Raw genomic sequence first — 144179 nt, 5'->3', positions numbered from 1 at the left:
ATTTTGGGGGAATCCTGCAACATATTTAAGTTTTTACTCTGCTAAGTATACGTTGGAATATGCTCTGGATCAATATTGAGTAGAATTCCATGACAAACCACTGGACTAGTTAAACAATTTCAGATGGTCTCTTTACCATCAGAGTTTGGACCAGAGGTTGGAATAGATAGCTTTCTGACTGATGGTGTAATTTTGAATCTGCAGGAAATGTAACAGCAGGGACCATTCAGTTTATAACTTCAGGGTTAATCCTGTCGGCGCTAGTCAACCACCCAAGTGGTGCAAGGAGTGAGGTGGTTGCGGCAGTGATGGGTTGTCTGGCTGGGAGGCCATCAACAGTGAGATGAGCGTCTGGCAGGAGGGCAAGGGACAAGCTGGTGTTTGGAGAGATGTGTCATGTCTCACAGGCAATGCGGCTGCCATTCAGCATCACTGTTGCCAGGGCAACGTTTATAAACAATGACTTTTTTTAAAAAAAAAGGGGGTGAGAGAATCAATTCAAGGTGTTTCTGTGTGCATGCATGTGTGCAAAAAAAACCCCCCAAAAAACTTTTTCCACAGTTTATATGAATGGATGGAAGCAGGGGACTTCCCCCTTGACTTCCTACACTTTGGTAGACATTGATCTGGTTGTGTAGCGTGACCCTTTTCTGAACTATATAAGCCTGCAGGACACAACAGACGACGCCTGATTGACTATACAGGAAAAACAAGTAGAACTTTCATTTCATATTGCCTTTTACCTTGTCATAGATATGTCTCCAAGAGGCACTTTGGGGACTGGGTAGAGAAGGATGAACTGGCCAATTTTGGTTTTTCCTTAACTTATCATTTTCCCAGCATAATAATAATAATAATAATAATAATAATAATAATATTTTATTTATATCACACCCTCCCCAGCCGAAGCCAGGCTCAGAGCGGCTAACAACAGTAAAAGTAACACAGTTTACATAAAATCACAATCTATTAATTGAAATACATTCTAAAATCAATTCATTATCAATTCGGAATCAAATTAATGGCAACCATTGGGCTAGAGTTCTATGAGGATTACCAAAGGAGGGGGTCAGACTGTGCCTTGGCCAAAGGCCTGGTGGAACAGCTCTGTCTTGCAGGCCCTGTGGAAAGATGTCAGGTCCTGCAGGGCCCGAGTCTCTTGTGGCAGAGCGTTCCACCAGATCGGGGCCATGGCTGAAAAAGCCCTGGCTCTGGTTGAGGCCAGCCTAACCTCCCTGTGGCCCGGGACCTCCAAGATGTTTTTGTTTGAAGACTGCAAGATCCTCCGTGGGACATACCAGAAGGTACGAGGATCCTAGGCCATATAGGGCTTTAAAGGTTGGGATACTGCCAGGGAGACAAAGTCCATCAAGGCCCCACGTCGCCTCCGGACGTCCATCGATCTCCCGTAGAGAGATCAGCAATTAGCGACACGAGCTCCAGAAATAGCTTGCCACATTCCAGGGCTTATGCCCGCTCTTATCAGCAGATAATGCACAGCAAAAGATGCACGCAGGAGAGCATATTTACAAGTTTATTCTGCGTTAGTCAGAACAGAGAAAAACATGACCGCCTGCTTCAGCGTTCAGGCACCGAGAGAGAGAGAAACAAAATCAACAGAAAACATAAACATCCTGTGAACAGAGTCTGCATATTTCCTGTTCACAGGATGTTTATGTTTTCTGTTGCTTTCGTTTCTCTCTTCTCTAGGTGTCAGAGACACTGAAGCAGGCAGTCATGTTTGTTCTGACCAACGCTGAATAAACTTGTAAATATGCTCTCCTGCGTGCATCTTTCGCTGTGTGCATTATCTGCTGATAAGAGCGTGTATCAGCTCTGGAATGTGGCAAGCTATTTGGGAGCTCGTGTCGCTAATTGCTGATACTGCGTGTCTACAGGAGATCGATGGATGTCTGGAGATGACGTGGAGTCATGGTGGACTTTGTCTCCCTGGCAGTATCCCAACAACAGGTTATGGGCCCAGCACGCTTCCACTGTGAACCTGATCCTGTACTCCACCGGGAGCCAGTGCAGCTGGTATAGCACCGGGTGAATGTGATCCCATGGCGAGGACCCTGTAAAGAGTCTCACCACGGCATTCTGCACCCGCTGGAGTTTCTGAGTCCGTCTCAAGGGCAGCCCAACATAGAGTGAGTTACAATAATCAAGTCTGGAGGTAATTTCAGTTAGCTACATTTCCACACCAGTTTGCTCTCTCTCTCTCTCTCTCTCTCTCTCTCTCTCTCTCTCTCTCTCTCTCACACACACACACACACACACACACACACACACGGAATATTCACAGTTTGGTGTGCAATTTTGCCTAATATGCACATTTATTGCAAGCAAACTTCCCCAAACACAGCACCATTTTCTTACTTTCTCTTCTTCTTTTACACCTGCAGTGTTCATGCTTACAGAAAACCAAGGGCCAGCTGACTCCTTAGCGATTTGCAAAGTTTACATGGTTACGCACACCTTGCAATAATCACTGCACGGAATTAGGAAATGTGCGGGCCACCCCCCCACACCCTCCATACTCACACAACAAAGGAGCTAAGGCAGTGAAATTTAACTCAATGTTTTGTTGGCGGATCCTTTCCTTATTGTGCGTTTGGCTCAGCTCTTTCTTTCCCTGGGATAACGGATACCTGGGAGACTGACTTTGCACCATTCTGAATGCCAAGGGGGTGGAAAGTGTCACGAAGGAGGGCGGGGGTGAGATCCAGTGGCCTGCTCATTTTTTCCTTGCCACAATCCTGCAGCCCCACCAAGATGCTCCCTTTTGTTCCACTTGGGTGATGTTAGGGAGAGGGGAAAAACACACACACAATATCCCTGAACTTAGCTCTGGGAACGAGAGGCTCCTTTTTCTAACCCATCGCCTTTGATGCTGCTGCGTGTTCAAGTAAGGATCTGCCTCCATTGTGGTTTGACTGACACAGCCTTTTCTATAAATTTGAGCAATTAAGCAGCCTAGTAGCAGCTGGCAAGGAGCTCTGGCAAGAGCTGACACTGACAGAGGAGGAGGCCGTCTCCCGTCCTTTGGCAAGCGACCGCCTTGCAGAACCGCAGCTGGAGAAGCGAGGGGCATTCCTCAAGCTAGGTAAGAGAGTCTGTTGTCTTTCGGCAAGGTGCAGGTCACTGTTTGCAGCTGGTCTAGAGGCAACCAGGAGGTAACAGCAAACGAAGGCTATCGACGGCCACAGAAAGGTTCATTGAAATGGGTCTATTTCTTTTAAAGAGATTTGAGAAAAATGGTTCGGTTTCGTATTTGGAAAATGGTCCCAGCTGGGCACCAGGAAAAAAATTGAAACAGGAATGGGGAACCTGGATCTATAACTCCCATCACCAGGATGACCAATAATCAAGGATGAAGGGAATTATTGTTCAGCAATATCTGGAGGGCCACAGGTTCCCCATCACAGGTAGATACATAGATGGATAGGTAGATATTTATATCAGCGATGGAGAAGCTGGAAGCTGGAAGATGATAGATAGATAGATAGATGATGATAGATAGATAGATAGATAGATAGATAGATAGATGATAGATGATAGATGATAGATGATAGATGATAGATGATAGATGATAGATAGATAGATATAGATAACATGTGGCCTTCCAGAAGTTTTGTTGGACTACAACTTCCATCATCTCTGTTCATTAGCCATCCTTGCAGGGGATGCTGGGATTTGTAGTCCAATAAAACTTCTGGAAGGCCACATGTTCTCTATCTATCATCTATCATCTATCTATCTATCTATCTATCATCTATCTATCTATCTATCTATCATCTATCTATCTATCTCTCTATCTATCTATCTATCTATCTATCATCTATCTATCTATCTATCATCTATCTATCATCTATCTATCTATCTATCTATCTATCTATCTATCTATCTATCTATCTATCTATCTATCTAATCTCCCAGCTTCGCTAGTACACCAAACAGGAGCAAAACCAACCCATAACCTACAGACAGATTTCCCTTTCCCAAAGCAACAGTGTCCTTCTAGGACTTCCATATTGTCTGGATTCATATAAAAGTAAAAGAATATGGAAAGTGAGCATCTTTAATAATAAAACTATAACTAGGACTGCCATATGTCCAGAATTTACTGGACATTTCCAGAATTTCAAAGGGGAATTTCCGAGAGGTGGTTCTTTTTCTGGATCTTAGGGATCCTTGGGGTTTGTTTAAAAAATAAAAAAAAGCTCAGCAACTTCCAGGGTGTTTTTATTTTTTGAAATATGGCAACCCTGAAGGCTACTGCTGGCTTAGAGTTTTGGACTTGGAATGGGGAGACCTGAGCTCAAGGCCTTACCAAGGCCTTTGATGTTGTTGTTGTTTAGTCGTTTAGTCTTGTCCGGCTCTTCGTGACCCCATGGACCAGAGCACGCCAGGCACTCCTGTCTTCCACTGCCTCCCGCAGTTTGGTCAAACTCATGTTCGTAGCTTCTCCATTTCCTTCAGAATGGAGAGGTTGGATCTTCTTGCAGTCCATGCAAGTCAAGAGTCTCCTCCAGCACCATAATTCAAAAACATCAATTCTTCGAAGATCAGCCTTCTTTATGGTCCAGCTCTCACTTCCATACATCACTACCCATAAACTCACCGCCCCTCCCTCCTTCCATTCCTGGGTTGTTACAAGGATAAAATGAGCATTATTAACAACATAGTAATAGCTGCTAATAAGCCTGTATTTTACTGTCCTAGAAGAGAAATCTCCTGCTCCAAGACTAGGTTTTATATTTTGTCAAGACTTCTGTATTAGGCAAGTCTTCCCCCTGCCCTGTTATGGAAAACTAAATCTTGTGTTTCCCTGCAGGTATTTCTGTGCTTTGTCCTAAAATACTGAAACAGGCTTTCTCTCTTCCTTGAGAATCTTGGGAAGTGTAGTTCTTTGACATAAGGGTTATGGATCTCTGATACAGAATTCTCATCTCACCAGACTACAGTTCCCAGCATTCATTTGGGTGTTGGAGAAGCACTGAGGATAAAATTGGTGTAAAACTAGTATGAATTTCTTCTAAGGATACAGCCTAACAGAACAACTCTACACATGCAAGTCCCACTTTCAGGTAGAAACTGGCTAGAGGGTGTTCAGCTTCAGACATGCAGCCAGAGAGATGTTGAATTTCCCCACACTGGAAACGTTTTTTGAAATGCAAAACTGAAAGGGCTATAAAAATGGGAGGGGCACCAAATGTTTAATAATTCCTGTCTGGGGATTGAAACAATCATTTCCAGCAGAACAAAGGCTTTTCAAGTAGTGAAAATTCTCAACTTTTGTTTTATTTATTTTACATAGTTGATGACCTGACCCTTCAGCATCATTTTAGGCTGGTGCCTCACCTGTCTCCTTCTACCTTCCACCTATTTGCCAACTATTTTTTATTGATTTTCCATTTTTATTTTGCCAATTAATTTTTATTGATTTTCCAAATTCCACCTTCCTCCTTCTTGAACGAGGCACATGAATGATCCCATGTAGTGGAGATGGATGGGATGATATAACATGATGTTATTCTCAGATATCAGTGAATAAAAGCATAGCCAATTATAGCCAGTCTTGGCTGCACGATTCGTGTATTGTTTATTTACATTAGCTATTTCTCCTCCAGCCTTCAAATAACCCCCAGGGCAGTTTGATATTGTCATCTATTGATACCACTGAGGGCAAATGAGGGTGATGGAAGACCATATCAATGTGTAAGTGAACTTTCTTGCTGGCTGCCAAAAAATAAATAAATCACCCAGATGAGGAGCTGTTTTTCAGCACTGGCAAAACTGTTCACAAAAAAGCAAGCCATCAGAAAGAGGTCATTGTAATGAGACAAAGGTCCAAGATATCAGCAGTAACGTGTGGTTGAAGTAACTTGGTCTAAGGACCTGAAGGTGGGATCTTGATTATGCAGAAGAAGGATGGGGTGGGTCTTCCAGATGTTGTTGGCCTACAATACCTATCATCCTCAACTGCTGGCTGGCCATACTGGCTGTGGATTATGGGAATTGGAGTCCAAAGTCATTGGCAAGGCCCAGTTCTGATGCAGAACATGCCCCTAGCGAGCTTCTTTAACAAGTCCCTGTCTTTGCTGTTTCCCTCACAGAATGAAGCTCCCATCCGTGGTCCAAGGCTCACTGCTTCTCTTCGTCCTGGCCAGCTGGGCAGGTGCCCCCAAGCCCCGCAGCATCAACCTTCAAACGTTCACTGGTTGTGCCGTGCGTGAGTTCACTTTCCTGGCCAAGAAGCCTGGCTGCAAGGCGATGCGAATTACGACAGACTCCTGCTGGGGCCGTTGTCAGACTTGGGAGGTGAGTGGCAGGGGCTCCCAAGGGGTTCGGAGAAGGGCTCTTTCCCAGCCCTACCTAGAGATGCTGAGGATCAAAGCTGGCATCTTCTGTGTGCAGATGCTGTACCACTGAACCACAGACCTTCCTCCTGCACTAGAGTTAGGGGATGAAAGGGGAGGCACCACAAACACCACAAGGAGCCTTGTTGTTCCCCACTTAAAAGCTCCTCAAAATAACAATGGCCTTCCATGATACACTCTCTCTTTTGAGGGTTCTTTATCTTTAATCTGGACTTGGTCTGGACATTCCTTCAAACAGGGGACTATCCTCTGTAATAAAGGACACACGGACACAATACTTGTAATTTGGTCTGGGCAAATCGGTCCATTTCAGTATTCCTCAGTTTCTTATTTTTCTTCTCCATATTTCCACATCATTACTGGTTGCTTTGCTTTTGCTTTATTATGTATTTTGTGTTTCCATTTTGCATTTTTATGTTGCGAACTGCCCTGTGATCTTCGGATGGATGGCAGTATACAAATTTAATAAAACAAATATTTTAAAGGTACTCATTAAAATCCACTAGCATTTTAGTGCCAATTTCTTTTCACATACACATTTTGATATGCATTTTTGCCTAACGTACACATTTTTTTGAGTTAATTTTCATGAATTTATGCAATTTTTCACGCACACTTTACCACAGTGTGTGCAATTTTGCACATATCACTTGGCTGTAGAACTGAACTGAAAAATTTGGAGGGGCGAGAATTTTGAGAGAGGGCTGTGATTTGGTTCACATATTATTCTGGAAAGTGCCGATTTGGTTGGCTTACCATTAAATGTGAACTGAACAGAATTTGTCTGCCATCCTTACTTTGTAACTTTCCAGAGGTTTTTAACGGCTTGTTCTGACACACAAATAGCTGACATCACCGAATATTGCATATTTGCAGTGGGGCTGCATCTCTAATGAGAGCCACTTGTTTAAAAATTCCACACGGCAGGTTTCCACCTCTTTCTTCTTAAGAACGCCTTAGTAGTTGCATGGCAAAATATATTCTCAAGCAATTACTTAATGCTCTCATTATATAATTTCGAAAGCTCCTTACAGCTTAAGCACTTAAGGGGGAACTGTTCTTTATTGCTCCACCGACAGCAAATTCCTCGGGGATTAAAATAGAGCCCCTGACTCACAGGGGATGCCTCTTATTCCATATCCCAGTAATATGTTTGCTTCTAATTTTGGTTGCCTCAGAGTTGTGGTAATTGTGCTGTTAGGTGTTTGTGAGTGGGTGTGACAAAACAGGGCAAGCAAGTCCATGCACATTAAGCAGAACAAGGTTGTGACTAATTTTAGACTCCTTTTCATTTCACACACCAGGAGCTCTGAGCCTGATTCCCCACGTGTGTGTGTTTGTGTATAAAATCTTGTGATGGAGAAATAAATGCTTTCATTCTCACTTTTCTCACTGAGGAAATTCAAAGGACTGGCTATGATCTGGAAAGCCCACAAGTCCCAAGTCCCTGGAAGATCACCTCCTTCTCTACAGATCTTCCTGGGTGTTAAGACTGACAGAGGAGGCCCTCTTACATGTTCCACCGGCCTCAGAAGCTGAGGGTGGCTGTAGCCCAGGAGATGACATCTCCTGTGGCAGCCACTAAGTTGTGAAACTCCCTCTCAACATATAATAATATATAATAATAATTTATTATTTATACCCCACCCATCTGGCTGGGCTTCCCCAGCCACTCTGGGCGGCTTCCAACAAAATATTAAAATACAGTATTGCATCAAACATTAAACACTTCCCTAAACAGCGCTGCCTTCAGATGTCTTCTAAAAGTCTGGTAGTTGTTGTTCTATTTGACATCTGGTGGGAGGGTGTTCCACAGGGCAGATGCCACTACCAAGAAGGCCCTCTGTCTGGTTCCCTGTAACCTCCCTTCTCACAGCGAGGGAACCGCCAGAAGGCCCTCGGTGCTGGACCTCAGTGTCCGGGCAGAACGATGGGGGTGGAGACGCTCCTTCAGCTATACTGGACCGAGGCTGTTTAGGGCTTTAAAGGGCAGCACCAACACTTTGAATTGTGCTCGGAAACGTACTGGGAGCCAATGTAGGTCTTTCAAGACCGGTGTTATGTGATCTCGGTGGACGCTCCCAGTCACCAGTCTAGCATATCTGACACCTTCACTATATGCAGGTTTTGGTGAATGCTGAGGACAAACTTATTTCATAGACTCATAGAACTGTAGAGTTGGAAGGGACCTTGAGGATCCAATCTCTGACAATGCAGATGAATCTTAGCTAAAGCATCCATGACAGATGGCCATCCAGTCTCTGCTTTGAAACCTCCAAGGAAGGAGAGGCCACAACCTCCTGAGGCAGACCGTTCCACTGTCCAACAGCTCTGACTCTGTCAGAAAGTTCTTCCTGATGTTTAGTTGGAATCTCCTTTCCTGTAAGTTGACGCCGCTGATTTGGGTCCTACCATCCAGAGCAGCAGAAAACAATCTTGCTCCATCTTCCATGACAGCCCTTCAGAAACTATGACTATTATGTAATTTTTTTCTACCCTGCTTCTTTCCCTGACAGTGATTCAAGGCGGCATACAGATAGTATAGGAACAACTAAAAAAAATCAGAGCAAAAACAATTTAGAACAATTCAACGTTTATAGAATCAAAACACAGGAGTCCATTTCACTGCTGCACGGCTCAGTTCTTCCTGATGCTCAGGCCAGACACTGAGGTCCAGCGCCGAGGGCCTTCTGGCAGTTCCCTCACTGCGAGAAACGAGGGTACAGGGAACCAGGCAGAGGGCCTTCTCGGTGGTGGCGCCCGCCCTGTGGAACGCCCTCTTGTTGGATGTCAAGGAAATAAACAACCACCTGACTTTTAGAAGACAACTGAAAGGAACCCTGTTTAGGGAAGTTTTTAATGTTTGATGTTTTAGCGTGTTTTTATTATTCTGTTGGGAGCAGCCCAGAGTGGCTGGGGAAACCCAGCCATATGTGCAGGGTATAAATAAATAAATAAATAAATAAATAAATAAATAAATAAAAAAATAAAAAAAACAACTCCTGGTAGAGGACAAGGATCTAGAGATTACGCTAAGGGTGGCCAAATTCTGTGCGACTGCCATAAAACTTAGGGAACAAGCTGTACTACCAAAATGATCAAGGTTTTAAATGATAATTTTAGGTTATATTTTAGTGATCAAGATTTAATATATTTTTGAAACTGCCGCTATATCTGAATTGTCTCTGTTATACCCAATTGCAATTCAATGTATTCCTGTTGCGTTTTATGATTTCCCTGATATTGTAAGTGACCCGGAACTGGTCTGTGACCGTAATAATAAAATTCTAACAACAAAAACAATTATTATTATTATTATTATTATTCGGAATCTCCTTTTGTGTAACCTGAAGACATTAGTTTGGGTCCTACCCTCTGGAGCAGGAGAAAACAAGCTTGCTCCAAAGACAGTCGCGTATGTCCATACAGCCATGCTTAGGCTAACATCTCCTCTCTCCCTCTCTCTTCTTTCTCTCCCTCTCTCTCTCTTTGCCTCCCTTGTGGCCAGAAACCTGTGCTGAAACCCCCTTACATCGAAGCTCACCACCGCGTCTGCACTTACAACGAGACCAAGCTGGAGACGGTGAAGCTGCCAAACTGTGCGGCCAATGTCAGCCCATTCTACACGTACCTCAAGGCCATTCGGTGTGACTGCGGCATGTGCCTCACCGAAACCACGGAATGCGAGACCGCCTGAGCCCTTGGCACAACGGCTGAAGCGCAACCTTCCGAGGGCTCAATCCTGCTGCTGGCGAAAACCGGCAGTAGGGCAATGGTGGCGCTGCGAATCAGGGTGGAATGTAGTTGCTTGGCTCTGAAATTTCTCTTCCCTCCCCCCATTGGCCCTTATTTAGAGATTTCATATAGCCACGTAGTTGAGGCTTTAGAAACCATCACCAGCACAAGGAAGATTGGCAGCTGCCTTATACTGAATCGGCCATTGAGCTCAGTATTGTCTACTTATTGCAGTTTTTCTCAAACTCGGGTCTCTGGCTCTTGGTGGACTACAACTCCCATCCTCCCTAGCTACCAGGACCAGCAGTCAGGGATGATGGGAGCTGTAGTCTTACAACAGCTAGAGACCCAAGTTTGAGGGGAAAAGCTGGTTTGACTTGGTTTCAGGCAGAGGGTATTTTCCAGCCTGGGAAGCTGCAGGATTCGAACCCGGGCCTTATGCACACAAAAGATATGCTCTGCCCCTAAGCCACAGTCCTTCCCCCAAAAAGGCAGCTCCATGGTATAGGAACTAACTCTACAGACCTTCTCATACGCTATTCTCCAAGTAAGCACCAGCATGCATTGTTGTGCGTTCAGCTTTGCCCAAGTAGAACGGGTTTTCCTCTGGGTTCGGAGTTTTCCTAAACCCAGAACTGCCTTACCGTTCCTTTAAAAAAACCACCCTGCATTATTTATTAAACACTGCTGTTTTCCCTGTTTAAATTGTGGGGTGGAATCTTCTCTGCAAATGGGAGGAAATAATAGGTCCCTGACTGCAGTTAGTTACAAACAAAACCCTTTTGATTTCTATCTCTTGCTCGGTGACTGTTTCAATGACTGTACCTGGTCTCATATGATCTGCAAATCCATCTGTGTTCTTAATAATGATAATAATAATAATAATAAAATGAAATCACGGTAAGATAGCCGTTGTGTGCAGTGACTCATTGTCCTTCTTTGCAGTGGAATTTTACCGTGGTGCTAAACTGATTAAATTGCACCTTGAAGATCCAAAAGAAAAACAAGAAAGCAAACAAATCATGATAGGCCATTTCCCTGTCTATCAGCTGGGTGCCATCACCGGGTGTTTGAGGCAGGGGTTCAATCGTTCTGGGTGCTGCTTCACCAGTGCATTTCCTGTGAGGGGTGTGCCACTCTCGTGAGTCACCTTTGACAGGTGGGGGGGGCTGCCAATCTAGCAGTTGCCTGATGTCATCATGATGCCGGCTGGTTGAGGAGTGTTGGTCCCACCCACCCTGCAAAAGCTGACCAGAAGGTGGGGGAGATAAAGATCTGGCCCACTGGACCAAAAGGGTTCTCCACCACTGTTGTACACAAATGGCATATCCCATCTTGTTGTTGTTTAGTCGTTTAGTCGTGTCCGACCCCATGGACCAGAGCACGCCAGGCACTCCTGTCTTCCACTGCCTCCCACAGTTTGATCAAACTCATGCTGGTGGCTTCGAGAACACTGTCCAAGCATCTCGTCCTCTGTCGTCCCCTTCTCCTTGTGCCCTCCATCTTTCCCAACATCAGGGACTTTTCCAGGGAGTCTTCTCTCCTCATGAGGTGGCCAAAGTAGTGGAGCCTCATCTGTCCTTCCAGTGAGCACTCAGGGCTGATTTCCTTGAGAATGGATAGGTTGGATCTTCTTGCAGTCTGTGGGACTCTCAAGAGTCTCCTCCAGCACCAGAATTCAAAAGCATCAATTCTTCGGTGATCAGCCTTCTTTATGGTCCAGCTCTCACTTCCATACATCACTACTGGGAAAACCATAGCTTTTACTATACGGACCTTTGTTGGCAAGGTGATGTCTCTGCTTTTTAAGATGCTGTCTACGTTTGTCATTGCTTTTCTCCCAAGAAGCAGGCGTCTTTTAATTTCGTGACTGCTGTCACCATCTGCAGTGATCATGGAGCCCAAGAAAGTAAAATCTCTCACTGCCTCCATTTCTTCCCCTTCTATTTGCCAGGAGGTGATGGGACCAGTGCACTCTCCTCTTTCACCCTCATTAAAAGCTTCTTTAATTCCTCCATACCCCATCTTACCTCCTCCTAAATGGGAGGTTGGATGGACACCTGCCACAGATGCTTTAGCTGAGTTTCCTGCAATGCAGGGGGTTGGCGATTCTATGATTTCCTCCCAGAACACCTGAATGATCCACAATCCTCCCTCCTTCTCCTGCCCCCAAACCATTTATTTGTGAAGCTTTTGGCATCGCTCCTTAATTTCAGTGCTCTGCTGCAGCTTAGTGTTTAGAGAAGCGAAAGCTAGTGTGACTAAAACAATTGCATCTAATTTCCCTGTTAATCCTATCTCCGTTTCCTTCTTCCTGCGGTTGCCGACATGTCAAATTTTAGATTGTAAGAGGCTCGGGGCAGACACCTGCCTCCTTCTACACTGTGAAACACTGTGCATGCTGAGAGTGCTATAGAAATAAAATTCTTATAATCAATCAATCAATCAATCAATCAATCAACCTGTTGTGGCTCAACCTGTTGTGGCAAAAATAAGAATACCTTAAGGTCTTACAAATTTATTCCAGCGTAAGATTTTTGTGGGCTCCAATCTGCTTTATTTGATGTGTGAAGTGTTCTCCTAAGCAGAAGGCATAACAGACCAGGGGTCGCCAATTTAGGGGGGGTTCAATAGAATCATGGACTGGTTGGACCCAGAGGAATGGTGGAAGGAACCAGCTGGGGAATCTCCAAATGAAGAAGGCTCAGAGCCAAGGGACTGGTGGTGGGACAATGATGAATAGTCAGAGGGAGAAGACCGGGAAGAAGAGGTGTCGGAAGCTGAAGGGGCAACAGGGTTTAGTGAGCGGAGAGAACCTGTGGCAGAGAGCAGTCCAGAATCAGAGGCAGAAGCAGAAGCAGGAGAGGAGGGAGGCCAGGAAGCAGAGATGAGTCAGGCTGGGGAAGGGTCATAGGTGTCTCCCCCTCCTGCTGCTACAAGCTCTACCTCCAGCCTCTCAGAACCAAGAGAGGCGTGAAAGGGTGGAGGAGAGATCAGCTGCATGCAGGCGTCGTCTCCTATTGCTTGGGGAAAACCCTGGAGAGGAGGGTACTTAGATGATTGGGGAGAGGTGGGGACTTTCAATCTCAGCTGTGCTCCTTAGGCCTGACGCTCAGCGAAGAGGAGGTTGTGTTTTAGCTAATACAGAGTTAACTCCAACTTTGAAATGTGTGATTTACTGACCGGCACTCTTTGTGACAAATAGGCATTTGGAGCAACTGCAAAAATTGTAATGGGCAACACCCTTGTAACCAGTCATGCACAGCAACTTCTAGGATATTGGCTGCAACAGAATGCTTCCTCAAGTCTAATTTTAGCCAGGGGGAGCCCTTTGGGCACAAGGGAAGATCTTTTTGGGCAGCCATTCACCCATGGGTGCCATGTTGGCAATCCCTAGACATGGCTGGGGAGGACTGCAAACACCGAGGTCAGAAGGAAACAGACCACAGTAGTGCAGACAATGATGGTTGTTAACAGTTGGGGTAACACAGAAATTGTGGCACGAGGTATCAGATAGGATAGGAAAGTTGGAGCATAGTCTTATCTAGATCGGATGCCCTGTCCTTCCTATAGATGAGTTGCCCTTGCTCTGAACTGTTGCTCAAATGCTCAGAATGAAGACAATCGAAATCCCTTTTCCTATCCACTGCTTAAAAATGTACTGCTCCTGATGTACGTACTTTTAAGAGGCCCATAATGCACCTTCTTTCCTTCTGCTTGCCAGGAGAACATTATATAACTAATTAGGACTCTCATCCTCAATAAGCTTTTAAGTTGGAAGGTTTTTATTTCTCTCCGTTCATTAGATTTGTTAGCGAGTTGCTGAAAATCGACACTTGGGCTATTAATAGCGGCTTTACTGAGGAGTGCCCTGTCTCTTGAGTTGTCCTCATGCTGAAAGCTGCCCAGAATTTAATACTTAAGCAGAACTTTTAAAAACAAGCAGAACTGTGTTTGCCACTAGTGACCGAGGCTTTTCACATTGGTGTGTGTCAGACCTGTGCATTTAACAACAGAGGGGGTGGGCAGATAATTGGATTAAGGTCACATTCATTCATTTGAATGTGAACATCAAAAATTGCCAGAGCACTGAGGTTTCCATAAACTGGCATTCAGATACAGACTGCCTCTGACTGTCGAGGCGAAAAGGTAAAAAGTAAAGGACCCATGGATGGTTAACACAGCTGTTGTGGCTAGCAGGCAGGGATAGACTTCTCCTCCATGAATTTGTCCAATCCTCTTTTCCAGACATTCAAACAGGTGGGCCACCACTGAATCCTGGGGAAGTGAGTTCCACAGTGTAACTATTCACTGCTTGAAGAAGTAATAATAATAATAATAATTTATTATTTGTACCCCACCCATCTGGCTGGCTTTCCCCAGCCACTCTGGGCAGCTCCCAACAGAATATTAAAAACAATACAGCGTCAGACATTAAAAACTTCCCTAAACAGGGCCGCCTTCAGTTGTCTTTTAAAAGTAAAATAGTTGTTTATTGCCTTGAAATCTGATGGAGGGCTTTCCACAGGGAGGGGGCCACTACCGAGAAGGCCCTCTGCCTGGTTCCCTGTAACTTGGCTTCTCACAGGGAGGGAACTGCCAGAAGGCCCTCGGCGCTGGACCTCATTGTCTGAGCAGAACAATGGAGGTGGAGACGCTCCTTCAGGTATACTGGGCCTTTGAGGCCGTTTAGGGCTTTAAAGGTCAGCACCAACACTTTGAATTGTGATCGGAAATGTACTGGGAGCCAATGAAGATCTTTCAGGACTGGTGTTATATGGTCTTGGCGGCCACTCTCAGTCACCAGTCTAGTTGCCGCATTCTGGATTAACTGCAGTTTCCGGGTCACCTTCAAAGGTAGCCCCACGTAGAGCGCATTGCAGTCGTCCAAGCGGGAGATAAGTAGAGCCTGAAGAAGTACTCAATAAAAGGCAGCTTCCCATGTTCCTATGCGGAGTTTCCCTAAAGCAGAGCTTTCCAAACTGTGTGTCGCAACACGTTAGCGCAGCTGCAGTGTGCAGATGTCTTCCTCGCAGGACAGTTGTCGAAATTGCTCTGTGCTAGGATTTTTCTAGAAGTGTAGGTAGGTTCCCACGAGGCAAGACACAGCAATAACAGCAAGAACCTTTATTGAACTACATAACTGGGAAAAAGGGGGAAAGCAACGGCTTATATATATTCCTGAAAGCCTGGGCCACTCCCACTCCCAACATGATTGGCTGTCTAAACTTCCAAGCTGCGAATCACGACTCAGAGTTCAAGGGGCCAATGGCAGACGCCCAAATCCTGAAATGTTCTGTGATTGGACATCATGTATTGACCCAGGAGCTCAGAATCCTTCATCCAGACTCAAGCTCAGGCGAACACAGACCACTGAATACATAGCGTTGCTCCTGTGAACATTTGAGCTGAGCTTCTTTCTTATAGCTCATCTTTACTTCAGATAGTTGGCCCCCAAGCCAGATTAAAAAATTGAAACGAGGTTTGAAGTGCACCTGGAAATGGCAAGCCTGGAGCCATCTTGCTTCCTGGGATATGGGCATCCCCTTTAGTTGTGCCACCCCAAGAAGCAGCCTAGTTTGCCTGTATGGTGAGACCGGCTCTGGATCAGACATTCTGAAGAGGACAGTGAATCTATAGATTAAAAATTGACTCGCCAAATATGAATTGAGACAGGCTGAAACCACAGTGTGGTGACCATGTCTGGGAAATGTGTGCGTCTGTTTGATAAAGGCATCTTCTTGATGGACTCAGGAGATGACTCAATTCTTTTGTTCACAGTTGTATTGTCTCAGCAGATTAGCAGGGAGTCTGCTTTGATTTGCATCTCTTCAAAGGGCGGCTCTCCGATGTGTGTTGAAGCAAGACAACTCTGCTTTGCTTTAAAGGAAGACTAGCTCTGGGGACTAGAAGCTGCCAGGATGCCTTCAAGAGGCTGGCATGAAGCATCTTATCAAACGCAACCCAGCTGCTCTGCTTCTCGATTAAAATCCAGCCACAGGTAGAGGTAGAAAGTCAATCCAAGTAACTCTCTGTACTGACAATGAGGTTTGCTGCCAGGACCTAAGCACATCAGATGAGCTCTGTTGGATCAGGCCAGTGGCATGCTGTGGAATATAAGACTCATGGAACTGTAGAGTTGGAAGGGATCCTGAGGGTGATCTAGTCCAACGCCTTGCAAAGCACATAATAATGATAATGATGATAATGATAATGGTAATGATAATGATAATGATAATGATATTTTCCCCAGCCACTCTGGGCAGCTCCCAACAGAATACAGTGGTACCTCGGGTTACATACGCTTCAGGTTACAGACGCTTCAGGTTACAGACTCCGTTGACCCAGAAATAGTACCTCGGGTTAAGAACTTTGCTTCAGGATGAGAACAGAAATCGTGCTCCAGCGGCACAGCGGCAGTGGGAGGCCCCATTAGCGAAAGTGGTGCTTCAGGTTAAGAACAGCTTCAGGTTAAGAACGGACCTCCAGAACGAATTAAGTACCCAAGGTACCACTATAATCCTAAGCATTTTTACTCAGAACGAAGTCACACTTCAATAGGATTTACTCAATAGGATTTACTCTCTGGTGTGTTCCCAATAATTCTCACAGTTTCTAATGATGATGATGATCAAATGCAGGAGAAGCTTCCTGATGCAGACTAGGATATCCATAATTTTTGTCTGAGACATGTGGGAGAAGAAGAAGAAGAGGAGGAGGAGTTTGGATTGATATCCCGCTTCATCACTACCCTAAGGAGTCTCAAAGCAGCTAACATTCTCCTTTCCCTTCCTCCCCCACAACAAACACTCTGTGAGGTGAGTGGGGCTGAGAGACTTCAGAGAAGTATGACTGGCCCAAGGTCACCCAGCAGCTGCATGTGGAGGAGCGGGGAAGCGAACCCGGTTCACCAGATTACGAGTCCACCGCTCTTAACCACTACACCACACTGGTATGTGAGGATTAATTTGCAAGATACTTTGTGGACTACACCCCTTCCAATTTAGACTCCATGGACTCATATGCCTCAGCTGGACTACTGAAATGGGCTTTATGCAGGGCTGCCCTTGAAAACGTCTCTCAGACCTCCAGCTGTGAAACGCTAAGCAATCAGGACAAAAGCATTTGTTCAGCTTAATTAAGAAAAAAAGAGAACCTCTTGCATTTTAACAAGCTGGATGAGGGACATTCCCTGCCATCTTGAAGAGACAGCTTGGTTTAATTACTCGGAACTGTGGTTCTTTACGCAGGGTGCCGTTGCTGAAGACGTTTATGGTTGCTGAGTAAGCAACCATTGCAGCGCATTGAAATCACTCTGATTGCAAAAGATCAGCTTAATGTCAACAAATACTTCAGCAGTTTATTGCAGAAGCCTCTGCCACGTTGCAGAACTCATTATGCTGCCTAATTCAATCAGTGCTTTATAACTCATTTTTTTCTCATCAATAAGGTGTGACAGGTTGCTTTTTCTGGGATTTGGCATTTCTCGGTTATACATCGGAGCACGTTCGAAACGTTCAGCAGGACTTGACGGCGACTTCAAATTGTGCAGAGTGGTCCGTAGGTACACAGAGCAGCTCTGTTGTTGTGCGAGGCCTTCTGCAGGACCTGGATAGGAGATGCAATGGGATCTATAGAATCACAGAACTGTAGAGTTGGAAGGGACCCCAGGGTCATCTACTCCAACCCCCTGCAATGCAGGAATCTCAACTAAAGCATCCATGACAAATGGCCACCCCAACCTGGGTTTGTGCCCAGCTCAGCCCATTCTTCAGGAGGAAGAGGCACAGGGTGTGTAGTTTGTTGGATCTCACCTCATGCTTGGCCCTACAATTCACCTGCTGGGCTTTAACCCTCGCCCTTCCCCCCAATTATTTTTATTAATTTCCCATCATTTTTAACGAACTGTGACCAAATTAATACAAATTTTATACAAATTTGAAAGCCGAATCCCCCCCCCCCGGGGTTCCCTCTCTTTCCCTCTCTCCTTTGTGCAATAACATTTCCGACTTTGATTTCAGAATTTCATCCCTTCTCCCCCCACACCATCTATTCAATCACCAGTTTCTGCTAAGACTCTTATACATTTCTTATAACCTGCTCTCAAATTACTCAAGTGGATAAAGTCTCCTTTTATCTATCTATAGTAATCATCGATCAGTTTTAAAGCATTTCTCTCTGATACCTATTGAATAACCCTTTACCTGAGGGAAAAAAGACAGATCTTTCTCCCTTGCCTTTTAACCCTTGCCTTGCCTATGTATCACTTAGCTTTATGCGTTAAAATATTTGGTGGGAACAAAGCCTCGGGTTCGAGTTCATCATCTGGCAGTGAGGACAAGAAGAGGCAGAGGCATTCCCTCCTGTGTGTGTCAGAGGGAGAAGAATGCCTCTCCCACCAATATAAACACAAAGTAGCATACCCTCCAACAGTCCCGAAAATACTGGGATCATCATGAAAACCCTCAAGCCATCGCGGCTTCTCACTTTTCCACGGAGAATCCCAAATTCCCGAGGCGCCTTCTCTTCAGTGCAGCGTTTCAACATGTTACCTGGCGTTCAGATCCATGAGTCCTCTAATGCTTTTCTTAGATCTATGCCTCCTGCTCCTTCCCCTTCTGCTCAATATGGCGTCACTCCTGTTTTTACAAAAACAAGACCTGGGTCGCTTGACTGGCACTAAGAAAGCTTTTCACTGTTCCTCAGTTGACTGGTCTTTTATAAAGAAAGCAGTGAAGGGGGGAAGCGAGGGGTCCACAAGGGGGCTGGCATGGCTGCGAGGGGTGCAGAGGGGTTGCCCTATGCGGCCTAGGACACACGTACCTACGGGACCGCCTCTCCTGGTCTGCCCCACGGAGGACCTTAAGGTCCACAAATGACAACATTTTGGAGGTCCCAAGTCGCAAGGTGGTTAGACTGGTCTCAGCTAGGGCCAGGGCCTTTTCAGTACTGGCCCCGACTTGCTGGAATGCTCTGTCACAAGAGACTAGGGCCCTGCGGGACTTGACATCATTCTGCAGGGCCTGCAAGACAGAGCTGTTCTGCCTGACCTTTGGTTTGGACTCAGTCTGACCCTTATGTTTCCCTCCCCTTTGATCCATGGGCTACTTTTAAAATGAGGCTGCATTTTATATTGCATTTTAACCTGTATCCCCCCCCCCCATTATGTTTTTACTGTAATTTTACTGGTGCTAGCCGCCCTGAGCCTGGCTCTGGCTGGGGAGGGCAGGGTATAAATAAAATTTATTATTATTATTATTATTATTATTATTATTATTATTATTATTATTATTACAGGTGCAGAAGAGCAGCCATTACAGGGGATACTTGGCTCTGGCTTGTGTCAGTCAGCCACTGAGTTTGCACCTATTTTCATGCCAGGAACATAGAAGAGCATGAAGCACCCGTTCTAAGAAGAGTTAAGGCCGCAACTCCTCTGTGCAAGTAAGCCTCACTAAACGCAGTGGGATTCACTTTTCTAAAAAAGTGCTTTCTGTTTAATATGGGTAGGCTTTATTGATCAAAAGTTTTAAAATTGATTAGCCTAACCAATTAATTGCCTCTTTTTTTTTTTTTTTTTTGCTGCCCTAGTAACATTAGATGCATAAGCACAATTCCCAGCGAGAGAGGAGCAAAGACAATTCAGAAGAGCCTTCTGGCTAAGTGGCAGTTTATGCCAAGTCTATTTTAGCTGAAACGGCAGGTCAGTGCTAAGCGTGCATCTGCCAAGAAGATCCTGCAGCTCTCCTGAGCGAAGAGAATGACCAAACTCGAGAATGTCTGTCGTGAAATAGTGAGTGCACAGGATAGAACATAGACACAATGGGTGCTGCAGCGCGACCAAGGCAGTTTCGGTCCCATGATGAGGCCTGAATCCCGACTGGAAGGGATCCAAATGGTCTGCATCCTCCAGGCGTGCCTGGAGTTGTTCCACAACCACCCACTCAATCACCTAGCCCAAGAATGGAAGATTTGAGACTGGGCGATAGTTGGCCATATCGGCCGGGTCCAAAGATGTTTTTTTAAAGAAGCGGTTTAATGACTGCCTCTTTCAGTGAGTCTAGGAAGGCTTCCTCACAGAGGGAAGCATTCACCACCCCATGGAGCCCATTGCCCAGCCCTTCTCAACTCGCTTTTATGAGCTAGGGTGGGCAAGGATCAAGGAGACAGGTGGTTGGTTTCACTCATCGAAGCAGCCTGTCCACATCCTCAGAAGTAACAGATTGGAACTGATCCCATGCAACTTGACTAGACAGGAATCCAGCACTCTCCCGCCCCGGCCCTGCTCCCATGGTGGAGTCAACCTCTTTCCGAATCTCAGTTTCTACACATGCTGACGCACCCCTCTCTGCCCTCCATCACAGCGAGGTCAAAGTTCAAAGATACAGTCCAGCCAGGCAAAAACTGTGGGGAGGGGATGTGATGTCCCAGTCAAAATATAAAATTCCGTGTTTGCTAGGTGAGCAAAGTTTTAGACATATGCAGATCCCTGTAAATTCCTAGACGGCACTCTGTGAAGTTGCATCCTCTAATTGCCCAGGCAGGAATGGTAACAATAGGAAGATAATCTTTATCACTTTATTACACCTCTCTTGTCATGCAGCCATGGGGATTAGGATGTGGAGCATGTCCACTCCAGAGTAGCATCTTTGATCTAAACAATGCGTTTTGCACTCCAGAAAGATGCTTTGCTCGACTTATCCCACTGCTATTTTCTGCGTGAATCAAGCCTGCAACTATATTCTTACATTGCAGACTTCTGCGTTGTTGGTTCAGAAATAAAGAAAGGGGAAGATTCAGTCTGCCAGAGGTACTCTGGATAATTAGAGAAAGCTAATTGTGCCAAGTTTCTGTGTTAATGCTGCAAAGGATGGTATAGCTTATGTACTGAGTTGAATAGGATCCAAAATGCAGCCGTCTGATTGGTCCTAGAATAGAATCCAAAATGCAGCAGTCTGATTGGTCCTAGAACAATAGGATTCAGAATGCAGCAGTCTGATTGGTCCTATAACAATGCAGCAGTATGATTGGTCCACAGGAGCCACCCAATCCAGCTCCAGGTGGAAGTGAATCCGCAACCTGATTGGCCTACAGGAGAATCCCGGAATTAGCCAATCACGTGGGGCCCATTGTGTAAATAATGTATATAAAGCAGACGTTTTGGGGGAACTTCCATTCCTCCTCACCACTATGAGCTGAATAAAGAGCATGAAATCCACTCTCGGCTCCAAGTATATTTCAGTATATTTTTAACTCTGCTAAACTAGACACTAACCTTACTCAAGTGAGCAAGAGGAGGACAATTAATAAATAACGTATCCTCTCCTACCTTCCAAATCCATCCCAACAAAAAATTGGGTGGCTCAAGTGAGGGGTGGAACCTGGGTAGGGGCATAGCCCAGTGACAGCCCTGAGGGTTAGGCAGAGACGCCTGGTGGGCTGCTTTTAGACCCTGGACCTGAGGTTCCTCACCCCACCCCATGTTCACCTCCAGAAATCTTCAGGCCATGTCATATCAGACAGAAATGCTGGATCAAACTTCTTCCTGAAACCTTGCAGGAGCTGCACTAAGCTAAGAAACTGTCAGAGACAGAGACATCAAGGCCAAAGGGGTCAATTACTAAGGATATAATAGATCTGGAACCGTATGGTTCCTAGGAGGGCAGGCCAAGGATCACCTGAGACTTTGGATGTCCCTCTCTGATGCTTTGGCAACCTGTTAGGCTGGGGAAGAACTGGCCAGTGTCCAGCTACCATCTCAATCTGTGGTTCTCAAACATCCAGGGTATCTTGTCTACCTTGACTTGTCTGCTGAGGAACCGCTACACATCAGCTACAGAACTCATGTGTCTACAAGGCATGCCTATTTAACATCCATTTCAGCTCTCGTTATCACTGACTGTAATGTTTGCAGTTCATTGCCATCCAACTCCCACCTTACGAATTTTCTTCTTTATAGACCTGCCAATTGAGATTTCTCTTTGTGCATCTGGCAAAGTTTGCTCAAGCCCACAAGGTTATGCCATAATGAATCTGATAGGAGTGTATTCTACACAGCACTAAGCAAGATTGTTCCATCAGCGAAAGGATTTCTCCTGGCGCAATGATGTCCACATCTCCTCCCTCCAGCATGCCCTTTAAATATGCTGTGGGTGACACTTCTGGACTAGGGCGCTCAGCGATGGGTTGCAGTCTGTGCTCCTGTTATCAAGAGAGAGACGAAGTTGCAGGGCGAGAGATTAAAGGGAGAGCAACTGAAGGCCAAGTGGAGAGCATGGGTGGCAAAATTCCAGGCTGCACAAAAAGGGGCTTCCCCTCCTTGTTTTGGACACAAAACTTAAGAACAGAACAAAGAGTGAAGGGGTGAACCTCAGCGCTCTGGGAAAAAATACTCTTGCTTGCAAGCGCCTTGAAACCTGAGCGACCAGCGCTGGTCTACTCCGCAAATATAAATGTTATGTACTGAAGTTCTCACCCTGGGCCAGCAGGGGGATACTGTAGATAGTTATGCAAATAAGGGATTGAAAGTGACGTTCAGTGATTGGATAGTTACAGAAAATGGTTACTGTTGCGTTGTAGTGGAGCTCTATATAAGCAGGCTGGCTGAACCCTTCAGTTCAGTTCTGTTCTGGCCTGTGAATAAACAAGAGCCGTTTAAAGAATCGCTGTGTCATCTGATATGTTCACCCACAACTTAACAATAAAGAATTAAAAACACTGACTGCATCCCTGGAACAAGTAAAAAAACCCAAGGATGTATGTAAAGGGGAAAGCAGCTACCACGAAAAATCATCAAAAAACGTGAGGGACTGTGAAGGGGCTGTACCTCAAGGCAATTGTTAAACTGTAAACTATACTGTGAAAATAAGTCTGAAAGAAATCCAAATTGTACTCCAAGTGAAAATAAATTTAATCTACTTTAACCAGAATATAAAAAAGAACAGCAAGCGTAAAAGAGGGGGAAGGGAGAGAAAGCTGTCTCAGTTTTGGGGATGGTGGGGGGGCATGTGAGGAGGGGGAAAATCCCCTTGTGACAAGACTAATCCTTGAAGTACTGCAAAACATGTGGTTAAAGTCTTCAAGGTGCAACGAGACTCTGTTGTTTTTACACGACACAACTTTGGCATGCAACGGTGATTGGTCACTGTGAATGAGCGGGTGCTTAGTGTACACAAGTCCTCCTCTCTCCTTTTTTAAAGAAACAAAAGCATTTTTATTGAAGGCACCATTAACCCCCACATGATTGCTGGGAGTAAAGCAACTTCCAGGAAGACACTTGAGCCAGTGTGGGGGGAGACAGACAAAAAGGCAACTCTTCTTTCCTTGCTGACACCTTCTTGAGTAACTTACCTGCAGATTGTTTTTCTCAAAGGCTTTACTTCCTTCCTGCTTCATGTTAGCATTGGACCTGCTTCATGTTAGCACTGAACTCCATCATGGCCACGTATAATAGCTTGGTACTCATAACGGCTTTGGGACGCGGGTGGCGCTGTGGGTTAAACCACAGAGCCTAGGACTTGCCGATCAGAAGGTCGGCGGTTCGAATCCCCGCGATGGGGTGAGCTCCCATTGCTCGGTCCCTGCTCCTGCCCACCTAGCAGTTCGAAAGCAACTCAAAGTGCAAGTATATAAATAGGTATCACTCCGGCAGGAAGGTAAATGGCGTTTCCATGCGCTGCTCTGGTTTGCCAGAAATGGCTTAGTCATGCTGGCCACATGACCCTGAAGCTGTACGCCAGCTCCCTTGGCCAATAAAGCAAGATGAGCGCCGCAACCCCAGAGTCGGCCACGACTGGACCTAACGGTCAGGGGTCCCTTTACTGCTACCAGGAGTAAGAAATCTTATCTTTCCTTAGTTCTTTCAGCCAGCAGTTTTAGCAGACTATTTATTTCGGCTCCCCAGCTTGCCATATATACCAAACTCCAACAACGATGACCCATGCAAAATTTTTCCACAGGTAAGCTATCTGCGCTCATTTAGCAAAATAAGGCGAGGGGAAAAAATCGCCACAACCTTCCGAAGGCTGCTCTTTCCAATTGCATTTAAATGATTTGTGGAACACATTAAATAAGGCACCTATGGTAGCCTTAAGGCACTGGGTTGTCCTAGGCAGTTCTCGGTTGCTTTGTAGCTGCGTGGAAACTAGAATGAAAAACATTTGAGACTTTTAGTTTAGAGAAAGGGCAAGTACTGTAAGGGGTGGCACGATAGAAATGTTTAAATTACGCAAGGCCTGGAGAGACTGCAGCCATTTCCAAGTGTCCTTATTTTCCAGGGACAGCCCCGGATTTACAGAAGCCCATCCCGGTTTCTTATCCTGGGATGCCCCGCTTTTCCTTAGGGCGTCCCTATTTTCATCAGAGAAATGTTGGAGGGTATGAGAATGGGTAGAGAAAAGCGTTTCTCCCTTTCTCATAACCAGAAGTTGTGCAAATCCAAGGACGCTGAAAGTTGGAAGAGTCAGGGCAGATTTTTAAAAGCCCATTGAGTCCAGCGTCCTGTTCTCAACATGGCCAACCAGATACCCATGGAAAACATGCGCAAGCAGGGCCCAAGAGCACCCTCTCCATGGTTTCTGGCAACTAGTATTCAGAACTGTGGAGGCAGAAGACAGCCATTGTGCTAGAAGAAGAGTATGGATTTGATATCCCGCTTTATCACTCCCCTAAGGAGTCTCAAAGCGGCAAACATTCTCCTTTCCCTTCTTCCCCCACAACAAACACTCTGTGAGGTGAGTGGGGCTGAGAGACTTCAGAGAAGTGTGACTGGCCCAAGGTCACCCAGCAGCTGCATGTGGAGGAGCAGGGAAGCGAACCCGGTTCCCCAGATTACAAGACTACCGCTCTTAACCACTACACCACACTGGCTCCCATTGATATTTATCTAATCCCCTTTTAAAACCAACAAAGTCGGTAGCCATCACGACACACAGCCGGCATGAATTCCATAGCTTAACTATTTGATTGTTATCATGTGTTATTACGTCTCCATCCCACCTTTCTTCCAAGCCCTAACCTATAAAGCCCTAAATGGCCTCGGTCCAGTATACCTGAAGGAGCGTCTCCACCCCCATCATTCTGCCCAGACACTGAGGTCCAGCGCCGAGGGCCTTCTGGCGGTTCCCTCATTGCGAGAAGCCAAGTTACAGAGAACCAGGCAGAGGGCCTTCTCGGTAGTGGCACACGCCCTGTGGAACGCCCTCCCATCAGATGTCAAAGAGAGAAAAAACTACCAGACTTTTAGAAGACATCTGAAGGCAGCTCTGTTTAGGGAAGCGTTTAATGTTTAATAGGTTATTGTATTTTGGTGTTCTGTTGGAAGCCGCCCAGAGTGGCTGGGGAAACCCAGCCAGATGGGCGGGGTATAAATAATAAATTATTATTATTATTATTATTATTATTATTATTATTATTATTATTATTATTATTTATTAGGAGCTCAACGTGGCAAACCTGCTTGGTCTCCCCACATCTTATACTCACAACAGCCCTGTGAGGTCGGTTAGGTTGAAAGACAGTGACCAGCCCAAGGCCACCCTGTGAGCTTCACGGCTGAGGGGGCATTTGAACCCTGGCCTCCCAGGTCCTAGTCCAACACTCTAACCACTGCACCACACTGCCTGCAGGCGCTGTGTGATGAAGGACTTTCTTTTACCTGTCCTGAATCTTCCAAGAGCCATCTTCATTGTGATAGGAGAAAGGGGGAGAAAAACACTTTCTGGACCCACTTTATGATTTTATACATTTCTATTGTGTTGCTTCTCACTCACCTTTTCTCTAAACCAAAAAACAAACGAACAGCAAATGCTATAACCTTTCCTCATAGGGGAGCTGGTCATCCCATTTATCATTTCCATTACCATTTTCTGAACCTTCCTCAACTTTACGATATCCTTTCGGAGGTTGTTCAATGAGCAGTTTAGAATTTCCCAGAATTTCCTGCATTGCAGGGGGTTGGAATAGATGACCCCTGGGGTCCCTTCCAACCCGGCAGCTCTGGGATCCTACATCTTAAAACAACAGCGAGAACAACTGGGTGAAGAGGAAACTAGATCTGCATTCAGAATATACATGTAGCTCCTTCCAGACCCCGGCTATAGCCATTTACAAGCAAGAAAATTCGGTTGTGTGGTACTCAATTTAGTAAAAAATAAAATAAAATCCCAGATGTCCAAGGGTAAAATGACAATACATTTTGATGGCTCTCTAGTTGGATAATGCTCAATACAGTGGTGCCTCGCAAGACGAAATTAATTCGTTCCGCGAGTTTTTCCGTCTAGCGAATTTTTCATCTTGCAAAGCACGGTGTCGGGAAAGTTTTGGAAAAGCTTCAAAAATCACCAAAGTCTTCAAAAACCTCAAAAAAGGCTACCACGCTGCGTTCTATGAGTTGCTCCTCGAAGTCAAGTCGCAACTGTATTAACGGTGTTAAGAAAAAGGAAAAAAACTTGCAAGACGTTTTCGTCTTGCGAAGCAAGCCCATAGGGAAATTTATCTTGCGAAGCAGCTCAAAAACCGCAAAACCCTTTCGTCTAGCGAGTTTTTCGTCTTGCGAGGCATTCGTATTGCGGGGCACCACTGTATATAAAAAGGGAGACAAAATACAGTAAATGTCAGTTTGATACCACATCATTTCCCTCCTCCCCAAGAAATGAGGCTCTTTTCTAAACGGGGAATATTCATAAAAAAGCAGATTAAAACAGGATCTCTAATGTTGCATCAATATCTTAACCACGGTCAACTCTGAAACAGTTATTTGCCTGCCTGATTTAGCTTTTGAGGCTCGGTCATGATTGAATATTCATACTGGAGCAAATCAATTCATTCGTTGTTGCTGAAGGCTACAAATTACTGAATCTAGAGATTCTCTCAGTTCTGCTGCAGGATCCTTGGAGATCTTTTCACGTTTTTTTCCGGATCCTGACACCGCAGGAAGAGTTCTCTCAGCTGCTTTACTTTATCAGCTAGCTTTGCCTGAGGAAAAGTGACTACGATATGGACCATCTGCTTGTATCTACAGCTCTGTAGCGGTTAGAAAAAAGCAGGTAAGATATGACAAGGCGCAAACTTAGGAGGAATCACAGATGGGGAAGATCTCCCTTTGAAGATGCCTCCTTCCCGGTCATGTCCTTCGATCTTTTGTGCAGGTGTGGAATTATGGGATGGGAAGACTCTGGCCAAACACCAGCCCATCCCCATTCCGATATTCTGGTCATCGTCATACAACTCGACAGCAGCTGCCGCACTCAGAGCATGGTTTCTTCTTCTTCTTGGGATTGAATATGGTGAGTATCGCTTCGTCAAAGACGGCCTTCAGGCCTTTCTGAGTCAAGGCTGAGCACTCCAGGTAGCACTGGGCGCCGATCTAGAACGAATAAAAAATAGAGAGACAAACAGGCCTGAGCGACGGTGGCAAGAAAATAACGTCTGGGTCATAAAAAAAACCCCAGAATCATTTTTACTCGGTATTATAGGTGAGGACATTAATAGACAAGATGTTAAATTATTTTTATATGCAACAACAGCGGCAAGAGTATTGTTAGCCCAGAAATAGAAGCAAGAAGAAATTCCGACGAAAGAAGAACGGCAGACGAAATTAATGGACTACGCAGAATTGGATAAAATGACAGGAAGGATTCGAAACCTGCGGGACCAGAGATTTACAGAAGATTGGAAGAAATATATGAGCTATTTGAAGAGCAAGTGTAATCAACAAATTGCGCTAGTAGGACTGCAAGAAGTTTTGCAAGGAGAAATATATGAAATATTGCAAAGCAGAGAAAGAGTAGAGATATTAGTTATGAAATTTAAATGCAATAGTGAAAGTAAGAAATGTGAATTAAGTGAACAGATTGGAAAATTTTCAGATGTGATTGATGGAAGTCAAAAAATTGTATAAGATATAAAAGTATGTTTAATTATTGTTGAAAATGATATGTTAAAAAATTAATAAAAAATTATATAAAAAAGAAAAAAGAAAATAAACTCTGGGTCAGGTGTAAGCAACCTAAGGCCCGTGGGCCGGATGTGGCCCAATTGCCTTGTCAATCCGGCCCATGGACGGTCTGGGAATCAGCGTGTTTTTACATGAGTAGAATGCGTGCTTTTATTTAAAATGCATCTCTGGGTTATTTGTGGGGCATAGGGGCATAGGTTCACCCCCCCAAAAAAAATAGTCCGGCCCACCACATGGTCTGAGGGATGGTGGACCGACCCATGGCTGTAAAAGGTTGCTGACCCTGCTCTGGGTATTGAAAGGTAGAGTGCCCCCAGGCAAGGAGGTTCCATTTGACTATCTTGGCCGAAACAAGAGTCCTCTGTCTTCCTCCAAGAATTTGTCTAAAGCTATCTAAGATGTTTTACTGTTGTTTTATGATTTGCTGGAAGCCTCCCAGAGTGGCTGGGGCATATAAGAGCATATAATTCCATCTATCTATCTAATCTATCTATCTATCATCTATCTATCTATCTATCATCTATCTATCTATCTATCTATCTATCTATCTATCTATCTATCTATCTATCTATCATCTATCTATCTATCTATATCTATCTATCTATCATCTATCTATCTATCTATCTATCTATCTATCTATCTATCTATCTATCTCTATCTATCTATCTATCTATCTATCTATCTATCTATCTATCTATCCTTTAGCTTGCATCCTAGCCCAACATCCTGTATCCCATGGCTGCCAAACTAGGTGCCTCTAGGAGTAGCCTCCAAGCAGAGCATGAAGACAAATATCTATATTCTGCCATTGCTCCCCAGCAATGGGTATTCACAGGTAGGCTATCCATGGACATGGAGGTTCTATTTGACCTAAAGCCATCAAACATCATTTTCCCTTTTCCGTGGACTTCTCATAAGGATAGAGTGGAAGTAAAATCTGCATGTATAGGCACTTATGAAGAACTTGTATTGAAACGATAGTCTTTTCTAGGTTTTTAGATGGCTCTGTTTTATCTGTGTGAGCTGCCTTGAGTCCTGCACTGGGGGAAAAAACTGTATTTTTTCGCTCCATAAGACACACTTTTTTCCTCCTAAAAAGTAAGGGGAAATGTCTGTGCATTTTATGAAGCGAATGCTGTGTGGAGGAGGGACGTGTAAGCGGCTCCTGTCCGCTTTGCTGCTTTAAAGTGAGCCGCAGAGGACAGACGGACGGGAGCCATGGCTCCCCTTCATTCAGAATATTTCCCCCCCATGTTTTCCTCCTCTAAAAACTAGGTGTGTCTTATGGTCAGGTGCGTCTCATGGAGTGAAAAATACGGAAAATACATACATACTGTATATACAACAACAACAACGAGCCTGGCTTAGTTTACAAGGAAGGTGCAGGGCCCAAATCAGGTGTAGATCTAGTTTGCCTGATCAAATCCTGGCTCAATCAGTCAAGATATGCATGATTTTCATGCCCTTGCATGCGGCGTCTTGGCTCTTGGGTTTAATGGGAGCAACAGTACCTCTTTAGCCAGTTTGATGCCGTGTTCGTAAGACAGGGGCTTCTCCTTCATGTAGAGCAGTCGAGTCAAGGTTTTTGGATCATCTCGTAGGTCAATCTAGGAGTTTAAAGCAGATGTAGAGTTTAAGGCTTGTTCAAAAAAGAAAAGAAAAAAGGGCTATCTAAGGTCTCTAACTGTTGGAGATGCAACAGAGATAATGCTTCTCTTAAAAAGTGTTTTTTCATTGTCCTATATTGAAAGATGTTTTGGCAGAAGGTAACTGAAACTATCAACAGAACTGCACGGAGCAACCTTACATTTACAGAGCAAAATATCCTCTTGAATTATATACCCAGCACATGGAACCTTACAAAAGGACAATAGGAGTGGACTCTCTGTGCCCTTACCATGGCAAAAAGACTGATACTGATTGTCAGGGGTTCAGGAGCAGAGGCGAGGGCAAGGGAGGAAACAGAGAGCGAGGGGGAGGAGTCCGAAGGAAAGATGAGTGATGACGACGACCCGAGATCTCCGAGTCTTTCCAGTGAATCGGAAGATTCACAGAAAGGAGCGCCAGTGGCCAGAGCAAGGGGGGAGCCTAGGGGGACACCCCAGGAAGAAGGGACCAGAGGGGACTCAGAGAGCAGCAGTTGGAAATCGGGGCCAACTTCCCCACCAGAATGCAGTAGGGAGGAAGGGTCCCAGGTATCGGGATCAGGCGACTCGCCACAGGTGGGAGGGCTTGAGTCAGGATTGGCCACACCTCCGTCGGGGAGTGAGGAAACGGTCAAGAGGAAGGTGAGAAGTTGGGCGCGCGCGCCAAGTTCAAATGCGCAGGAAGGCGGCACAGTAAGCAGCCCGGAAAGGGAGCCAGGTCCTAAAGCCCGCCGCAAAGAGGGAGAAGGGTCCGGGGGGTCGGCGTCGGAAGAGTCCAGGAAGGAAGAGACCACGGGGGGCAGAGGGACCCAGAGAAGGAAGGAAAGGCGGAAGTGGTGGAGTAAGGCTAGAGTATTAAGTTGGTGTACAAGAGGCGGGGACTCAGACGGAGCTTCGCCGGTCTAGCTTCTAAGACGTAGGGCTGCACGCTGCAGCTTGAAAATGGAAACTGTAACTCAATAAAGACTTTTATAAAGTGAACGCTGGCTAGCGTGATCCTCTGTGAGCTAGGATCTGGAAGCAGCTCTGACACTGATGAATTGGAATAATAAAAATGTGGCTCCCTTCTATGAGTGCATTGAAGACTTATGCAGTGGTACCTCAGGTTACATACACTTCAGGTTACAGACTTTGCTAACCCAGAAATAGTACCTCGGGTTAAGAACTTTGCTTCAGGATGAGAACAGAAATCGCGTGGCGGCAGCGGGAGGCCCCATTAGCTAAAGTGGCGCTTCAGGTTAAGAACAGTTTCAGGTTAAGAACAGACCTCCGGAACGAATTAAGTTCTTAACCCGAGGTACCACTGTACATACAAGCTCGCAACATATGAACAACTTGCATATAAATGCAGACTTGCTATGGACAAATTCAATGATATTTGGAATCCATTCTTACAAATAGGTTCAGATCTGGTGAAGAACAATTAACAACCTTGTAAAATATACAGCTTTGGGCTCCCCCCTTCCCCCCTTTGTTTCCCCTTCTGCCCGGGTTCTGCTTCTTTTTTTCATTTTCTCCTTTCTGTTTGCGTCTCTTGGCACACATATAGTTATGTATTTTTGAACTTTCAATAAAGATGTTGTCGTCCCCCCGCCAAAAAAAAGGCTTGTTCACAGCTATGGCATCCCTCACTGAGCAGGAACCTTCTGCCTAGGTCCTATCTGTCTGTCCATCATCACATTATTTGAGCGTTGTAATGGTCACAAAGTGAGACTATCATGTGGCAGCTGCAATTGTAGAATCAGAGAGCTGAATAATAGTAATAGTAATAGTAGTAGTAGTAATAATAATAATAATAATAATTTGGATTTGATATCCTGCTTTATCACTACCCGAAGGAGTCTCAAAGTGGCTAACATTCTCCTTTCCCTTCCTCCCCCACAACAAACACTCTGTGAGGTGAGTGAGGCTGAGAGACTTCAGAGAAGTATGACTAGCCCATAGCTGTCAACCGTCCCTTATTTGGCGGGAAACTCCCTTATCCCAGCGCCGTGTCCCGCTGCTGTCCTTTACTGATGATGTCCCTTAAATTTCCCAGGTTTCAAAGGAAACAGCTCCTCTCTCTCCCTCCCTGCTGGCCAGGGAGGATGGAGGCTCCAACTGTGTTGCTTGGCTGCATTGCGCACCCAATGAGGAGTCTAAGAACGACTGGGGGGGTGGAGCTTGCATGCCTTGTGCAGATGAAATCGGCAGCACTGCCTGGGACTCGCCTTTGCTCAGCGCTTCCCAGCGGAGAGGTGACGGTGGTTTCCCTTGCTGCATCCCCTTTGCCGGGTTGATGCACTGTGGGAACCACCGCTTGAGGCTTCGTGTGGCTGCTGGCTGGGCTTTCTGCCTTTGGCTTGGAGGAGCTCAGAAGTTGAACATACCTGTGTCCGAAAAATCACTTACTTTGGCTGCTGATCCCTTATTTTTGAGGCTGCTGGTCCCTTATTTTCAAATTTGTAAGTTGATAGCTATGGACTAGCCCAAGGTCACCCAGCAGCTGCATGTTGAGGAGCAGGGAAGTGAATCCGGTTCACCAGATTATGAGGCCACCGCTCTTAACCACTACACCATACTGGCTCTAGTCCAGCCCCCTGCAATGCAGGAATATTTTGCCCAACATGGGATTCGAACCGACGACCCTCATGCTCTACCGACTGAGCTTTTCCAGTTGGCTGAGTTAGCATGAACACACCCGAGACCAGTGTTTTGCAGACTCCCCAGCCATCCTTTACCTGTGTTCCTATCAGAACATAAGGCACATGGGGCATGCAGACTTTCAGTTCCGGCACCCATTCCTCCTGGACGTTGTGGTACGAGGCAGGGTTCACCACGGAGAAACAGATCAAAAACACGTCCGTGTTGGGATAAGAGAGAGGCCTGAGCTGGTTGTAGTCCTCCTGCCAGACAGCAAAAGAATTGAAATGACAGCATTACAACAGCAGTGAAATGGTTATTTGGAACAGCAAACTTAGACGACCTTTCTGATTCCTCCCAATTCTTTGATTCTAAGCATCCACACAACCGTTTGTGCACGCGATAAAGTCAAAATTTATTGAGTTGCCTAGGTGTTTTCTTATTAGCTTTCAGGGCCAGGAACAGGCAGCTGACTAAACATTAGGAAGAAGTTTCTTATGGCAAGAGCTGTTTGAAATAAATACTACTTTGGGGCAGTGCTATTTTTCTAATCTAGAACTCGCCATGAATGCCTCCCTTGTTCTCTTAGAAAAAGCCCTGCTTTGGGGGAAATGTAAAATTCTCAGGCGGTGAGATTATTTTAAACCATATACCAACCGTGGGGTTTGACTGTCTGCCAAAAGACTGATATTGATTCATTGGAAAGATAAAACCATGGCCCTCTTTGAGCGATGGATAGAAAATATGACAGTGCTTGCAATATACAAATTAGTAATTTTTCATTCGTTGTAATAACTGTATTACTTCTGTATTCCATATTGTATCACAATTTCAAGTATTTTTCTTTAATTTTTCTTTTTATTTGTTCTTTTCCTTTTCCTTTATTTTCTAATGGAATTTTTTAAATGAATTATTATTATTATTATTAATGTAAGTTGGATGGCCATCTGTCAGGGATTCTTTACCGTACACTTTTTGATGTGGTGAACTGCAAAACAGATAGCTTAGAGTGACCACGAGATGGCACTAGATTCTCGCAAGAAGGTTCACAACAAAGCGTTTTGAGTTTCCAAACAATATTTGCTTCGGAGAGGTGAAGCTTGGGGCACCATTAAGAATGTCAGAAAAGAGAGCTGGAGACATGGAATGCGACATCAACGCTTGACTCTGAGATAATTGGCTGTCACGACACTAGGTTGGGTAATTCACTTGGACTCTTGTGCCGAGGGCAAAATCCCAGGGGAGATGGGGAGGCGAGACAGAGGCCCCTGCTGGCCCTCCAAGTGTCCCTATTTTCCAGGGACAGTCCCAGATTTACCGAAGCTGCCTCGGTTTCTGATTTGACCCTGGAATACCCCGTTTTCCCTTATTTTCATCAGAGATAAGGAACAGAATGTCCCTATTTTCATTGGAGGGACACGGGTGACGTTGTGGGTTAAAGCACAGAGCCTAGAACTTGCCAATCATAAGGTTGGCGGTTCGAATCCCACGACGGGGTGAGCTCCTGTTGCTTGGTCCCTGCTCCTGCCAACCTAGCAGTTTGAAAGCACGTCAAAGTGCAAGTAGATAAATAGGTACTGCTCCGGCGGGAAGGTAAATGGCGTTTCCGTGCGCTGCTCTGGTTCGCCAGAAGCGGCTTAGTCATGCTGGCCACACGACCTGGAAGCTGTATGCCGGCTCCCTTGGCCAGTAAAGCGAGATGAGCGCCGCAACCCCAGAGTCGGCCACGACTGGACCTAATGGTCAGGGGTCCCTTTACCTTTTTATTTTCATTGGAGAAATGTTGGGACAGGGGGGTTATGACCCTGTTTTCATGGCAAGCTGCTGGCAGTGTTGCATAATCATTTCCAGAGGTGTGGCCATGCTTAGCTTTTTTGCAGCAAAACCAATATAGGCTTTTGTACTGTGCAATCCTATGCACGTCTGCTGAGAAGTAATTCACAAGGCTTATTCTCAGATATGTAAGAGTAAGGGGCAGAGGCCCTAGCTCAGTCTTAGGGCATTTGCTTGGCATGTGGAAGGTCCCAGGTTCAAACCCTGCCATCTGCAAGAAGGGCTGGAAAATGCCCCCTGCCTGAAACTTTGGAAAGCTGCTGGCAGTCAGTGTAGACAATATTGAGCCAGAGGGATCAATGTTCTGACTCAGCACTAGGCAACTTCCTATGTGCATATAGAGTTTCAGCTTCAATGTGACATAAGTTACAGGCATCTGATGAAGCAGACTCTAGTCCATGAAACCTCACGCTAGGACAGCCTTACGTCCGGGATTTCCCAGACGTACCTGGAATACTGCAGTCGGCAGCAGTGCGGAAATCGGCATCATGAAAATCCGGACAAACGGCAACCCATGTCAGCAGTGTCGTTTTCCCCATCTTTCCTTAAAAATTTTGCTCAACAACTTTGCCCCCCTACCAAAAAAGCTAAATAACTCTGCCAAAAAAAATCTAAACAACTTTTGTGCCTGGATTATCACTTTTTGAAATATGGCAGCCCTACCTGTAATAAATTTGTTAGTCTTTCTTTTTCTAATATCATTTTAGTTTCTTAAATGAATACAGTGGTACCTCGGGTTACATACGCTTCAGGTTACATACGCTTCAGGTTACAGACTCCGCTAACCGAGAAATAGTGCTTCAGGTTAAGAACTTTGCTTCAGGATGAGAGCAGAAATCGTGCTCTGGCGTCACGGTGGCAGCAGCAGGAGGCCCCATTAGCTAAAGTGGTGCTTCAGGTTAAGATCAGTTTCAGGTTAAGAACGGACCTCCAGAACGAATTAAGTACTTAACCCGAGGTACCACTGTATTACATGCACAATACAAACTCTAAATTAGTTAGAACATCATATAATGCAACATAATCCTATGATGTCTTTTATCATCAAACGTATGTTATAATAAATTGGTTAGTCTTCAAAGTGCTGCAAGGCTTTTTGTACCATGTGTCTGTGTGTATGAACTGACTCTTGTGCAATTTTCCAAAAATGAAAAGCTTACATTTTTGTCTGCCTTAAGGAACAAAGAAGAACCTCAAAATTTTCTTCAGGAGAAGAACAGTGGCATCAAAGATAGACATAACATGCAGAAATGACACACTGGTCTTGACCTTTAAAGCCCTTTGTGGCTTAGGGGCCTCGTATCTACAGGACCGCCTCTCCTGGTCTGCCCTGCAGAGGACCTTAAGGTCCATGAATAACCATAGTTTAGAAGTCCCGGGCCCTAAGGAAGTCAGAGTATCCTCCACCAGGGCCAGGGCCTTTTCAGTGATGGCTCCGACCTGGTGGAATGCTCTGACCCATGAGACTAGGGCCCTTCCGTCGGGCCTGTAAGACAGAGCTATTCCGCCTGGCCATTAATTTGAATTCAGCCTGATCTTTTACAGTGGTGCCCCGCAAGACGAATGCCTCGCAAGACGGAAAACTCACTAGAAGAAAGAGTTCTCCGTTTTGGAGGTGCTTCACAAAACGAATCTCCTATGGGCTTGCTTCGCAAGATGAAAATGTCTTGCGAGTTCCTGCGGGTTTTTTCCCTTTCCCCCCTTTTCCTAAGCTACTAAGCTGCTTATCAGCTGATCCGATAAGCCGATAAGCCGCTAAAAGCCGCTAAAAGCCACTAATAGCGCTAATCCGTCAATGGGCTTGCTTCGCAAGATGAAAAAACCGCTAGACGAAGAGAATCACAGAACGGATTCTTTTCGTCTTGCTAGGCACCACTGTATTTCCCTTCTCTTCCTTCCCCTTCCCCTTTTATGAAGATCACTCACTCTGAGACCCCACAGCTAATTCTCCCCTGGCCTCCTCACTGGCCCAAGTAGGACCAATTCAGTCAGCAAGCCCTGAGGACTATTTAATTAATTTTTGATTTTTGAATGTTATTTTTATTCATGTTTTTATTCTGTTATTTTATGCTGCTTTTGTAATTAAGCATTTTAAAGTATTTTAAATGTTGTTAGCCGCCCTGAGCCCGGTTTTTGAACCGGGAAGGGCAGGGTATAAATAAAAAATTATTATTATTAGTAGTAGTAGATTACCTGTCCTGCAGTGTCATAAAGTCCAAGCAAATGCTGTCTGCCTCCGACTGTCACAGTCACTATAAAAAAAGAGAGAAAACAGAAATATATTACAGGAGCCTGGTTGGATCAGAATAAGGGCCCCTGCAAAATTTGGGCTTTTTTTCCAGTTTGGAGCAGAGGTTCCCAGACTTATTTGGTCTACCACCACCTTTTCGGGGGGGGGGGATTATTCAGTGCCCCCCCCCAGAAATCCTGCCAGCTCAGTCCAATCCGCTCAAGGGTCAGGGGCGGTGCCACAGTCCCCCTGCCATTGTCGAAATAGACAGGCAAGCTGAGACCCACTTCCTGGGCCTGGGTTCACCCAAAAGGGTTCAGCCAAGCCCAGGAAAACCCACCACCTCCAGCATGACTGCTGGATCCAGGGGAGGCGTTGTATGAATGGTTGTTTTTAAAATTCTTCTTTCTTTATGCTTCCACTGCCCCCTTACTTTTATTCAACGCCCTCCCCCAATTGCACCCGAGGCTACTACTGCCCCACTGGATCATCCCAGCGCCCCCCAAGGGGTGGTGTCGCCCACTTTGGGAAACACTGGTTTAGAGAAAAGATTGGCGTAAGAGCTTGATGTAGAGTAACATTAGACCTATCCCTGCCCATTAGGTAAAGGTAAAGGGATCCCTGACCATTAGGTCCGGTCATGGCCGACTTTAGGGTTGCAGTGCTCATCTTGCTTTATTGGCCGAGGGAGCCGGCGTACAGCTTCCAGGTCATGTGGCCAGCATGACTAAGCCGCTTCTGGCGAACCAGAGCAGTGCACGGAAATGCCGTTTACCTTCCCGCCGGAGCGGTACCTATTTATCTACTTGCACTTTGACGTGCTTTCGAACTGCTAGGTTGGCAGGAGCAGGGACCGAGGAATGGGAGCTCACCCCCTCATGGGGATTCGATCCACCAACCTTCTGATCGGCAAGTCCTAGGCTCTGTGGTTTAACCCACAGCGCAGGACCCTAAATTTTGACACTGGAAGAGACAAGAGAGGGAGACAGGATAAGAAGGGAAAATGATGGATGGATGAAAGAGTAGCTGCATGGATTTAGGCTTAAATTTGGTTGGGATCCTCGCATGACAATGGACTCGTGTGGCGTTTTGAAGGTGGAAGAAAAGGACCCACCAAACAAAATTAGACATCTGTTGCACTTAGCTCATCTTTTGTTATTCTAACTCCAGTGCGGAGATGAACTTCACAGGCTGGTGCTTTCGGGGTAGCAAGAGATCTAAGGAAGCTACGCAGGGTCAGGAAGAGACCCCCGTCTGGTGGGTACTCATTTCTAAGACCCCAGATCTAGGTTGCGACTCTTCCCTACTGAGGGTGTGTTTGGGTTATGTCTGGGTTTGGTACATTCAGCATCCGTTTTCCCCTTCCTCTTCTTTCTTTCCAGTGGAAGGTAGTTTGCAATGTCTTGGTCCTTGCGTCAGAACCCACCATCTCGGTGAGAACGATGGGAGTTCGTTTTGGACAAAGCATGGCTATTCTTTTATGTGTTTATGTCTCCCAACACTCATCTATTGAAAATCTTGTTTAGTTTGTGTTAATGCCCTTCCTCCCAGGAGTCCGGGGAAGTATAAACAGTCTTCTGAGAAGCCTCCCATTCAGGTGGTGGCCAAGAGCAAGCCTGCTCTGATCCAGAGATAAATAATTGCTCTTGCTTTACGTTACATGATTCATCTGGCTAAATCAACACTCCCCCCCACAAAGGGGCTCCAAGTAGTCCAGTGCATCATGGGAAGAGGGTGAGCTGAGAGGAAAGCAAAGATGATTATTTCCTCTATGAGGAACGGTTGCTGCGTTTGGGATGTTTTAGTATAGAGACAAGGTGAGTTAGAAGCAACACGGTAGTAGTGGCAGACCCCTGACATTCACCCCATTTGTTGGGTGCTGGTGCCCAGTCTGCGCATTATGCACTGCTAAATGCCACCCCAATCTCTGAGCAGTGAGAGACTTAATAATAATAATAATAATAATAATAATAATAATAATAATAATAATTTAGTGTTTATACCCCGCCCATCTGGCTGAGTTTCCCCAGCCACTCTGGGCGGCTTCCAATCAAGTGTTAAAAACAATACAGCATTAAATATTAAAAACTTCCCTACACAGGGCTGCCTTCAGATGTCTTTTAAAGAGAAGATAGCTGCTTATTTCCTTCATATCTGAAGGGAGGGCATTCCACAGGGCGGGTGCCACTACCGAGAAGGCCCTCTGTCTGGTTTCATGAGTTCCAGGTGCTTACCAAAAGTTTGGTTTCCATGGAATGAAGGTCAGGGGAGATGGTGGATATATGGATTTATTTCCACATATTTACAACCTGAGCCTAAGATGGAGGGGCTCACAGCAAGAAAGTATTTGAGAGGGCCGGCCCCCCACAAAGTTGATGGCCATTCCCATTCAAATGGTGTGTGTGCACTGCGTCATGTGATCAATTGTGCGAGGCGGGGCTTACCTGGGCCCCCACAATATTTTATTCAAGTTGGTGCCTGTCAGGATGCTGTCAGCGGCTCCAGGCTGGTTGCCCAGGAAAGTATAAAGACAAGGAAAAGTTTCTTACCGTCCTTTTTTATTTCAGTCTTTACACAGAGAGGCTATAGAATCCAGCCTTTTGGATAATGGCGTTGTGCGAGTGAATCTCTCCCACTTTCTCATTCATCAATCTCATCGTCTCTCCTACAGGTGCTGTTACGTGCCCTCTGTTTTTGAGCTCTTTGCTCTCCTACTTTCAAGGCTCGCTGGGTTCTTGGAGGGGGGTCTGAAATGCCTTCTAAAGACAGTGTGTTCGTCAGCTGTCACCCCCCCCGGTGCTTCCTCTTTCTCCTCTCACATGATTTCCCAACTTCCCCCCTCATCTGCATCTGAGCTGTGACTTCCCTCAAACCCCTGTTGTAAATGTAAACTGTCTTCCTCTTCCTCCTCCCTGGAAGGGTCAAGCTGGGAAGGCAGACTCCACCATTCCTCTTCTGCCCAGTCCCTGCCATCACCCCTGGCACAAAGCAAACATGCCTCTGTCTCTGCAGCTACCAGACTGCTTCTAGCTCAGCTCACAACAACCCCCTATCTCCCTATTTTCCTTCTGCCTACCCAACTTCTTTGGTTATGCTAATCCTGGTGCTTGTTTATGGAGAAACCTAGAGAGTTCCAGAGAGACATCTACTTCTGCTTCATTGACTATGCAAAAGCCTTTGACTGTGTCGACCACAGCAAACTATGGCAAGTTCTTAAAGAAATGGGAGTGCCTGATCACCTCATCTGTCTCCTGAGAAATCTCTACGTGGGACAAGAAGCTACAGTTAGAACTGGATATGGAACAACTGGATATGGTTTAAAATTGGGAAAGGAGTACGACAAGGCTGTATATTGTCTCCCTGCTTATTCAACTTATATGCAGAATTCACCATGTGAAAGGCTGGGCTGGATGAATCCCAAGCCGGAATTATGATTGCCGGAAGAAATATCAACAACCTCAGATATGCAGATGACACAACCTTGATGGCAGAAAGTGAGGAGGAATTTAAGAACCTTTTAATGAGGGTGAAAGAGGAGAGCGCAAAATATGGTCTGAAGCTCAACGTCAAAAAAACGAAGATCATGGCCACTGGTCCCATCAGCTCCTGGCAAATAGAAGGGGAAGAAATGGAGGCAGTGAGAGATTTTACTTTCTTGGGCTCCATGATCATTGCAGATGGTGACAGCAGTCATGAAATTAAAAGACGTCTGCTTCTTGGGAGAAAAGCAATGACAAACCTAGACAGCATCTTAAAAAGCAGAGATATCACCTTGCCAACAAAGGTCTGTATAGTAAAAGCTATTGTTTTCCCAGCAGGGGCGCGGACTTATAAAAAATATTGGGGGCCCCGGGAAAGCTCATGAATAATAAATAAGCTCATGAATATGCAGATAAAGTGGCGCCGCCTCCTCGTGAGCGAATAGGGGAGAGCGTGCTGCGCCTATTAATCAGCTCCGAAGGAAATTGGGTGGAGCTTTTGCTCGGGAGGGAGGGCAGGAGGCATGCAGCCCGACCCTGTGCATTTTGGGCTGGGGGAGGGGCGGCGGCGGCGCTCTGCTGGAGGGGCGCCTGAGATTATTGGGGGGCGGAGCCCCCCAAACGAATTTTTGAGGGGGCTCGGGCCCCCTCAGGCCCCATGGAGTCGGCGCCTATGTTTCCCAGTAGTGATGTAAGGAAGTGAGAGCTGGACCATAAAGAAGGCTGATCGCCGAATAATTGATGCTTTTGAATTCTGGTGCTGGAGGAGACTCTTGAGAGTCCCATGGACTGCAAGAAGATCAAACCTTCTGAAGGAAATCAGCCCTGGAAGGACAGATCCTGAAGCTGAGGCTCCACTACTTTGGCCACCTCATGAGGAGAGAAGACTCCCTGGAAAAGTCCCTGATGTTGGGAAAGATGGAGGGCACAAGGAGAAGGGGACGACAGAGGACGAGATGGTTGGACAGTGTTCTCGAAGCTACCAGCATGAGTTTGACCAAACTGCGGGAGGCAGTGGTAGACAGGAGTGCTTGGTGTGCTCTGGTCCATGGGGTCATGAAGAGTTGGACACGACTAAACTACAACAATCCTGGTGCTTAACTAGCCAGCCACAATCCATTGCCTAGACAAAGGGACTGGTTGGGCAAGCTTGCTCTCCTATCTTCTAACCTGCCCTCCCCCCACCAATACAGGAACCCAAGAATCAGACAGGGCTCAAAGCATCATGCAGAGTGATCCTTCTCCCAACAAAACATGGTGCCCATCATAAAGTCAGGGGTTTTGCTGGCAAACGGATAAAATGCACCGAGAACTTTTAACCGTTGCACCATAACGAGGTCCGAATTCTGCGCCGCATCCATCTCACTTTAAAGCTGCGTCAATAGCAGCCGGAGGAAGGCAGGCAGATTGACAGCTCAGCAGGTTTCCTGTCTAATGAAGCTATCTGGAAGTTTGCCTGGAAGTCGGTAGAGAACTAGTTCACTCTCCTTCCATGCAAAAATAATAAGTGTGATGGATTAGGCTTGATCTCTCTGTTCATCTACCTGTGGCATGAGCTACCAGGTGCTGATTTCTTTTTGCCTGACAAATCTCATTTATCATTTAACACCACTCCTCCCCTCCCGGGTGTAATTTATTATTAAAAGTCCATTTCACTTGTTTCTTGAGGGCCCCCACTGTAGGATGATATGGTATTGCTGGATCCCACCCATGAAGTATTGGAGGCTCCTGGTGAGATGCGAAAGCATCTGGCAAGGCAACATAACAGAGCAGCTGGAAGGACGGATTGATCATTTTCATATCTGCCACTACCTCTGGCCTGTCAGGAAATCCAGTTGCTATCGACAGCTCCGCGGCTATTTATTAAGTCAAGGGCCAACGCAAGCAGGTCCTGATAAAGATGCACAAAAGTCCCCAGCAGACAGTTAATGAACAGCCTTTTCCCTCGGGGGACGATTCTTCCAAACCCTTATCTGCCAGAGGTTGACAAGCTGGTAATAGGAATTCAATGTACAACAAATCTGTCCTTTAAGCAGCGAGGGGAGGCGAAGTCAGGAAGATAAATAGAACAAGAGCGCTCTGACAACCTCTCTTGTACAAGGTGGGAGCTGAATATGGCCTGGTGAAAACACGGAGGACGGCGCTGATTGACAGGGTTAGATTTATATTCCCATATCTTTGCAGAACGCCGCCTAAGAGCCGCTTCATCACTCTGGCAAGCTGTTGCTTACATGGGCCTCTCTGAAGTGGGAAGCGTTTATTATTTCAATCCCTCGATTTCTGCAGCGTGCCCCTTGGCTTCCGCAACCCCTGACAGCCCTGGAAAGGAGAGTGTTTCCTTTCTGCTTGTGCGTGAGGATGGAAGAAAGTCAAGGCGAGTGTTTGCAGACCTCTCCCTGCTTCCAAACCGACCTGGCAGGAAGGGGACGAGGGATGAAAATTCCCAGTTGAAACAAAATCCCCCTTCCTGACTGTGTTAGAACATGTGCTTCGCATGCAGAATGTCGTAAGTTCTATTCCTGGCAGCTCCAGTTAAAAAAATCTGCGTCAGGACTGCTGGGAAAGTACCCAAAGAGGACCCAGAACTTGGAAAGCTCATGTAAAAAAAAAAAAAAAAAGGATCTATTTATTTATTTCATAAAATTGACACACCAATTGATTGTGAATGAAAAACATAGAATCATAAGATTGGAAGGACCCTGAGAACAGGGACATTCTATTCTGTATCAGGAAGCTTCTCCTGTGTTGGATCACTCTGCACAAATAGACCTCATATACACATCTACACCTTGAGCCAATTGCAACCTCTCAGCTGAACCTCACAGGGTTGTTGTAAAGAAAAAAATGCAAGGGTAGGGACCGTGTACAACACCTTCCACAGATAAATGGAATGAAACAATATTTTAGCTGTAAGCTGTCTTGTGTCCCTGCCAGGGACAAATGTGGGTAATAATAATCAGTGCTTTTGTATTTAAATATACCTTCCTTAAGAAACCAGAGGCCTTTCTCCTGGGCATTGTCGACCAATTGGTGCAAAAGAAAGACAGAACATTCTTTATGTATGCTACAACAGCAGCAAGAATACTCATCGCAAAGTATTGGAAGACACAAGATCTACCCACCTTGGAAGAATGGCAGATGAAGGTGATAGACTACATGGGATTGGCAGAAATGACTGGCAGAATCCGAGACCAGGGAAAAGAGATGGCGGAAGAAGATTGGAAGAAATTTAAGAACTATCTTAAGAAACATTGTAAAATTAATGAGTGCTAAAATGATGTGGCTTTAGAAATTAAGTTGATTATAGCTGTAAAGCTTAAGTTAAAAGAAAAGAAAGTTTAACAATTAGATAAAATTAAGGGTGAGGATTTGCTGAATTAAATATTTGAAATTGGAATGCAGAAAGGGGAGGTATGAGGAAGTCGGTGAAGCAAGGTTTAAGAAAATAAGGATTTGAAATTATATTTGTTTTTTGTTTTGTTTGTTTGTGTTTCTTTGTATTGTGTTTGATTATATTGTTTGTATTGTGTTTGATTATATAATTTTTGAAAATCTAATAAATATCTTTTTTTAAAAAAATAATAATCAGTGCTTCCCCCCCCTTAAAAAAATGTTTAAGGGTACTGTCATTATGACAAGAAAACCACCATTTTATAGTTCAAATCGGGAAAAATAAATACAGTAAATGGACAAAAGTACAAAGATTCACAAAATGTTTAATGGTATGCATACCCCTGCGTTCCCCCAGAAAAAAGCACTGATAATAAGAATAATGATTAACAATGGAAACTTTGAGAATTATCAGGAACATACCAGAGAGGAAATCCTAATGAACTCAGTGTGACTTAGTTCCGTGTAAAAATGCTTTGCATTGCCGTGTAAGCTGCAGAGTCTTTACCCAGTTACCTGGGAGTAAGCTCCATGGAATACAGTGGGACTTACTTTTTGAGTAGACAGTAAGGCTTCATTGGAATAAACATGCCATGTGTTTCTTAAGAAATGGCTGGCTGCTGAAGCATTGCAATTAAGGAATCAAAAGTGGATTGATGACCTTTCCCCTGCAAAATCATAGGAAGTTGCCTGCCAGCTTCACCATTTCCTTCATTTGGCACAACAATTTTATTTTCAGTATCAACAGGACTCCAGTTTTGCACCTACACACCCTCACAGCACTTTTAATTGCTCTCCGAGACGTATAGGGGAGGAAAAAGGAAACCGGGATATTCTGTGATCAAATCAGAAACTGGGGTGGCTTCTGTGATTCTGGGACTGTTCCTGGAAAATAGGGACACTTGCAGCGTAAAATACATAATAATAATAAATTTTTATTTATACCCCACCCTTCACGGTTCAAAAACCGGACTCAGGGCGGCTAACAACAAATTTAAAACACTTTAAAACACTTAATTATAAAAGCAGCATAAAATACAGTATAAAAACATGAATAACAATAAAATTCAAAAATCAATTAGATAATCCCCAGGGCTAGCTGGCTGAATTGATCCTACTTGGGCCAGCGAGGAGGCCAGGGGAGAATTAGCTGTGGGGTCTCAGAGCGGGTGATCTTCATAAAAGGGGAGCGGGAGGGAAGGGAAATAAAAGATCAGGCTGAATTCAAATTAAAGGCCAGGCGGAATAGCTCTGTCTTACAGGCCCAACGGAAGGAGGTTAAATCCTGAAGGGCCCTGGTCTCATGGGACAGAGCATTCCACCAGGTCGGAGCCATCACTGAAAAGGCCCTGGCCCTGGTGGAGGATAGTCTGACTTCTTTAGGGCCTGGGACCTCTAAACTATGGTTATTCATGGACCTTAAGGTCCTCTGTGGGGCAGACCAGGAGAGGCAGATTCGTAGATAAGAGGGCTCTAAGCCACAAAGGGCTTTAAAGGTCAAGACCAACACCTTGAACCTGACCCTATACTCCACCGGTGCAACTGGTATACCACTGGGTGAATATGTTCCCATGGCAGGGACCCCATATGCACAGAGGTAATCCAACCCTCTTAGGGCCATCTTAAGCATATCTGGTGCTGTGGTGCAAAGCTCCCTCTGCCATGTTTCTCAGGGTTGTCGACCTTTTTTTAGGGAGGGTGGTGCTGCCAGTGGGGCTGGAGGGAGGAGGTGGGCAGTGGCTGGAGGGCGGCTCCTCCAGCTGGGAAGAGGCAGAGGCTGGACGTGGTGGCTCCTGGCTTAGCCACGATGGCCATGGCAGATGGACGCTCTGGGCATGGCGCTGCTTCGGCGTGGCATGGCAGAGGCGGGCGAGGGCGGCAAGCTGATGCAGGGAGGCGCCGCATCCAGCCTCCGCCTCTTCCCTGGTGCCCTCCAGAACTTGGTGCCTTGGTGCCCTGCACCACTAGCCTCTATGGGTAAGACGTCCCTGAACCCTCTAACCCCATAACGGGCAGATGGCAGCAACAGGGTAAGCCGAGTACATGATGACAGAGGCAGGACCACTGAGGTCAGACTGCTGGCATAGGTCTGTGGCCACACAGCCCTCAGGAGGGCAAAATAGCTGCCACAGCAATACTCTCCTATAGGTCTTCCCTGTTTTCTTTATAACCTTTCACCGCTGCTGAATTTTAGTGAGCCACTCGCCGATTGCACTAATTCTCCCTGCCAAAGTTTCATTCTACGTTTCTGATGCGTTTAGTTATTCCTTCACATTTCCCATATTGCGTTCATTTATTTTTCTTAGCCCCGCAAGTCGCCCGGGGGGATATGCATCGATGGGCCGCCCCTGAAAGCGAGCAATAAAAATAAATTGGTGTCCAAGGCCTGATGTCCTTGCCATCTGGCAATGAGGTCATTGTCTTGGAGCTAAGACTCCAGGCCTCTCTTAAAAGGTCCTAAGCAGCAGCTGAATCCATGTCCCTAGTACCTTTTTCAAATGAGCCAGTTTTCTTTCCTTCCCCAAATTCGTCGCAAATCACGGCGCGGGCCGTTTGCCCATCTCTAATTTCAGCTCCCTCGAACAGGAGAGTGGAATGGCAACGAGCAACTTAATTTCTTGGCTTGCTTTGTAAGTAGGATTGCCAAACTTTCCTTACTTTTAAGCAGCATCAATCATGCTAAAGCTTTCTCTGTTATTCCGGAGCAGGACAGCTCCACCGAGCCTAATAGGTGCCCTTCTTTCCAGACATCTCTTCAGGGTGTCTTTCTCATCGAACACTTTCATGTTTTGCCTTCGCGTAAAGGAGGCTGGACTAGCATTTGGAGATGGAGAGGCTGTGTCGAACAGCTTACCCTCAGCCTGGTGCCCCACAATATGTTGCGTGACAGTTCCCACCCGTCCTGGCCAGCATGGTCAATGGTCAGGGATGGTAGGAGAAGCTTCCTGGTGTCCCTGTTTTCATCGGAGAAATGTTGGAGAGTATGCATGTAGGAATTTAGAACACGGCATGATCAGGGTTCTGAATTGAGTGGGTGCCTTCAGTGTAGACCCAGCTCAAACCTCCCCGAATTTCTTTCCCCTTGTACCTGGGCACTGAAAAGGTACCTAATGGTATCGCTAATGCAGATTCACCAATAGATTAAATTGAGAAATGAATACACAGGAAGGTAAGGTGGTCAGGCTGCGGGGACTCAGCTTCCTCCCCCATGGCAGTAAATAAGAAAATCAAATGAAAGGAACGCCTTACTAGTTAGATTCTTTAATAATCACACTGAGAGACAAAAGAACATGTCTCCCTAGGAAATGGCGGTGCTCCCAGCAAAGGCTTACACCCCCTCAGTCCCTCTTAATCTACGCCACTCCTACGTCTTGCACCCTCTGCGCTTTCTGTTCTGAGACTTTCTGAGCTCTTCTCGACTTTGGGGAGGGTGGTGGAGGAATGCTGTTCAACGACTGTGAATCTGTGAATCTCTCTTCCAGTGTTTCTTCTCCTAGCTGTTCCCCATCCAGTATTTCCCAGCTTCTGCCTTCTGAACTATGCCTCTCTGCAAACCACTCTTCCAAATCTATACTGTTGTCCTGCTTCTGGGAAGATTCAGGAGCAGGGGGAGGCTCCCACTATTCCTCCTCAGTGCAGCGCTCCTCAGCATAGTCCCTGACAGGTGAGGAGAGTTGTGGCTTTGTGTTAGAGCAGGCATGTCCAACAGGTAGATTGTGATCCACCGGTAAATCACTGGACTTTGGCTTCCCTAAAAAAAGCTCAACAACTTTGATCTGAACTCTGCTCCGTGAGCAGATCACAGTCTCTTGGGAGTTGGCCATCCTGCTTTGCACAAAGAAAGTTACAGGTTCAATTGCTGGCACTTTTGCTTTGTATTGGGCTGGGAAAAGCTCTTGCCTAAAACCCTGCAGAAATGCTGCCGGTCAGTGTTGACATTACTGAGCTGGAAGGACCAGTGGTCTGATTTGTAGGGATGGAAAGATATGTCAGTTTTGGTTTCTAATTTTTCCGATCTTCAGTTCAGTTCTCCACACTGTTGTTGTTTAGTCGTTTAGTCGTGTCCGACTCTTCGTGACCCCATGGACCAGAGCACGCCAGGCACTTCTGTCCTCCACTGCCTCCCGCAGTTTGATCAAACTCATGCTAGTAGCTTCAAGAACACCATCCAACCATCTCATTCTCTGTCGTCCCCTTCTCCTTGTGCCCTCCATCTTTCCCAACATCAGGGTCTTTTCCAGGGAGTCTTCTCTTCTCATGAGGTGGCCAAAGTATTGGAGCCTCAGCTTCAGGATCTGTCCTTCCAGTGAGCACTCAGGGCTGATTTCCTTCAGAATGGATACGTTTGATCTTCTTGCAGTCCATGGGACTCTCAAGAGTCTCCTCCAGCACCATAATTCAAAAGCATCAATTCTTCGGCGATCAGCCTTCTTTATGGTCCAGCTCTCACTTCCATACATCACTACTGGGAAAACCATGGCTTTTTCTCCACACTAGTTCACAGTTTTTTTGGGTTTTTTTTAAGTCCTCATGAAAATTCATCAGCATTTCTGCGTGAATTTCTCTTAACATACATATTTTAATATGCAGTTTTGCCCAATGGAGTGAAATTTTAATCTTACTTTCATAAAACACTTTAGTTGATGCATTTTTTTGCATACATTACATGCCTGGAGCAATGCAAAACTCAGAGAAGTATGAATTTTGAAAGATAGCTGTGTTTCGGTTCTCATTTTGCTTTCGAAAGGGCAAATTACATATTTTTGCCTTTAAATGTGAGCTGAATCAATTCCCCACCCCACTGAAAGGCAGGTTTCTACATGTCTATGCAGACTATCTACCAGTTAGATCTTGTTTAACTTTAAATTTATTAACACCTTACACTGCTCTTCATCGTTTTAGCATATCATTTCTACATGGTTTTTAATAGTATATTCAATATTGAATGTAATGCATTATATTGTGTTTTATGTATTCTGTTTTCTTCCTACCTTTTCTGCTGGTCATTGACTGAAATAAATATACTATTACCAATTAGAGTTTCATGTAGATTAATCATTAACTTTTAAAAGAATAAACATGTATTTCAAATTAACTTGGATGAATGTCACCTAAAGATTACCCAAAATAATAATAAATAGCAATACAGCCAAACCAATTAGAGCAAAAAATAAACAAATTGCGCCCTTGCTGCTTAGCCCTGCCGATTAAAAATTGCCGCTGCTCATTAACCTGGTGTCTGTCAATTAGGCTGGTTAAAGTTTGCAGCCATTGCACAATGTGAAAGATGGGAAGACGGCATTTTTAATTATGCCTCCTCCGAAACCCAGGGCCATTTCAGATGAGGTTCCATGACCCCTGCTAAGCTCCTCATTTCACAGTTCAGATTTGTCCGCATCAACGTTAGTGCTCCTTGCCACCTATGTCTCTATTAGACACGAGGATTCAAAATGGCCTTGACAGAGCACAGAGCTTGCGTCTGGAACAGGGAAGTGAGTTTCGACAATGACAAATGCAATGCACAGCATGTATGGAAGGAAATGTGCAGTATGGGAGAGGAGGGGAACACAACCACACAACCATCTTGGATAGATCGGGTGGATGAAGCATCAGATAAAAGGCTATTTAGTTTGGAGAAAAGGTATGCAATGTTAGGAGTTCTGCCTACACTCGAGTAGGACCATGGCAGAGACACATGCCCAACCGGCATGTTCTCTCCCTCCTGGTCAATCGTTTGGGAGCTTCCAAAGCTCTCTTCAGCCCGAACATCACAGCGACTGATGCCAACTGACACTGGCACACTTAGGGATGCATGCTCCTCATGCATGACAGACCTCAGCAACTCAGCATTTTGGCTAATCTACTTTATTTACATATAAACACACACGGAGCACTGCAACATGGCTCCCTCTCTCTCTCTAGCATCAGACAGCAAAGAGAAAAAGAACAAAGGACAATAGTCCCACTTCACAGAACACAGTAACACAAACATCCTGTCTCCGTCACATCCCACTCTGTGGAGTCAAAACATATACCATCATGTGAAAGACAAAAATCCCATGACTGCAATCATGGAGCAGGAATTCTAACAGACAAATCATAGAGGTATATAGAATTATGCATGGCCTAGGGGAGGCATCTTCCAACCACAAGTAGCCTGAGATCTACCATCTAATATCAAAAACTGGCAGTGATCTACCACACTCTCCCATTGTCATTCTTAAACATATTATATTTGGCTGAGCTTATGATAAAAATAATAACAAATGACAGTCACTTCCATAAAACCTGAAAACTTCATCATAAATTGTTATGTACTAAGCTTGGATCCTAGAACAATAGGCAGGTAGGATCCTAGAATGCAACAACTGATTGGCCTGCAAGAGAAGACCAATCAGGCTCCAGGAGGGAAGCAGAATCAGCCAATCAGACGGGACTCATTGTGTAAATAATGTATATAAAAGCCTGAGGTTTTGGGGGAAATTGAATCACTGTTTTACAAGCTGCAATAAAGAGCATGAAATCACTGCAGGACTCCGAGTATATTTCATAAATCAATATATTTTTAAAGATACATACTTTGTATACTTGTAATAACGTAAGAATATTGAGGACAGGGTCCTACGTAATCAGAACATGATGCACGGATTGTTCACAAAAACTCATGCCATAATAAATGTACTAAGTCTTTCAAGTACCCCAAAACTCTTGCTGTTTTTCAAATGAGTCAGGGGCACATGCCAACCACAGCGGTTTCCCCCCATAGTTCAAAACAGAAATTGGGTAAACTGAACTGCAGAGTTCCTTAACCCTTCCTTAACGTTAAAAATCATGCGTGTAGATACATCCCAAGCCTTATGAGGAATGGCTGAGGGAGTTGCAGAGCACACGTTACTGAAGACCTCTGAAAGAGGAAGGAGGAATCATCTGGTAGGGGGTAACATAAGTGCCCACCACCCAAATACGTCCCCTGAGTCCATGAGCTGGGTGCAAAAGACGGGTATACAAAGCAACAGTGCCTCTGCTTTTGTTAAGAGACCACTTTGAAGGATCTGAGCCTCAGTGAACCCCCTCCTTTCCCCAGTTTTCAGCCAGGCTTTTATATGGCAGAAATACTGCGATGGGAAATAGTGAACGAAATCAATAACAGTAAAGTATTTCCTGTAAATATACCCTCATGCTCAGGTTAAAAGAAAGGGTTGGCCTTTGGTTTTTAATATCCGGTCATTGTGAGCTTTGGGGATTTAAATCAATGGCTGGAGATGGTTTTTCCTGCCTGATGTTACAAGCACATCTTTGCTCATTCTCTGTTCCATGTTGAAAATGTGCGCCAACTACAGGCCTCCCTTCTCAAAGTACATGATGAATATTTGTTTTGTACTTGATACTCTGTTGTTTGAAATAAGAATTGTGGCAAATGCGTTGTTGTTGTTGTTGTTGTTGTTGTTGTTGTTGTTATCTGCTCTGCATGGAGAATTCCTGACTGGGAAATAATGGAGAATTGCATGATCACAGAAGAAAGCAGGAAGTTTAATACAATTATGAACTGGTTGCAGCACATATTCTTTTCATAGCATGATCAGAATAGATGATGATGGTGATGATAATTATTACTTCTACCCTGCCCATCTGACTGGGTGGCCCCAGCTACTCTGGGCAGCCCTGCCATGTGGATAGGAACTAGGAGGAGGGGGAATTTCAGTGGTTCTACTCTGAGTAAAACTTAACCGAACACCATCCCATATATTCTTTAAATGTGAATTGGATCAAACTCCCCCTCCATCTTTATGCCCAAGTAAATGGGGTTAACGTTTCCGCCATGGCCCATTTGGGGTGCCTTGCTCTCTCCCAATTTTGAGCTGAGATCTTGCCCTGAAAACACGCTCTTTCTGGTCCACGATCTTGCACGGGTCACGTGAGTCGTGATCGTGTATTCGCACCATATTTCCCCATCCCTGAAAGCTCAGTGCAGCAGGTGTTTGGAAATCCCTGTTTCTGCAGCCCTGTGCTACACCTCTGGGGCTGTGGGCTTGACAGGCCTGGGATAGATGGACAGGCAGATAATTCGGTCTAGCTTTTCATGTTCAGATCTGTATGGGGTGATCTGTCTGCCTGCCTTCCTGCTGCTGGCAAAGGTCCAGGTGGCTTTGTTAGCAGGGAAACCTGCTGAGCCTTAAGTCTGTCCACCTGTCTCCAGTCCTATTGATAGAGCTTTAAAGTGAGATGGATCGGTCCCCGTTAAGAAGCAGTAGCTGGGGCTGTATGTATTCCAATTGCATATTCTTGGCCAAGAAGAGCAAAACAAATAAAACAAAATTAGAATGCATCAGCACAGCTTCCAATAGCCATTAGGGCCTGGGTAGAGAAGAAATGGTTCTTCAAAGTTAAGAACAAAAGCATAGCCTACTGGATCATAGAATCGTAGAGTTGGAAGGGAACCCGAGGGTCATCTAGTCCAGCCCCCTGCAATGCAGGAATTTGAAGGAAAGCATCCATGACAGATGGCCGTCCAACCTCTGCATAAAAACCTCCAGTGAAGGAGAGGCCACCACTTCTTGTGGGAGTCTGTTCCAATGCTGAACACCTCTTACTGTCAGAACATTCTTCCTAATGTTTACTTGAAATCTCCCATGGATTCTGGTCAAGATGGACCTTGGGCAATACAGTGAGAAAATAGATACCTATTAAACACACATGAAATGGCTGGCTGGCTGGCTGGAATTATGAACTTATTTAGCTGGTCAGTGCTGTGTAAGCTTATTCCACTGTCAATGTGTTTAGGATAGTGGCCTTATTTTGTTCAGTGCCATCCTTGGCAAATAGAGCCAGTGTGACTTGGTGGTTAGAACATCAGACAAGGACCTGGGACAGAACGGTTGAAATCCCCACTTGGCCAAGGGGTGCCAACTTGAATAAAATATTGGGAGGCGGGTCAGGTAAGCCCCGCCTCGCATAATCGATCACAGGACGTAGCAGATGCACACCATTTGAATGGCAATGCCCATCAACTGGTGGTGGGGGGACAGCTCCTTCAAAAATTTTATGGGTGGGGTGAAGGGACCTCAGTCCCTAGGAGTTGGCTCCTATGCTCGGGCCAGTCAACGCCTCTTGCCTAACCTGCCTCACAGGAAGCTCCTTGGAGGAAAAGGTGAGATAGAAATGCAAACAAACAAACAGACAAATTATTTATCTTTCATACACAGTTATAGTGGATTTGGGACAAAGGCTGCGGGTAGCCCCTATTTCCATTAGGGAGAATGAAAACTTGGAAAGCAAGTAAGGAATTGTCATCTGCTTGGGCTGGCCAAAATAATAGCCGAGATTCCACTGTACTGTAACCCCAAGGACCACAATACTTCCGCAGCTTCAGGAAACACGCCATAAATCTATATTGTCATGTGCTCAGGGGTTTTGTGGTTGTGATGAAGTCTCTGGCAGCAATTGGCTAATGTTTCGTAGAACACATTTAGGTTTCTTGACATGCTCTGGGATAGAGTTGCCTTGGCGTGCCAAGAATAACTCATTAATTCAATGCACAGACTTATTTGTCCTGGAGGATTAGAGCAGGATTTATTTCCCAATAACTGGATAAGTGAAGCACTTGGGGGAGCGCTCTTTCACGTTCGACGGCAGAGTGGTGAATTTTAAGGTGCGGTGAAGCTGAAGGAGAGTCCATAGCCATGTCCAAGGGGAGTCCAAAAATGCAGTGGCTGTGCTGATCCAACAAACACACACAATCACCACCAGTAAATAGCACAGCTTTACCAAGCTGCGGCTCTCCCGCTGTTCCAGTTTACAATGCCCATCAGCCCTAACCAGCTCATTGCAACAAATATAATGTCTATATCATAGAATCGTAGAATTGTAGAGTTGGAAGGGACCCTGAGGGTCTTCTAGTCCAACCTCTGGAAGGCAGGAATCTCAACTAAAGAATCCCTGGCAGATGACCATCCAACCTCTGTTTAAAAAACCATCACTTGGGAAGACAGTCGAGCTAATGCCAGTGTACTGGAAGAAGCAAAGATCACCAGTGTCAAAGCAATGATTCTTCAACATCAACTTCGTTGGACTGACCATGTTGTGCGGATGCCTGATTGTCATCTTCCAAAGCAGCTACTCTATTCCTAACTTAAAAATGGAAAGTGTAGTGCTGGTGGTCAACGAAAGAGGTTTAAAGACTCTCTCAAGGGAAATCTAAAAAAAATGTAGTATAAACACCAACAACTGGGAAATACTGGCCTGCGAGTGCTCCAGTTGGAGAACAGCCTTTACCAAAGGTGTCATGGGCTTTGAAGACACTCGAACTTAGGACACAAGGGAGAAAGGTGCTAAGACAAAGACACGCTTGCAAATCCTCACCGTGATCAACTTCCGCCCGGAAACTGGGCGGAAGGACGTGTGGATCCAGAACTGGCCTCTGCAGTCACTTATGGACTCACTGTTAAGACCATGTTCATGGAAGACAATCTTACTCAGTTATGAGTGATCACCAAAGAAGAAGACCACCAGAAAGCTCTTCCTAAAATTTAGTGGGAATCTGCTTTCTTGAATCCATTGATTTGTGTCCTACCCTCTGAAGAAGCAGAAAACAAGATTGCTCCCTCTTCCATGTGACAGCCCTAGAGATAGTTGAAGATGGCTATCATATCTTCTCTTGGTCTCCTCTTCTCCAGGCTCAACATACCCAACTCTGTCAACCGTTCCTCATAAGAGGACACCTTCCTCTTTTAGCAGCCACCAGACACAATGGCTATATGCTGCCTCCAGGATCAGATACAACGTGGTGGAGTCTTATGGGAGTGGGCTATTGCCTTCATGTCTTGCTTGTTGGCTTCCTAGGGACATCTGGTTGGCCTCTGTGAAAGACACCATGCTGGACTAGATATGGCCTTTGGTCTGATCCTACAGGGCTATTTGCTATTTGCATACTATTAGGGGTGGGGATATGGTCAATCAGAATAGCTAGTGAGTAGAAAGATAACTGGTTTGCCGTCGCTTGATTCACTACAAAGTAGCTCCACACATTCACAAGTGACCTTTTAAACAAATGACCTCTAAGAGGCATTATTAATGGGAACCTGCTATTGTTCTGTTTTCCACATGCTCCAATCCTTAATCATAATGAAATAGGGTTATGACAGTGTGGTGGAAAATATTAATTTATCCTCTCCTCCCATCCCCTCCTTCCACAGCCTTGCCTATCTGTCTCCACAGTCTGTTTCCTTTGTTATCTCTAATGGCAAGAGGAGAACAAGCACACCTCGCTTCTAAGTATACTCTGTAATGGTGGTCAAAGGGCAGAATTGAATGTATCTGTTTATTCAGAACTCTGGCAAAGCCAGAAGCTTCTGCAATGGTCTAAAACAGGGAGGGAGAACCTTTAGGCCACTTTCTGAGGCGGGGCACAAGCCAATGAACGGTCAGGGCCAGAGGTGATTGTGAGCAGAGTAATTAATATGATGACAAACAAGATGATCAAGGTTCTGGAAACCAAGCGTCATGAGAAATGACCGAGGGAGGTGGATACATTTAGCCTGGAGAAGAGGAGACTGAGAAGTGATACGACATCTTCAAATATCTCTAGGGCTGCCACATGGAAGATGGAGTAAGCTTGTTTTCTGCTGCTACAGAGGGTAGGACCCAAATAGATGGATTCAAATGACAAGAAAGGAGATTCCCACTAAGCATTAGGAAGAGATTTCTGGTGGTAAGAGTCTGTTTGAGAGTGAAATGGACTCCTTCGGAAGGTGGTGGCCTCTCCTTCCTTGGAGGTTTTTAAGCAGAGATTGGATAGCCATCTGTCATGGATTCTTTAGTTGAGATTCCTTCATTGCAAGGGGTTGGACTGGATGATCCATGCAGTCCCTTCCAACTCTACAATTCTACGATTCCATAGCCGCCTCACAAATTTGTCTAATCCCCTTTTAAAGCCATCCAAGTTGGGGGCCATTAGTACATCTTGCAGTAATAAATTCCACAGCTCACCTATGTACAGGGATGACTGTTGCCCATTGGCACTGATAGAGCAGAAGATGGGGGGGGGGGCAAGGGTAGGCAGAACTAGAACCAATGTCAGGCAGAGCCAACCTCCTCCCTGCTGATTTTTACAAGGGCTAATCTGAGAATAAGGAGGAGGAAGTTGGGCAACCCTCCAGGCTGGTTGTAAGCAAGGACGGCAGACTGAGATTAGCAGGTCAATGCTGATCACCTGATGTGCGGGGACTAAATCCTGCTGCCTTGGCTACGCAACCTTGTTTGGTGCTGGGAACAGGATCACACAAGCCAATGCAGGATGAAGCCTTGTCCTCACGCCCATCAGTGTCAGCTGATGGGCAGGTGGATGTGGTTTGGAGAAAATGGATTTGCAGGTCAAATGAGACCCACCTGCTGGGCCGAGAATGGCCCATAGATCAGAAGTTCCTCAGCCCTGGTTTAGAAGATTTAGAAATGGCTCAAATTCCTTATTGAATTCATCAGGCTGGGAGGGAATGAACTGATGTACATTATGCACCTCCAACTCTTGAGTACAGGTAGTTCTGCTTTCTTCAGGTTCCTTCAACAATCTTCCCCCAGCTTGGGTGTTCGTGGTACTCTTTTGTTCCCAAACCGATCGGCACCAGGCCATACGAGCTCAGGATTAGAAGGAATGATTTATACCGTATGCACTATATTTAGAAATGCTATGCAGAAGGAAGTTTTCTCCCTGTGAATTTATTCTGACAACTCTGTCATAATTCAATTGATCAGATAAACAACTTTGTAAAAAAATTAGCTAATCTGAAAGGTTAGCAAAACTGCTCCAACCGTCCTGCCTTCTGCAGCTGAAGGGGATTTCTTCACTGTCCAATCTTTTTGCAATCTGTTTGCAAGCCAGTGTTTTAGTGAAACAGCCAGCTCAGCAAACAACCATATGAAAATGTGCATTTTTCACAAGGGTCAAGTCTTTTATTTAACTTCGTGTTCCTCAGGGAGCTGTAGCAGTTGGTATATTGCTGGGGAAGCTGTAATCCTAGTGTTATGTACTAAACTTCTTTCCTAGAACAATAGGCAGGTAGGATCTTAGAATGCAACAACTGATTGGCTTGCAGGAGAAAACCAATCAGGCTCCAGGAGGAAGTTAATTGGCCTATTAGGCTGGTAGGATAGTAGAATCCAACAACTAATTGGCTTGCAGGAGAAGACCAATCAGACTCCAGGAGGGAAGCAGAATCACTGTGTAAATAATGTATATAAAAGCCTGAGGTTTGGGGGAAAATTTAATCACTGTTTTACAAGCTGCAATAAAGAGCATGAAATCACTGCAGGACTCCGAGTATATTTCACTTAGGTTGGAGGCAAAATGATTTCCTTTGCTTGAGCCATCTCTTCTTTTGACTGCCTTCCCCTTAATTTGAAGCTGTATGCCTTCAGAAAGCATTGCCTCTGAAGTGTTGTGTAGACGTCAAAGACACAGGCACTTTTCCTGTTGCGAGTAAAGCAACAACACTTGCAATAAGTTACCTGAACAAGTTAGGGGCAATAGACAGAAAGGCAACCTGTTCTCCTGAAATATACTCGGAGTCGAAAGTGGATTTCATGCTCTTTATTCAGCTCATTGTGGTGAGGAGGAATGGAAGTTCCCCCACAATATCTGTTTTATATACATTATTTACACAATGGGCTGCACGTGATTGTCTAATTCTGGGATTCTCCTGTAGGCCAATCAGGTTGTGGATTCGCTTCCACCTGGAGCTGGATTGGGTGGCTCCTGCGGACCAGTCATACTGCTGCATTGTTCTAGGACCAATCAGACTGCTGCATTCTGAATCCTATTGTTCTAGGACCAATCAGACTGCTGCATTCTGAATCCTATTGTTCTAGGACCAATCAGACTGCTGCATTCTGAATCCTATTGTTCTAGGACCAATCAGACTGCTGCATTCTGAATCCTATTGTTCTAGGACCAATCAGACTGCTGCATTTTGAATCCTATTGTTCTAGGACCAATCAGACTGCTGCATTTTGGATCCTATTCAACTCAGTACATAACATCTGTCTTCCGTGGTTCCTTCTTGACTTGTTCTCAGGCAGAGTGTGTTTCCTCAGGCTTTTCTTCCTTCCTGCTTCCTCTCCAGTTAGTGGTAGCTTTCTTTGGTCAACCTCGTGACTCCACATGTCAACTTGTCCTCAGCATGGCTTTGTTTGCCAGCTAAAATCCATGAACTCCTGGATCCAACAATTTGACTTGGCCATAGCACTCGCTGCTCTAGTAATTTCCAGATTGGATTACTGCAGAACGCTCTACATGGGGCTCCTGTTGAAGATGATTTGGAAACCTCACCTGGTCCAAAACGCAGCAGCCAATTTACTGGCTGGAGTTGTGTTTGGAATTGATATAAGCCCTGTTCTAAAGCAGTGGCACTGGTTGCCAGTTCATTTCCAGGTGAATTTGAATATGTTCATACTAGCCTTATGAGGAAAAAACAGCTCCTTCTCCCTTATGGGGTACCCAAGAGCCTGTATGGAGTCCTTAAGCAGGTTCCCTATTGGAAGGAGAAAATAACAGAGGCCAAACAGAGTACAGTGGTACCTCGGGTTAAGAACTTAATTCGTTTTGGAGGTCCATTCTTGACCTGAAACTGTTACTGAAGCCAAGTTACAGGGAACCAGGCAGAGGGCCTTCTCGGTAGTGGCACCCACCCTGTGGAACGCCCTCCCACCAAATGTCAAAGAGAAAAATAACTACCAAACTTTTAGAAGAGATCTGAAGGCAGCCCTGTTTAGGGAAGCTTTTAATGTTGAATAGGTTACTGTATTTTAGCGTTTTGTTGGAAGCTGCCCAGAGTGGCTGGGAAAACCCAGCCGGATGGGCGGGGTATAAATTATTATTATTATTATTATTATTATTATTATTATTATTATTATTATTATTATATTCTTAACCTGAGGCACCGCTTTAGCTAATGGGGCCTCCCTCTGCTGCTGCGCCACCGCTGCATGATTTCTGTTCACATTCTGAAGCAAAGTTCTGTAACCTGAAGCGTCTGTAACCGGAGGTACCACTATATACTGAGAAGCAAAGCAGCTAGTAAACATGATCTTTATTAAACTGTTGCAAAAGGGCCCTCAACATATGCAGGAGGGAGAAGGAACCCAGAACACTGGTGGTCAACCCTTTATATAGACTTGTGAAATTGCCCACCCTGTAGCTCAAGACCCCCCCCAAAAAAACCCATAATACATACATCATTGAAGGAGACAGTCTCCAGCAGAAATCCTGTTTGTCAGGACACCTGATAATGGTCACTGATTGCTTTACCTGGGCAGCCTGGACATTCCTTTTCAGATGCTCAATACTTAGTTCTTGAATCCAGGTCACAGGCTCACCCTATTCATACACATATACGCCCTTAAGACAGGATTTGTGAGCAAAGAGACAATGAGAAGGATTTCCCCATTTGCCTCCCTTACTGCAGCGGAATATCTGAGGTCACTGAAAGAGTCAAAATGGCTTCAGGATTGCTCTCCTGTACTATTTCAGACACGTGGTTTATATACTTATGTATGTGTTTGCCTTGTACATTTGTGAACATACAATTTATGTATATAGAATTCCTATCACACTAGTGTTTAAATCCCTACATGATTCAGGTCCCAAATATCTGAATGAGAACCTCCTTACTTAAAGAACCTCTCTAGTGTTCAGATCTGCAGAACTCTTCGTGTGCCTGTGACCCAGGAGCTCCTAAATAATTCTTGCAAATTTGCATTGACTTTTTAAAATACTGAGTTTTAAATTGTTGTAACTCGCCCTGGGACATGCTGGTGAAGGGCATGTAATTCATCATCATCATCATCATCATCATCATCATCATCATCAGGAGGATCATGGGGGCCAACTCCTAGGGGCTGTGGGGGCTTTGATCCCACAATAAAATATTTGAGGAGGCTGTCCCCCCCCCCAAAGTTGATGGGCATTCCCATTCAAATGGTGTGTGTGCACTGCATCATGTGATCGATTACAATATTTTATTCAGGTTGGCATCCCTGAACGGAATGAAGTGCAAGTGTGGTGTTGCAACTTGGACTGACTTTGCCCCCACATTTCTGTGGAGGAGAATTGCGCCCGCTCCTATCAACACAGCCCCTGGTCAGATTTTACTTCCTGGTTAGGCTGGGCTGTGACAAAGAGACAAGAGTTTAAGAGCTAGCTTTTATGAATCTGGTCACTGACTCTTCCCATGGGTCTTAGTTGCACAGGCAAGTGCAATTTGTTTCCTTGAGGTCAACCAAAGCCGACAACTTCCTTCCCTGCTAATGCTTTCACATAACTATTTTCCTGTACTTTGCAATTAGAGACCGCATCAGGCGTTTGCAATGGCTTGCATTTGGTGTGGCAACGGAAAGGAAGCAGCCGCAAACCACAAAGTCTTGTCTCCTGGAAACCCAGATGAACGTCTCAAAGGATGTCTTTTATTCATTCCCTTTCATTAGCAGCAAGCTCAGCTTTTACACTTTCTGGCCATTGTGTTTTGCCCTGCAAGCTCAACATCAAAAAAAACCAAGATCATGGCCACTGGGCCCATCACCTCCTGGCAAATAGAAGAGGAAGAAATGGAGGCAGTGAGAGATTTTACTTTTTTGGGCTCCATGATCACTGCAGATGGTGACAGCAGCCACAAAATTAAAAGACGTCTGCTTCTTGGGAGAAAAGCAATGACAAACCTAGACAGCATCTTAAAAAGCAGAGACATCACCCTGCCAACAAAGGTCTGTATAGTTAAAGCTATGCTTTTCCCAGTAGTGACGTATGGAAGTGAAAGCTGGACCATAAAGAAGGCTGATCACCGAAGAATTGATGCTTTTGAATTATGGTGCTGGAGGACTCTTGAGAGTCCCATGGACTGCAAGAAGATCCAACCTCTCCATACTGAAGGAAATCAGCACTGAGTGCTCACTGGAAGGACAGATCCTGAAGCTGAGGCTCCAATACCTTGGCCACCTCATGAGAAGAGAAGACTCCCTGGAAAAGACCCTGATGTTGGGAAAGATGGAGGGCACAAGGAGAAGGGGACGACAGAGGACAAGATGGTTGGACAGTGTTCTCGAAGCTACACACATGAGTTTGACCAAACTGCAGGAGGCAGTGGAAGACAGGAGTTCCTGGCGTGCTTTGGTCCATGGGGTCACAAAGAGTCGGACACGACTAAACGACTAAACAACAACAAATGTCATAGAATCATAGAATTGTCGAGTTGGAAGGGCCCCCAATGGTCATCCAGCCCAACCCCCGGCAATGCAGGAATCCTGCCCACAGCCATCTCTGGATAGGCTTGAACCACCAACCTCCTGGTTAACAGCCAGGCGCACTGACCCATTGCGCCATCTGAGGGTCCATGTCAATGACATTAGAAACTTAACAGTGTGCAGGGATGCTGCCCATCATGGGATTTGGCCGCCTGAGGCAGCTGCTCCAGCCTGCCTCATGGTCGGGCCGGCCCTGCTTCTTAACAGTCCCATCAGCCTCAGTCAGCATGGCTATACTGGCTGGAGCTCAGCAGGTCGGTGTGGCTCTATATGCACAAATGGGACCTTTAGAAATGGCAAAATTCATAAGCCAATGGGGCAATACTTTGGTCCACCAACCAGGATAGGCTGCTCTTGGGTACAAATTCCAGCAGGCTCCTCTGATGTTCTTATTGATCATGCTTAAATCCCCTCCCCCCAAAAAAACAAAGGAAGGCGGCCGTATGACATTTCCTTCCCCCCTCCCTATTAATTTATTCAGTTTGTGAAATCGCTGAGAGCATTATAGAAATAAATGTCTGTCTACTCATGCAGGGGATGCAGGGGTACACATACTCCTAAGCATTTTGTGAATCTAAGTTTGGCCTCATTGAGGGGCAGTATTTCAATATGAGTAGGAAAATGAGACGTGGGTGGCGCTGTGGGTTAAACCACAGAGCCTAGGACTTGCTGATCAGGTGGTCAGCGGTTCAAATCCCTGCAACGGGGTGAGCTCCTGTTGCTCTGTCCCAGCTCCTGCCAACCTAGCAGTTCGAAAGCACGTCAAAGTGCAAGTAGATAAATAGGTACCGCTCCGGCAGGAAGGGAAATGGCGTTTCTGTGCACTGCTCTGGTTTGCCAGAAGCGGCTTAGTCATGCTGGCCACATGACCCGGAAGCTGTACGCCAGCTCCCTCAGCCAATAAAGCGAGATGAGTGCCGCAACCCCAGAGTCGGCCACGAGTGGACCTAACGGTCAGGGTCCCTTTACCTTTACCTTTAGGAAAATGAGAGTACCCCTAAACATTTTTTTAAGAAAAAAAGCACTGCTCATACATGTCTGTAACACAAGTCCAGAGAGTTAACAAATGGGTTCCATTTATCTGCCAGATCTATTCTTCTGTGTTTTGTATCCGTCAGTTTATTCACTCCAGGTCTACAGCTTTCATGAATTGCCAGCGCAATTTGACTTTTTGAAGGATGAGCCCGAGCGCATTTAGCTCCTTTTAATACCAGCACGATCACCTTTTAATTTCCCAGCAGATCGCCCTCTAAACTGTTAAATAATATTTCACGGGGAATGAACTATCAAATTGAAACCCACTTCAATGCTTAATTCCAGTAATTGTTCATTTTGGAACAATCCCGCTAGATGCAAAATGCAAGCAGGACATTTTCTGAACTAGGAATCGTCAGCAAGTTTTACTGTACATGATTAGGGCTGGTGCACAGACCATACATTTAAAGCACAACTCGCCCTCCATCCCAGAGTCATGGGAACTGTAATTTGTAAAGAGTGCTGGGGATTGTAGCTCTGCCAGTGTAAACTAGAGTTCCCAACAATTCTTGGGGTGTGTATGTATGTGTGTGCTTTAAATGCAAGGTGTGTATGCAGCCCAGGACTCAACTGAGACAAAGGTTTCAGGAGGGTGGGGGCGAGAGACTTAGATAGCAAAGCTAATAATTTTTCTTTAGGTCCAGGCGTTGCAGCTATGAAATATCACTGTGCTTTTGTTCTATCCATTTGAGCTTTATGTAGGAAGATTGCAGACCTTACCTCTTGCATTTTCCATGGTTTACCATTTCTTTGCTTTCTTCCGTGCCTATGCATCATTTATTTAATTTATTGATCATTTCCTGCAAGGCACCCCAAAGCAATTTTGTGATAATGGCACCATCGATAAAAATGTACACAAATTCAGTCAAAGGTAACTAAAGACTCGGATATGTGTGCATATATATGTACCAGTTAGGGACAGGGAAGCAGTTTGGCTTGGTTCAGTTGAGGACCCAGTAGATTCACGCTTATTGAAACAATGCACAGCAATGCATGCAACTCTCCTTCAAAATCTGCACTTTCCCGATTGAAGAATGGAGGATGAAGTTAATGGACTATGCAGAATTAGATAAACTAACAGGAAGGATTCAAAACCAGCGAGACCAGAAATCACGGAAGACTGGAGTAAATTTACAGACTATTTGAAAAGTAATTGTGAAGAACAGGCGACGTTTGTAGGGTTGCAAGAAGTTTTGTGAGGAGTATTATTAGAAGTATTGTAAAAATGGATAGGGGGAGGAGGATTTGTTAAGAGATGTAAAGGCAATATAAAGTTAAGAAATGCATAAGAAGTGGTTAAAACGGTGGATCATCAGAGGTGCTGATGGAAGTCCGAAAAGATGGTATAAGTGATAAGTTTTGTGGTACATTTTATAATTTATATGTTAAAATTAATAAAAATATTATAAAATTAGAGAATGAGAAAAAACAAAAACAAAACCTGCACTTTCCCAAACTTAACAACCCTCTGAACTGCACTCCCACCCAGGGCCGGATTGAGGTTTGATGAGGCCCTAAGCTACTGAAGGTAATGGTGCCCTTTATATGTTCAGCTGTCCTTTGTCAGCAACAAATTGTCACTGTTTTTGTGTTGAATATATGCTATATGGTAATTTATGGACCTAATAGGTATCTAAGGTCGTTTGCACATAACAAAATATGTATTTTATCAAAGTAATTGTTGAACTGAAATACAATTAAGAAGAAGTATATTAATAATGAAATGCAATTAAGAAGAAGTATATTTTTGGGGGCCCCCAAGAGAGTGGGGTCCTAAGCTATAGCTTGTTTAGCTTATACGTAAATTTGGCACTGCCATATTCCCCAACTGTCGGACATTGTGTTCTACCGAGCTCCTCCTCCGGTCAAGTCTTCCGACGTGATTAACGACCTGAGCCTTTGATAAAGCTCCAGGCACATTCCCCCATTACACAGAGTATCCAGCAAGCATGGAAGGACGAGAAATATGAGCTACATTGCAAAGAGTTTTATTTCTAACTATGCAGACAGAAAAGAAACACCCTCTCTCTGTGAGAGCAGAGAGGCAACCGAACACAAAGGAACAGGAAACCAGTAATGTCACATCCATTTCCCGTCTTCCGTGAGACTTCCAAGAGTCTGGAATGCCTGGAATGCAAAACAGAGTCTTGTGCTCCAAGCACTGCACAGTGGCATAAACAGAAACCAACATGGGGTAACAACATGGTACAGGGTTGCCACATGCTGATTTCTCCCTGCTCCTTCCCCCTTTTAGGATAGCAACACTGGACTACAATGGTACCTCGGGTTACATATGCTTCAGGTTACATACGCTTCAGGCTACACACTCCGCTAATAAAGAAATAGTGCTTCAGGTTAAGAATTTTGCTTCAGGATAAGAACAGAAATTGGGCTCTGGCGGCGCGGCAGCAGCAGGAGGCACCATTAGCTAAAGCGGTGCTTCAGGTTAAGAACAGTTTCAGGTTAAGAACGGATGTCCAGAACGAATTAAGTACTTAACCTGAGGTACCACTGTACTTTGCAGGGTTGTTGTAATCCATGATTTCTCAACCACAGCAACTCCCCCCTCCGCGCAAAGTGGGGCTTCAGCCTGGCCACTGCTGGCAACAAAATGCTGGACTCGGTTGACATTTTGTCTGGTCCTGCAAGACACATCTTAAGGTCAAGGGCCAGGAGGTCCTTTCGTTGCTACTGTACCAGCTCCTATGATGTCACAGCTCACAACGCCACAGATAATCCAGCAACCCTTGAACTATACAGTTAGTTTTTTTGGAGGGCGGGCTATTGTGGGCGAGGGCAAATGAAAGAATGCTGGGAGATATTTTATGCCAAGGTCTTTCAAATGACACGTTGCTGGGCACAGATGAGCCCAAGTGGCCTCGGACAATGGGGAGATTTTAAATTTGCATCTGCTTCAATAATTGAGCATATGCTCAATTCTCCGGCAGCATCCCCCCCCTTCCCCCGAGAGCAAATGCCAACTCTGCCTTATCCCGCTCGGACCGGGTGGCTATAAATACATCTGAGATTGTGATGCAGTCTGACACTGTGTTAAAATGGACCATATTCCCAACCTAAGACAGATAATTTCTCTGCACAAGCGAAATTGTCCTCCGCGTACAAGCTGCTGATGCTCCTGCTAATAGATTCCTCCTTGGCTGTCAGGTTCTGTAAAGATGTTCAGTCTCTGATAGTTCTGAACTCAACACGCCTGGGACCTCTGCTTCCAGGGTTCCAAGTTATGCAACCATGTGGGTCTCTAGCTGAAAACAGATAAAGCCATTCTATTTCCCTTGCTAGTACCTTCCCCGGGAAAATCAGAGGCTCACTATGTCGGGTTCCTACTGGAAGACCGGACAAACGCTAGAACATTAGCAGTGGCAAAGTTTTTATCAGTGGTTGCAAGAACCAATGATCCCTATCTTTAAGTCTGAACAAAATGCTTGTTTAACCTGGAGGTAGGCTTTCTGAATTGTGCATTGCTTTGTAACGATTTGTTGGGTCTCTGGACGTAATAAAGATTGATTGATTGATTGATAAAGCCATTCTGCTTCCTGAACTTTTGAAGAAATGTTGTTTCTACTCCACACTCCAAGTGGCATAATGAGCTTTCACAGCATTTTGAGCTGACCCCAATTCAGCGTGGATCTACACACACGTGTGTGTGTGTGTGTGTGTGTGTGTGTGTGTGGAATGCTATAATTAAGTCAGAAATTAAACTGTTATTTAAAAAACCACTATTTAAAAATCACATAGATTTTCTCTCTCTCTCTGGCACCATCTAGTGTTGCATGTTTATAACGCATTCAGAATGTTGTTCTCTTACTAACGTAGCTGAGTCCTCAGTCTTCACCTCTGCCATTATGTGAACTGCCTTGGCCTCAGTTTACCACCTGCAATATGGGGATAATAATGGTCTAATTTTCAATGGCTCTTGGAAGGTCAATCGCCCAGTTGGGGAACCTGAGGCCTGAATGTTACCCCCAAGCATCAGCCCTTTTGGTTACCAGGAGGGAAGATGTTTATTGCTAACCGTTTATCGCGGGGATCATTTCAATCCCTGCTCTGGTAACCTCCGAGGTTAGATTTCTGAACCTGCTTCTGAAGACTTCCTGGCTGTTCCAGTTCCTTCCAAAAGGGCACCTTGATTGCCAGCTGGGCACTGAACAAATGGATCATAGCTTGCTTCTTCTGAAACATCTCCACCCCAATCATTCAGCCCAGACACTGAGGTCCAGCGTCGAGGGCCTTCTGGTGGTTCCCTCACTGCAAGAAGTGAGGTTACAGAGAACCAGGCAGAGGGCCTTCTCGGTAGTGGCACCTGCCCTGTGGAATGCCCTCCCACCAGATGTCAAAGAGAAAAACAACTACCAGACTTTTAGAAGACATCTGAAGGCAGCCCTGTTTAGGGAGACTTTTAATGTTTGATGTTTCATTGTATTTTTAATATTCTGTTAAGGGAAGCGGGTGGTACTGTGGGTTAAACCACAGAGCCTAGGACTTGCCGATCAGAAGGTTGGCGGTTTGAATCCCCGCGACGGGGTGAGCTCCCGTTGCTTGGTCCCTGCTCCTGCCAACCTAGCAGTTTGAAAGCACGTCAAAGTGCAAGTAGATAAATAGGTACCGCTCTGGCGGGAAGGTAAACAGTGTTTCCGTGCACTGCTCTGGTTCGTCATGCTGGCCACATGACCAGGAAGCTGTACGCCGGCTCCTTCGGCCAATAAAGCGAGATGAGCGCCCAAACCCCAGAGTCGGTCATGACTGGACCTAATGGTCAGGGGTCCCTTTACCTTTACCTAATATTCTGTTGGAAGCCGCCCAGAGTGGTTGGGGAGGCCTGGCCAGATGTAATAATAATAATAATAATAATAATAATAATAATAATAACAACAACAACAACAACAACAACAACAACAACAACAACAACAACAACAATAATAATAATAATAATTGTTATTGTCGTTGTCATCATCACCATCATCATCTTTACTGTCTGCCAGTCCATTTTCTGACCACAGCACCAAGCCTTCCTGGACACGTGTCTTTTAAGAAATTGACCACTGGCTTAATTCCTTCCTGCCCTTTTGCCACCCAGACTAGCTCTCCCCGCACAGACAGTTTTAATAGCTAAGCTTGTGCTTTCTAACAACATCCTCCTCTTCTTTTCTTCCTTCCCTGACTTTCCCAGAACCATGTTAAAACCTCGCTGCGGCTCTCTAATTATCACAATACAAACCTCCTCCGCAGGCCTAGTGAGTCATGGCGACAGTTTGGCTCTGGCAGTGACCTCAAGTGTGTGCTCAGCAGCTTATGAAGGAAACACCCGCTGAGAGCCTTAATGAAGCATGGCAAATCGGGGCTTAATCAACTCTGATAAAGGCCTGGGCAATGGAAAACAGTGGAGCAGAAGCCGGGAGGGTGTTTTCTAGAATTCCTCAGAGCTTCTGCTTTCATTCTCAGGGCCAAATGGCAAGGGACTAATCTTCTCCATGCTAAAGATACATAAGAAGAGCTCTGGTGGCCAATGGCCCATCTAGTCCACAATGGCCAACTTGATGCCCCTGGGAAATGTGCAAGCAGCATGGCTATGTTCTACAGACCCTCCAAGTGTCCCGGATTTACAGGTTTCTGATTTGATCCCGGAATGTCCTCAGGCAGCGAAACAGGACATGCTGCCCCTGCTCTTAACACACCCCATAATTCTTTTTTTTTGGGGGGGGGAGAGCCATGACTGGCTGAAGCGCTGTCATCACGCTTCAGATGTGTGGTGTGAATATGGCCGTAGTCCATTCTACTCATAGCTGTCAACTTACAGATTTGAAAATAAGGGACCAACAGCCTTGAAAATAAGGGATTAGCAGCCAAAATAAGGGATTTCCAGAGCACAGATATGTTCAACTTCTGAGCCCCTCTGAGCCAAAGGCAGAAAGCCCAGCCAGCAGCCAAACGAAGCCTCAAGCGGTGGTTCCCACAGCGCAGCAACCCAGCAAAGGGGATGCAGCAAGGAAAACCACCGTCACCTCTCCGCTGGGAAGCGCTGAGCAAAGGCGAGTTCCCAGGCAACGCGGCTAATTTGATCGGCACAAGGCATGCAGGCTCCACCCCCTAGTCGTTCTTAGACTCCTTATTGGGTGAGCAACGCAGCCAAGCAACACAGTTGGAGCCTCCCTCCTCCCTGGCCGGCAGGGAGGGAGAGGAGCTGCTTCCTTTGAAACCCGGGAAATTTAAGGGACATCATCAATAAGGGACAGCAGCGGGACACAGCGCTGGGATAAGGGACTTTCCCGCCAAATAAGGGACGGTTGACAGCTATGATTCTACTGCCTCAAAAAATTCTACCATTTCATTCGCTCCTCACTCTGCTGCATGTGAGATGGGGGGTGTATTGGCTTGTTAATTGGTGTTTTTATTCGGTATTTTGTGTTTTTATCCTGTGTTTTTATGCTGTGAACTGCCCTGAGGTCTACGGATGAAAGGTGGTATACAAATGTGATAAATAATAATAATAATAATAATAATAATAATAATAATAATAATAGATAAGTAAATAGAAATTTGTAGGTAGAGGCTTTGTCATACCTTTTTGTACCCAGGAGCACAACCTTAGCTCAGCATCTCTAAGAAATCATGTTGCAAACATTCATAGGTGCCTCTCCTTCCTCTCCCTGAACCCCTCCAACTTTTTCAACAAGCCGGGCGTTCCTGTCGCTAGCGTTGAGCTCATCACTCTGTCTCATATCTTTGTTTCCTGAGCTGCTTATGGTTGGCAAGAGGCGTTCGGCACGTGAGTCAGGCTTACCTCAGAAGTCAGCCTGACCGGACGAAAATGAAATCATTTCTGGGCAGCATCCCCACCTCTGTATTGTCCATAGATTGCAAACATGGCAATACATTGTCTAAATGAGTGTTGCCACATATTCCCCAAAGTGAAAATCCGGACCAAGTTGTTGGGCTTTCCCCCCCTTCAGCTCAATTTTAAATGATTTATCAATATTGATTAATTTTAATGTTAATTAATTATTTAAATAGTAATGTTAATTAATTTTAATTTTAATTAATTAAAACAATAGTGCTAATTAATATTAATATTAATATTAATATAGTAATATTAATATTTTAATATTGATTAATATTATTTTTAAAATATATTAACCTCCCTTGCCATACGTCTGTGTTTTCCCAGACATTTTGCTGATTTGCTGAAAATCCACCCAGATGCCATTATCCTGCCCTATTTCCGAACATGTCCGGGAAAACCTGGACGTAAATGAGGAAGGCATTTCAAAATGAGAAGGGGAAAATGCTTCTAGAGACATCAGTTATATGAATGCAAGCACACCTCTTTCCCCATGTGTGGATGTCTGGAGTGGAGCCAGCGGCGGAAAATGTGAATGTCTGGGGGTGGAGCTAGTTTTTATTCATCCTATTGATACCAAAGGCACACTATTAATAACAGCAATAAGACCCTCCTCTTGGTCTCAGGGATGTAGCCTAAAGGAAACCAGAGCAATACATCTAGCCCCAGCTTGGCTACAGGAATTGCTGGAAGGAGGCAAGCAAAGCAAAGCCCCATCCAACCGCCTTAGGAACTCCTAGGACTTTCTCCATAGCCTTTCTTCTCTTGAAGATATTCCGCTGTGGCAGTTTAGGACCAGGGTTTTCCTACTTCCTAGATGGGCTCCCTTCCCAGGTTGACAACCCCCTCATTTCCCTCTATAGCACATACAGAAACAGACCCATTGGCTATCCTCGCATGGTTTTTATGTTGTAAACTGCCCTAAGATCTTCAGATGAAGGGTGATGTATGGATTTAATGGATAATTAAAAATAGATAATTAAAGTTAAATATCTTGTACATATGGGAGTTGGAACTTAAGAGGTTAAGTTGTTCCCATGATGCCTCAGCATTCTGACGTCAGTTTTGGAAGCTGGGAGGAGCTTTCCTGTCTGTTCCTCCCGGTCGTTGAGAGAGAGAGAGGCAGTTCATAATGGCTGCAAGGAGTCCTGGAAATTTCTGAGAAAATGATGCAATAAAGAGCTGTAAATGGACATTACTGTGCTCTGTGTGTTTATGTTAAGTGACAGTTTGCTGCTGTGTTTTACTCTGCTGAGGCTTGACTGAAAGAAGGAGCAGATCGCGCAGAGGAAGTGTGCCGGACCTGCCGAAGCTGCCATAAAGAGCTAATTGCGGATTATAAATCAATTAGCACGTCAAGGACTAATCAAAACATCTACAGGTTATGGACCCTAAATTACCGCTTGTAAAACTGTCACTAGAGGCTGCCGGAATGCTTTGAAGTTGCGTTCGGATGGCAGTGGAGTTGGCGAAAGCAGAGGTCTGTCTTTGAGGCAAGCAAGCAAGCTGAAAGACGCTGGGCTGAATGCTGCGGAGGCCGGAATTTGAGGCAAGCAGCTAGCTGAAAGACGCAAAGGTTTGCCTGTGCTGAATGTAGCAGAGCTGAGAACAGCGGTAATCGTTTCTCCACGCAGCAGGAGCCGGAAGAGCTGGTGTTTTTGTAAGTACAGCTTGGGGCCCCTGGGGAGAACAGGAGAACATGGCAGATGGCCAGGAGGTGTTTCAAGCTCCGTTTGAACAGCTTGAAGAGCTCACCACCCAGTCGTGGGAAATCTGGGTCAGAAGGGTGAGAGCCTGGTTTTGGGCAACTGGCTTGTGGGACGTAAGCAAGAAAGAGCCGTCCACAAGCGAAGCGGCTGCTGCTGAAAGTGCAGAGCTGGTGGACAGAGATGCAGAGAAACTGCAATCTGCTTCTCTGGAGGAGAAGATGCAGAGAGAGAAAGCTGAGAGAGCTGAGATCTGCATGTTGCGGGCAGGTGTGCATGCAAATTTGCAACAGCACCTGGAAGGCGTTGAATCTGCGTGTGAGGCCTGGAGAGTGCTGAAACGTCTGTGTGAAGACTCAGCAGGAGGCCAAGGGCAGATGGAAGCTGGAAGCCTAGAGATGGCTGGAGCCCCTGTTCCTGATGATTTAGCCTCAAGGAGTGCTAGTGAGCAAGTCGGGGGGGGGGGGCGGAAAATTCCAAAGGCAAGTTTGAAAAGTTTTCCACTGTGCCTGCTGGAGTGGAGTTCAGAGGGGGCGGATCTGGCAAAGGGTGCTTTTCCGGAAGAAGGAGGGCCAGGCCAGCTGGGAGGAGCCCCGGGCAGTATTTTTCCACTGAAGTTCGTCGTTGCTACATTTGTAATTCAACAGACCATCTGCGTCGAAATTGCCCCCACCGGAGCAGAGAGGCAAGGCAGGATGTTTTCAAGGACACTTCCCATGGGAGTCAGTCGGGTTTCCATGGCAACCAGTCTGGGAGAGCAGCCAGGCGTGGGACGGAGGCAGGTGGACGTGACAAACATCAGGAGGAAATTTACCAAATAACAGCCAGCATGGCGCTGTTTGAAGACAGCTGTGAGGGCGGCTCAGAGTTTCGTTTCATTATTGACTCTGCAGCTAATCGCAACTTGATTCCAGAGACCCCTGCTGTCGAAATGTGGAATTGCAGGGCAATTCCGGCCGGGAAAACTGTACTGTTTGCAAATGGACAGAAAAAATCTGTGACTAACGTTACAAATCTCTTTGTGTCTATTTTACAGGAAACGTTGGAGTGTTGTACCGTTCCTGGGATGCACCACTGTCTTTTATCTGTGCCTTATTTGTTAAAAAAGGGATTTAAGGTTTCTTTTGAGGATGACGTCTGCACAATCTCCAAAGGAGGGAGGATGCTTGCCAAGGTTAAAAAGGGGCAGAATGATCTTTTCATTCTTAAAACGTCTCTGGAGGGTGAGGGGAAGGTTGAGAAAGCACAAGCACTGCGTGCTACAATTCCCAATCATGATTCATGTGTTCATGCTTGGCATGCACGAACAGCTCATGGTTCTGTAGAAGAACTACAGACTCTACCCGAGGTCGCTAACGGTTGCCACATTGTAGAATGTGGATGTGCGATGGATTGTGAAGCATGCAGACATGCAAAGGTAAAAGGGTGCAGTTACCCAAAAGTGGATAGGGTAACCGAAAAATCTTTTGAGCTAGTTCACATAGATCTGTGGGGTCCTGTAAAGGAACCAAGTCTGGGAGGGTCAAGGTTTCTGCTCTCGATGCAGGATAATTTTACGCAGAATTCCTGGACCCATGGTCTCAAATCCAAGGATGATGCAGCACAGCTGATCAAAGGGTGGATTGAGGGGGGTGGAACAAAGGTTTTCCACCAAAGTGCAAGCTGTCACAAGTGACAGAGGAGCTCAATTTACAGGTTCTGCTTTGCAGAAGTTCTTTCGCAAGAAAGGGATACGTCACACAGTGACTTCACCCAATCAGAGGGGGGAGGCAGAGCTCCGATGTCAGGCTATGGTCCAGACTGCAAAGGTGTTGCTGAAGGATTCTGGGTTGCCACCAAAGTTTTGGCTGGAGGCAATCAGGTATGTGAGCTTCACCTGGAATCGGACCTACAATCCAGTGGTAGGTGACACACCGTTTAGTTTGTTGCATGGCAGGAAACCCCAGATTCATTTTTTGCGCAGGTTTGGATCGCATGCATCTGTGCCAGTGCCTAAAGTTTTGCAAGGGCCAGATGGATCCAAGTTCCGGAAAATGATCTTCTGTGGGTATGAGCCAGCAGCGCATGCATGGAGGTTTGCGTTCCCATCAGGTGATCAGAGTAAGTTGCTGGTCAGCAAACACGCTGAGTTCTATGAGGAGGATGGAAGGTCAAAGACTCCTGTCAAGCGTGATGTTCTTTCAGAATGTCTTTCTGATTCAGAACAGGAAGATTCTGAGGGGGAGGAAGGAGAGGCTGAGTCTGATGATGACGATCAGGTCACTGACCAAGGTCTGGAGCAGGGTGGGGCATCTCCACAAGGTGTAAAAAGAGAGGTTAAAAGTGAACCTAGTTCTCCTGTGAGTGTAATGGAGAGGATTCGAAAACGCTTTAAGTCAGAGGGGGAATCCAGAGATGCTGAGGAAACACCTGCTAGTGATGGCAAGCCAGGGGAAGCATCTGGGTTTGTGCCCAGGCGATCCAGTCGCAAAACGAAGGGTGTTCCGCCGGAAAGATACCAAGCCACAGGTGCGTTGGTAAGTTTTGCACAGTGTGAACCTGAGAGTTACGTGGATGTTCCACAGGTATTGTCAGAATGTGTGGCAGAGGGGGTATGGGAGTTGGAACTTAAGAGGTTAAGTTGTTCCCATGATGCCTCAGCATTCTGACGTCAGTTTTGGAAGCTGGGAGGAGCTTTCCTGTCTGTTCCTCCCGGTCGTTGAGAGAGAGAGAGGCAGTTCATAATGGCTGCGAGGAGTCCTGGAAATTTCTGAGAAAATGATGCAATAAAGAGCTGTAAATGGACATTACTGTGCTCTGTGTGTTTATGTTAAGTGACAGTTTGCTGCTGTGTTTTACTCTGCTGAGGCTTGACTGAAAGAAGGAGCAGATCGCGCAGAGGAAGTGTGCCGGACCTGCCGAAGCTGCCATAAAGAGCTAATTGCGGATTATAAATCAATTAGCACGTCAAGGACTAATCAAAACATCTACAGTACAGTGGTACCTCTGGTTTCGAACGGGATCCATTCCGGAGGCCTATTTGCAACATGAATGGAACGCAACCTGCAGCGGCGTGTCTGCGTCTGCACGGGTTGTGATTCGCCGCTTCTGTGCATGCACGCCGCGTCTGCGCATGCGCGAGCGGCGAAACCCGGAAGTAACCCTTTTCGGTACTTCCAGGTCGCTGCAGGACGCAACCTGAAAAAACGTATCATGAAGCAAACGTAACATGAGGTATGACTGTGCAGTCGTACCTTGGCTCACGAATGCCTTGGGAATCAAATGTTCCGGCTCCCGAACGATCAAAAACCGGAAGTGAGTGTTCCAGTTTTCGTACGTTCTTTTGGAAGCCGAACGTCCAATGGGGCTTCTGCGGCTTCTTGCAACCAATCAGAAGCCGCACTTTGGTTTCCGAACGTTTCAGAAGTCAAACAGACTTCTGGAATGGATTCCGTTTTCCAGCGTACGACTGTATATGAATTTAATAGATAAATAAAAACCAAATCTTCTTGTCCAAGCAGGAGTTCCAGGGCCAGTGAGGAGTGTGGTGTGTGGAGAGGGGGAGGCGGCCTGGAGAGTGTTCCAAGGGCCAGATAGAGAGCACTTGGGGGCCACATTTGGCCGCTGCGCCTGAAGCCACAGGCCTTTCACAAACACAGTGAAACTGAGCGGGGCAGGGGCAGTACCCGCTCCTTTTAAGCAGTGATTACGCAGAAGGAGTTCCCAATGGATCTTGCTCAAAAGACTCCGCAATTCTCTGGGTAGATTGACTGTAAATACCACTTTCCTGCGTCACCTGGGAAAGCAAATGGCTTTCAATTGCTTTAATGATCACTGGTGCTCGATTGGAGGTGGCAACAAGTCTCTTCAAGGCACAACATGTAAATAAATGACACCGGGACACCCAGCATGTTGCTGTTTACCTCCGGCTTAGACGTTGGGGGGCGGGATTGACTCTCATGGGGATACATGACTGAGAATCCATTTAACCCTCCTCCCTGTGACTTCAAGTTAATTTGAACACACTGCGTTCCCCGGTAGAGCTGTGAATTTGGGAGAATAAGTGCAGCCAGGCTTCGTTCATCCCAAGAGCCTCGACTCTTCCTTCTGCAATCTCGGTGCCAGCAATTTAAACAAGTCTCGAGTCTGCAAATTACTTCTTCTGCTGAACCAAATGCTGCCTGAAGCAGGCGAGCAGAACTCAGCCTCTGTAATAAATGGAGCTGGTGTGGGCGATGGGGTAAGTTGGGAAGCAGAAGCGGATTTGGGGCAGTGTTAAGTTGTGGGTGAACATATCAGACGACACAGCGATTCTTCAAACAGCTCTTGTTTATTCAGAGGCCAGAACAGAACTGAACTGAAGGGCTCAGTCAGCCTGCTTATATAGAGCTCCAGTACAACATTACTGTAGCAACTTTCTAAAACTATCCAATCACTGAACGTCGCTTTCGATCTTTCATTTGCATAACTGTCTACAGTACCCCCCTGCTGGCCCAGGGTGAGAACTTCAGTACATAACAGGCAGCGTGACTGGTTCCACTGGGAGCTGAGCCTCGGGGGCACTGCAAGGCGTGGAAACGACAACGTCATGAATTGAGGAGAATGGACAGTGAGAGGTCTTGCACAGGGATGCCGCTGAAGTTTGAAAGACCCAAGTCTGACTCTGGGGGGCAGTTAAGGAGCTCTGCACGTCAGTTGCCCATGTGACTACGATTTCTTGTCCTCAGTAGACCAGTGGGAAATTTAGAAGTGCAGGGTCTGTTCATGATTATCACAGCTATGCACCTTCCAAGATTATGCAACCTTCTAAGATTGTACAGTGGTACCTTGCTTCTTGAACGGCTCAGCTCCCGGACAAATTGGTTCCCGAACACTGCAAACCCGGAAGTGAGTGTTCCGATTTGCAAACGTTTTTCGGAAGCCGAATGTCTGACTCAGCTTCCAGTTGAGTGCAGGAAGCTCCTGCAGCCAATCGAAAACCGTGTCTTGGTTTTTTGAATGATTTTGGGAGTCGAATGGACTCCCGGAATGAATTAAATTAAACAACCGAAGACCCACTGTACAGGAATCATGTAGATATAAAACATCATCATCATCATCAACAACAACAATGGTGGTACAGTGGTGCCTCGCAAGATGAAATTAATCCGTTCCGCGAATCTCTTCGTCTTGCGTTTTTTTCGTCTTGTGAAGCACGGCTATTAGCGGCTTAGCGGCTATTAGTGGCTTAGCGGCTTAGCAGCTATTAACGGCTTAGCGGCTTAAAGAAAAAGGAAACAAACTCGCAAGAACTCGCAAGACGTTTCGTCTTGCGAAGCAAGCCCATAGGGAAATTCGTCTTGCGGAACGACTCAAAAAACGCAAAACCCTTTTGTCTAGCGAGTTTTTCGTCTTGCGAGGCATTCGTCTTGCGGGGCACCACTGTATTGTAACAATCTCTATGTGTTGCCTTCCAGCTAGATCCATTATTTTCTGTGTGGATGCATGAACAAATGATTTCTGAACTGCCCTGAGATCTATGGATAAATTCAATAAATAAATAATTTAATTAACTAATTATTATTAAAAATAATAATAGTTTGGAGTGCTCCAGTATCTTTTTCCCCAGGGGGCTTAAACTGTGTTTTCCACGACTTTCCAATGTATATAATGAAAACTGCACAGCTTTGGCCTTTAACTACCTGTGGCCTTAGAAGTGGGTGGGATGCAATTGCATTGCCAGACCCTCCAAGTGTCCCTATTTTCCAGAGACAGTCCTGGATTTACAGAAGCCCTCCCAGTTTCTGATTTCATCCCGGAACGTCCCGCTTTTCCTTAGGACATCCCTATTTTCATTGGAGAAATGTTGGAGCGTATGGTAGGATAACTCTACAGTGGACCCTCGAGTTATGTACCGTTCTGGATATGTAACTTTTGGTTTGCGAATGCGGCAAACCTGGAAGTGTATACTTTTGGGTTTCACTGCGCACGCATGTGCAGAAGCGCTCTATCGTGCTGCGCATGTGCACAGAAGCGGCACCTCCAGTTACAGACTTTTCAGATTACGTACGGACCCCCAGAATGAATTTAATTCATATCCGGAGGGTCTAACAGAACTTTTGTTATTGCCAAATGCCAATGTGTTTGCATTATTAAGTTTGTTATGAATAAAAAAATCATTTTAAATTAGAGCTTAACAATTATTTCACTATTAATATACTTCTTCTTAACTGTATTTCAGTGCAACAATTACTTTGATAAAATACATATTTTGTTATGTGCAAATGGCTTTAGATACCTGTTAGGTCCATAAATTACCATATGGCATATATTCAACACAAAAAACAGCGACTTTTTGTTGTTGACAAAGGACAGCTGGACATATAAAGGGCCCCATTACCTTCAGTAGCTTAGGGCCTCATCAAACCTAAATCCGACACTGGTGAGAAGTGGCGGGGAAGACTTTCAACAAGGTTAAAAGCCTCAGAAGTCACTGCTGGCTTGAGTACAGTCATCTGAAGCCTGCTTCTCTACCCATGACTAACCCAAATGGGGTTGACGAATCGCAGAATCACTCATGCAGATATATCACTCGATATCTTATCACCTCATGACTTATCACTCAATGACTCACAGCTGAATGTGTGAATGACGGCTGTTTAAGAGGGCCCAGTGTGAGTTGAGCTTGGGCCACGCATGAAAACTCCATCTGGGATGCTCCAGTGAGAGAGCGCTGTACACTCACGTGTGAACAACCTGCCTTCATTGTGTGGGCTTTGGCCTTGAAATTGCCCCAGGTTGCAGGGGAAACTTCAGCAGAAAAAAGTGGGGCCAAGAAACACCTTGTAAATTCAAAACTTCTAGCGTCAGCATAGATGTAGGGCCTGGCAGGACACAAATCAGTGTGCCCCAGGTGGTGAGGGGATTGGAATCTTACTTGGGGGGAGATTGTGGGGGCCTGTACCAGCAAGGAGGCAAGAATCAGTCCAGAGATGGAAAGAAGACAAAGCCCCGACCAGAGAGGAATGGCAAATCAAGCTGATGGACTACGTTGAAATGGCAAAACTGACTGGAAAGCTCAGGAACCAAGAAGACAAAAACTTCAAGAAAGAATTTGGGGGGGGGGGGTTATGACTTATTTAGGAGACCACTGTAAGCAGATGAGAACATTAGCAGGATTTTAATACACTTGTAATGTAACAATTGGGACGCGGGTGGCGCTGTGGGTAAAAGCCTCAGCGCCTAGGGCTTGCCGATCGAAAGGTCGGCGGTTCGAATCCCCGCGGCGGCGGGGTGCGCTCCCGCTGCTCGGTCCCAGCGCCTGCCAACCTAGCAGTTCGAAAGCACCCCCGGGTGCAAGTAGATAAATAGGTACCGCTTACCAGCGGGAAGGTAAACGGCGTTCCGTGTGCTGCGCTGGCTCGCCAGATGCAGCTTTGTCACGCTGGCCACGTGACCCGGAAGTGTCTCCGGACAGCGCTGGCCCCCGGCTTCTTGAGTGAGATGGGCGCACAAACCCCAGAGTCTGTCAAGACTGGCCCGTTCGGGCAGGGGTACCTTTACCTTTAATGTAACAATTACTAAGGATAATATGGACAGATACAAAATATGGATTATGAAATGCTTTTGAATTCTGGTGTTGGAGGAGACTCTTGAGAGTCCCATGGACTGCAAGAAGATCAAACCTATCCATTCTGAAGGAAATCAGCCCTGAGTGCTCACTGGAAGGACAGATTACCTTTTTTTTAAAAAAAACCAAACATGGAAACTCCTGGGCAGAGTTAGCTAGCGTTGCCATATTTCAAAAAGTTAAGTTGTTAAGCATTTCCCCCATACATCTGGGTTTTTCCTGACATTTGGCAACATCCCCCCCCCATGCCATTTTTACACCCGAAAACCAGGACATGTCAGGCAAGCTTGGATGGGTGGATTTAGAAGGCTGGTGGTGGCCCAGCCTTAAAGGAGAAATATATCGTTCCATATTTCAAATAAATCTCTGAGCGGTACAAAAGATGCGTTAAAAAACACACCAACCACAGGCAAAGTGTGCTTTTGCTTCATTCCATTTGTGAGTCACTTCCCATAAAATACCTCAAAGGGATTTCGCAATGAAAACATCGCTAATGAAAGCAATTGCTGAATTTAATAGATAATAATAATAAAAAACAGTTAAAACCATTAAAAACACTTTAAAAACGTAAAACCAATTAAAAACACTTCGCTACGTAAAAACAATTTCAAATCCAATACAGAATGGGATAAAGATCTCTACTTAAAGATGAAAAGAGCTATGTACCTGTTTGATTTGCAGAGGGAGGCAGTTTCCCCCTTAAAAATAAAAAACCATTAAAAAAATATCCTTTTAAAGCAGCTATACAAATAAAAGGAACTAACATATGGAGTCCATAACAACTACTAGCAAATCCAAACTACAGAAATTCAACCAGCCCTCCCAGGTATTCAAGTATGTAGTTATAGGTAGCAGATGACTAGTTCTGTATTTTTTTGGGTAGAGTATTATTTACCCGTCAAATATATTGATGTACAATTTTTTTTTAAAAAAACAGACTTGCCACGATTTTTTAGAAAACTAGAGGCAGTTTTATAACCCCCCCGCCATTTCCTGCCCCCGGGAGATCTTGCAAAAGACATGCACACATTTATATATACATGGACGTAAATAGCGAGGGCAACTTCAGTGTCAATGGACCATTTTCATTGTGTTATTTTTGTCACATTCCCCAAAGGACAAACATTTTCTGAGGCTTTATTAATATCCACAAATTCCCCCTGCTTTGCAATACAGCTGCTGCTGTCCAAGCAAAACGGGGAAAATAAAGCCAACATTCTGAGAGCTCCTTTCGGGGCTTCGCCAGGGATTTTAATAGAAAACATGGCCTCCCCTTCTTTTTTTTTTTTTAAATAGCTGGAGTTTGGAAGTTTCCTGAAATTAAATCATCGAGCAACGCCCCCTCCTCCATATTTGCTGTGTCCTGGCAGGCGTGTTTCAAGCAGTCTGCTGCACAAATCACAGTTCTGCACAAATTACCAGTTCTGCTCATTTTTCGCCCTGGCTTTTGACACCAGGTGTGTATATTAAGGGCTCACCCAGCACCCTTCCTTTTTTTTTTAATTCCTTCTTTGTTTGACCAGCTTTTAGCTAGGACTGCTCTGCTAGCTCTCAGCTAGCAGAAGCACTGGGATTATTTCCCCATATGGGGTAGATCCACATGTACATACTTGTAACTAAGTCTGCCTTTAGGAATCCAACTGTGAACTGATGTGAGTAAACTTCTTTTATTGACTTTGAATAAGATTGTGGCATCTTTATTATTTTAAAAGGGATTCAAGGGAACTTACCAGTAACATACAATTCAATCTGAGACAGATTGAAATGTATAATAGTGAGAGGCTCACATGAGCCTGCAAACAGCTATCTGCTGTGCAAGTAAAAAGGGGACTATAACTCTGCTACATCTTAAAAAGCAGAGACATCACCTTGCCAACAAAGGTCCGTATAGTTAAAGCCATGGTTTTCCCAGTAGTGATGTATGGAAGTGAGAGCTGGACCATAAAGAAGGCTGATCACCGAAGAATTGATGCTTTTGAATTATGGTGCTGGAGGAGACTCTTGAGAGTCCCATGGACTGCAAGAAGATCAAACCTCTCCATTCTGAAGGAAATCAGCCCTGAGTGCTCACTGGAAGGACAGATCCTGAAGCTGAGGCTCCAATACTTTGGCCACCTCATGAGAAGAGAAGACTCCCTGGAAAAGACCCTGATGTTGGGAAAGATGGAGGGCACAAGGAGAAGGGGGCGACAGAGGACGAGATGGTTGGACAGTGTTCTCGAAGCTACGAACATGAGTCTGACCAAACTGCGGGAGGCAGTGGAAGACAGGAGTGCCTGGCGTGCTCTGGTCCAGGGGGTCACGAAGAGTCGGACACGACTAAACGACTAAACGACTAAACGACTAAACGACTAAACGACTAAACAACAACAACTCTGCTATATAAAGGAATTTGCTAAAGCAAGTTAGGAAGGATATTAATAAACAATATATCATCTCCTGCTACCCTGAACATTTCCACAATCCTAAACATGTTATGTCTTTCTTTTTTGAAGTTTCAAGACTTCATTGTCCAGGGAAATGGCAGGAAGTGTTTTTATTTACCTCCCCTGACAATGTTTGGCATAATGAAAGGCTTTGTTGGCACCCCAAGACTCTGATCAGTTTCTCGAACACCCTGGATTTCCTTCAAACCAAAGTTGCACTGAGTGACTCTTGGGTTATTATTAGGAATCCCGTTGTTTAGTCTTCTCAAACGCATTTTCTACCGTTTTTTGTTTGATGGGATGTGCATTAGATATGTTGCATAGGCAACATGGTTTGAGCATATTGCACTGATTCTGGACTGAATCCACTGGCTGCCAGTTAGTCTCCATGCAAAGTGCTGGTTTTGACCTGTACAGCCTTAAACTACTCAGGACCACAATACCTCAAGGATGCCTCCCCCCCCTATGAACTGACCCAGACCCTGAAATCACCATCTGATGCCCTCTTTTGTGTGCCTCCTTCACAAGAGGTCCGGAGGGTGGCAACATGAGAACAGGCCTTTTCTGTGGTGGCTCCCTGCTTGTGGAATGCTCTCTCCAAAGAGGCCCGCCTGGTGCCTTCATTATACAGCCATATCTCGGGTTACAGATGCTTCGGGTTGTGCGATTTCGGGTTGTGCGATTTCAGGTTGCGCACCCGGAAGTACCAGAATGGTTAGTTCTAGGTTTTAGCGTTTGCGCATGTGCAGAAGCGCTAAATCACACTTTGCGCATGGGCAGAAGTGCTAAATCATGCTTTGCGCATGCGCAGATGTCACTGGTCACTGGTTGCGAATGCTGTGGGTTGCGAATGTGCCTCCTGCATGGATCATGTTCGTAACCCAAGCGTCCACTGTACACCTTTAGGCACAAGGCAAAACAATTCCTCTTCAACCAGCTGTTTGTCTGATTATTACCTGATATGTTTTAGATGAGTTGTGGGAGGGGGTGGAGAGGAGGTGGGGTTATTGGTTTATTGCTGTTTTTATTATGGTATATTATGGGTTTTTTTATCTTGTATTTTTATGTTGTGAACTGCACTGAGATCTATGGAAGACAGGATCAGGCCAAAGCTACTTCCTGTTGTCTGTCCTGGATCTTCCAACACTCAGCTTCAATGGATGACCACACCAGTGTTCTACTATTAGGGAGAAAGGGAGAATCATAGAATCATAGAATTGAAGAGATGGAAGGGACCCTGAGGGTCATCCAGTCCAGCCCCCTGCAATGCAGGAATCTCAGCTAAAGCATCCAGGACAGATAACCATCCAACCTCTGCTTAAAAACCTCCAAGGAAGGAGAGTCTGTCACTTCCTGACGGAGTTTGTTCCACTGTCAAACAGCTCTTTTTGCCTGAAAGCTCTTCCTGATGTTTAGTTGGAATCTCCTTTCGTGTAACTTGAAGCCATGGGTTCGAGTCCTACCTTCCAGAGCAGGAGAAACCAAGCTTGCACCTTCTTCCATGTGACAGCCAATAATAATAATAATAATAATAATAATAATAATAATAATAATAATAATAATAATTTATTCCCCACCCATCTGGCTGGGTTTCCCCAGCCACTCTGGGCGGCTTCCAACAAAACACTAAAATACAATAACCTATTAAACATTAAAAGCTTCCCTAAATAGGGCTGCTTTCAGATGTCTTCTAAAAGTTTGGTAGTTATTTTTCTCTTTAACATCTGGTGGGAGGGCGTTCCACAGGGCGGGCACCACCACCGAGAAGGCCCTCTGCCTGGTTCCCTGTAACTTGGCTTCTCGCAGCGAGGGAAGTGCCAGAAGGTCCTCAGCGCTGGACCTCAGTGTCCAGGCAGAACGATGGAGGTGGAGACGCTCCTTCAGGTATACTGGACCGAGGCCATTTAGGGCTTTAAAGGTTAAGATATTTGAAGAGGGCTATCCTATCTCCTCTCAGTCTCCTCTTTTCCAGGCTAAACCAACCCAACTCCTTCAACCGTTCCTCATCAGGCTTGGTTTCCAGACCCTTGATCATCTTGGTCACCCTCCTCTGCACACCTTCCAGCTTGTCAATATCCTTCTTAAACTGGGGCACCCATAACTGGACACGCTATTCCTGGTGTGGTCTGACCAAGGTTCTGCAATGTCCTTTTTCATGTGAGGGCAAGCGGAGCTATATACAGTGCTTGTAAAGCAAAAGGCAGATTTGCACAGTATCCTGACACGCAGAACGTCCACTGTAATGCAGGGTGCACAATGGGTGGTTATGTCGGATTTCTCAAGCCTTATCAGAGGAAACTGGCCACTCTCCAGGCAGTTGGCTTGAGCTCCTAGTTGACCTCCCCGTCTGTGTCTCCCGGCAGGATACAGGCTAGGTCACTATTGGCGATCCTCCTCAAGCGTGAGAAGAACACACCACTCTTCCCTCCTCCCTGCCTCCCCCAGGGAGGGGAAAGAGACAGACAGAAATGTATTTACATGTCTTTATTTCTGTCCTTGCAGCAGTACAGAAAAACGCGTCTGCACTCATCAGACTCCAACAGCAGAGAGAGATAAACTCCACCCCTGTACTTCCAGTACAGGTCAGATGACACTCTGAGCTAACATCCGGTGCTCAGTACAGTGAATAGACTGCCCCTTTGTTCCCATGGTACAGTCCCAAACATTCACATCCTCTTTTGCTTTCCAGCCACCTGCAGCTCGCTCTCGCATTGCTGCTTTCCCGTAACAGGTTAATCCAGGAGATGGATAAAGAGGCCCTCCGCATGTTCCGCGCCGCATTTTACACATGACACGGGAGGAGACTTATTCCCATAGTCTACAGTGTGTGAAGTCCACATGTCAGAATGCTATGCAAACTGGCCCGGACTTTGCAGCTGCGTGCCAAATGCTGACTCATGCTGGCAGATGCTCAGCACCGGCTCACAGCTGGGAACCAAAACAGCCAAGACTTTTCATGGCTCTGAAATAGCCATGTGAGAATGCCTTTATTGATTTCTATGCGATTTATACAGGCGCAATATTGCAGCTGTTCCTCCCTGCTCTATACATGTGGGGGAAAAAACATCTTCAAGTCACTTCGTACCAAAGTCACGGCTTTCTGCTTCTGCAACCACAAAGCTCTCTCTCTCTTAATTAATTCTTAATTAAGTAATGAATTAATTAATCTTCCACTCAGTGCCAAAACAGGCTCTAAGTGGTTTACAAAATATAAAAACCTGTTACATGAAGATTAAGGTATAAACAGCCATAATGAAAACACCCAATAAAATTGTTCCCGTTGAAATGTTAAAATGTAAACACCCATAATTCAAATACAGCATTTCAAACAAGAGAGATTAAGGGAATGTCTATGTAAGCAGGTACTATGGAAACAAACCACGTATGTTTAGCAGTTTCAGTCCGTGCTAATAGGATAATGACATGTAGGTTATTTGCCCAGATCTGGCCGGCAAATGAGAGGTTTCTCCACCCCCAGTCTAGTACAGTGGTACCTCAGGTTAAGTACTTACTGTATTTTTCGCTCCATAAGACACACTTTCCCCCTCCTAAAAAGTAAGGGAAAATGTGTGTACGTCTTATGGAGTGAATGCAGGGGGGAGGCAGGCAGGGAAAGCCCCCAAGAGCCACACACAAGCTCCGTGTGGCTCTTGCGGGCTTTTCCCCAGGAGGGAGAAGGGACTGACTGGTCACGTCAGTCCCTTCTCCCTCCTCGTAGAAAAGCTCGCAGGAGCTGCGCGCTCCTTAAAGGGTGCTACTTTAGCGGTGCGCAGCCTCTCCATCCGGGAGATGGAGCTAAAGCAGCCAGGACAGCGAGCGGGATCCATCCCGCTGGCTGTCTTGGCTTCTGCCATAGCCGCATGCGGCCTCTCCCAGCCGAAGAGGTTGTGCGCGGCTAAAGAGGAAGCCAGGACAGCGAGCGGGATCTCGCTGGCTTCGGTCTTTGGGGCTGGGGGAGGGAGAACCCGGAGAAGCTCTGGGAGAAGCTTTGGGGCTGGGGGGGATAATATTTTTTTTCTTGATTTCCCCCTCTAAAAACTCAGTCACCAAAATGACACATAAATGGCCACCATGATTCGAACTGAGCTCTCCCTGGTCCCAGCCTAGCACTCTTAGTAACTCCTCTGTGCTAGCTCTGTATTGCTTCCGCATGTTAGCCGAATGTCAGAAGCATCAGCTCCTGCAAAATGTGAAACTCTGGAACGCTCAAGATGCTTAACTCTGAGCTAATAATAATAGTAGTAGTAGTAGTAATAATAATAATAATAATAATAATAATAATAATAATAATAATAATAATAATGACAGATAGATAGAGGATAGATATGATGATGATGATAATAATAATAATAATAAAATAATAATAATAATAATAATAATAATAATAATAATAATAATAATATAATACAAGCCTATTCAAACTGGGCCAAGAAGGATCTCCAGCTGCCCCCTAAAATTCTGTTTGGAGGCAAGATCTGACGGTTGTGATGTATGACTCATTCGCCCCAAGGGAGATGGAAAGGATGAATTTGACAGAGAACACAAGTGCGTTTCAGATCTTCAAATGCTTGAAGTGTACAAATGGAAATTGATTCAGGAACAATAAAGAGAAACCACCACCCACCCAGCCTAGAGCTGTTTCTGACCTATGGGGTAGGTTGGTGGTCTCTGAATTTCAAACTCAATCGATTTGCTCTCTTGTGGAAGAAAGTGATATCTGCTTGGGGAAAGAGAGGATTGTCGCTGTTGTTGTTACACTAATATCCCTCCTTTTCCTCCAAGGAACTTGAGGTGACGTGTGAGTGGTTCTCTCCCTCCTCAGTTAATCCTAACAACAAGCCTGTGAGGTACGCTAGACTGGGAGGCAATGATGGGACTGAGGTGAGCTTCATGACTGAGTCAGGATTTGAACTCAAGTCCTGGTCCAACACTCTCACCACTGCTCCACCCTGGCTCTATATAATTTTCCAAATCCAGGGTGGGATCGCGCTAACTCCTCCTAGTGCAATGGGGCTTTCTCCCCCTCTTCACCCACTGCATGTCCCTGAGCCCCCAAAATTGGCCCAGACCCCCCCAAACAGCACATGGGGCTTGTTCCATCCTGCAAAATGAAAAACTGGTACAGTCATACCTCAGCTTGCGAACGTGATCTGTGCGGGAGGCACGTTCGCAACCCGCAGTGTTCGCAACCCACAGCGCTGCGTCTGCGCTTGCATGTGACGTGATACTGCACTTCCGTGCATGTGCAAAGCACAATTTAGTGGTTCTGCGCATGTGCGAGTGCCGAAATCCGGAAGTAAGCCGTTCCTGTACTTCCGGGTTTGGCAAAGTCTGTAACCCGAAAATGCGCAACCCGCCGCATTCGCAACCTGAGGTATGACTGTACTGATTTGATGGTTGCCATAGTGCGATGTTGATTTGCCCCCTCTAAATTATTTTATTCCTTTTAAAGGAAGGTGAGCAGGACTCACACGCCCGATTGTCTATCGAGGAGGCCGTTTCAGATCTCAGCACTTATTTATTTACATTTTTATTCCACCCTTTCCCCAAGGTGACCCTCACCATGGGTGGGGGAAACTGTGGCCCCTCAGAGCTCGTTGGACTTCCTCTCCCATCACTCCCAGCCAAGATCGCCAGCGCTCACCGATGATGGAAGTTGTAGTCTGGTGGCCTCTGAAGGGTCTCAGGATCTCCATCCCTGCTCTCCCACTTCTCCCTCCACAGATTTCATCTTCAAAAAATTTGAATTATTTTAAAAATTCCACCTCCCTCAAAACAAAACCAAAAAAACCCCCCAAACTGTGCATTTTTTATGTACACTTCCCCCAATTTTTTGGCCAGAGAGCTTGTACTGCAAAATTTGGGGAAGTGCAAATTTGAAGAATGCCGGTGTCTATGGTTTGCATCTTGTTAATTTTGTGTGAATTAGGTAATTCTGTCTTTAAATGTTAACTGAACTGCATTTATCCCCCATTCCTTCACAGGCCTAGTTCTCAGTGAGACGATACACCTGGGCTGTCTCACTGCAAGTGGAAACTCAGGTGGCTAAATTCTCCTCCTTAGCAATAAATAAACAAACAAATCCCTGCATGTAGAAATCTAGCACATCAGGGGTTTCTGTCTTGAAGAAACATCTAGTATGCATCCTAATTCAGACGATGGCTTGGTGTTCATACAAAAGGCTAACCAGTCTTATTGGGAGGGGATTGGCGTGTTTGTGTGTCACTCTGCTCCTGATCCAGTAAACAGATGCGTGGGCCTGTAGCCCAATCAGAACACTCGCCAGGCTAGGCAGAGGAGGAGCTTCTATCTCCCTGGCAACCATCCTCCACAGCTTGGCCCTGTGACCTCACACTTTCGACACCGCGACTCTGCTGGGGAGTTCTCATCCAATACAGAGATCCCCATTTATTTATATTTTTTTGCAAGAGATGGAAACTCCAGAGGTGAATTACCTGGGTGGGGGTGGGAATGATGGGACTGGAGAATGAGTACATTTCCAATAACCACAACATGCCATTAGAACAAAAGGAAAGTAGAATTTGTATTCGAGCCAACCAACAGAACGTGACAATGAACAGAGGCGATAGACTCAGAACAGTTCCACCTCAGGTGTGGAGTTCTAGCTCTCCCCACCCTCAAAAAACCCCAATCTCTGTGCAGGTACAGAAATGAGGACACAGAAGGCGAGTAGCCGTGATCTGCTCCGTTGTCGCTTCGTACGCAGAACATCTTTGCAAAAGGGAGGATACAAAATGAAGGAAACCACCCACGCCCCCCCAAAATCTGAAGCCACCCAAAATCTGAATCGGTACTGTCCTGAATTCTGCCACCCAACTTTACCTTCTCATCCCATGTAACGTAGAAGCAGTACTTTTCTTTTTAGGAAATCATAAAAGTGCTGGTACTCAACATGAAGTTGTTATAGTAAGGGCCACATTTTTAACATGGGGGAGGGGAGAGAAAGGTACCGGTATTGTGTGCCCTTGACAGTGGCGTAGTATGGGGGGTGCAGGGGGGGGGCCGGCCGCACCGGGTGCAACATCTGGGGGTTAGGGTTAGGGGGCGCAAATCCACGGGTTAGGGGGCGCAAATCCACGGGTTAGGGGGCGCAAATTACTTGCCTTGCCCCGGGTGCTGACAACCCACGCTACGCCACTGGCCCTTGAGTACCCCCAGGGGAAAAAACCCCACTGTGATATAAGTCTCCTGCTCAGGGCAGGAGAAACAAGTGTGCTCTTACCTGCATAGTGGTCAAACACTGTAGGAACGTATTCTTCCGGAAAAGCATCGTTGGCATAGCTCATCAGCAGGCAGGTCTTGCCCACGGCTCCATCCCCGACGACCACACATTTAAGCATCTTCTTCACGCTGCCGTCAAGGTGTTCTCCCTCTTTGCTGCTCATCCTGACTCTTTGTTTTTATCTACCTGCCCGCTTCCCCCAGAATTTCAGGCATACATGGAAGCAGTGAGGTCCCTGCTTCCAAAAAGCCTTCTTTCCTGAGTTAGTTTCTGTAGTCTTTTCTCTCCCCCCCCCCCCGCCGCCTTTTGTTTTCTTTTCAAAGTAGTGGGCCTTCACGAAATCATAACGCCGAATCCCAAGCTTGTCCCAGCCCGAACTTTCTCAAGCCGAGAAGAAAGCCACACGGGGAAGAATAAATAAGACAATAATAGGGGCACGAGCGTGTTGTGAGCCCGAGTCAGGAAACCTTCATCTTGGATGCAGAAAGACTTTGGTTAAAAATAGACGCCGTCTGAGGAACAGAGTGCCTCCTTCTCTTCGTTGCTCCGGCCTGAAAAATCTGGGATTTGTGCTAAGCCCACCCCACTGGCCATCGCATTCCCAAGCGGAGAAGGGAAGCTGGAGGGGTTTAATGGACGGTTTTCATTTCCACGCAACCCCTTTATTTCCCCCAGCTTGCTGTATGTCAGGAAATCATGGGTTTCCTGCCGAATTCCATATTAGGATGAGTGGGGCTCGTGAAGGGCTGCGAACAATAGGAGCTCTGTATGTGTTTGTACTTTGCAGGAACTCTGCCAGGATGTGGAGGAAGAAAAGCGTTAGAGGTCTCAGCGCAGGATGAAGTTCGGAGGCCTCCTGCTCTGGGGAGACTGGCCTGAACGCTGCCACGACCCCAGAGGCACTGGGGAGTGACATCGTAAAAAGGCAGTTCTGTAACTCAGGGGGCAGGGGGCTTTCGGCTCTGTGCCCCCTCGCAAGGAGTCGCCAGCAGCAGCAGCAGGCAAATATAAAAGGATCATCTGCGATAGAGATCTACATACAGATGATGCCAAAGGAGTTAGCCTTGGGCTGACCCCTCCATGCGAGGCACAACTGATAGCATCTGGGACAAGTTAAGAAAGGTCATGGTCCTTTAAGGGCACCACTTCTGGCATTTCAAATCAGATAGACTGCTTCTGTTTAGACGCAGGAGTGAAGTATCTGCTGCCCAACCAGAATCTGCTGGCTAGATAGGACCCAACCGGGTTTTCTCCTTCTCCCTAATAGGCATTATTATTGGCCGAATGTGCTCTGCTGTGTTAGGCTGCAGGTGCAGAGGCTGGCAGAAACTGCCACGGTGCCCTCGCCAGCCTCTGAAGAAGCTGGCATTCGCTTGTTGCTGACCATCTCGAAACCGTGGTGTGGTGGCTGAAGCAGTGGGAAATTGGGGTTCAAATCCCCACTGATCCACGAAGGCCATTGGATAACTTTAGGCCTGTCACTGTCTCTCAGCCCTAAGCTACATCACAGGGTTGTGGTGAGGATAAAATGCGGATAATAATAATAATAATAATAATAATAATAATAATAATAATTCCATAGGCAGGGAAACAAAACACAACCGTCAATAATACAGTGGTACCTCTGGATGCGAACGGGATCCGTTCCGGAGCCCCGTTTGCATCCTGAGTAGAACGCAACCTGCATCTGCGAGTGCGCAGGTCGCAATTCGCTGCTTCTGCGCATGCACGTGACGTCATTTTGAGTGTTTGCGCATGCGCAAGCGGTGAAACCCAGAATGGTTTACTTCCAGGTTTCGGTGGTCGCGCATGCACAGAAGTGCCGAATTGCAACCCGAGCGTGCACAGATGCACCGCTGTGGGTTGCGAACATGCCTCCTGCACAGATCACGTTCACAACCCGAGTGTCCACTGTACATTCATTTGTAAAAAAGGAATATACAACGGGAAAGACAGGAAGTCCAAAGTGTTGGTACATATATGATTTGGGAATAGTTTTTTCTTCTTTAGGTATATAAACTTTGTATACATGCTGAAAATTGTATTATAATAAGCCTTGTTATGTAATATGGTAATGTTTACCTATGTAACATAAGAACGTTAATAAATAAGTAAAACTTTTTTAAAAAATAAAACTCAAGAGAAGTGAAGGGGGTCAGTCAATTAGGGGTTTTTGGAATGTAGGGTGAGGAATTGAATTTATTGAGCCCCAAATGGCATTCTATGCTATGGCATTCAGAGTGGGAGAATTGGCTGGCTAGATGGAGCACTCTTGCTAGAGAATGAAGATATACCGGCACACTTCTTTTGCAGCTAGCACTTGTTATAAACCAGGTGAAGGGAGCCTGGAGAAGGCATCCGTGCGTTGCTAGACTCCAACTCCCATCATCCTCTGCTCTTGCCAAACCGGCTGGGGCTGTTGGGAATTGGAGTCCAGCTTTATCCAGAGGACCACCCCCCCTCCCTCGCCCGTTCCACACCCCTATTATAAATAGTGAAATGGGCCTAAAAGGGATGGGTGCCAAAGACACAAGTCCCATTAATAAAATTGTGTGCGTGCGCTTGAATGTTTGACCTGCGCTAACAATGTTGCTATTCTTATTGCTATCTAGGCAGAAAGAAAATAGCCTCAACAAACGTTCTTAAAATACGCTGCTTTCTTCTGCAGTTTAATCTTGGCTATATCCAGGCTTGAGCCTTTGAGCTTTGCTGCTAATCTGTCCACCCACCCACAAAGAAATCTCTGTGCTTTCCTCTTCTGCTGGAATCTGAAATTCCGCCCCCCCCATCAGTCCTTCATCAAGTCTGAAAGTCAAAATTGACCGGGTTGTGCTGTAGCACCAGCCCCCCAGTGGGTGAGACCTGCACCCCCAATAGCAGTCTCTTTCCCTCCTTCCACACTTTAAAGCAGGACCGGAATATTGTTTTTCAAAGGGCACAGCTGCACCAAAGCCTTCCTTTTGCAGGGGAACTGCATCTCTCATAGCAATCTTGGATTAAAGTATCGTGCACACCCCAAAACTACAGTTCCCAAGATTCTTTTTTTCGGGGGTGGGGCCATTAAACCATTTGCAGTTGAGCTGTTCCCCAATCTTGAACACTTTTAGACTTTTCAATTCAGGTGATCCCTTTCCAGTCTAGGCTCCACCACTGATGTGCAGCTGATCTCTTAGCGGTGATAAGATCTGTGCTGGTTTAGGGGCTGATGGGAACTGTAGTTCCAAACATCTGGAGGATGTCGGGTTGTCAAAGGCGGTATATGGGACATTTATGCAAGTAGACCTTCTGCATCCCTGTTGAAGCATGGTGGAGGACGGCGTGCTTCCTAAAACACCTTCATCAGTCAGCAGTGCATGAGACCCTTAATTTCAGGGTTGTGGGTTCTTGCACCACGTTGGGCAAAAGATTCCTGCGCTGCGGGGGGTTTGAGAAGAAGAAGAAGAGTTTGGATTTGATATCCCGCCTTTCACTCCCTTTAAGGAGTCTCAAAGCGGCTAACATTCTCCTTTCCCTTCCTCCCCCACAACAAACACTCTGTGAGGTGAGTGAGGCTGAGAGACTTCACAGAAGTGTGACTGGCCCAAGGTCACCCAGCAGCTGCATGTGGAGGAGCGAGGAAGCGAACCCGGTTCACCAGATTACGAGACTATCGCTCTTAATCACTACACCACAGTGGCTCTCTGGAGTAGATTACCCTCATGGTCCCTTCCAACGTTCTATGATTCTATGAATGCTTTGGTCATTATCTGAATGCATGTAAAATAACAACAACAACATACAGTGGTGCCCCGCAAGACGAATGCCTCGCAAGAAGGAAAACTCGCTAGACGAAAGAGTTTTCCGTTTTGGAGGTGCTTCACAAAACGAATCTCCTATGGGCTTGCTTTGCAAGATGAAAATGTCTTGCGAGTTCCTGCTGGTTTTTCCCCCTCCCCCCCTTTTCTAAGCCGCTAAGCCGCTCATCAGCTGATCCGATCAGCAGATAAGCCGCTCAAAGCCGCTAATAGCGCTAATCCGCCAATGGGCTTGCTTCGCAAGACGAAAAAACCACTAGACGAAGAGAATCACAGAACGGATTCTTTTCGTCTTGCGAGGCACCACTGTATTACTTATACCCTGCCTATCTGGCCGGGCCTCCCCAGCCACTCTGGGTGGCTCCCAACAGAATATTAAAAATAATATCAAACATTAAAAACTTCCCTAAACAGGGTTGTCTTCAGATGTCTTCTAAAAGTCAGATAGTTGTTTATTGCCTTGACATCTGATGGGAGGGCGTTTCACAGGGAGGGCACCACTACCGAGAAGGCCCTCTGCCTGGTTCCCTGCAACCTCACTTCTTGCAGTGAGGGAACTGCCAGAAGGCCCTCGGAGCTGGCCTCAGTGTCTGGGCTGGACGATGGGGATGGAGACACTCCTTCAGGTCGGAGGCCATTTAGGGCTTTAGAGGTCAGCACCAACACTTTGAATTGTGCTCAGAAACATACTAGGAGCCGATGTAGGTCTTTCAGAACCAGTGTTATATGATCTTGGCAGCTACTCCCAGTCACCAGTCTAGGTAAGGGTAAAGGTAAAGGGACCCCTGACAGTTAAGTCAGTGGACCGGCCCCCTGCTAGAAAAGTTTGCTGACCCCTGGTTTAAAACAAACACAAGGAACTAAAGAAAACATACTGGGAGCCAAAGTAGGACTTTCAAGACTGGTGTTATGTGGTCTCAGTGGCCACTCCCAGTCACCAGTCTAGCTGCTGCATTCTGGATTAGTTGTAGTTTCTGAGTCACCTTCAAACGTAGCCCCACATAGAGCGTATTGCAGTAGTCCAAGCGAGAGACAGTCTGCGGGCAGGTAGGGTCTCAGCCTGCGTACCAGATGGAGCTGATAAACAGCTGCCCTGGACACAGGATTGACCTGCGCCTCCATGGACAGCTGTGAGTCCAGAATGACTCCCAGGCTGCGGACCTTCACCATCTTCACTGGTTCTGATTTGAAAAAAAGTTAGAGAGCTGGGTATCATTCGCATTCTGATGAACACCCAGCCCAAACCGCCTGGCGATCTCTCCCAGCGGCTTCATGTAGATGTTGAAAAGCATGGGGGAGAGGACGGAACCCTGAGGCACCCCACAAGTGAGGGCCCGGGGGTCTGAACACTCATCCCCCAACACCACTTTCTGAACACAGCCCAGGAGGAAGGAGCAGAACCACTGTATAACAGTGCCCCCTTGCATCTTGCATTTCAACTGGAGTTATTCCACTTTGTGAAGTTTCTCTACTTCAAACTATCCCTCCCAAACTGTATCTGCAGTGCGTTGTTCCGTCCTGACTCCTGAACTCGGTTCCTCCATCTCCAAAATTGTGGGGAAAACATTGCACTGTGCTGAAACATTTTGATGACTTGTTTTCTCAAGGCTCCCGTCATCATTTTTACAAGGGAATGGGAGAGAGAGAGGGAAATAAACCTCTCTTAAAACTCCATCCACTGGCAAACAATGCTCCTTAGTCATCAAGAATCTCTGTGTCACCAGGATCGACGTGCCTGTTCTTGGGTAATCTGCCTACGCGTGATCTGAGGAACATTCTTCAAACAAGCCAGAATCCTTCCACTGTAGGCCAGAGAAGCTTTTGTCACAACACAACCGTGGTCTCTCAAAGGAAGGTTAATCCCCCATCCGTCAGGACCCCAGAGTCCAGGAGACAGCGGTAAGGATGGCGGAGAAATTCGATTCCGCCTGCATCGCATGACAAATCCACCTAATTCGCTGCTTCCTCAATAATACGCAAACCGAAACACAGCCACCCTTCAATGTTCACACTTCTCTGAATGTTGCAGTGCCGTAATCTGTACAAAACCCCATATGCCGAGGGCAAAATGTGCATATAAATGAGCAAAAATCATACAAAAACTGCATTATGTTCAGGGAAACGGCTTTGCCAAAAGGGGTGTGTTAGGCGATATTGCAAAAATGTCTAGAGTGGGACGGATTTGCATTGAAATGTTGATTAATTTTCATGAGGACCTAGTAATTCTGAAGTGGAAATGTGGAGAACTGTACTGAAGGTTTTTTGTTTTGGTTTTTTTAAAGAGAAATTGAGAGAAGCTGACGTTGGCAGCTTTGCCCATGACAAGTAAGCAGCAGATAGAGTTGGAGGCTACAGGACTACCAAGTAAGAAGTGGGTCACAGTTCCTGGCTCCAATGTTGGTGATCTGAGACTGGCTAGCAGGAACCCACTGAAACAATTCTCAAGGCCTGTAGAAGGGGAGCCAGGACCCTCACAGTCACCTTCTCCTCGGCCCAAGGAGTTGATGGCCTCCCACAGCACCTTGCCAGTCGAGCAGAGCAGGGAGCACATCAGCTGGGAAGCCATAAGACATAGGAGATGTGTCTTTAAGTCTAGGAGTGATGGACTGGAAGCACTGACTGAAAAGGGCTTTGTTTACTTCTAACCTTTGTCGGAGTAAGTTGCCACCCAGACTGCCTTGATCTGTTGCCTCTTCAGCAAGACCAGGGGTGCATTCAGAGACAAACCTTTTTGCATGCTTTCCCCCGTTTCTACTATGCATGATTTTCCATTTCAATGTCCTGCAAAAAAGAAAAAAATTACTATTCAGGCAATTACACTTTCCCCTATAATATATTGCCCCTTATATTTTCTCTAAACTTAAGAGTCCCAAATGCTTATGTCAGAACGTAAGGAGAGCACTCCTGGATCAGACCGAAGGCCCAATCCAGTCCACCATCCTGTTCTCACTGTTGTCTACCATACAGACGGCATTTATAAGTGGTCCACGGTTCACAAACGCCCTCTGCAACTCCTCAAAAGATTCCATCAATGATGCCTCTGAAAATTTTTACACATCACTTGGGAAGAAAGGCGAACTAATGCCTGTGTACTGGAAGAAGCAAAGATCACCAGTGCTGAAGCAATGATTCTTCAACGTCAACTTCATTGGGCTAGTCATGTTGTGCGGATGCCTGATTATCGTCTTCCAAAGCAACTACTCTATTCCAAACTTTAAAATGGAAAGCGTAATGCTGGTGGTCAACAAGAGAGGTTCAAAGACTCTCTCAAGACAAAATTTTAAAAATGTATTATAAAAAGGGGTGAGCTCCCATTGCTCGGTCCCAGCTCCTGCCAACCTAGGAGTTTGAAAGAACGTCAAAGTGCAAGTAGATAAATAGGTACCACTCCGGTGGGAAGGTAAACGGCGTTTCTGTGCGCTGCTCTGGTTTGCCAGAAGTGGCTTAGTCATGCTGGCCACATGACCCGGAAGCTGTACGCCGGCTCCCTCGGCCAATAAACACCAACAATTGGGAAACACTTGCCTGCAAGCGCTCCAATTGGGGAACAGCCTTTACCAAAGGTATCATGGACTTTGAAGACACTCGAACTCAGGACGAAAGGAAGAAACGTGCTAAGAGGAACGCACATTGGCAAACTCTCATTGTGATCAACTCCCACCTGGAAACCTACGTCCCCACTGTAGAAGAACATGTAGATCCAGAATTGGCCTCCACAGTCACTTATGGACTCACTGTTAAGACCACGTTTATGGAAGACAATCTTACTCGGCTATGAGTGATCATCAAAGAAGACCATACAGATGTCTACAGGATGTATGCAAGCAAGACCTGAGCACATCTAATGCTAGCCTCACCTTTGAAGAAGGACCAGAGCTCAGTGGCGGGAGACATGGCTGGGTGTTCTGTTATCCCTGGCAAAGGCGTAATGGAGGTGGAGAAACTGCTGAAACTCTCTTGTCTTCACAGCATTTAAAGAGACAGGGATCCCATTCTCTGCAGCTGATCCATCTCACAGCAGAATGATTCTAAGCTGACAACCCCAGCCTTGAAAAGCTAAGTGTAACGAAGCAGTAGACCAAGAGGGAATATATTGAAATTATTACAGTGGTGCCCCGCAAGACGAATGCCTCGCAAGACGAAAAACTCGCTAGACGAAAGGGTTTTGCGGTTTTTGAGCTGCTTCGCAAGACGAATTTCCCTATGGGCTTGCTTCGCAAGACGAAAACATCTTGCAAGTTTGTTTCCTTTTTCTTAACACCGTTAATACAGTTGCGACTTGACTTCGAGGAGCAACTCATAGAACGCGGTGTGGTAGCCTTTTTTGAGGTTTTTGGTGATTTTTGAAGCTTTTCCAAAACTTTTCCGACACCGTGCTTCGCAATACGAAAAATTCGCTAGACAAAAAATCTCGCGGAACGAATTAATTTCGTCTTGCGAGGCACCACTGTATTATTATTTGGAGTCCCTCCACCGAAAATGACATCGTTTTGTAGCTTGCTGGGTTGACCCTCATCTTTAAAGTATGCTATTTCCCCCCAAAGGCAAATATTGCATAATGTGAATTGCAAAATGATTGCTAGCTAACTTGCGATGGGGTGTGTGTGGATGTGTGTGTGAAAGCCAGTGGGGAGGAAAGGGGAGCCCGGCGCATTAATGCGCAGTTATTTCTGAATATACTGACCATGAAGAGTGTCAAGTTACTCGCTCATGGAATACAGCTGTTGCCCCTGGAGCAGAGCAGAATCGACGTTTCCAGCTGCTTCGTTCATCGCTTCACAGTTTTAATTTTAGTTTTCCACAGCAGATGTGATGACACATCGGGAGTTCTGAGTTCATGCAACGACTTGTGGGAATGTCCGTGTTCTTAGATTCCCAGCAGAGCCCTTGCTTTTCCCTTAGGTCTAACTTCTGCCTCCCTCCTTCTTCCCCCTTCGCTCCACTGCCTTCTTGAAAGTGTTTTCCTGCAGTGCCTTCGCTTCCTACGGCTTGTTTTTGCTTAATCCCCAACCAACTTTATTATCTGTAACACTCGTCCCAGGGATCTCCTTGCTGACAAACGCCATCTTCCTAAGCAGCTGGCTAGCAAAGGGTCCCCCATGATGGATACCATTTTCAGAAAGAACTGCGGCTCAGTGGAAGAGCATGTGATTTGCATTCTGGAGGTCCCAGAATCAACCTGTGGCACCTTCAGAGAGGAGATCCCCCAGTCTGAACCCTTGGGGCATGTGTGAGGGGAAAAATAATCCCTTGAGGGTTCAGTATGGAGACGCATACCAAATTCCCAATTAGTCAGCCTTTATTCAGTGATGCATTAATTAATGGTGACTGGGAGTGGCCGCCGAGACCACATAACACCGGTCCTGAAAGACCTACATCGGCTCCCTGTATGTTTCCAAGCTCAATTCAAAGTGTTGGTGCTGACCTTTAAAGCCCTAAACGGCCTCAGCCCGGTATACCTGAAGGAGCGTCTCCACCCCCATTGCTCAGCCCAGACACTGAGGTTCAGCTCTGAGGGCTTTCTGGTGGTTCCCTCCCTGCGAGAAGTGAGGTTACAGGGAACCAGGCAGAGGGCCTTCTTGGTGGTGGCACCCGCCCTGTGGAACACCTACCCACCAGATGCCAAGGAAATAAATAACTACAGTGGCACCTCGGTTTAAGAACAGTCTGGTTTAAGAGCGATTTGGTTTACCAACTCCGCAAAACTGGAGGTAGTGTCTTGGTTTGAGAACTTTACCTCAGTCTAAGAATGGAATCTGAACGGTGGAAAGGGACCAGCGGTGGGGGGCCTCATTAGGGAACGTGCATCTCAGTTTAAGAACAGTTTCGGTTTAAGAATGGACTTCTGGAATGGATTAAGTTCGTAAACTGAGGTACCACTGTATCTGACTTTTAGAAGACATCTGAAGGCAGCCCTGTTTAGGGAAGTTTTTAATGTTTGATGTTTTATTCTGTTTTTAGTGTTCTGTTGGGAGCTGCCTAGAGTGGCTGGGGAAACCCAGCCAGATGGGCAGGGTATAAATAAAATTATTATTATTATTATTATTATTATTATTATTATTATTATTATTATACCCCGCTCATCTGGCTGGGTTGCCCCAACCACTCTGGGCACCTTCCAACACACGTAAAAATAGTAATAGAATATCAAACATTAATAGTAACAATCAGACCCTGTATAAAAAGTCACAATAACTTTAAAATAAACAACGCATATCAAATAAAGCAATACTGAATAATCCATTAGGATCCAATACTAAACAGTAAAATTAAACACCAGCAAATAATAATCCAACAGTTTACATATCAATTACAATAAAGGATTACTAATCTATAAAATAGCAGCAGATCACAATGCATAAAAAGGTAAAGGTAAAGAACCCCTGGCAGTTAAGTCCAGTTGCAAATGACTCTGGGGTTGTGGCGCTCATCTCGCTTTACTGGCCGAGGGAGCCGGCGTACAGCTTCCTGGTCATGTGGCCAGCATGACGAACCAGAGCAGTGCACGGAAACACTGTTTACCTTCCCGCCGGAGTGGTACCTATTTATCTACTTGCACTTTGACGTGCTTTCGAACTGCTAGGTTGGCAGGAGCTGGGACAGGGGAACAGAAGCTCACCCCGTTGCGGGGATTCGAACCGCCATGTAAAAGGGTCAAACTGAGCAACAAGGACACACAGCTTACAACATTATTTTTAAAAGCTATCCCTGAACTCCTCTCTTCCCTGCTGCTATTGTTGTTCTCAAAGTCATGGTCTGGGAAAGGCTCCCAGGGCTGGAAGGTGGGGCAAGGCAGGTGGGGAATCTATTACAGTGGTACCTCTGGTTGCGAACGGGATCCGTTCCAGAGGCCCGTTCACAACATGCAAGGAACGCAACCTGCAGCAGCGTGTCTGCGCATGCTTGAATTGCGATTCGCTGTTTCTGCGCATGTGCGTGATGTCATTTTGCGCATCTGCGCATGTGCAAACAGCGAAACCCAGACGTAACCCTTTCCGGTACTTCCGTGTTGCTGCGGGACGTAACCTGAAAGAACGTAACATGAGGCGGATGTAACATGAGGTAAGACTGTACAGGACAGAGTCCAAAGGAGTCCATTAGCACACACCCTATATAGGAAATGTACGTTATGTCACCCCAGCACCCCACCATCTCTCATCCAACAGCAGTCCTTGAAAACACTTGCTCAACTCAAGGTTTTTTGCTCAAGGTGCAGAACCCTCCTTGTACCTTACTGGGAGCTGTTTTGCACTCTGGCATGAGGTTCCGCCTAAAGTGGTCCTTGCCAGTTCCGTAGTCAGGCCACACTCTTGCTTACATGGCACTGACCTCCCTGATAATGAGCCTAAGAGTAATACCATGTCAAGAGTTGCTGCCGTTCAGTGTATACAATGCTGCGCTCAATGGACTAATGGTCTGACTCAAATACTGCATAAACTTACCTCTTCTTTTCCTTGGGAGTCAAAACAGCCCAGTTGGCATCACGGCTGGAACATGTGCTTGCAGCTGACTGCACCGTGTTCATGGAGATATATATATTTAAACTGCATGCTTGGAAATTAAGAACTGTGGCCCGCTTCCATGGGAAACAATGTGGTTTGTGCCTCGTAAGGGCCTTCCTACCTTAATGTGTGCAGATTGGTGCAAAGGGATTTCAAGAGGAAGCAGTTGAAAGGAGAAGGCAGTTTTATAAGTGGAGAAGACCTCCTCCAACTTCACACCAATCAATTAATGTCGGAATCGGCCAGGTTGACATGGAGGCCTGTAGCTCAGGAGAAGGTTCAACTGCTGGCATCAGAACCAGTGCAGTCTGCAACCCGAAAATGCACAACTTGCAGCTTTTGTAACCCGAGGTATGACTGTATTATTATTATTATTATTATTATTATTATTATTATTATTATTAGAGTTTATATACTGCCCTATACCCAGAGGTCCCAGGGTGGTTCACAGAAAAGATCACAACATATATAACATATAAAACATCTCTCTCCCCCGCTATTTTTAGTTCTGCCTCATTGATCTACAAATACAATATAAACAGAATGATACTCAGAAGTGATTGACTGGCTGACTCACTAACTCGTGGGGATACAAAAGTGGTTATGGCTGGCGCATGGCGCATAAATCTTAAATCTAGGACATGGAATTCATTCCAGAATGCAGCCCCATCACTAGAAAAGCTTTGAAACAGAACAGCTGGAGGTCTCTACTTCAAAACAGAGCACTTGAAATCTACTTCAAAATGTCCAGGGTGCTTTGAGTTCAGGGATTTTTGCACCGCCCTCGGTCATCTCTTCTGCAAGCTCAACGTACCCATTTTCTGCAATCTCTCCTGATGTTGCTTGTTTCCATACCCACGACCAACTTATTTTGCTCTCTGAACTTGCTCCAATTTGTTTCCAGATTACAGTCATACCTTGGGTTGCGAACGTGATCCATGTGGGAGGCATGTTCACAACCCGCAGTGTTTGCAGCCTGAAGTGCCATGTCTGCGCATGCACGTGATGCGATTTGGCGCTTCTGCGCATGCGTGTTATGTCATTTTGTGTTTCTGCTGATGCGTGGGCGCCGAAACCTGGAAGTAACCTGTTCCAGTACTTCTGGGTTCTGCGCAGTCTGCAACCCGCAAATGCGCAACATGTAGCTTTCGTAACCTGATGTATGACTGTATTATTATTATTATTATTATTATTATTATTATTATTAATAATAATAGTTTATATACCGCCCTATATCCAGAGGTCCCAGGGTTGTTCACAGAAAAGATCACAACATATATAATCAGATTAAAAACTAGACACCCCCCCTGAAAAGAGCCACAATTAACAGGGACGTGTTTCCCTTGTCTCTCTCTTGTCAGAGGTCATCATCCAGGGCGACCAAAGCAGTTTCTGTACCAAAACCAGGCCTAAACCCCGATTTAAATGGATCCAGAAAATCAGCTTCTTCCAAAAGTGCCTGGATCTGGTCTGCCACCACTCGCTCCAGAACCTTGCCCAGGAAAGGGAAATTGCGTGGACAGGCGGAGTCCCCAGATCCTGCACGGTCCCCCCGTCATGTGGAATAACGACTCATGACAACGTGCTATGGGATTAAATTGGCCACAACTTTATTAAATTCAAATGTGGGTAGACCTTGGCTCAGGCATTGGGCGTTCTCCCTCCCTGGTCCCCAGCCGGGGACCTAGGGAGCATCAGGGTTATCCAGTGTGTGTGTGTGTGGGGGATGGGCCGGCTCTGGAGAACATATGTTCAAGCAGAGATGGCCGCCCCTGTAACTCCGCCGCCGCAGGAGAGAGCAATGACGACCTTTTGGTGTACGGCCAAAGCCTCCCTTCAGAAAACCCCTTTAACGGGGAACCCTGGTATCGCCGCTGCAAGAGGAAGATGGACAAAAGGATTCCGCCCAAGGCCTGATACCGCCAAAGTTGTGACGTTTTGCTATGGGAAAGGCGAAACCTGCCAATGCAGGGAAATTCCTTTCTGGCCCTTTAACAGCGACCTTAACGTAGCAGCGCCCGCATACCTGTGAAGAAAAGTTAACCTGCAAAATAAGACCTTAACTGAGGGTGGGTAGGGTGGGAGAAGCTCTGGAGCCAAGTGAGGATTCCTAGGTAAGATCCTCCCTCTATTGTGTGGGCAGGTAATCCCTCCCCTACCTGGCCTGGTCTCCTTGGCAACGGTGGGATTGGACAACTGACTGAGGTAGGCGGAGACCTCCAGGTATCCCACCTGAGGGAAGGCAAAGCCAAGCCTATGCTGTTGGAGCCGCTCCAGATCTAGGGGCTGCACGTGTCCACGCAAAGGGCGCCCCCCATTTTAAGCGGGGAGCGGTCATTAGCAACTGGCTGGTAGTTAGTTAGGTTTTCTGAACGCACCGTTTTAAACCGTCCCTTTAAAAGCTTACACCCAAACCACGGAAGGATGATTTTCGGAGAAAACTCGGCCAAGAGATATATTGATGAGGGCGATGAATAATTAGGAGAGAAAGAATTCACACCGTAAAAAGTCCTCTTGGCCACTGCAGAGACTATGGAGACAAAGCACCTTAGGGTGGGACCCAAGGAAAGCAGTTCAATTAAACGTTAGTACCCTGATAATCACAGCATTTCTGGGAGCTTTCAAAATGCAGTTTAGCAACCCAACGGACATACGTGGAGCTCTGGCAATCTGTTCAGCTACAGCCTTGGCTAATTGCGCTTGGGGAGTTTTTAAACCATCAGTTTATGGGTTTGGCTCCTACCGGGTGTGATTCAATGTGAAGTGAGAGTTTGCTTGCACTCGAGATGGCTGGAAAACCTCAAACAAATACCCCCCCCCCACAAAACCCTGTACATTTCTGTTTCTCGTTTTGCCAACCATAAGTTGCATTATTATTATTTTTAAGAAAAAAATCTGAATGAAAACTCACATGCATTTTTGTGTCGGTTTCTCCTCAATATATACATGCGTCTTTGAATGCAGTTTTGCTCAATCTAAATCTGGGGCTGTCCCTGGAAAATAATGACACTTGGAGGGTCTGATAATATATTGATTGTAACGTAAGACATCTGAAAGCAGCCCTGTTTAGGGAAGTTTTTAATGCTTGATGTTTTGTTGCATTATTATTACAATTATTATTATTCTGTTGGGAGCCACCCAGAGTGGCTGGGGAAACCCAGCCGATGATGATGATGATGATGATGATGATGATGATGATGATTATTATTTCTAAGGTCTCCAGCTTGCTTTGGGAAGCACTGCTTGCTCAGTGCACCTGCTTGAGAAATTTAGGAATGCTCAGATGAGAGCTCTCGGATTCTCTCACAAGATCTCTCAAGAGCACCCCAGAGCCTTTGCTCCTCTGAGTGAAGGATAAGCAATACCATTGCCAGAAACTTTATTATCAGTTAACTTTTGTCAGTACTTGAGCCCAGCTTGGTGGGTTGCTGTTTCTTCTTCTTCTTCCTAATACTGAATTTATTCTGTATTTGCTGAATTGTTGATTTTTACTTATTTTGCATTTGTTGACATGTTTTGTATTTTGTATATTCGCATTTCCACAGTTCTCTGTTTTGATGTTTCGAATGTTCGCTGTAAGCCGCTTTGGGCATGGCACATTGTGGAAAAGTGGCATATAAGTAAAATCAATCAATCAATCAATCAATCAATCAATCAATCAACCAACAAGCATTAGCAGTTTCTCCTTTCACTTAATTACAGTACATTGCTGATGATGACTGAAAAAGGTTGTGAAATATACTTGGAGTCAAGAGTGGATTTCATGCTCTTTATTCAGCTCATAGTGGTGAGGAGGAATGGAAGTTCCCCCAGAATGTCTGCCTTATATACATTATTTACACAATGGGCCCCACGTGATTGGCTAATTCTGGGATTCACCTGTTAGGCCAATCAGGTTGCGGATTTACTTCCACCTGGCGCTGGATTGGGTGGCTCCTGTGGACCAATCAAACTGCTGTATTCTGGATCCTATTGTTCTAGGACCAATCAGACTGCTGCATTCTGAATCCAATTGTTCTAGGGCCAATCAGACTGCTGCATTTTGGATCCTATTCAACTCAGTACATAACAGGTTGCCACATACAGGTGGTCATAACAGACCTCTCAAGTGTTCTGATGGGGGTCTAAGGTTTAAAACTACTCCAAAATCTGGTCACTTTACCTCACTCTCATCTTTGTAGCAGGAGGTTACCACAGATCACATAGAAATGGATTAACAGTTAAATATAGGGACGTGGGTGGTGCTGTGGGTTAAACAAACCACTGTGCTGCTTGGGCTTGCTGATTGGAAGGTTGGCGGTTCGAATCCCTGCAACAGGGTGAGCTCCCGTTGCTCGGTCCCAGCTCCTGCCAACCTAGCAGTTCAAAAGCACACCAGTGCAAGTAGATAAATAGGTACCACTCCGGCAGGAAGGTAAATGGCGTTTCCATGAGCTGCTCTGGTTTCGCCAGAAGCAGCTTAGTCATGCCGGCCACATGACCTGGAAAAACTGTCTGCGGACAAACGCTGGCTCCCTCAGCCTATAGAGCAAGATGAGCGCGCAACCCCAGAGTCGTTCACGACTGGACCTAACGGTCAGGGGTCTCTTTACTTTTACCTTTTATACAGTTAAAGAAGTGCTTTTCTTTCTTAAAAAAAATAGGGGTACTCTCATTTTGACTCAAGAAAACCACCATTTTATAGTTCAAATTGGGGAAAATAAATACAGTAAATGTACAAAAGTACAAAGATTTACAAAATCTTTAGGGGTATGTGTACCCCTGGAACCCCCCCTAAAAAAGCTCTGAGTTAAAGCACTTAAACCCACAATCATGAAGGAATTTCCCTGCTTTTAAACTGTTACTCTGAATATTTCAAAGTTTTTTGCACCTCCCTCCAGGTCTGGCTGGCTGGCAACAAGTTGTGGGGGTTTGGTAAAGTTTGCTTAAACCGTAGGGTAATCTGGTTTCTCCTCCCCCCTCCCTTTTGCTAAAATGTGGTACAGTGGTACCTCGGGTTACAGACGCTTCAGGTTACAGACGCTTCAGGTTGCAGACTCCGCTAACCCAGAAATAGTACCTCAGGTTAAGAACTTTGCTTCAGGATGAGAACAGAAATTGTGCGGCAGCGGCACAGCGGCAGCGCGAGGCCCCATTATCTAAAGTGGTGCTGCAGGTTAAGAACAGTTTCAGGTTAAGTACGGACCTTCGGAACGAATTAAGTACTTAACCTGAGGTACCACTGTACTTTTCCTGTAAACCGCAGTGATGGTTTCTATCTTTCTCCCCCTGGTGGTCAGCACGTGTAACAGCAGCCAATCAGCTGAAGGAGAGACCAAGCTGCTAAACAAATACTTTATAAAACCTTAAATAACCTTCAAAGAAGCATTCCAAAGCCACAATGCACCCGTTTCCCCAAAGTGCACACCCCTGAAATAATAACGAAGTGCATCTGATCGATTGCTTTGCGCTGATTAGCTGTAGAAAGGGAATTTATTTAATCTCCCTCCCCCCACCCCCGTCCTACGATCTCAGGGATTTTTCCATGTGTTTCTTCCCACTTATCCTCATGACAACCCTGTGACGCCGATAGGTATTTATTTATTTCATTTAAAACATTTGTCGTCCACTCCCCCCCCCCCCAGAAAGGATCAAGGCAGCTAACAGCGAAATCAAAGCATTATATAACCATTATATATTTTTATAATAGAGGAAAATGCACCAACTTTCTAATAGGCCGGAGGATGTAATGAAAAATGCACAGACCAGGCGTATATCCCCCAACCAGCAGAGTCTTTTCAGCAATGGCACCCTGATAACATCTCTCGCTCTCTCTTTCTCTAAATGTATCAATTTCAACAATCATTTAACATAAAGTAAAGGTAAAGGTACCCCTGCCCGTACGGGCCAGTCTTGACAGACTCTAGGGTTGTGCGCTCATCTCACTCTATAGGCCGGGAGCCAGTGCTGTCCGCAGACACTTCCAGGTCACATGGCCAGCGTGACAAGCTGCATCTGGCAAGCCAGCGCAGCACACGGAATGCCGTTTACCTTCCCGCTGGTAAGCGGTCCCTATTTATCTACTTGCACCTGGGGGTGCTTTCGAACTGCTAGGTTGGCAGGCGCTGGGACCGAACAACGGGAGCGCACCCCGACGCGGGGATTTGAACCACCGACCATGCGATCGGCAAGTCCTAGGCGCTGAGGTTTTACCCACAGCGCCACCCGCGTCCCGTCTCATTTAACATAGCTTTTTTTAAAAAAAGTTTTTATTGAATTTTTCACAAACTAAAATAAAACAATCTTTTACAGTCACCATTTTATGTCGTCTTATTTACACTGTGTATATTCACGCCCAGACTTCCTTCCTTCCTGCCGCCTTCATTATACAGTGGTACCTTGGTTCTCAAACTTAATCTGTTCCAGAAGTCCGTTCCAAAACCGAGCTGCTCTCCCATAGAAAGTAATGCAAAATGGATTAATCCATTCCAGACTTTTAAAAACAACCCCTCAAACAACAATTGAACATGGATTTTACTATCTAACGAGACCACTGAGCCATAAAATGAAAGTAATAAGCAATGTACTGTACTATAAAATAAATAAGACAGTATTGTAGATGATAAAAATTGGAAAAATACTTTTTTTCTTACCTGCACTGACAATAGTCATTGTTTGGATGGGGGGCTTTTATCCATTTCCGCAGTCACACAATCAATCAATCAATCAATCAATCAGTAGCTGAACTGGGTTCCACATGGTCACAAAAACAAAGTAACCAAAAAAGCCTCAAAACCAAAAACGCAAAATAAAAAGCAAAAACTAAAGCGCAAAACTTAATCGTCTCTGGAAGTCCGTTTGACTTCCGAAATGTTCGAAAACCAAGGTGCAGCTTCTGCTTCTTGGTGCAGGTGCCCCAGAAATAATAATAATAATAATAATAATAATAATAATAATAATAATAATTTATTATTTGTACCCCACCCATCTGGCTGGGTTTCCCCAGCCACTCTCGGCGGCTGCCAACAATAGCCGACAGCCGCATTGGACATTTGGCTTCCGAAAATCATTCGAAAACTGGAATGCTTACTTCTGGGTTTTCGGTGTTTGAGTACCAAGTCGTTTGAGAACCAAGGTACCACTGTACACCTTTAGGCACCAGGCAAAATCATTCCTCTTCAGCCAGGCCTTTGGTTCTGATTGACATCTGACAGCCCTTTTAAATGTATTGGGGTGGTGGTGATTATGTATTTTTTATATATTGTAATTTTATATTGTGAACTGCCCTGAGATCTACAGATTTAGGGCGGTATACAGATTTAATAAGCAATAATAACAATTTTGGAAGATGTAGTTCAATATCATATGGAGGGTGCTACACCCACCACACCAACTTTTTTTATCCTTCCATTTTTGCCACCATGCCAAATTTGATGACACCATGGAGGGTCAGAAAAATGTTGGTGCGTTCCTGGTGTTGGTGCGTGAAGCACCGGGATTAGCTACCCCCACCGTCCTGCCATAGCTGAACTGTCCATCAGTCACTCATCCCAAGAGCAGCAATGAAGGAGATATGGTCCCCTTGATGGACACATCAGGAAGAGATGTGAACAATTGGCTTAGGTGGACCGGATCCAAACTTCGTCAAGATCATTAAGGAGGTGGCAGGTCCCCATCTTCCGAACAGCAGATTTACAGCTCCTGGGGAAACCGGCACACTTCACCCGTGATTCAACAAGACATTTCTAAAGCCTCAGGAAGGCCACTGGGGAGGCACTGTCCATGCAATTGCACCGTGCTTCTTCATAAGTCTTTAAGGAGCTAAGAGGCAGTGGGAAAACAATGGCAGAACACCAACAGGCAGTCAATTAAAGTGACATAAAAGCCCGAGGGGAAACGCTGGCTGCCTCACTCACGCAGATGTCCTGGGTGAGAAGCAAGAGCCGCAATTCTCCCACAAAGCACAGGGGGTAGAGAACAGCCAATTCACTTCCTTCGCGGGCAGCCATGACTGGTATCCCTGCCTGCCTGCCTGTCCTACCCAATCACAGATTCACAGCCCACGAAATGGACTGGCAAGTCTAACGCGGTGAATCGTGAACAGGGAATTTAGCTGAAAGCGAAAATTCAGGGGCTCTTTCTCCTCTGGTAAAACATCAGAGGCATTTAGAGGGAATTCAGCGGACTTGAGATCAGAGTGGACAGGACACCTGATTTTTGGGGGGAAGGATGTGTGTGTGTTCTGTCCATCTCTAGTGTGCTGGGGAACTTTTAACGAAAGGAAAGCTGGCGTGACTTAATGGAAGCATTTCAAGGGATTTCAATACACTGAGTATATTGCCCCCTCTATTTCCAGGGGCTCAAAATAGTAATTAGTATTTATTTATTTAAAGCCCTGTCTGCATTATACAGTCATACCTTGGGTTACAGACACTTCAGGTTGTGTTTTTTTGGGTTACGGACCCGCTGAAACCCGGAAGTACCGGAACGGGTTACTTCCGGGTTTTGGGGGTCGTGCATGCACAGAAGTGCTAAGTCGCGCTTTGCACATGTGCAGAAGACCAAATCACAACCTGTGCATGTGCAGATGCACCACTGTGGGTTGTGAATGCTGCGGGTTGCGAACGTGCACCCTGCACGGATCACGTTCTCAACCTGGGCATCCACTGTACATTGAAAGAGGCACCATACCACTTTAAACCATCATGGTTCCAGTTACAGATAGGTAGCCGTGTTGGTCTGCCATAGTCAAAATAAAAAATACCTTCCAGTAGCACCTTAAAGACCAACTAAGTTAGTTCTTGGTATGAGCTTTCGTGTGCTACTGGAAGGAATTTTTTATTTAAACCATCATGGTGAGAGCCAGTGTGGTGTAGTGGTTAAGAGCGGTAGTCTCGTAATCTGGGGAACCGGGTTCGTGTCTCCGCTCCTCCACATGCAGCTGCTGGGTGACCTTGGGCCAGTCACACTTCTTTGAAGTCTCTCAGCCCCACTCACCTCACAGAGTGTTTGTTGTGGGGGAGGAAGGGAAAGGAGAATGTTAGCCGCTTTGAGACTCCTTAAAGGGAGTGAAAGGAGGGATATCAAATCCAAACTCTTCTTCTTCTTCTTCATGACTTGCCCCAAAGAATTCTGGTAGTTCTCACTTGGTATAGGGCACTGAGAGTTGTTAGGACATTCCTATTCCTTTCACAGAGCTACAATATCCAGAGTTCCTTGGGAAAAGGGATAGACAGTTAAACCACCCTGCGAATGACAGCTGATGACTTGAGCAGCCTAGAGCAGTGTTTCCCAACCTTTTTTGGGCAAAGGCACACTTGTTTCATGAAAAAAATCTCGAGGCACACCACCATTACAGCCCCGTGACGTCAGCGCACAGCGTCACGCCAGGAGGGACATGAATTGCTAGCAAATTACATAATCACCTCCTTGAGGGCTGGCTCATCTTCTCCGAAGGCAGAACCCCATTAATTAACAGCACAGACTCACACCATAGCCAAGACGAGGGGGGAAAACCTCAGTCATGCACAGTCATGCACATGTGGGGGCTAAATGAGGACGAAGACCGGGCAGAGAGCAGGGTTCAAATCACCCCACCTGGCCAGGACAATCCCTGGGTGCTCCCTTGGGCCACTCGCCTGACCCACCTCGCAGGGCTGTTGTTGCGAGGATAACACGGGGAGAACCACGCGCGCCCCCGGGAGCTCCTTGGAGGAGAAAGCGGGCGATGAATGCAGTGCACGAAATATATGAGAGGCGACCAGGTTTTGCAGGTGAGGGGCCCCCGCCAGCCTCCGCTTCCAACACCCGGCGCAACGACGCCGAAGTTTCCCCCCGGGCTCGGCTCGGGGAGCAGCGCTGCTCCCCCCCGGCTCCCCTTCGCCCTCCTGGCTCTCTCTGCCGCCCACTGGGGACCCCCCTCACCTGCCAAGTCCGGAGCGCCGGTGGAAGTTGCATGCATGCATGCAGGGCACCGCGTTGCCATTGCATTGCACTGCACTCCATGCAACGCCTGCACGCATGCATTGCCTTGCACGCACGCCAAGAGGTCTCCCCGTGGTCCGATGCGTCCCCTCCGGCGCGGATGCAGCATTGCAAAAATAAAAAACCCCCGACGCAGCCCTACCTGGGGGGCAGCCTCCACCTCCGCAGGGATCCCCGGGCTCCATCCTGCCACCCGATCTCCGCGGGGGCGCAGGCAGGCTGTGCGGGGTCTGCGTGGAAGAGCCCCTGCCCGCCCGCCTGGCCGCCACCGCTGCGCTCATTCCATGGCCGGGAGAAGAGCGCTTCAAACAAAACACCCGGCCCGCCAGGCCACGCTGGGAAACGTTCAAGGGCGAGGGGACTACGGATCCCAGCAGCCCCTGCGCCGGGGACGGAGGGGGAGAGGCCGGGTGCAGGGATGGAGGGACGGGTGGGTGAGCGAGTGAGTGAGTGGCAGCCGCCAAGCCTTGGCCGAGAGCCAGGAAGGGCCTCCCCGGAGGAGGAGGAGGAGGGAGGCGCAGAGCGGGAGGGAGGGAGGGAACCCCAGGGGTCATCTAGTGACGGCGCCCCAATCAAAAATTTGACTTTAAAAAAAAAAAATATTTCAAATTTTTAAATTTTTCCCGCGGCACACCAGGCAACATCTCGCGGCACACTAGTGTGCCGCGGAACAGTGGTTGGGAAACACTGGCCTAGAGGGAACTGTGTGGAACAGGGATTATTTGGCACAAAAAGAGACAAGTATGGAGAGGTAAACTGGCTTTGAGACCTGACAATAGAGGTTTTTGATGGGAGGAAGATTAGTCCCAGAGATATCCCTTACAGTGGTACCTCGAGTTAAGAACTTAATTCGTTCCAGAGGTCTCTTCTTAACCTGAAACTGATCTTAACCTGAGACACCACTTTAGCTAATGAGGCCTCCCGCTGCCGCTGTGCTGCTGCCATGCAATTTCTGTTCTCATCCTGAAGCAAAGTTCTTAACCCGAGGCACTATTTCTGGGTTAGCGGAGTCTGTAACCTGAAGCATCTGTAACCTGAAGCGTATGTAACCCGAGGTACCACTGTATTTCAACGGGAGGCTTGTATGGCCGGAAGCCATATGAAGATCAGTCAGGACCATTTCTGTTGTCGTGGTCCAGATTCCCAGCAGTGAGCTGGACAGAGGCTTGGAGAGGCAGGGGCTAGATGAGTAATGGCCACAGTAGCCCCGGATCTGGGACCTGACACTGAGCTTGAGTCCAGAAACCAGAGACCGTTGGAATATGACACCTGTGAAGCTAACCAGCTTGAGCCAGGAGCTCCAGGGACTGCTGCCCTCAAGCCAGAAGGACTCACCAAGGAACCAGCATCCTTGCCCCCCAAAAAACCTTGCTTGCCAGGTCTTAGCACCACCGCAGGCAGTGTGCCTGGTGAGAAGCAACGTCCCTATGAGGACTTCCATTTTCCAGCAGGCTGACAGTGCCTGGGCAGGGTAGTCAGGCTGAAGAATTTATTAGAAACATAATTGTTGGAATGAGATACTGGGCCAAATAGAGTTTTGCTCCGATGCAGCAGGGCTTTTAATGTTCTTATGTTCAGAATGTGGCTGTTTTCTAGAACACCAGTCATGCCACTGAAGTGTGAAATTTGGATCTGGCGAGCAGGCACTGAACAAACTTGATCTCCGAGCGCGGAAGGGAAAAAACGTCGCCTGGTGAAACAAGGGCTGATTCCAACAGCACTTTCTCTTAATTAAGTCTTTGAAGCCAAAGGCACCCTTTTATATTATCTATATATATATCAGCTAGTTCAGGCAGTACTTCTAAAATGTTTTAAGCTCATACCCCACATCCTAAATGTAGGCTGTCCTTCTGGGGCACTGATTTGCTGCCTGTGTGAGGGTGCAACATTTTTTGCACGTTGCCAGGAGATACTGAATCTGTTCAGATAGGGGAGAAATCATAGAATCATAGAGTTGGAAGAGACCACAAGGGCCATCGAGTCCAACCCCCTGCCAAGCAGGAAACACCATCAGAGCACTCCTGACATATGGTTGTCAAGCCTCTGCTTAAAGACCTCCAAAGTAGGAGACTTCACCACACTCCTTGGCAGCAAATTCCACTGTCAAACAGCTCTTACTGTCAGGAAGTTCTTCCTAATGTTTAGGTGGAATCTTCTTTCTTGTAGTTTGGATCCATTGCTCCGTGTCCACTTCTCTGGAGCAGCAGAAAACAACCTTTCTCCCTCCTCTATGTGACATCCTTTTATATATTTGAACATGGCTATCATATCACCCCTTAACCTCCTCTTCTCCAGGCTAAACATGCCCAGCTCCCTTAGCCGTTCCTCATAAGGCATCGTTTCCAGGCCTTTGACCATTTTGGTTGCCCTCCTCTGGACACGTTCCAGTTTGTCAGTGTCCTTCTTGAACTGTGGTGCCCAGAACTGGGCACAGTACTCCGGGTGAGGTCTGACCAGAGCAGAATACAGTGGCACTATTACTTCCCTTGATCTAGATGCTATACTCCTGTTGAGGAAGAGAAGCACACCTCTTGAATTAACTGTGCACGTGTTGAGCTGTAAGAATATACGATGAGCCTCCTTGATCAGGCCAAAGGACCATCTATTTGCCTGTAGGGAATCCTCAAACAGAACTCAAGCACAGGAGCACCTTCTCCTCCTATGATTTCTCTTTTTTTAAATAATAAGAAAGGTAAAGGGACCCCTGACCATTAGGTCCAGTTGTGACCGTCTGGGGGTGCAACGCTCATCTCGCTTTATTGTCTGAGGGAGCCAGCGTACAGCTTCCGGGTCATGTGGCCAGCATGACTAAGCCGCTTCTGGCGAACCAGAGCAGTGCACGGAAATGCCGTTTACCTTCCCGCCAGAGTGGTACCTATTTATCTACTTGCACTTTGACGTGCTTTCAAACTGCTAGGTTGGCAGGAGCAGGGACCGAGCAACGGGAGCTCACCCCGTCGTGGGGATTCGACCCGCTAACCTTCTGATTGGCAAGTCCTAGGCTCTGTGGTTTAACCCACAGCGCCACCCACGTCCCTTTTTAAAATAATAATTTTTATTAATTTTAACATATAAATTATAATACATACCACAAAACTTCACCACTTATACAATCTTTTTTGGACTTCCATCAGCACCTCTGATGATCCACCGTTTTTATCACTTCTTATGCATTTCTTAAATTCTTAAATATATTGCCTTTAATTATCTTAACTAACCATCCTCCCCTTTATTCATTTTTGCAATAGTTCCAATAATTCACCTCACAAAACGTCTTGCAAACCTACAAACGTAGTCTGATCATCACAATTACTTTTCAAATACTGTAGTCTGTAAATCCTATGATTTCTCAACCTGCCATACAGGTTTGTTGTGATGGAGAGCAGGTGAGAACTATGCCTGCCACCTTCAGCTCTTTGGAAGAAAAGTGGGGTATGAATGTATTAGTAATAATAATTCAAAATATAAATACATAAACAAGCCAGGCTGCATAAATATATGCCAAGCTCTTTCGCTGGAAGGAATCCAATGTTCTCCTGGAGGGAGGCAAGCAGTCTCTCAAGACAAGGCTCAAAACAGAATTTATTCAGCTAAATAGAATCCAACCTTTGGCTGGTGCCAGGAAGCGAGGCGGATTGCTTGCCTCATTTCCAAAGCGCTTTTATATAGTTCAGCCAAGCAAATTCCATGTACAAATCCAAATGTAACATCTGTCGAAAATGATGTTCCGGTGGTATTTGGCTCCTAGTAAGCTGGCAAAAATGTATAGGGCAAGTGGAAATGTCTGCTGGAAATGCAAAGAAAAATAAGGTACTTTTCATCATATGTGGTGGACTTGTAAGGTGGTAAAAGCTTTCTGGGAGATGATATACAACGAAATGAAAAAAGAAATGTTTAAAATAACTTTTGTTAAAAAAAACAGAAGTTTTTTTATTAGGAATTACAGGTACCGATATTCCAAAGGACCAGAAAAGACTACTTATGTATGAAATAATAGCCGCTCGGATGCTACTAGCCCAGAGATGGAAAGATGACAAAGTCCCTACCAGAGAAGAATGGCAAACCAAGCCGATGGACTATGCCAAAATGGCAAAGCTGACTGGAAAACTCAGGAACCAAGAGGATAAAAACTTTACAAAAGAATGGGAAAAATGTATAAGCTATTTAAAAGACCACTGTAAGCAGATGGAAACGTGGGCAGGATTTTGATTTCACTTGTAGTGTGACAATTACCACAGAAAATATGGATTGATATAATAGAGTATGGAAGAAGATGCAGTTGTAATTGATCAAAACGGGACTCCGGGGATGGGATGGGGGGAAATCCCTGAGATTCGGAGGAATCTCTGTATATGGTTATGTTTTCTGAATTTAAAAATAATAATTTTGTATTGTAGAATCAAGTAAAAATGATTTTTAAAAAACACAGAACAAAAACAAATGTGGCATCTGTAGCTGTTTCCGTGCTCCCAAATGGAAGGCTGGTCTCAGGTAGACCACTTCTGCAGGCGACTTGTTTTTCTGCTGATTTATTAAAAAGGTGGGGGGGGGTCTGCTGCCCCTGTTCCCCCAACAGGAAGGCAGCTCATGAGAGAAGAAGGCCTCGAAAGGCCTGGAGCATTTCTAAGAAACTAGCACAGAACTGTAGAGTTAAGAGGGACCCCCCAAGAGAGCCAGTGTGGTGTAAGAGCGGTAGATTCGTAATCTGGTGAACCAGGTTCGATTCCCCGCTCCTCCACATGCAGCTGCTGGGTGACCTTGGGCTAGTCACACTTCTTTGAAGTCTCTCAGGGAAAGGGAAAGGAGATTGTTAGCCGCTTTGAGACTCCTTAAGGGGAGTGAAAGGCAGGATATCAAGTCCAAACTCCTCCTCCTCCTCCTCCTCTTCTTCTTCTTCTTCTTCTTCTTCTTCTTCTTCTTCTTCTTCTTCTTCTTCATCTTCTTCTAGAGCCAGTGTGGTGTGAGAGCCAGTGAGGTGTAGTGGTTAAGAGCGGTAGACTAGTAATCTGGTGAACCAGGTTCGCTAACACAGAACTGTAGAGTTAGAAGGGACCCCCAAGTGTGGTGTAGTGGGTAAGAGCGGTAGTCTCGTAATCTGGTGAACCGGGTTCGCTTCCCTGCTCCTCCACATGCAGCTGCTGGGTGACCTTGGGCTAGTCACACTTCTTTGAAGTCTCTCAGCCTCACTCACCTCACAGAGTGTTTGTTGTGGGGGAGGAAGGGAAAGGAGAATGTTAGCCGCTTTGAGACTCCTTAGGGTAGTGATGAAGCGGGATATCAAATCCAAACTCCTCCTCCTCCTCCTCCTCTTCTTCTCTTCAAGGGTCATCTAGTCAAACCTCTGAAATGAAACCTACTGCAACTCCATGTGATGTGTAAGAACTCCATGTGATGTGTAAGAAAGATCCTTTCCTTAAGTACCACCAGGCTTCTCAATGTTACCTTACCATATTTCTCATTTCAGATGTGAAGTGTCCCCTGCTTCCCTCCTTCCCATCTGGCCCTACCAAGCAGTTATACAGGGATTTGTGACGTATCCCATGTGTTTTCTTGTTCAAGCTCTTCTTAAATTGGATTCCCTCTCCCCTCTCCCGGGCTCCCAATCTCACGGGCAGATTTGTAGGAATCCTTTAGAGATATGACATGGCATTACTGTAAAAGCTCTTCCGCCCTTATTGTCACAGCCCTGCAGGGTCAATGCGGATGACACGGGAGGATTAACGTCAGCAGCCTTGCTCCCGAGCAATTTATACAGACCGGATTTGACGAAACACTCTTAAACAAATAATTCAGATCCTCCTTTCGGTTTATCCCTCGTTCACCTCCCTGCGCAAGTTGGCTGTCGAGGTTTCCCAGACGCGGTTGAAGATGTTTTGAGGAGGAGAAAACTGCAACTTTCCTGTTTTTCAAACACACATAGGGGGAAAAAAGTACTGCAGCTAGATCCGTGGTTAGGCAAAGAATCATGGACTTAGAGAGACAACAGGACTGTACAAGGGTCCCCGATTATAAAATCATAGAAAACGGGAGATATGTAGCCGCTCCAGCAGCATATCTCTATTTCCTCACATCCAGAAATGCAAGAAGGGCTTTTACTCTTGCTAGAGTCTCGGCCTTCCCCTCACCGGTTCTGGAAGGCTCCTATACGCACAGAGACTTTGCGCCTGCCCATTAGGGGAAATAGGAAGCCTTGAACATATCTTTTTTAGATGTCCTTTTATGTTGAGATTCGTAGAGACACCATTGATCCTTTGCTGAAGAGGCTCGCCCATCTTTCAGACAAGTCTAAACTTAATTCTCTCCTCTTAGGCAAAGATCATAAAATGACCTGGCTGGTAGCCAGATTCTGCGCCCAGATTTGTAGGCACAGATCATCCTCTGGAATAAAATAGCTTACTAGGGAAATGCTGAAGTTGCCCTTTGGGGTGCCCCAGGGTCAATTTTTTATGGTAGCCCAAATCTCAGTTGTATGGGTGTATGTATATATCTCAATTTTAACTCATGAGCTATTGCTGCAATCTGCTCCGATTGTATATTTTATCTTTATGAACGATGTTTTTATTGTGTTATGTTATGTGAGCTGGTCTTTGAACGTAATAAATTATGTATCTACTGCAATGTGGGAGTGAATTTAGCAGGACTAAAGCGACACAGGCTTCTCATGATTTTTGCCTTGGACTATTTCTGCAGAAGCAGTTTGGCAATTTGCAAACTCAAGTTTCATCTACTAGGCTGGTTGGGGCTAGGATATCTGAAGGACACACTTGCATCCATAATAGCTTCCCTTGGCTTTGCAACCTTCTTAAGACACCCTGATCACTGTCCCACCAGTGTGGGCTGTTGGATTGGAAGGCATTGGGGACAGGGGTTTTTCAGTGGTGGCTCCACACCTTTGAAACTCCCTTCCGAGGGAAATATATATGGATGCATCTTTTCCATTCTTCAAGAAGTCCTTAAAGACATTTGTATTCCGGTCTGTGTTTGGTTAATGTAAAACATTTTATTGGTGCTATTTATAGGTTAATGGGGTTGATGTTTGCTTGTTGTTGTCAATTATGGTGTAATTACGAAACAAATGATGTGTGTTTTACATTTTTGTAAATTACCTAGTGAGGACAGAGTGCCAAATATTTAAAATAAATCAACGCATAAGCTAGTGCTTCCATCTCTATGAATTTTCAGCGTGTACTTTGTAATTTTTATTCAAGTGGATTAGGGGTTTATAATTAAAAATGTGAATTCATTTTAAAAGAAGAAGAAGAAGTAAATGGAAAATGAAACAAATGAGCCTCATTTGCTTAGTTTGCTTTAGCTGGAAAAATGAATGGAAATCCAAAGAAATTGATTCTGAATGAAAGTTCATTCATTTTTCAAGCACTAGACTTTCTTTCACTCTTTTCTATTAGGATGAAAATATAGATGCATTCTGCAGCAGCCTGTACAGGTCACATAAAGGATACAAAGGTGTGGGCAGAGAGGGGTGTGGGGGGAGGTAAAGGTAAAGGTAAAGGGTAAAGGGACCCCTGACCATTAGGTCCAGTTGTGGCCAACTCTGGGTTTGAGATGCTCATCTCGCTTTACTGGCTGAGGGAGCCGGCGTACAGCTTCCAGGTCATGTGGCCAGCATGACTAAGCCGCTTCTGGTGAACGCCGTTTTCCTTCCTGCCGGAGCGGTACCTATTTATCTACTTGCACTTTGACGTGCTTTCGAACTGCTAGGTTGGCAGGAGCAGGGACCGAGCAATGGGAGCTCACCCCATCGCGGGGATTCGAACCGCCGACCTTCTGATCGGCAAGCCCTAGGCTCTGTGGTTTATAAGATGGTTCCTATAAAATGCAAATTTATATATATATATATATATATATATATATATATATATATATATGTTTGCTTTTGTAGATTTTCACGGGTACAGGAATGCAGGTTTTGGTGTCTTCGGGTGTCTTCCCGTGTAAGAGTCGGGGTGTCTGTGCGACGTTTCGACGAGGTCTCACTCGTCATCTTCATCATTGTTCCAGTAACAAGAAGCCGAAAGCACCAGCCTGAAGATGACGAGTGAGACCTCGTCGAAACGTCACACAGACACCCCGACTCTTACACGGGAAGACACCCGAAGACACCAAAACCTGCATATATATATATATATATATATATAAAATATGAAATATACTCGGAGTCGAGAGTGGATTTTATGCTCTTTATTCAGCTCATAGTGGTGAGGAGAAATGGAAGTTCCCCCAGAATGCCTGCTTTATATACATTATTTACACAATGGGCCCCACGTGATTGGCTAATTCCGGGATTCACCTGTAGGCCAATCAGGTTGCGGATTCACTTCCACCTGGAGCTGGATTGGGTGGCTCCTGTGGACCAATCAGACTGCTGCATTCTGAATCCTATTGTTCTAGGACCGATCAGACCACCGGGGGGGGGGCGTGAGCGCCAGCCAGGTGAGCTGGAGGTAGGGGGCCACGCCCCCTGCTGGGGGCGGTGCTCGGGCTCCTGACCACAACCACTCCCCTATCTTTCAGGGAGGAGAGTCTTAATTAATCTGGTTTATAAAATTAAGAAGATTGGAAGATTCAAGACAGATACAAGATTCAGGACACATAAAAGAAAGCTCTTCTTTACAGAGCTAATAAACTATGGAACTCACTGCCACAGGAAGCAGTCCCACCAGCCTAGATGGCTTTAAAAGAGGATTAGAGAAATTCATGGAGGAGAGGGCTATTGATGTCTACCAGCCAATGATGGCTATGCTCTGCCTCCATGCTCAGAGGCAGCAATGAATACCAGCTGCTGAAAACCACAGGAGAGAAGATCTTTTATGAACCAACAGCATAAAGACACAATATTGGCCTTGTCAAAGTGCTATGGATTATGTGAGCAGTTTCAACATTTTTTCCATATTTACCAGACTTATCCATATATTGGACGCGGGTGTTGTATGAAATGTATGTTTGTATATTCACAATACGTGTGTATTAATGCTGAATTATTTTAAAAATAAAACTTTTTTAATTTTTTTTTAAAAAAAGAATAAGGGACTGAGCTCTGAAACAGGAAGCACTTTGTTTCAACCTCACCTCCGCCAGGAACGTGTGCAGAGGAGGGCAAACAAGATGATGAAGGGTCTGGAAACCAAGCCTTATGAGCAGGCACCCCCAAACTTGGCCCTCCAGATGTTTTGGGACTACAATTCCCATCATCCTTGACCTGTTAGCTAGGGATGATGGGAGTTGTAGTCCCAAAACAGCTGGAGGGACGAGTTTGGGGATTCCTGCTTATGAGGAATGGCTGAAGGAGCAGGGTGTGCTTAGCCTGGAAAAGAGGAGACTGAGAGGAGATATGAGAGCCATCTTCAAATATCTCAAGGGCTATCACATGGAAGAGGGAGCATGTTTGTGTTCTCTCCTGCTCTGGAGGTCAGGACTCGAACCCATGGCTTCAAGCTGCAAGAAAGGAGATTCCGACTAAACAGTCGAAAAAACTTTCTGACAGTAAGAGCCGTTCAGCAGTGGAACAGACTCCCATGAAAGGCTGTGGGCTCTCCTTCCTTGGAGGTTTTTAAGCAGAGGTTGGATGGCCATCTGCCATGGATGCTTTAGCTGAGATTCCTGCATTGCAGGGGGTTGGACTAGATGACCCATGGGTCCCTTCCAACTCTAGGATTCTAGGAGCTGACTATAAAGGTGCCTATAGGTAAGATACTCTCTTGGCCTTAGCCCCTGTATCTGCAATATGGGGGGAATAATGCTGACTTGGGATACGGGTGGTGCTGTGGGTTAAACCACAGAGCCTAGGACTTGCTGATCAGGAGGTTGGCGGTTCGAATCCCCACGACGGGGTGAGCTCCCGTTGCTTGGTCCCTGCTCCTGCCAACCTAGCAGTTCGAAAGCACGTCAAAGTGCAAGTAGATAAATAGGTACCGCTCCGGTGGGAAGGTAAATGGCGTTTCCGTGTGCTGCTCTGGTTCGCCAGAAGCAGCTTAGTCATGCTGGCCACATGACCCAGAAGCTGTCTGCAGACAAACGCCGGCTCCCTCGGCCAGTAAAGCGAGATGAGCGCGGCAACCCCAGAGTCGGTCACGACTGGACCTAATGGTCAGGGGTCCCTTTACCTTTACCTTAATGCTGACTTAGGCTGGATCTAGACACAGCAAAGAAGCGATTCAGTTAAATGTGTTGTAATCTTCATACAGGGAAATTCTGTTGGTGAAAAAACAGAACTCTATAGCTTCATCTGGTGTCATAGTGTTATAACACATATAAAGCGCTTTATCTTTACAAATGAGCTGAGTCCTTAGTTTACAGGGAAGTGCTTTGAGCTGCTTGTAAGTGCTGTAGAGATATATTTATTAATTATTATAATTATAGTTTGTCCGTTTCAGACCTAAGATAATGAGAGAAATATAATTTCCTTTAAAAGGTGTTAAACCACCCTCGCATCTCAAACAGCCATGCTTGCCCAGTGTTTCCAGTATAAATGGTTATGTTATTTAAGCACCCAGTGGAACAGCAAATTAGGGACACTTTCCGTGTTAATTAATTAGTCATGTCCGACACGGCTGCAGGTCTAAAGGAAGAAGCAGCAGCAATGGAATTACTACAAGCGAGATCATATATCAGGAGATCCTGTGTCTACCTTGCATTTTAGCCGTAGTGTGAAGCAATTAAAAAAACCACAGGGAAACGGTCACAGAGTGAAGAATGGAAATTTGATATTCTGGAAACGTCAGGTGTTTGAGGTCTTTAGCATTGGCTCGGAAATTCACAGCAAATGGGCCTTATTTTCCGTGGCAGATGGTCATCTAGTGTCAGGCTTTGGGGAATCCTATGCCTCCTACGGTGGCAGCAAAGAAGCAGAGAGAGAGAAAAAAGAGTTCTTACCAATTAGTTTATTCAATAATCACAGCGAGAGACAAAGGAATGTGGTCTGTCTCTAAATAATGGCGTTGCTCCAAGTAAAGTCCCACCCCCTATGTCTCTCCTATTCTACGTCGCCCCTGTGTCAGCTAATCTGAGCTGTCTGCCTCTGAGCTTTCTGTTCTCCTGCCCTCAATGCATGCCAGGTCCTGGGAGAGGTGCGGGTCAAGAATGCTTTCCAAGGACACTGAGCCTGTCAGCTGTCTCTCCCCTAGTGCTTCTTCTTCTTCCTGATGTTCCTCTTCCAATATTTCCCAACTTCTCCCTTCTGCAGCCTCTGAACTATGCCCTTCTGCAAACCACTGTTCTAAATCTATACCATGGGTAGGCAAACTAAGGCCTGGGGGCTGGATCACCTTCTAAATCCGGCCAGCGGACAGTCCGGGAATCAGCGTGTTTTGACATGAGTAGAATGTGTCCTTTTATTTAAAATGCATCCATGGGTTTTTTGTGGGGCATAGGAATTTGTTAACCCCCCCAAAAAAATATAGTCTCTCCCCCCAAGGTCTGAGGGACAGTGGACCGGCCCCCTGCTGAAAAAGTTTGCTGACGCCGGATCTATACTGTCCTCCTGTTCTCAATTTTTTTAATTGATTTTCTGATATTATAACAAACATAACAGCAAATGAGAAAAACATTACAATATCAAAGAACAAACAAACAAACAAACATTTATCCTAACTATTATAGTCCCACTTTTGTTATCATTGTTGGGTGACTTCCTCAAATCCCCCTAGCTAAGTTTCCATATAGCTCATTGTAGCAGTTTTCCAACACTATTTTCATATAAGATTTACTTGTTCATTTAACATCTTTCTTTCTTTTCATTTTGACTTCTATCCATAGTATTATACAATTTCATATATTTCAATCCTAGGCCAATCTGTTACTCACAAGTATTTCTATTTAAGAATACTGTCCTCCTGTTCTCGGGATGGTTCAGGAGAAGAGGGGCTGCCCCCCACCATTCCTCCTCAGTCCAGCTCCTGACATCTAAGGATCATGGAATCAAAGAGTTAGAAAGGTCCCATAGGGCATTCTAGTACAACCCACTGCAATGCAGTGCATAAGGATGGTGTCAAGGAGCTGTCAAGAAGCGAGGTCATCTACAGGGCAGGCACACACACAGAAGGCACGGAAGGCGATCAGGTTTTTATTAGCAGAAAGCAACAATGCAACAAGGTCCCTGGTTTGTCTTAACTCAATGAAGGTGTTGCTGAAACTGATGTCTAGGCATGCCTCTTCCCCTTCTAGCCTCTCACCCAAGCAGATGAAGGCTACTCCTGCAGGACCTTCCTAGAGCAGTGGGGAGGGTGTTAGATGAGGAGGAGAGTCAGCAGAACCAGGACTGCCTGCAGACTCGTTGTGACTCTCAGTTTCCAATCCTGTCCTGGAAGGCTCTCCTTCATCACTCAAGTCTCCTGTTCCTATCAGCTCCCAGCTCATCCATTCTGCTGACAGCTCCTCGGTGTCCCACCACCAGGCTCCAGGCTCAAAGGTGGCATCTTTGGAGCCCTGGGCTGGCAGCTCCCAGCTCTCCTCCTCATTCAACCAGGCCCTGACAGAGTGGTGCATGCTCTAGTTATCTCCCGCTTGGACTACTGCAATGCGCTCTACGTGGGGCTACCTTTGAAGGTGACTCGGAAACTACAACTAATCCAGAATGTGGCAGCTAGACTGGTGACTGGGAGTGGCCACCGAGACCACATAACACTGGTCTTGAAAGACCTATATTGTCTCCCAGTATGTTTCTGAGCACAATTCAAAGTGTTGGTGCTGACCCTTAAAGCCCTAAACGGCCTCGGCCCAGTATGCCACAAGGAGGGTCTCCACACCCAGCGTTCAACCCCGATACTGAGGTCCAGCTCCGAGGGCCTTCTGGCGGTTCCCTCACTGCGAGAAGTGAGGTTACAGGGAACCAGGCAGAGGGCCTTCTCAGTAGTGGCACCTGCCCTGTGGAACGCCCTCCCATCAGATGTCAAGGAAATAAGCAGCTATCTTATTTTTAAAAGACATCTGAAGGCAGCCCTGTTTAGGAAAGTTTTTAATATTTAATGCTTTATTGTTTTTAACACTCGAATGGGAGCCGCCCAGAGTGGCTGGGGAAACTCAGCCAGATAGGCGGGGTATAAATACATAATAATAATAATAATAATAATAATAATAATAATAATAATAATAATTTACAATTATCTGGTTAAGTTCCAGTACATCACGTGTTTTTTAAAAGGACAGTTTGTTTTTCAATGCTTGTTTATTTTTAAAAGACATCTGAAGGCAACCCTGTTTAGGGAAGTTTTTAATGTTTGATGTTTTGTCATGTTTTTAATATTCTGTTGGGAGCTGCCCAGGGTGGCTGGGGAAACCCGGCCATATGGGTGGGGTATAAATAACAAATTATTATTATTATTATTATTATTATTATTATTAGCCACATTCCCTCAGGTGCAGCCTGTCAGGGGTTGCTTATTGAAACTGGCATTGTGACCAGAAGCTGTGGTGAATGGCAGCCCAGGAGACAGCTGTCTCTGTGGCAGCCCCTAAACTGTAGAACTCCCTCCTCACAGAGATGCACAGAGAGCCGGTGTGGTGTAGTGGTTAAGAGTGGTGGACTCGTAATCTGGGGAACCGGGTTCGCATCTCCGCTCCTCCACATGCTGGGTGACCTTGGGCTAGTCACACTTCTCTGAAGTCTCTCAGCCCCACTCACCTCACAGAGTGTTTGTTGTGGGGGAGGAAGGGAAAGGAGAATGTGAGCCGCTTTGAGAGTCCTTTGGGTAGTGATAAAGTGGGATATCTAATCCAAACTCTTCTTCTTTTACTCTTCTACACTACACTACACTCTTCTACACTACACTACGCCAGTGAGGTGTAGTGGTTAAGAGCAGTGGACTCGTGATCTGGTGAACCGGGTTCGCGTCTCCGCTCCTCCACATGCAGCTGTTGGGTGACTTTGGGCCAGTCACACTTCTCTGAAGTCTCTCAGCCCCACACACCTCACAGAATGTTTGTTGTGGGGGAGGAAGGGAAAGGAGATTGTTAGCTGCTTTAAGATTCCTTTGGGTAGTGATAAAGTGGGATATCAAATCTAAACTCTTCTTCTTTTACTCTTCTACACTACACTACACTACACTACACTACACTACACTACACTACACTACACTACACTCTTCTACACTACACTACGCTACGCTATGCTACGCTACACTACACTACACTACGCCAGTGTGGTGCAGTGGTTAAGAGCGGTAGTCTCGTAATCTGGTGAACTGGGTTCGCTTCCCTGCTCCTCCACATGCAGCTGCTGGGTGACCTTGGGCCAGTCACACTTCTCTGAAGTCTCTCAGCCCCACTCACCTCACAGAGTGTTTGTTGTGGGGGGGGGGGGGAGGAAGGGAAAGGAGATTGTTAGCTGCTTTAAGACTCCTTTGGGTAGTGATAAAGTGCACTTAAGCACCATCATTATCCAGCTGGTGATGTATGCTGAAGACATAAGAGGGGCCTGCTGGATCGGGGCAATGGCCAGTCTGGTGCAGTATCCTGTTCTAACAGTGGCTACACAGATACCTGCGGGATGCAGGCAAGCGGCGTCTGAGCACCAGAGCTTCCTCCTTTCCTGTGGCCTCTAACCAGAGGCGTACTTAGGGGTTAGTGAAACTGGCCCCTGCTGGTGTGTGTTTATGTGTGCGCAGGTCCTTCTGCTTTACAGGTGGAACTGGGAAGCTGCTATGCAGGAGATCTGCTCCTGCCTCTTATTTATTTCACAGGTAACCAAGGTAACACAGGTAAGTCTCAGAACAACACCACAAGCGCTCCAGAATAAGTTGGCTCTGCTCTGCATCAGTTCTTTTCGCCGAAGGAAGAACTAAAGACCTTTGGTGTGTTTAGCACATTTAAATGAAAAGGTCCTTCCATAGGAGGAGGAAGCAAAGAACTTCTCAGTGCCTAAAGCCACTTTGCAGCTGCCCCTTCCCAGCGATGGTTCTCTGGTGCTACAGAAGGCAAGAAGAGGAGCATTTCAAATCCTGCATGTGGCGAAGTTATGCAAATGGAGAGAGAGAGAGAGAGAGAGAGAGGGAGACTATGACCCATTTTAGTTTGGGTGGTATTTTGGGAATGGAGAACAGCAAGCACTACTTTCCTTTTCTTGCACTGGGCATGCTGCACTGCCCTTTTAACATGCCTTTTGGCGCTCATCTCTTCCCTTGATGTCCAAACTATATTTATAATTGAGATGGACCTTTGCTTTTAAATATATATTTCCCTAGGCTGAGATGATTGAGGCTGGAATGTAGGGCAGCTCTAAGCATTCCTGACTGCATTTTGCCTCTCAATGATGCATATCTGGTCATGTTTATAGAGCTATGTGGGCAGCTCTTGCCTGGTGCCTGGGCAAGCAGCTCCGTATGTGCCTGTCACTCCATGCATCCCTACACACACACACACACACACACACACACACACACACACACACATTTCAGATAGATAGAAGCAAATGACCCAGGAGCCCAGGAATCTGCCTTCCACTGAGCCAGGCAATTGGTCCATTTGACTCATTGTTTTCTATAACGAATGGCAGTCACCCTCTGGGGTTTCAGGCACAGGAAATCCTCAATCCCATCTGCAGTTGCTGGGAACTGAACCTGGGACCTTTTGCATGTAAAACTGGTGCATTTTTGCATGCAAAACATATACATAGCTACGACATTTCCCTTAAAAAACCAACAGTAAGCTGTCAGGTCTCGTGGTTTTGAAGAGAGGGCTTAGGTAAACAGAGCTATAAGAAGAGATCTCTGGTCCATCTAGCTAGCTATCATTTAACCTGACCAGCCCAGATGTGCTCACCCCCTTGTATTTCCAAGTCACTTCCCCACATAGGCCCAAGATCATCAGCATTTCCCATGGAAGAGTCTATAAACCATTTGTATAATTGGGAAACTGCTCCCTTTTGCTGCTTAATCAAGCTCTTTTTACGTTATGTTGGCATGTATTCCTAACCAAATGGGATACATTCATATCAAATATAATGCCCCCTACAGTATTCCATCTCATGACTAAATTGGTTTATCTTCTGCTTCAGATAAACACTGTTTTCTAGCTGCTGGTGTATCTTCTTGCTTCCCAACCACTCAACCTATATATTTGTTTTCAAAGAGATGTTATAAAAACACCTCAAGTTCCTGTGGCTCTCTCCTCGCAAGGAAACCATGGAAGGCATGACACATCTCACCTCAGCTTTCTATTCTTGGGCTTTGGCATTGCAAAAACTCTTGCTAAGCTCAAGGAAAACAGAGCGATTAAGAGCAGCCAAGGCATCGACAATTGATTCGGGAACTGTGATGCTCTCAGGCAAAACAGTTACAATACAGCAGAGTTGCATATGATTTGTAAATGTCTTATTATCTGTGGGAGCTAAGAATGCTGATCGATGTAGATTTCTTAGCGCTTTGGGTGGAAATGTGCTCACATAGAAAGACAGTATATATATATATATATATATATATATATATATATATATATATATATATTCAGATTGTAAGATTATTGCATATTGAACACCACTCCATCTAAAAAATTTTATGACTCAGCTCAGGCACAGGATAGAGATCTATTGGAGAGGCTGCTGGTAGCTTCTACTGTTACATTGGCATGGAATTAAAAGAAAGTAAACAATCATTGAAAAACAAACTGTCCTTTTAAAAAGCACATGGTATACTAGAACTGAACCAGATAATTGTAAATAACAACAACAACAACAATTAATTATTTATACCCCGTCCATCTGGCTGAGTTTCCTCAGCCACTCTGGGCGGCTCCCAATCGAGTGTTAAAAACAATACAGCATTAAATATTAAAAACTTCCCTAAACAGGGCTGCCTTCAGGTGTCTTTAAAAAATAAGATAGCTGCTTATTTCCTTGACATCTGATGGGAGGGCGTTCCACAGGGTGGGCACCAATACAGAGAAGGGCCTCTGCCTGGTTCCCTGTAACCTCACTTCTTGCAATGAGGGAACTGCCAGAAGGCCCTCAGAGCTGGACCTCAGTGTCTGGGCAGAACGATGGGGGTGGAGACGCTCCTTCAGGTATACAGGACCAAGGCCATTTAGGGCTTTAAATGTCAGCACCAACACTTTGAATTGTGCTTGGAAATGTACTGGGAGCCAATGCAGATCTCTCAGGACTGGTGTTATGTGGTCCCGGCAGCCACTCCCAGTCACCAGTCTAGCTGCCACATTCTGGATTAATTGCATTTTCTGGGTCACCTTTGTTACCGGAAAAATCCGAGGGCTCCCTTGGACAAAAACAAAGACACCAACCAGGATAACCTGGAGCAAAACAGCAGCCTGTAAGCTTGGCCTTTATTGAACTGTTGCAACAGGGTGTTCCCCTCACTTGCAGGAGAGAGGAAAGACAGCGAAAAAATGGTGTGCAAGGTGTTATAAAAACTTTTGAAATTCCCATCCTGTAGATCAAGCCCACCCCCAGAAACATCATGCATACATCACAGAAAGGAGGGGTTGAGGGAGGAGTTGTGGTGGTAACCTGAGTGTCCTGTCACCTGGCTGGTTCCCTTCTCCCCCTCCCCATGAGTCATTTTCAGAAAACAAAAAGTAGTCGCAGTTTCCTGCCCCCTGAGGGGGAATCCAATCACTGTTCTTTTGTTATAGTCCGTGTTGAATCCACTCGTGTATGCAGTCCGTTGTGTTGTTGATGGTCTTCTGTCTGAGACCATCAGGGTTGGCATAGCAACTGGGCAGGGCTCCTGTGGATGTGCTGGTATGCTCAAGGGATTATGGTGGCCTGTATCAAACCTTCTCCATGTTTTAGTCCTTCCTTCATGGAGTAAAATAAAAGTGGAACAGTGCAAATCCGATGTATGGTTGATTTTTCTATGAATTCATAACAGAAGCGTAGTGTATGTAGTGTGTGAGTGTGAGTGTGTGTGAAGTTTGTACAAACTGAATGATTGGGGGGGGGTTCCTGCTACACCTTTAAAGGTAGCCCCACATATAGCACATAGCAGTAGTCCAAGCGGGAGATAACTAGAGCATGCACCATTCTGGCGAGACAGTCTGTGGGCAGGTAGGGGCTCAGCCTGCATAACCAGGTGGAGCTGGTAAACAGCCGCCCTGGACACAGAATTAACCTGTGCCTCCATGGACAGCTGTGAGTCCAAAATGACTCCCAGGCTGTGCACCTGGTCCTTCAGGGGCACAGTTACCCCATTCAGGACCAGGAAGTCCCCCACATCCACCTGCCCCCTGTCCCCCCAAAACAGTACTTTTGTCTTGTCAGGATTCAACCTCAATCTGTTAGCCACCATCTATCCTCCAACCACCTCCATGCACTCACACAGGACATTCACCGCCTTTACTGGTTCTGATTTAAAAGTGAGGTAGAGCTGGGTGTCATCTGCATACTGATGAACACCTAGCCCAAACCCCCTGATGATCTCGCCCAGTGGCCTCATATAGATATTAAAAAGCATGGGGGAGAGGACGGAACCCTGAGGCACCCCACAAGTGAGAGCCCAGGGGTCTGAACACTCATCCCCCAACACCACTTTCTGGACACGGCCCAGGAGAAAGGAGCAGAACCACCGTATAACAGTGCCCCCAACTCCCAGCCCCTCTAGACGTTCCCGAAGGATGTTATCGTATTGTGCAAATATGATGTTATCATATTGTGCGAATGTGATAAAGCAAGCCTTTAAGAAAAACATTTCAGTGCATGTGGGAAAACATCTGGTATTGGAACGCCATAGAACAAAATTGTGTGATGCAAATATCGTAAAATCAGAAAGAAAAAGGAACCTGCAATCTTTCACGAGCACGAGAGCCTTCACAGACAGGGGACATTTCTTGGCAAGTGACAAGTGACAAGACACATTCAGTACAGAGTGAGGGGCCTTTGTAGCTAATAAACCAACCAATGCCTGTTTGCATGTTTCAGATAATAAACCAACTCATAGAATCATAGAATCATAGAATCATAGAGTTGGAAGAGACCACAAGGGCCATCGAGTCCAACCCCCTGCCAAGCAGGAAACACCATCAGAGCACTCCTGACATATGGTTGTCAAGCCTCTGCTTAAAGACCTCCAAAGTAGGAGACTCCACCACACTCCTTGGCAGCAAATTCCACTGTCAAACAGCTCTTACTGTCAGGAAGTTCTTCCTAATGTTTAGGTGGAATCTTCTTTCTTGTAGTTTGGATCCATTGCTCCGTGTCCGCTTCTCCGGAGCAGCAGAAAACAACCTTTCTCTGCCTCTTTCCATCTCTTTTCTGCTCTGCTAGCGAGCTCAGGCAACATTTTAAGCTAGACTTAAGTATGTCTTTGTAACCAAATTACCATTTTAAGCCTGCCTGAACAAAGCCGCTGTATCTAGCACAACTTATATTCTGAGTCTTCAACAAATATTCTGAGTGAGCAAATACTATTTTTACCTTCTGCAAGGTTGTGTGATTGTTGTTTTAAGTAGGAGAAAAGGGGGAGATACAAGGAGAATCCAGTCTGCCTTAAAGCATCCTGGATTACTTAAACCACAAGGCTAAAACTAGCCTATCTAAGCTTCCCTTTAAGGACTTGCTCTCAAATTTATTGAAAGCTGCATGAATTATTATAGCTAGGAAATGGAAGGGGCAAGTGGAATATAAAATGGAAGAATGGTATAAAGAAGTGTGGGATATAGCTATTAATTATAAATTAACAAGTGTCATTAAGATAAGACAGGGAATATGCAGGAGAAATGATTTTGAGGAAATATGGAACGTGTTTGTAGACTTTGTATTGTTACAATGGAAAGACATCACAAGAGGTGTTGGAATTTTGGCAGGCTGGATTTGTCTCAGTGGTGGGGTGCACATTTTTATTCTTATTTATTTATGATTATTACTTTGTCAAAATAAAAAATAAAAAGCTACAAAGGGAGGGATGAACTCTGCTTTACTCACAAATGTGAGGAAGGACAATTTTAATAAACATATCCCCTACTAGGATCTAATCACACAAACACCCCAGTGATCTAATCACACAAACACCCCAATGATCCAGTATCCTGTTTTCGCAGCGGCCAACCGGACCCCTGTGGGAAACCTGCAAGCGGGACCTGAGTGCGAGAGCCCTCTCCCCTCTTGTGGTTTCAGCAATTGGTATTCAGAAGCAATGGTGCAGTTGGAGGCAGTGTGGGAATGTTGAGGGTGGCAGGAGAGGATATATTGATTATTAATATCCTTCCTAAGTTGCGCTAGCAAGTTTCTTCACTTAGCAGAGCGCATTCCCCTTCAGCAGAAAGCTGGTTGCAAACTCATGTGAGGAGACTTTGCGCCAGCCCCTTAGGGGGAAATAGGAAGCCTTGAACATGTATTTTTTAGATGTCCTTTTTATGTTGAGATTCGTAGAGACACCATTGATCCTTTGCTGAAGAGGCTCGCCGATCTATTAGACAAGTCTAAACTTAATTCTCTCTTCTTAGGCAAAGATTATAAGATGACCTGGCTGGTAGCCAGATTCTGCGCCCAGATTTGTAGGCACAGATTATCCTCTAGAATAAAATCGCTTACTAGGGAAATGCTGAAGTTGCCCTTTGGGGTGCCTCAGGGTCAATTTTTTTTAAAAAAATGGTAGCCCAAATCGCAATTGTACGGGTGTATGTACAGTGGTACCTCAGGTTAAGAACTTAATTCGTTCTGGAGGTCTGTTCTTAACCTGAAACTGTTCTTAAACTGAAGCACCACTTTAGCTAATGGGGCCTCCTGCTGCCGCTGCGCCGCCAGAGCACGATTTCTGTTCTCATCCTGAAGCAAAGTTCTTAACCCGAGGTAATATTTCTGGGTTAGCGGAGTCTGTAACCTGAAGAGTATGTAACCTGAAGCGTATGTAACCCGAGGTACCACTGTATATATCTCAATTTTAACTCATGAACTATTGCTGCAATCTGCTCCGATTGTATATTTTATCTTTATGAACACTGTTTTATTGTGTTATGTTATGTGAGCTGCTCTTTGACCATAATGAATTATCTATCTATCCATCTATATACTCGTGTGAGTTTTTTAAGACAACAGGCAATTCAATCTGGCTTGTCCAGATTGAAATGTGTTCTAATATTCCTGGTAAGACCCCTTTTGAATCCCTCCTAAAAGAATAAAAACACCACAGTCTTACTCATAAGTAACAAAAAGTAGTTTTACTCACGATCAGGCAGAGCACAGTGTGATCTCTGAAGGCAGGCTTAAGGTTACAAACATGTACAAACAGGTTTACCCCATATGGGAGATAACCTGGGGGACTGCTGGTTGGCAGCCAGCAGTCCAGTCCAGGTGAATCAGTAAGTTCGCAGGATGAACAGGAAGGTCGAAAAGGGAGAAAGGTAGCAGCGTGACTTGGCCTTTTGCCAGGTCTGGAAAGGTCATGCCCACCTACTAGTCACATGCAAAAGGAAGGATGCTCCAGGCCAGGAGGAACAGGAAGTGGATCAAACATTCCCTTGCATGTCCACTCTAGCAAAACAAGGAATGTTGTATTTGACTGATCCCAGTGGATTACATCCCACAGGCAGAGCATAGTCTTTGTGGCTAATAATAATAATAATAATAATAATAATAATAATAATAATTTATTATTTGTACCCCGCCCATCTGGCTGGGTTTCTCCAGCTACTCTGGGTGGCTTCCACAAAGACCAAAAATACACTAAGATGTCACAAATTAAAAACTTCCCTGAACAGGGTTGCCTTAAGATGTCTTCTGAATGTCAGGTAGTTGTTTATCTCTTTGATATCTGATGGGAGGGCGTTCCACAGGGCGGGCGCCACTACCGATAAGGCCCTCTACCTGATTCCCTGTAGCTTTGCTTCCCGCAGTGAGGGAACCGCCAGAAGGCCCTCGGCGCTGGACCTCAGCATCCGGGCAGAACGATGGGGGTGGAGACGCTCCTTCAGGTATACTGGGCCGAGGCCGTTTAGGGCTTTAAAGGTCAACAGCAAACCTTTGAATTGTGCTCAGAAACGTACTGGCAGCCAATGTAGGTCTTTCAAGACCGGTGTTATGTGGTCCCAGCACCCCCCCACCCCCAGTCACCAGTCTAGCTGCCGCATTCTGGATTAATTGTAGTTTCCAGGTCACCTTCAAAGGTAGCCCCACGTAGAGCTCATTGCAGTAGTCCAAGCGGGAGATAATTAGAGCATGCGCCACTCTGGCGAGACAGTCCGCGGGCAGGTAGGGTCTCAGCCTGTGTACCAGATGGAGCTGGTAGACAGCTGCCCTGGATACAGAATTGACCTGTGCCTCCATGGACAGCTGTGAGTCCAAAATGACTCCCAGGCTGCGCCCCTGGTCCTTCAGGGGCATAGTTATCCCATTCAGGTCCTCCACACCAGCCCACCCCCTGTCCCCCCAAAACAGTACTTCTGTCTTGTCAGGATTCAACCTTAATCCATTAGCCACCATCCATCCTCCAACTGCCTCCAGGCACTCACACAGGACCTTCACCGCCTTCACTGGTTCTGGTTTGAAAGAGAGGTAGAGCCACCGGTAGCCCTCTCCTCACATCCATACCAACATCTGCAACATTTCAGAGGTTCCTCCTGGGAGCTGGCTTCTTTTCCAAACTCACCGGCCCAATTAAAGCTGCTGAAACCAGTTGGAAAGTCTCACCACACCGCTCAGAGTTGGATGTGCAAAGCGGAGCAGATGGGGGGGGAAGAACTGTGCCATTTTGAGGGTGAGGAGAAAAATGAAGCTGTGAAGCAGAGACAGAGTTAGGGGCTTTGCTCCAAAAAGAAAATTAATGAGCCAAGGATTTGTTTAACGTTTCAAGGATTGTGAGCTAGAGGGGAGAAATGCAACATGGAAAATAAAATAGAACTTCCTGCCTAAGCAATTTGTTTTGGGTTGGTAACATCGGCCTGGGGCGGAATCCTAGAATAACAGAATTGTGTAGCTGGAAGGGACCCAAGAGTCATCTAGTCCAACCCCCTGCAAAACATGGCGGACAGGAAGTGTGGATCAGTGGGGAGAGCACATGCGTGGAGCACAAAATGTAGAGCGTGATATGCTTCATCTCAGAGTTGCGGGTTGACCAGATCACTTGATGCTATAAACTGGAAGAGACCTGTTCTGTTCCAAGAGCACTAAGAGACATTTTGCAAAGCTTGAGAGAATGTCTAGGCCAGTGTTTCCCAACCGGTGTTCCGCGGCACACTAGTGTGCCACGGAACGTTGCCTTGTGTTCCGTGGGAAGGAGGCGGGCGAGTCGGGCGGCGAGAGGTGGGGCGGCGGCGGTGATCACACGCGGGGCGGCGAGCGAGCTCCCTCCCACATCCCATCGCTGCTCGCTTCGGCCGGCCTACTGGAGGAAGGCGCGAAAACCTCGCGCATGCCGCCCAGCGCGGGGCTCTCGCCGTCTGCCTGCCTGGCTGCCTGCGAGCTCGGCGGGCAGCGTTTCCGTCCGCAGCACCTGCCTCGCGGCTCTCATTCCCTGCCCCTGCCAAAGCTCACCCAGCCAAGCCGCGCTCTCCTTCCTGCCTCGCTTTGCTGCCTCCTCCCCCCCCACCCCCAAAGCTTGGAGGTTCCCCGGCAGGAAGGAGGGAACTTAATCCTCTCCAAGGGCTGCAGAAAACAGACATGCAAATGGGGGCTTGCCAGCTCTTCAAGCGCCGCCGGCTTTCTTCGGGAATTACTGCCCGCCGAGCCCGGTAACGCTGACAGGCCGAGCCGCGGGGCTTGGCAGCGCAGCCAGCAGAGTGTGGGAAAGGGCGGCCGCCACGTGCCGGGCAAGGCGAGACTCGACGGGGAGGACACCGGCAGCAGCGCCCCCCCCCGAAACTCACTCCGGGCAGGTAATTCACAGAGAGTGGACAGAAGGAAGCCTTAAAGGGTTTCAGCCTCCCAGAGTGGCGGGGAATAATAATAATAATAATAATAATAATAATAATAATAATAATAATAAAAAATAATAATAATAATAATAATAATAATAATAATAATAATAATAATAATAAAATTGACAGGTGGTGTTTTTCTGGGTGAGGGGGTGGGGACTGTAATAACAAAAAAATCAGCTGTATATCAACCGCTGTTTTGCAATGAGGAATTGCAAATAAGGAAGATCAAAAGGAGAATGTTTTTTTGGGGGGGGACTCTCTTCCTCTTCCTCCTCCTCCTCTCGTTCTTGCTCCTCTTCCTGGCAAAAGGGCTGCTGAGACCCCTTCTCTCTTGGGTGCCGGTGGGTGCTGTGACGTTGACGCTGCTGTGGCAAGTGCCTTTACTTAGCAGAGTGCATTCCCCTTTACACAGGAGGGGAGGAAAAAAAAATGAAACTTACACTTTCGTGCGTCCCTCCCGGCGCGACACTGCACGCTGACGTCACGGGGCTGTAATGGTGGTGTGCCTCGAGATTTTTTTCATCAAACAAGTGTGCCTTTGCCCAAAAAAGGTTGGGAAACACTGGTCTAGGCTGAGCCAAGAGGATTTCACCCATCTCTAGCTGTCAGTACAGCTAGACTCTCTGCTGATTTCTCTTCCTTCACTTTTGGGCATCTGGGAGAGGCTAGGAGGTGGACAGATCTGGAGCCTCTAGCTACTGACCTTAATGCCCAGGAAATGCCTAGAAAGCAGCTTCAGTATACCGGTGCAACAAGCAGGGGCTTACCCTAAAACAACATGAAATGCAACCAAGGGTGTGGGCTTTTCCTAGTGCAATAACCATTAACCTGGTTTCTAGAACGCCTTGGGTGCAGAGGCTTCATTCCCCCAGCTTGCAGAGCAGAAGCCAGGCTCATGATCTTGCCAGGCGGGGGAGGCTGCAACGGTTCGAGAATGCTGAGAAAGCCCGCATAGCAATTAATGTCCAGCCTGACTCATGGATTCCATAGGGGCTCTCACTCTGAAAAGGGAAGATGCAGCAGATCTGTTCCCAGAAATAAAATGCTTCAATCTGCAGAGGCGATTGAGCGTCCTGCCCCAGCTGTACTGCCGCCTGTCTCTTTCTGTAGCCATCTGTAGCCTGTCTTGTTTCCCCAGATTGTCCTTTATATAGAACACGGAAAGCTGCCTTCTAGTGTCAAACCATGAGTCTAGCTAGCTCAGTATTGTCTGCAATGACTGGAAGCAGCAATCCAAGATTCTAAGCCGGAGTCTCTCCTAGCCCGCCCTGGAGATGTTGGGGATTAAACAGAGGACCTCCGCATGTGAATCAGGTGCTCTAACCACTAAGCTATGGCCCTTCCCTTCACCTAGAGGCCCATTGCCAAAGCATATCCCAAAAGCTCTTTCAAGAAGGCCTTTCTACCAGGATCTCCTTGTGAACACTCCACACACCCTTTGTGCATTCAGAGCTTGTCCAGATATGCCTTTTAGCTTCAGGTAATACTGACTACTGACAGATAGAGCCTTGTCTCACTCTTGCCTCTGTGTTGTATTCGGGCACAATGAACCCATTACAGTGGTACCACGGGTTACACACGCTTCAGGTTACAGACTCTGCTAACCCAGAAATAGCGCTTCAGGTTAAGAACTTTGCTTCAGGATGAGAACAGAAATCATGCTCCGGTGGCACGGCAGCAGCAGGAGGCCCCATTAGCTAAAGTGGTGCTTCAGGTTAAGAACAGTTTCAGGTTAAGAACGGACCTCTGGAACGAATTAAGTACTTAACCTGAGGTACCACTGTATACAGATTTCTCCTTCCCCTCTAATCAAGACCCTGCTGCAGACCTGTGTTAGGAGATGTTCCAGGAATCTGTAAGTTTGTCAATAGTTACCAACACCTCTATGAAGCCTGAGGCCAATGCTCAAGGTTTAACAAGCGACACATTTAGACCCTTCCAACCTTTCTTTCAGCTAAAGGCAATCCGCTTTCCATCCTTCAGTCTACCTGTTTCCCTGCTGCAGGCATGTGTTAGCAGCCTTTCTGGGGAACTGCACAGAACACCATAACTAATTTATATTAGTTATCAACACTTTTATGAAGCCTGATTCCAACCATTAGGGCTTAACAGACAGCACAGTCCCAAAGGATCTTTCATCTCCCCGTATTCTTTCACCTTCCAACATCCTTACCTAAAACTACTTAGAGGTATTCTTACGACCAAGCAGCATATACAGTTTGTTTCATAAAAGAAATGAAAAAGCCTTGTCAAAATATCTAGTCCAGTTCCAACAATTTCCAGAAGTTTAGGGGAAAGAAACACAGAAAAACATTTCCCAGGTGGGGCTGAATTTAATTTCCTGATCGGGGAATTAGATTTTAAACTTCCTTTCAATTAAATTAGCACATTCTGATGCTGGATGGTTTTCAATATTTGCTCTCTATCAGCTTTAACTTCTTTTCACCTTGACTGCCTCCATGTCCAGCTTTGCATTAACTTACCTTGATTCTTTGTGCATATTGATGTGCACTTTCAGAAGGCAAAGGCTTGCTTAAAATGAGCTGGTTCAATCGAGATCAATACTTGGTGTCAACTAACAGCCAAGAGGGAGCTCCAGAATGACTGAAGTGGCCAAAAACGTGAAGGAGGAGCGGGGGAAGAAAAGGGAACTATCATTGATTTCCTTGCAAAAAGATTCCAACAGGGAGCCAGTTTTCATTTGGACGGAGAGGAATTTGGAAACTGACAACCCGTATCTGTTTTCAGATTACCTGGCTGGATAATATGCAAGGTAGTCTTGAGCAAGAATTAGCAAGTAGGTACAGCAGATTCATCCCCTCCTACAGCACTTTGCTTTTTTGGGGAGCAGCTTTGGCGAGATCTGAATAGAAACTAGCAGGAGGACATTATCATGCACGCAGAAGAAGGCTTCTCTGGACAAATCCATAGCTAGATGAGGAAACATGCATACATATAGTACTTTGCCCACGGTCCATGTCCTCATTCCAGATGCTGGGAATGCATGTATGGAATTTTCTTTTTAAAAAGCCATTTGGCAAGGGAAGCAGAGGGGCTGGAGTCATTTCCCCCCTCTCCAAAATCTGATCTGCATTACTCCAGGTTGCTTTGAAAGAGCTCCATAGACACACAGCTGGATGCAGATGTCTTCGTCTATCAAATTTTATTTTATTTTCCTTTCCTTCTTCCCCCCTTCCTCCTTCATATCATCTGATGCGGAATAACTCCGATAAGGATATGCAATCTTTCTTTAAAAAGAAAACGGGGGGGGGGGGATCTGCCAGCTATACATTGGTCAGAAGTGCCAAATAAGGATGGGAAAGAGAGCCTGTTAAAAAGGAGTGGCACCAAAACACCACCGTGACGCATTGGCTCCCTCCAAATGGCCGCAGACGAAATGCTAAGAATATAAACCGAATGGCCGTAGAAATGCATTCAGTTAAATGTGTCATGAACCAACCCAAGTGCCTCATACAGAGGCAGAAAGGAAAGGCTGAAAAATGCTTTTTGGTAAATACTAATAAAATAAGCAGCAAGGGTGGTTTGGTACTCCTTACTTCCTGAAAGGGGTCATTGGTAAACAGGAATTATATCTAGGATGAAGGAGTCTTATTTACTACTGTCTTTTGCCCAAACTAGACACGCACCAACCTAACAGATAACATACCAAGAGAGTATAATTTTAAACTAGGAATAGGTGAGGGGTCTCTGATTTAGTGATTCCTGGACACCCACTCCGTCAGAACTTGAATGGGAAAGGAGGAATTATTCCCTAGTTTTCCTCTGTTGTGTCTTTCACTCCCTTTGCAATCCAGTGATGACTCCCACACTTGAAGATTCTGCAAGACTTTCTCCGAAGACTTTCTCCAGTTAACAAAATTTCAGGGTTGGGACAGTCTTTGGAGGTCCAATAGTCCAACCCTTTGCTCTGTTCAGGGTATAACTAGTGCAACATCACTGCTAGGTGTTTGCGCAACCTCTTTCTAAATATCTCGAGCAGAAAAGGCTCAGGAAAAGCACTCCAGTGCCCTGGAGGCTGAGGTTGGAAGGTTGGGCATTATGGGTTGCTCTGGAATGCCTGTTTGATGGACTCGGAGTTTCAAAGCTGGAGAAGGAAGAGAAACAAGGACCCTTTGTGTGTGGGGATCAAAGAGCAGGTGAGGGCAAGGAGAAATTCACCTTAGTCTCAGATTAGAGCCCCACATTGGGCATAAAAGATTTCTGCATTGCAGGGGGTTGGACTAGATGACCCTTGTGGTCCCTTCCCACTCTGCAGTTCTATGTTTCTGTGATTCTATGCCGTAATACTGCAGTCGCTTGTACAGTTACTTAGGAATAGGTCCCAAGGTCCCCATGTAAGAATGGTTAGGAGCAGGCTGCAGGCTGTAACCCTGTGTACATTTACTCACGAGCAAGCTCCACTAAAACCAGTGGACAAGGAGCAAATAAATAAATAAATAAATTGTGTAGGATTATTGTGCTGAAAGGCTTTAAGGTCCCCACAGGAGCCGTCTGTTCCTCTTGACACTTCTCAATATTCCTATAGTGGGTTGGTTATTTCTAATTCACCCGAGAACCAAAAGAAACGACTTGCTGGGTCAGGCCCGGGAGCTGTCCAGTACAGCCTCCTCCTTTCCAGCAGAGACCAGGAAAGATGCCTCAGGGAAGCCCCCAAGCAGAGCTTGAGAGCAGCAGAAACCCCCTCCCACCTCCTTGCTTGCGTCTCCAGCAGCTGATATTCAGAGTCCAGCTGCCCATTCCATTGAGCTATCATGGGCGACGACCAAGCGGTCAGTAGAGAAGACATTTCCAGATAGAAGCCCACCCACCTTCTCCCTGCGAGGCAGGTGCAAAAGCCCGCAATGCCTTTCAACATTTCAACGCGCGCACCCCCCCCCCCCGCCCCGCAGCTCTTCTGAAGCAGAAAATAAAGTTGCATCTCCCTCCCCACCCATCCTCCTCTCCGGCTAACCTCTCCCCCGTGCCAAACCAATGACTGGAATCATCCCCTAGCCTTTCGCCTCCCCACCCGCGCTCCTTTCTTCCCTTTGCAACCCCCCCCCAACTCCCCGAAGCAAACGCTAAATTATTCAGCCTCCTCCTCCTCCCCTGGCGGAAGGGCAGCTGGGGCGCCCGCCTCGGAGCATCTCGGGCGAAGAACTTTCAGCCCTGGCGACTGACTGTAGGAAGGAAGCAGAGACAGAGAGAGAGGGAGAGAATGGGATTCCGGATCAGGCTAGCAACTCAGCCCCGTCTCCTGGCGAGCCTCTGATTTCGGGGAAAGCATCCCATAGCCACTCCGGCCATTGGCCTCTTTCTTCTCCCCCGGCTCTCTCCTCCCCCCCTCTCTAGCGTGGGTTTGATGCTCCATCCTGGGACCTGCCCAAGTTGCGCTGCCTTCCCCGTCAGCCTCCAGCAGGTGTGCAGCCGCCTCAGCGCAGCCCCTCGCGCCGCCCGCCCTCCTCCTCCTCCTCTGCTCGCCTTGCTGGGCGCGTGTGGGTGCAGCCGCAGGTTCCAGAGCACCCGGGCTGGGAGAGGAGAGAGGGTGGGGTGGCGGCTCCCTGCTGGCGACCCTTGGAGCAGCGGCGGCGGAGACCTCGGGTGGCGCTCGGTGGATTTCCTGCCCTCCGCAGTCTAGGCGCTCCCAGAGAGAGAGCTGTCCAGGGTTCTGAACGCTCCAACTTGGCGACGCGCTTTGGGATTAAAGCCGCTTCTCTGGAGCTCTTGGGATACGAGCGCTTGGTTGGCAAGGCAGGAACCGTCTCTCTTCTTCCTCTTCTTTTTAAGGAAAAAGAGTACAGAAGAGTTTGGTGGCTTTTTTATATATAAGAGCCTCTCCGCATCTGTTGGAGTCCCCGTTTCCGCGACGCGCCCCTGTTGCGCCCAGGAACGCAAGAAGTGGCCAGATCCGCTGGCAGGGCTGGGTTGACTCTTCGTTGTCCAGCCGCAGGCAGCCCGGTGGGCTTCGGAAGGGCGTGTGGTCATGCTGTCTGCCCGTTGGGGTAGCAGCAGCAGCAGCAGCAACAGCCAGGCACACGCGCAGGCGCAATCCCCTCGGAGGCTGCAGTTCCCGAGCTGTGAGCGCGGCGTTGCCACAGTCTGGGCTTCACCAGCCGCTGGAGCGCTACTACCATGAACTACCTCGTCCACCTTCCCACAGCTACTCTACGGCACTGGGTGCAAGAGACCTGCCGAGACCCTCCCAGCCGCCCCCGCTGCGACCCCTTGGCTCCAGAGCCCGGCTCTGCAGGCGCAGGATGCCGGGGGGAAAAAGAGGGCTGGTGGCACCACAAAACACGTTTTTGGAGAACATCGTCAGGCGCTCAAGTGGTAAGCGAGGCCCCTCTTCTTCTTCCTTCTCCTCCTCCTCCTCTTCTTGACTAGGCAATGGAGCGGGAGAGCGGGAAGAAAGGGTTAAACTGCTCCCGAAGTTCGTAAAAGCGCCCCCACACTCCTGGACTTAACTAAAACCTCTTAAAAGCTGAGGAGCGGTAGTTCCCACAGAGCTAGTTTCTAACCGGAACTTTTATAGGCATATTTAAAGGTGCAATAATTAATTTATTAATTCATCAATAAATTAATTTGTTCGACTCCTCAGCTGCATCCTTCCTGTCATTCCTGTCCTTTCAGCACCTTAACGTACCTGGTGATTTTTAGAGTTCAAGGTGCTGCTCCCAGGGAGCTTGCAGTCTAAATTTCACTGCGAGGAAAGATGGACTAGATGGTAGGGCATGATTGGTGGCACCAGGGAAAGAGTTAAAGCAGAGGTGACAGCGGGAGAGACGGAACAGATACAGCTGTTCCTTGCTGTGTGCTCTGAGACTCTTGAAAAAGTATGGGTATAGTGTCGGTGTGTGTGTGTGTGTGTGTGTGTGTGTGTGTGTGTCTCCCGTCATTGGAATTTCCTCTCTTTGACTGAAGAAATTGAAGTGGGTGGCTGCATTGTGGCGCGAAGGAAGGTTTAATTGCCTTGGGTAAACAACAACAACAACAATCATCTCTCCATCGATAGAAGCCAGAGGCCCAGAGAAGCCTCAAGGCGATTCTGTGGTTTGGAACAGAAACCGTCAAACAGGTTAAAGGATCGGGGATATCAAACCCTCATTTCCACCAGCAGTTTACTTTCACTTCTCTCCTGGCCATTCCTGAAAATTCCAGCCCCTCTAGGAATGTAGTTTGGAGTTGAAGGTTTCCCTATGTGGTGAGACAGATTATTTGATAAAGTGTCTAGGAGTGTCCACGAGTAAGCATAACAAAAAAAATTAAAAAGCACACACTTTGCTGGCCAGAGGGAAATACGCTCAGTGTAAAATCTACAGAAAGAACTCACCCTCAGCAGCACTTTATGTTGGCAAACCATTTACACTAAGTTTGCATGGTGCATTACTGTGTGTGTGTGTGTGTCTCTGTGCATAAATGCAGAATAAGGCATGATAAGCAAGGTGTACTCTGAATTTTTCTTAATAATGCTGCCTTTAGATGATTTCTGCTAGTAAACATTTGACGTGACTTTAGGAACTTCATGTATGTGGTCAGTTTGAATGCTATCATACCATAGTGATTTTTGTTTTATTTCTAAATACAAACTTCTTAATTTTATCTCGGCACTTTTGGAATTAGTACCCATATCACCTGTGCAATAATTTATGGAACAACCCTCTTTAACCTTAACTTATTGATTAAGTTATCATGTTTGCATATCTTACCTTTCACCCGAAGAGCTTTGGGCAGCAAAGATGGGGTTGTCCCACTTATTATGACTTTGACGGACAGGGTTGGTTTAGCGGACTGTGTCTCCTAGCTCAAAGCCAGCAAGTGAATTCCATTGCTGAGGCTGTTGTTCTATATCCACTTACCTTGGAGTAAGCGCTATTGAACTCTACAGGACTTACTTCTGAATTGTCATGTATGGAATTGCCCTTCAGTGAGGATCTGAAAAACAGCTTACTTGACTGCATACCTACTAATACACACCAGCGGCTCATACTCTTTTCATCAATATAGGCCTTTTAAAAATACTCATTTAAATGTATCATTGTGTTCTATAGGCTGTGGTGTGTGTGTATGTGTGTGTGTGTAGAATCATAAAATTGTAGAGATGGAAGGGACCCTGACGGTCATCTAGTCCAACCCGCTGCAACGCAGGAATCTCAACTAAAGCATCCCTGACAGATATCCACCTGACATCTCCTAATGTTTTTATGTCTTTAGACCAAGGTGTATGTTCAAAGTGCTTTGCCAAAGAGGTTATAAGGAGTTCTGCTCACTCTGTAATTCCGCTGCTTGGGATTCCTCCCTACCTGTTTCAAAAGTGGCTGAAAATATTCCACGCTGTCCCATTAATGTAAATATGTAAAAGAATGCAGATAATCCTTCAAACTGATCTAAGCCAAAGAGATGACTAGGAGAAACAGAGCCCTAAGATTTCTTATATGGGTTTTTATTGAGGGATGGCCACCATATATATTTTCTCCTTCCAGCCTTCCTGGACTATGAATTCAAACTTAAATGCAATTCTAAAATTTATTCATTTACAGAATTTCTAGGCTGCCTTTCTGTTGTTCAGCATTCAAGGCCATTTGGAAACGATCCAGTACAAAGCAACAGCACATTCTGTAATGAGACATTGTTTTATAAAACTTGTTTTTGTTTTTTATAAAAATAATAATTGTTAGCCAAATCCAGGAAGGTTAGATTGAGTGTTGGATTACCCAGCAGGCAGATTAAGCACATGTTTAGGGAACTAGCAAATCAGGGGCACACATGCAAAAAAAAGGAAGAAAGGAAGGAAGGAAGGTCAAAAAGAAGAAGAAATGCAGAAATGTAGAAATAATTTTACATTTGAGGTTTCAAAAAAAGCATTGAAGTAGTTCATCATGGGGAAAATCTGAACTTTGTTAGACTTCCACTCCGCACTCTTCCCCCATTTTTCTGGTCTCTTTTTTTATTACTTATTCCCACCTAAATGAGGGGGTGTCCTACTAACATAGGTAACACATGAAAATCAGACCCTGTCATGTGTTGCACATGACATACATGCATGCACATTTTGGCACACATGTAACTTTTGTGTCATTTTGAAAATGAAATTTTATTTCCTGTTTTGGTATTGTTTTTATTTTGAATCACATATGTTGGGCAATACAATCTTTTCGGTGCTTATGATCTCTAGAGGTCTTCCTCTGGCCTTGGATTGATCTATCCATGGCTAGTGGTTATGATAAGTGAGACCTACAACAAAATGTTGCAGTGTGGAGAGCTTCTGTTGAAAGTTATGGCCACTTTGCCCCACCCCAATTCCCCCTCCCCTGGACAATAAGTATTATGTGGCCTTTGAGAATGTTAGGTCTTTGAGTTGAGTTGTTTGGGTCTCTTTCCCTTAGGGTTTTGAACCCCACTGATTCCCGATCTTGCAAGGCCTGATCCTGCCCAGTCCTGCAAGACTCTTATGCTTCCCCCTTAAAAATAATGAAGTTGCATAATGAAACAGAGGATTGCATTCAGTGTTAGTCCTGCTCAGAGCAGACCCATTGAAATTGATGGGCTAATGATTAACTTAACACCCCATTAATTTCAGTGGGTCCACTCTCAGTAGGATTCAGTCGGAGACAAGCCACAGAAAAGAATTCATAGCAAATTAAAAATGCACACTCCTTGTCAATCACGTTAAATGTTGTGTATGGTAGCAAATTGGTACGATCGCTTTTTATTCTTGTTTTATGTCCACCAGAAGCAAATCTGAAACGTTCATGCCAGCAGCACAATTCAGTTGTAGATTGCATTAAGCAGAGATTGTAAGAAGCTGTGTACTTCAGAGGAGATGCTCTCCACTCCCCGCCCCACGAATAAAAAAGTTACCAAGCTGCAAATATGGAAATGCTTTCAAGCTCTTAATTCCATTTATATTTTCAATTACTTTGAGGCTCTTCGTGTACACAGCCAGCTTATGATGACTGTCGTTACTTTTAATAATCTTCTTGATATACCACCGAGTGTAAGAAGAGGAACATGGCTGGATCAAGAGCAGCTCCCAGTTTCTCTATACGTTCAAAATTTGGTCTTTCTAAGCACAACAGGACTCCGGGGCTTATCCCGAGATAAGAGCTTTGGAAGTCACCTTATAATGAGTCAGACCTATTGGTCCACGTAGTTCAGTATTGTCTACACTGACTGGCAGCAGATCTGATCTCCAGACCGGGGTCTCTCCCACTCCCAACCAGAGGAGAACATGAATTGACCCTGGCGATGCAGTTTCTCCACTACATAGCTATGATACTTCCCTGACAAGTATATTAAAATAAAGCTTGCATAATTTGCAGACTGGGTGGTTAGTGGCCTTAACAGGTTGGGAGCAGTTCCCTTGAAGGACCACCTTGCCCTGTATGTGCCTATCTAACTGATTTGATCTGTGGAACTCGGACTTTGACAAGTGCCTTATCAACCCACATTTTAAAGGAGCCATGCTCAGTCGGTAGAGCATGAGACTCTTAATTTCACAGTCATGGGTTTGAGCCCCATGATGGGCAAAAAGATCCCTGCATTGCGTGTGTGTGGACTAGATAACTGTTGTGGTCCTTGCCAATTCTAGGTAAAGGTAGAGGGACCCCTGACCATTAGGTCCAGTCATGGCCGACTCTGGGGTTGCGGCGCTCATCTCGCTTTATTGGCCGAGGGAGCCGGCGTGCAGCTTCCAGGTCATGTGACCAGCATGACTAAGCCGCTTCTGACAAACCAGAGCAGTGCACGGAAACGCCGTTTATCTTCCCGCTGGAGCGGTACCTATTTATCTACTTGCACTTTGAAGTGCTTTTGAACTGCTAGGTTGGCAGGAGCAGGGACCGAGCAACGGGAGCTCACCCCTTCGTGGGGATTCGAACCGCCGACCTTCTGATCGGCAAGTCCTAGGCTCTGTGGTTTAACCCACAGCGCCACCCACGTCCCTTTCCAATTCTAGTGATTCTTTAATTATATATATATATATTAAAAACCACGTAACTGCTCTTATGCTTTTGGAATTCCCTGCCTATTGATCTTAGCACCTTTGCTATATTGACTTGGACTCCTGATGATTTTTTTCCCATTTCAGCAAACCTACCCAGAGATATAATTTAGTTGCGTATATCTGTTTGAAAACTTTTGGCTGGTTTTATTGATAATTTTACTCTACCTGCATTTTATTGATAATTTTATCAAGCACACAGCTTGGAGAGGCCTTTTAAATATATAGGAAGCCACCGAGCATCCCCCCTCTCCTACCCCAGATGGGAATAAATTAGAACGAATACACCCAAAAGCAATTCTGCAATAATCGCAGTTGCAGCTGCTTCAGTCATATCGATCTCCATAACAGATAGATATCTTTGCATTGTGTTGGTTCGTGCAAATCTGTCCTGGATGCTTTAGCTGAGATTCCTGCATTGCAGGGGGTTGAATTGGGGTCCCTTCCCACTCGACAATTCTATGTGATACAGTGGTGCCTCGCAAGACGAAATTAATTCGTTCCGCGAGTTTTGTCGTCTTGCGATTTTTTTCGTCTTGCGAAGCACGGTGTCGGGAAAGTTTTGGAAAAGCTTCAAAAATCACCAAAGTCTTCAAAAACCTCAAAAGAGGCTACCACACCGCGTGCTATGAGTTGCTCCTTGAAGTCAAGTCGCAACTGTATTAACGGTGTTAAGAAAAAGGAAACAAACTT

General features: G+C 46.0%; 3 protein-coding genes across 5 annotated transcripts in view; 2 read left to right on the top strand and 1 right to left on the bottom strand.

Moving 5' to 3' along the window:
- Positions 1–2005: 2005 nt before the first annotated feature.
- Positions 2006–10961, top strand: GPHB5 (glycoprotein hormone subunit beta 5). 3 transcript variants are annotated; one of them, XM_082220108.1, is made up of 3 exons: positions 2006–2150; positions 6120–6324; positions 9892–10961. In XM_082220108.1, exons 2-3 carry the CDS (start codon positions 6121–6123, stop codon positions 10078–10080), a joined length of 393 nt encoding a protein of 130 aa, XP_082076234.1. In that variant the 5' UTR covers positions 2006–2150; position 6120; the 3' UTR covers positions 10081–10961. The 3 variants fall into 3 exon arrangements, with proteins under 3 accessions (XP_082076234.1, XP_082076233.1, XP_082076232.1); XM_082220107.1 differs by having other exon boundaries at positions 2006–3106; XM_082220106.1 differs by lacking the exon at positions 2006–2150 and adding an exon at positions 5450–5721.
- A 15328-nt stretch (positions 10962–26289) lies between these two features.
- Positions 26290–88299, bottom strand: RHOJ (ras homolog family member J). The gene is made up of 6 exons (XM_082219957.1): positions 87415–88299; positions 36369–36427; positions 32441–32605; positions 29586–29681; positions 26695–27483; positions 26290–26338 (listed from the first exon to the last, which is right to left on the bottom strand). Exons 1-5 carry the CDS (start codon positions 87575–87577, stop codon positions 27337–27339), a joined length of 630 nt encoding a protein of 209 aa, XP_082076083.1. The 5' UTR covers positions 87578–88299; the 3' UTR covers positions 26290–26338; positions 26695–27336.
- Positions 88300–137593: 49294 nt separating this feature from the next.
- KCNH5 (potassium voltage-gated channel subfamily H member 5) overlaps positions 137594–144179 on the top strand; it is a 221879-nt gene continuing 215293 nt past the window's right edge. The window contains 1 exon segment of the mRNA XM_082216907.1: positions 137594–138817. Within this exon segment, the coding sequence (XP_082073033.1) occupies positions 138745–138817 (73 nt within the window). The 5' untranslated portion in view covers positions 137594–138744.

The sequence above is a fragment of the Podarcis vaucheri genome (genome assembly GCF_965113315.1).
Source record: "Podarcis vaucheri genome assembly, chromosome: 1".
Taxonomy (NCBI): domain Eukaryota; kingdom Metazoa; phylum Chordata; class Lepidosauria; order Squamata; family Lacertidae; genus Podarcis; species Podarcis vaucheri.
The sequence above is the reverse complement of the archived record's forward strand: the minus strand, read 5'-3'. Positions and strand labels throughout refer to the sequence as shown.

Coding starts and splice junctions, on each gene's coding strand:
- GPHB5 (XM_082220106.1), top strand. CDS start 5,693: ATGAGGGTGATGGAAGACCATATCAATGT. Junction 5,722..6,119: donor ATGGAAGACCATATCAATGT/GTAAGTGAACTT, acceptor TTTCCCTCACAG/AATGAAGCTCCCATCCGTGG. Junction 6,325..9,891: donor GCCGTTGTCAGACTTGGGAG/GTGAGTGGCAGG, acceptor CCTTGTGGCCAG/AAACCTGTGCTGAAACCCCC.
- RHOJ (XM_082219957.1), bottom strand. CDS start 87,577: ATGAGCAGCAAAGAGGGAGAACACCTTGACGGCAGCGTGAAGAAGATG. Junction 32,606..36,368: donor TTTATGACACTGCAGGACAG/GTAATCTACTAC, acceptor GCTGTCTGGCAG/GAGGACTACAACCAGCTCAG. Junction 27,484..29,585: donor GCATCAAACTGGCTAAAGAG/GTACTGTTGCTC, acceptor TATTCGTTCTAG/ATCGGCGCCCAGTGCTACCT.